Source organism: Prionailurus viverrinus, chromosome E2, assembly GCF_022837055.1.
Source record: "Prionailurus viverrinus isolate Anna chromosome E2, UM_Priviv_1.0, whole genome shotgun sequence".
NCBI classification, from domain to species: domain Eukaryota; kingdom Metazoa; phylum Chordata; class Mammalia; order Carnivora; family Felidae; genus Prionailurus; species Prionailurus viverrinus.
Genome location: NC_062575.1, coordinates 52,781,986 through 52,903,385, shown reverse-complemented (window position 1 = coordinate 52,903,385; position 121,400 = coordinate 52,781,986). Strand labels below are relative to the sequence as shown.

The following is a 121,400-nucleotide window of genomic DNA, read 5'->3' as shown; positions in this document are numbered from 1 at the left end:
GATTCTCCCCTCGAGCCTCGGGTGGGGACTCGGTCCCACCGCCCCCTTGGTTTTGGCTCAGAGACCGATCTGGGAATTCCTGGCTTCCAGAACTGTGAGAGGACAAAGCCTTGCTGGTGTAAGCCCCCAGGGGGTGCTAATTGGTGACAGCCACTGCAGGAAACTGACGGGCCATCTCTCCAGCCAATTCACCGGCGCCCCTTGTCCCTTGTGGTCTGTGTATCTCTACACCTCGAACGCATTGCTTTTGGATTGTGATAAAAACCCGCTAACATTTTACCGTCTGAACCATTTGCAAGCGCACAATTCAGCGACACTTGGTGCATTCACCACCACCTGCTTCCAGAACTTTTCCGTCACCCCAAAAGGACACCCCATACCCATTTATCAGTCACTCCCCGTTTTCCCCTTTCCCCAGCGCTGGCAACCGCTAATCAACTCTCTCTCTTTTTTAAATGTTTATTTTTGAGAGAGAGAGAGAGAGAGAGCGCGCGCCCCAGCGGGTGGGGGAGGGGCAGACAGAGGGGGACAGAGGATCCAAAGCGGGCTCTGCGCTTGATGTGGGGCTCGAACTCGTGAACCGCAAGATCGTGGCCTGAGCCGAAGTCGGGCGCTCAACCCACCGAGCCACCCAGGCGCCGTCAACCCGAACCCACTTCCTGTCTCTTTGGATTTGGCTCTTCCGGAGATTTCCTATAAACGGCACGGGGTTTTCGGGGTCCATCCACGTGGTACCAGGCACCAGTAGAACTTCATTCGTTTTTATGGGTAAATACTCTTCCGTGGCACGAACACACGGCATTGTGGTTATCCGTTCATCAGCTGATGGGTGCCACGTCTTGAACTCTTTTTTTGTTGTTTCTTTCTTGGCCATGGCTCCCATGCTCACAGCGCTGGAGGCTGGGGAGTTCTCCTCGCGGAGGTCCTCCCGAGAAATGGGACCAACAGGTTCCAAACGGAACCATCTATGTGTAGACACAGAGATAGGCTTGTTTTAAAGATTTCCCTTTTAAGGAATCTCTACACCCAGCGTGGGGCCCGAACTCACAACCCCCGGGGAGCAAGAGTCACACACCGCACCAGCCGGAGCCAGCCAGGCGCCCTGATAGGTTTATTTGAAAGAACTGGCGCGGTTGTGGGGGGGTGGGGATGGGCTAACTGGGGAAGGGGCATGAAGGAACCTACTTCCGAAATCACTGTTGCTCTATATGCTAACGAACTTGGATGTAAATTAAAAAAAATATATAAAATAAAACAAGTTAAAGTCACATGTATATATGTGAACTGAAAAAATAAAAATAAATAAATAACTTAATTAATTAATTAAATGAAAAGTAAAAAAAAATTTTTTTTTAAATAAACATAAAAAGAAAAGAATTGACCCATGTGATTGGGAGGGGTGGCAAGTCCAAAGTCTGCAGGGCAGGTCAGCAGGCTGGAGACCCAGGGAAGCAGTGACATTGCAGCTCAAGCTGGAGGGCAGTCTGGAAGCAGATTTCCCACCTCCTCCCGGGGGGGACTTCGGTCTTTCTCTCATAAGGCCTTCAACTGATGGGGCGAGGCCCACCCACATTATGGCGGACACTCTGCCTTACTTCAAGTCAACTGACTTAAATGCTAATCTCATCGGAAAAAAACACCTTCGCAGCCGGTGTTTGGACCAAACAGCCCAGGCACCACAGCCTGGCCAAGTGGGCAGATATAATTCACAGGGGATCTCCCTCTTCCCCTCGCCCACCCTCTGGGCCCACCTCCCCCGACGTCCCCTGCCTGGCCGCTGTCTGAGGCTGGGCTCCACAGAAGCCGGCCCAAGTCAAGGAGGAGAGGCGAGGGGCTTATCCGGGAGGTGATTCCAGGAGACGCTGGAGGGAAGGAAATCGTGAAGGGTGGGTTGATGGGCACGTCTCCCCCTGCGGGCACACAGGGTCTTAATCCTGCTGGGACCACTCAGGGAGGGTGTGGAATGCTCTCTGGGGTGCCCAGCCTCAGGGTGAGGAAGGTGGGGGTGTTTATCTCCTAACTCTGGGCTTCTTCCAGGACTTGGCCCCCGGCACCTCTTGCCTTGGCCAGAGACCGCACTCATCGTGGGCTGCAGGTGGCAGCGTGGGGACGGCTGCTGGGTCACAGCACAGCCCACGGGGCCTTCCGTCTTCCCTCGTCCAGTGGGCGCCCAGAGGGGAGACATGACCATCCCTCCAGGCCCCCTCCTCGGCCCCTGCTGTCCCCCTGAGGACTGAAGTCGGGGAGACCTTCCGGGCACTCAAGGCTGGGGGGAGAGAAGGGGTGGCCTTCCCGGGCCTCACTGTCTCCCAAGGCGCCTTCTCCCTTGCTCCCCCCGCCCCCCCCCCCCACTGCTGGCCCCCCTTCTGTGCTGCCTTCTCCCCAGGAGGCAGAGGGAAAGCCATGTCAAGGATGATGGATTGAAAGGGGCAGGTGGGGTCAGTAGAAGAGGGACCACAGGGCTGGAAGGGAAGGGGAACGGAAAAGAGGAGGGGGCCACGGACAAAGCGGAGACAAAGACGGAAGGCGACAGGAAAGTGGGCTGGGAGAGGGGGGATCCCAGAGACTTTAAAATGCAGCGCTGAGGGAGGTGGTGGGGGGGGGCAGGTCGGGGTGAGGGAGCCACAGAGACAGAGACGGGGGAGAGACTGAGAGGGAGAGTAAGGATGAGAGACAGAGAGAGATGGAGACAGGGAGACAGAGAGATCGTCCGGACAAAGAGAGACAGAGAGAGAAAGGAAAAGCTGGAGAGAGAGACACCCGAGACGGCCAAACGGACAGACAGACACACACACACTCAAGACAGGGAGGCGGGTGGTGAAAGGGGGGGGGGGGGACCAGAGGGAGGGGAGGAGGGAGGGGTGGAGGAGGAGGAGAAGGGCAGGGACGAGACCCAGAAAGCGGACACTTAGACACGGAGAGAAGCTGGCAGAGAAAAGCCGATTGGAAGGAAAAGGAGGGAAGGGGAAGGGACGGAAAGACAGGAGTGGGGGGGGGGGCGGGAGTCGTGGCCAGCGCCCCTCCCCCGCCCGGGTCAGCCATGGCTAATGGTATGATTGCTTGGTGGGGCGGCAGGCGTCAGTGACAAATGAGCCGCCCGAGTCGCCAGCTCCAGTGATGGATGGGCCCGGGAGGCGGGCGGAGGGGTGGGCGCGGGGAGGGGGGCCTGCAGCCAAGATAAATGTTTCCCTCTCCCGGAGCCACGCAGGGGAGGCGCTGGGGATTCCGGCGATGCATCCGTGAAGGGCCCGGGAGGGGGGGGGTGGGGGTGAGGGAGACACAGAGGAAGGCAGAAACCCAGGGCTGCGGGGGCGGGGGGGGGGGCGCAGGAGGACAGGAAAAGAGAGAGGTGAGGACACAAAGGCCGAGAGACAGCAGTCCCCAGAGACAGAGAGAGAGGGCACAGGGGGAGACAGAGAGACCATCCAGAGACAGGGAGCCGCAGAGACGAAAAGATGGAGGGAGAGACATCTGACCCACGCCCAAGACCGAAGCGGAGACCCAGAGAACCTTCTTGTAGGATCCCTTCAACCCCGCCCCTGAGCAAGGACACAGATCCTTGCAGAGGGTCCAAGAGCGAGGAAGGAGGGAGAGAGCGGGAGAGACCGACGCTGAGCTGTTGCCGGAGGGGAAACTGAGGCAGAGAGCTTGTAGGACCACAACAGAAGACAGAGGGGCCCCTCCCTCGATTCGGAGCTGACCGTGGGGATGGCTGGGGGCCCTGGGGGCCCCTGGGGATCCCAGCCGCCTGTGGGCAAAGCCCCCAGAGAGGACCGAGCCGAGGGGGAGGGTCCTCCCAGGGCTCGGGGCTCACGTGGGGGGTCCGTGCCCACCCTGAGACACACGCACCCAGACCTGCACACTCCCTGGGGGTCCAGATGTCTCCCTCGGAGGTGCAGCCCCACGGGGCCTGAGGTCAGAGGGTGATGGGACTGGAGTGTGTGTGTGTGTGTGTGTGTGTGTGTGTGAGAGAGAGAGGCAGACAGACAGACAGACAGGCCGGGGGCAGGGCAGTGAGATGACGGCACACACTCCTCTCTCCTCCCTGCCAACATCTCCCCCCTCTCTTTAATTAAAAAGATTTTTGCCCAAGAGTCAAAGACCCTCTTCCTCGGTTGTGGGACTGGAGCGTCCCCTGAGCTCAGAGCAATGGAAAAAATGGCTCTTGTCTCTGTCCCCTCTCCGTCTCTGTCCCCGCCTGGGACCCCCACCCCTGTCTGTAGCTCAGTCCGGGCACTCCCCCTCCCCCACTCGCTCCCGTCTCTTTCCGGGGCTGTTTCGGGCCCGTCTCCAAGTCACACCCCCTCACTGGCCTCACAGGGACACCCCGCCCCAGTTAGGACGCACTCCCCACTGGGGCTGTCACATCAGGTCACTCTTTTTGTTTTCAGGATCAGCCTGGGGAGGAGACCTCGGCCTCCCCGCCTCCCCAGGAGCAAGGCGAGGCTGGGAGCCCAGACCCCCGCCTGGCTCCCCGACCCCCCCGAACCTCAGCTGAAGGCAGGGGAGGGAGGGGGACAGACAGAAGAGCTTTGCATCTTTAATTAAAAAGTGATTTAAATTAATTTTCTGCTCCAAAACCCCTATCTGGGGGGCGGGGTGTGTGGCAGTGATTAAAAGCCTTTGGGCCCCCTTTGCTTCCGCCTCCCTTAAAGGGCCAGCGTCACCCGAGGGAAAGTTGCGAGGGGCAGCTTCAAGGGCAGTGAGCACCCCCTGGCACAGGGGACCCCAGGTTCAGCCAAGGCCCGGGGGGGGGGGCGGCTCTCCCTGGTTTAACCATTTCGCTTGCATCCTTTCCCCCCCCAGCCCGTTGCCCACCCAGCAGATGGGGAGACTGAGGCTTCGAGAGAGAAGGGTCAGAGGTGGCTCTGGACCCCAGGTATCCTGGAGGAGACCCAGAGGTGGCCAGGCGGGAGGGCCGTGGCGTGCCGAGAGGGGTCCAAGGACAAGTCAGGGACCCAGAGACAGACAGGGTCAGAGATCCTGTGTAGGACAGACAGAGTGGGGGCTCCGGAGAGAGTGACTGGAGGGTCCTGGGTTGCAGCTGGGCCCTGGGGCAGTGGGGGGAGAGGAGGGGACCTTCCCAGGGGCAAGGGGGCCAGGGCCATGGTCCTCGGCCCTCCTCAGAGCCCTCGGGCTGGGAAGTTCTGCCCCAATTTCTCCTGCTGTAGTTCCAGCTGTCTCGCCCCTGCCCGCGGCCTGGGTGGTTTGGTTTCATTTCCACCTGCCCGGAGCACGGAGAAGTGGACTGCGGCAGAGCAGAGCTGTTTATGAGGGTCATAAAAATATCCTTAGCGAGCCCAGCGGGGGTGCTGCCTCCAACCCTCTCCCAGGGCCCCCCCCTCCTCCCTGGATCTCTGTCCCCTGCCCCCAAGTTTCTGCCCCCTTCTGCCTGGATCTCATGTCATCTCGTTTCTCCCTCGTGCTGTCTCTCGGGAGTGACGGTTGGTAACTTTTGGGGGTCTGGCATCCCCCTTTGTGACAACAGGAGGAAAACCACGGGGCCGTTTCCCTGGGAAAGGAGCACACAGGCCCCGAGCCCACCGTTGACAGTTTCAGGGAGTTCACGGGCCTCCTGACACCCATTCGTTCATCCCCCGGGGAATCTGAGGACACCAAGCCAGCGAGACAATGAATCCCAGGTGTCTCTCTCCTGCCCTCCCTGGCCTCCTCACTTCCTCCGCCACGCCAGGCACATTCCTGCCCCAGGCCCTTTGCACCTGCTGTTCCTCTGCTTGGGGTGATCTTCCCTCTGAGGTGCACACGGCTCCCTCCGTCACCTTCTTCAGGTCTCTGCCCAGATGTCACCCCCTCTGAGGCCCTCCCCGTCCAGCTTACACCATCTCCTCTGTCCTGCTTTCTCTCAGAACACTTGTCACCTCCGGGCATTATTCTATACACTTATGCACCTACTTACTGGTCTGTTCTCTCTCTCCCTCGCCATCGCCAATAGAACGGGAGCTCCAGGAAGCCAGGGAGTTTGTCTTTTCCCCCTGTTATGTCTCCAGAACACCACCCAGCACACAGTCGGGGCTCGGTATTAATTTCGGTCGCAGAAACCTGCTATATCTCATTAGAACACTAGTCGCAAAGGCTGTCGGGGTCCCAGATCCTCCAGGAATCCGATAAAAACCGCGGGCCTGCTCTCCGAGATATGTGAGCAGCACATGATTTACCCTTAACTCTGGAGAATCCACAAACTGAGAGCGGTGTGGGGTTGGGGGGGGCGTCCTGTAAAAGGCAGGGGTCGAAAATGGGCGAGGGATACCCCCAGGCCTGCGCACACCCGGCGCCCGGGCTGACCCTCTGATGGTCCAAGGCCCAGCCTCGGTGTATACAAAGTCCCGTGGATGCACAACCCCGAGACTCACCATATTCAGAGACAGAAACAGCACTTGGAAATCTTAAACACACCCGCATCCCCAGGCACGGGCCCACAACCAGACACACAGACACAGCCGGGGACACACGCAAGCACACACACACACACACACACACACACACACACACACGCAGATGGCCTCACACCCGGGCACATGAGCATCTCTGTCTCCCAGGGGAGGGAAGTTAGGGGGCCCAGAGCAAGAAGAGAAACTAAATTATGGGGTCCTCTCCTCGGTCTGATCTGTCTGCTAGAGAGACAGAGAGAGAGAGAGAGAGAGGCAGGCAGACGGACAGAGACAAAGAGAGGGAGAGACAAAGAGACAGAGAGACAAAGAGGGAAGGACATGGGGAGAAAGCGAGAGCGGCGGGCGGACGCGGGGGAGCGCGGCGCCGGCCCCCCCCCCCCCCCCCCCCCCCCCGCCCCGGGCCGGAGCAGGGAAGGGCGGGGAGCGCAGGGAACCGGCCGACGGACAGAGACCTGTGGCGGCCGCCGGGCGGGAGGCGGAGGAGGCCCGGGCAGGGGTGGGTGGGGGGGGAGAGGGCGCCGCGGAGTGGGGCGGGCCGGGGTGGGGGCCGGGGGACCGGCGACCCGGGGAGACCCCGACACAAAGGCGGCCCCGGGAGCGGCGGCGGCGGCGCGGGGGGAGGGGCCCGGCCGCCCCCGCCCGCCCCGCCCGCCCCGCCCGCGGCCCAGCCACCGGCGGACAGCGGGTTAAGCATCTCGATGTGGAACTTCCGGATGTGACCGCAGAGAGAGGGAGAGACCGGGAGAGACCGGGAGACGGGGAGAGACCGAGCGGCCCCGCCGCCAGCATCACCCTCCCCTCCCCCGGCCCGCCGCCCCCTCCCCCGCCCGGGGCCCCCTCCCCGCCCCACCCCCCGCGCGCCCCCCACCCCCGCTCCCCCCTCGGCATCCCCCCACCCCCTCCGCCAGCCCTGCCGATCCTCCCGGGCCCCGGGGGAGGGAACTGGGGGCCCGGGGAGGGGGCCTCGGGCGACCGCCCCCCCGCCCCACTCACCCCTTCCCTCGCCGGCATGAGCCCCTCGCCGTGACCCCCGCGGTGGGGAGGGCGCCCGGGGTCCATGCTCGCAGCCTCCGCGCTGCCCGGCGCCGGCCACTGACGACGGTGGGGGTGGGGGGGCCGGGCCCCCAGCCTCCTGCCCCACCCCCTGGCGTCGGCACCGCGGCCCGTCGGGGGCCGCTGCCCCGGGCTGCGCCCGCCCCGCCGGCCAGGCCCTGGAGGGACCCGGGAGCTGCCGCCGGCGTCAGCCCATGGCCCGGAGGGTAGGTCTGAGGGCGGGCGCCCGGCGCCCCAGCCCCGCGGCGCACCCCAGCCCTGCACCGCCCCCGCCCCGGCGCTCCGGCCCCCGTCGGCCCATCCCGCCCTCTCCTCTACCTCTTTCTCTGCCTCCCCTGCCTGTGCCCCGGGTCTCCTCCTGTCTCCTGTCTGCCCGGCGCTCCCCTCTCTCCGCCCCCGGGTCTCCCGCTCTATCTCAGGTCCTTTATCCTACCCCTTCCTTCCTCTTCTGCCCTCCCCAATCCTTCCCCGCGGTCTACTTTTGTTCCAAGTCCTCCTGAGGGGTCGGGGTGGGGACAGCGCTGGGAGAAGGGGGTGTGTGTGTGGGGGGGGGGGGTCTGGCCAGGCCGGGCTTCCATGGTCCATGGTCCTGGGGATGGGGAGATCAGAGGAGACCGGCGAGGAGGTGAGTACGCACCTTTGGGGGCGGAGGGGGTGGGAACACGCAGGACGGAAGACCCTTACTGCACATCTTAGGATGCGCGAGGAACCGCGGGGAACAGTCGGGATTCAACTTTGGGGCTCAGGAGAAGTTAGGAGAGGACGACGAAGAGAAAGACGGAGAGAGGGACCCACGCACGCGGAGCCTGGCATCCCGCAGGGGCCAGGGCGCCCCACGGCAGGAAGGCTCGCGCGCCTCTGAGTCTCTTGGCTTCTTTGAGCCTCAGTCTCCTCCTGCCCAAGGAGAGGGTTTGGCCTGAGTGGCTTAAAGTCCCTCTGGCCCCCGCCGCGCGCGCGCGCGCGCGTGTGTGTGTATGTGTGTGTGTGCGCGCGCGCGCGCTTCTGTAATGACAGTCGATCTCCTTGCGGCGGGTGGCACCGGTGGGTTTGCCGCGGTTGCGCGGGGTTACACTCGGTTCAACAAGTGTTTACGGAACGTGTGCCTGGCGCTGTGCTCCGTGCCTCCGTCGTTCATGCACGCATGCGCGGAATGTCTCGGTCGCTCATTCATTCGCTCACCCACTCAGTCCTGGGCCTTGGCGGGAGGGGGTAGGTTCATAGGCGGGGTGGGGTGTGACACGTTGTTAAGGGACACTCAGATGTGCATATTTGACAACTGTGAGATGAAACTGAAGTAGGGAGGGGACAGTGCACACACACATATATGCATAAATGATGTGCTGCTTTCGTGGGAAGGGTCCCGGAGTGAGCCTCTCTCTCTCTCTCTTTCTCTCTCTCTCCCCCTCCTGTATCTCCTCCCCTCCATCCCTCTTTCCTCACCTCTGTCTCTGTCTTGCATCCTGCCCCCACACTCTCTCTCGGGATCTCTCCACGGCTCTCTCCCCTCCTCCCTCCTGTCCCTGCTCTGGGAGGAGCTCACAGTTACCAGCCAGCTGATCCCTGACCCCCACCCTCACCCTCAGACCTGAGACCTGGGTCAGTCTCTCTCCTCTGGACCCTCCTGCCCACACACCAAGAATCTCTGACGGGACATTTTCACAGACCAGGGGTATAAGGGAAGACCCTGGGACAGGGCTCTCAGTCCCAAAGAGACAGCCCCGTGGGACATCCGGGGTCCAAGGCGGCTGGGCTCAGACAGAGGGAAAGAAAGGGCTGGTTCCTGAGGGCAGGGAGAGCATCTCCTGGGTGCCAGGGTAGGGAGGTTTCCTGACGCCTCCCTGGGGCTCTCTCCCTCTCGCCTCCCCCCCAGTACGATGAGCTGCCTCACTACCCAGGCATCGTGGACGGCACTGCAACCCTGGCTGGCTTCTCGGAGGCAGTGGCCGCGGCACCGAGAGCCCCCGGGCCCTATGGCCCACACCGGCCTCCCCAACCCCAGCCCCCGGGCTTGGACAGTGATGGCCTGAGGAGGGAGAAGGACGAGATCTATGGGTGAGTGGGGACACCTCTCGGGATGCGGGCCCCCTCTTCCGTGTCTCTGACTCTCTCGCGCTGTCTTGATCTCTCCATCTCTTCCCCTGGGTCTCCTTTCCTTCTCCCAGGTGCTCCGTCCTCCGCAGGCCCCTGGCCTCCCCTCATGAGCCTTCTCTCCTGCTTCCCCTAGACACCCGCTCTTCCCGCTGCTGGCCCTGGTCTTTGAGAAATGTGAATTGGCCACGTGCTCGCCCCGAGACGGGGCCGGGGCTGGGCTGGGCACACCTCCAGGCGGTGACGTCTGCTCCTCTGACTCCTTCAACGAGGACATCGCTGCCTTTGCTAAGCAGGTAGGCACCCCCCGTCTGCTCTGAGCCAGGAGAGCCAGTGAGGAGAGGAGGGCTGGAGACAGGACGCGCCCTCTCTGGCTTCTCTCTTCCTTCCAGGTCCGCTCTGAGAGGCCCCTCTTCTCTTCCAACCCGGAGCTGGACAATCTGGTGAGATCTGGGCCCTCCCCAACGCTCCCTCCTCCGCAGGGGTCTCCTGTCCCGCCCTCCACAGCCCTGGGGTTCGTTGTAGGAGCGGAGAGGAGATCACCTGACCCCCTTTCTCAAATAGTGATCGTTGTTGCCCGTTTGCAATGACTATAGCCAAGAGTTTGAGAATGGGGACTGATGGCCTGGGTTCAAGTCCAAGCTCTGCCACTCACTAGTTCTGTGAACCAGGGCAAGTAGCTGCATCTCCTTGTGCCTCAGTTTCCTAGCTAGTGGCAATTTCTATCTTGTAGGGCTGTTGTGAGGATATAATGAGCTAAAAAGAGTCAAGCACTTAGATCAGTGCCTGGCACCGAACAGAGACTCAATAGGCATTGGCTGTTCTATCAGTCAGGACGAGAGCCTACCCCAAAATGAGGGCAGGGACTTGGCTGCGAAGGGGAGAGGAGAGAGGAGAGAAAGGAGAGGGAGAGGGAAGGAGAAATACCCTGGCCTCTCTCTTCCTTTTGGTTTCCAGCTCCCGCCGGGGCTTCCTATTGGCCGAACCCTTTGGCAAAGGAGTCTGGGAAATGTAGTTCGCAGGCAAAGGGTGGGAAGTGGAGCGGGGGACACGATGGGGTATTTCCATTATAGCCTACGTTCCTTCTCTCCTCTTGTGATGGATCCTTTCCTGTCTCTGCCCCTCTTGCTTCTCTTCGTCTCTGACTCTCTAACATTCCATCTTCCCATAATTCTGGGTCTCTGTCTCTGTTGCTCTCTGCTCCTGTGGTTCTGTCTCTCTCTGTCTCCCTGTCCTCTGTCTCTGTCATTCTATCTCATTCTTCCCGTTCCTCCGTCTCCTTTTCTCTCCTTTCTCCTCCTCCTCCTCCTCCTCTCGTCCTTCTCCCTCCTTCTCTCTCTTTCTTCCCCCGCTCCTTCCCTCCCTCTCCCCCCTCCCCATCCCTTCCTGTCTCCTTCTGCAGATGATACAGGCCATTCAGGTGCTCCGGTTCCACCTGCTGGAGCTGGAGAAGGTGAGTGCTTCCCACTCCCCTCACACCCTCGCTTGCCCCCCCCATCCCTGCTCTTCTCGCCCCCTCCATCCCTCCTTCAGGCTCTCTGCCCACTGGAGTTGGAGCCGAATATTGCCCCCGTCCCTGTACACCCCAGCCCTGGCCCCCGGGTGGTCCCCCCAGTACCCCGGTGCCCCCCCAGGTCCACGACCTGTGCGACAACTTCTGTCACCGCTACATCACCTGCCTCAAGGGAAAGATGCCCATCGACTTGGTCATCGAGGATCGGGATGGCGGCTGCAGGGAAGATCTCGAGGACTACCCGGCCTCCTGCCCCAGCCTCCCAGATCAGGTGGGCCGGGGATGGGGCACCAGGCGTCACCCCGCGACCAAAGCCGTGAGCAGGCACAGCTGGGCTACAGCGTGGGGGCGTGCACACCACCCAGACTCAGCCACAGTCAGACACGCGGGACCACAGGGCTCGTGCCCCCCGGCGCGGCGGCTACACAGACCGGGACCCGGCCGGACGACAGTGCATGCGCGCGCACACACGCACAGGCACACACTCGCGCCAACAGACCACCCGTAGACTCGGCTACACCCACACACCCTACCGACACCCGCGACGGTGATACCACATGATACCTCCACCCGGATACAGGCACCCGGCCACAGCACAATGACACAGACCCGGGCGTGCCGCACGCAGCAGACACAGACGGGCCCCGAGGACCCTCTGCCCCACAACTCCTCATCTGCACCTGCTGAGCGAGAGCCCCACGGCCGTGGGGCCGGTTACAACCCACTCAGAGGCCCAGCCGTGTCCCGCGTCTTCGCACAGCCTCCGATGCACACCCAGGCCGATCATCCGGCCCCACAGAGTCGCAAAGCCGCCCGTGTCGTAATCCACACACGCTGTCTCGCAAACGGGACAACCGGCCACTCGAACAACAGCCACCAACTTAGAACACTGGGGCCCTGTGATAGTCACACACAGACAGCTGGCCGTCTCAAAGAGTGATGCAGCCATGCTCCAATCCTGTCGCGTGTCCCAGCTGCGCCCATGTAGCTCACAGCCACACCACAGCCGCCCCCTCGCCGGGGTCAACCATCCCATCTCGGGCAGAGACGCGAGCACACTGACGCGTGCCACACCACAGTTTCAGGACCGCTTCAGGCACACCGATGTGGGTGCTCACCCCAGCATCCCATCAGATCTGGGGCTACCCCTGGAGCCACGCTCAAAAGCCTTCAGACTGATGATTCTCCAGTTTGCACGCCCGCCCGCAGTGCGCTCGAACGCACAATTCCACGCAGACATACCAAACCCTCAGAAACCTTCTCTGAGCGGCGGCGGCCCCAGCTCAGCCCCCGCAGGACACAGAGGACGCACCCATACTGGGCCGTTTGGGGAGGGACTGTTTACAAAGCAGCGAGCCCGGTCAAGGGCAATTAGCGGGGCAGGTGGGGGTACCCTGGGGGTTCAACAAGAGCTGAACCCACCCAACCTGCCTCCCAACAATTGAACTGATCCCTCAAACCAGATGCCAAAGAGGTCTTGATTCAGTCTGTGTGGGTGGGTCCGCCTCCTGGGACGCAGAGTGGGGGTGGGGGTGGCGAGGGTGCATCCAAGGCATTCTCAAGTGCCTCCTAGTGTGTTGGAGTTCGGAGAGAGGAAGCACAACCCAGAATTTGCCTGATGGGCAACTCAGAGAACCGCCCCCCTCAATCTCTGAAAACTGGAAGTTGGTTTTTTGGGTTTTTTTTTATCCCCCGTAAGTTTAGCGCAAACTCATTTCACAGCAAAATCTGACCTGAACTAATGAGGGGCTATTTATAGCCTTTATTTATTCCACTTCGTTAAATATTCATCCGTTTTGCTGCAGAAATGTTAATGAGTTTGATGACGAGGTGAAGTCCCAGACCCTAGGGGTGTTATGAAATACGCAGTGTGTGCACGGATTTACTGCCTAAAAACGTGAAGAGTTCTGGGGCACCTGACTGGTTCAGTCGGTACAGTATACGCGACTCTCGATCTCGGGGTGATGGGTTCGAGATTACTTTTAAAAATAAATAAATAAGGGGCGCCTGGGTGGCTCAATTGGTTGAGCGTCCGACCTCGGCTCAGGTTATGATCTCGCTGTCCGTGGGTTCGAGCCCCGCGTCGGGCTCTGTGCTGATGGCTCAGAGCCTGGAGCCCGCTTCGGATTCTGTGCTGCCCTCTCTCTCTGCCCCTCCCCCGCTCACGCTCTGTCTCCGTCTCTCTCAAAAATAAACATTAAAAAAAAATTATAAAAATAAATAAAAATGTGAAACACTCTGAATTCTGAAACATTGCTGGCCCCCAAGGATTTCAGATAAGGTGCCCTAGATCTGTATAAACGCCTCTTCACCAGGTGATTGCTATGTGTCTTTATGTAAATTAACTCCTTGAGTCCTCACCCTGCTCTGCGAGGTGGGGAGAGTTTATTGTCTTCCGTTGAAGACACAGAGGCACAGAGAGGTGAAGCGACTTGCCCAAGGTCACACAGCCAGGAAAGAGGCAGGAACAGGCTCTATTTACACTCAGGGGTCCCAGCTCCAGAGCCCCTGGTCTCAGCCACTGTGCTACATTGGCGCTGACCTCCAACTCTTGTTTTCCAGAATAACACTTGGATTAGAGACCATGAGGACAGCGGGTCCGTACATTTGGGGACCCCGGGTCCCTCCAGTGGGGGCCTGGCCTCCCAGAGTGGGGACAACTCCAGTGACCAAGGTAAGAAGCCTGGGAGGTGGAGGACAAGTGTGGGAGTCAGTCTGAGGATTGGAGTTAGACACCAAGTAGGACTTCCACAGGCGCAAGGGCGACTGGGGTGTGGAGCAGTCTCGTGGGTGAGGGTTCTGGGTCTCTCTGGTACCCCCCCCACCCTACTGCCCACAAGCACGGCATGCCTGCCCTCCCCCAGGAGACGGACTAGACACAAGCATGGCCTCTCCAAGTTCTGGGGGAGAGGACGAGGAGCTGGACCAGGAGCGGCGGCACAAGAAGAGGGGAATCTTCCCCAAGGTGGCCACCAACATCATGAGGGCCTGGTTGTTTCAGCACCTCTCGGTGAGAGCCCCAGGCCCAGGGGCAGCGTGGGCGTAGAGAGGGAAGGCGGATGGCCGTGTGGAGACTGAGGCCCCGAGAGAGAGACCCCGAGATGGGAGATCCAGGCACAGGGGAAATGTTGAGGGCGAACCTCAAGGGGAGGGGGACCGGCAGGATCAAGCATCCATGAGCACTCCCTGTATGCCAGGTGCTTGCTGCTAAGGGCTCTGAACTCATTCAGTCCTGACCTCAACCCCCCACCCGTTTGTTCCCCCCACTCCCCTCTCCCCATCACCATCCGGCCAAAACAAAGCCTGCGAGGATAGGGCTGTGGGTGGCTCCATTGTGCAAAGGTCTTCTAGCCAGAAGTGGGTTCGGAAGCAGGCGGTTTGGCCTTAACCATTGCGCCGCACTGCCTCGTGGGGAGAGCTGGGGAGGGGGGGATAGAGACAGGAAGAGAGTCAGGGAGAGGCTGAAACAGAGAACTGGAGAGATGTGGGGTGGACTGGATCAGAGCAGGGTAGACACAGGGAGAGAGTCACAGGGAGACTGAGAGAGGGAGAGGGATTGGGACAGGGAAGGACACACACAGGAACCCGTGACAGAAACTCCGAGAGGGCTGGTGCTGGGCTCTGCCTCCTTTCCAGTGCTGGAACCCCCAGCTTCGGTCTCCCTAATGAGAGCTGGCCAATTAGCCTGTAATTGCTGGAAGAGGCGGGGGCGCTCACGGGCATAATTGCCCGAAGCTTGGCTTCTCCGCTTCCTTCCATTGGGCCTTGGGGGAGCGTGGAACAGAACAGCTCAGACGAGCTTTCTCCTGGCCCTGCCCCAGCCTGGGCTCCCCATCCCCATGGGGCCAGGCCTTGGGGGGTCAGATGGCAGCTGGGCAGGCAGGGTGACTCTTGCTGGTGGCCACAGCACCCGTACCCCTCGGAGGAGCAGAAGAAACAGCTGGCTCAGGACACGGGGCTCACCATCCTGCAAGTCAACAACTGGTGAGTGACCTAGGAGGCCTGCGCGGTCCGTGGGCCCGCCCGGGGTGGGAGGCCGGGCGCTGTCCGCGGTGCTGACGGAGGCCGCGAAGCCCCTGGGAGCCTCTCTTCTCCCCTCCCCTGTCCCCGTCCTCTTTTCCAGCTCTGTCTCAGGTGTTCATTGCTGCCTCTCTCCTATTCCCTCTTTACACCTCCCTCTGTTTCCGTGACCCCCTCCCAGGTTCATTAACGCCCGGAGACGCATCGTGCAGCCGATGATAGATCAATCCAACCGCACAGGTACAGGGAGAAGACGGGGAGAGAGGGTCTAGTGTTCCCTCGGGAGTGTCAAGGCTGGGACCCGCACACCCTGGGGCTCAGCCTGCACCCCTCAACCTCCCTCGCAGGGCAGAGTGCAGCCTTCAGCCCAGAGGGCCAGCCCATGGGGAGCTATACGGAAGCTCAGCCACACATGACAGTCAGGCCTCCAGGTAAGGCCCGCCCCTTAACTAGGCCACGCCCCCAACACACCAGGCCCCTCCTCTAAATGATGATGCCCCACCTCTTGGGATTAACTTCAAGAATAGTACTTCATTCGCATAACAGTGGAGCTGGGGAGACAATTGTAGATTTCCAGATGCCCACCTTTTCTTAGCCGAATTCGCTTCTTCCAGGCTCTGCCCATCCATTGGAAGCCTCTACTTTTCCTCAAAGGACCAGTCCTTTCTTAAGTGATGACTCAGTCGGTCTTGATAGATGGATCCCCTGGGGAAGGAGCAGGCAGGAAGGATTTAGGGGCATATGGGGATGTCTGGTGAAGAACCACTAACCCTCCTCTTTTGTCTTCCAGGGCCGATGGGGATGAGTTTGAACTTAGAAGGAGAGTGGCATTATCTATAGATTCAGGACAAGTGTAAGTGTCCAATGTCTAGGGGCACTGGGTTGGGGGTTGTGTGGCTCTCAAACCTTGGTAAGAACTCCAGATTCCAATATTCCTCCAACCCAGAGCAGGGTCAGCAGGGGTCCCTGAACTGAGGGTTCCCCAAGGCTTAGTGGGAAGATGATTCATCTGTCCATCCATCCATCCATCAACTCATTCACCCGTCTCTGTATTTATCCATCCATCAATCACCCACCTACACACTACCCATCCAAAATATATCCACTCCCTATCCATCCAACCACACATGCGCCCACTTATCCATGCATTCGCTCAGCTACCTCCCTCCCCGTGATCCATCTACGCAGGCAACTACTACCTGTCTTCATCAGAAAATACATCTACCCACTCATCCACCCACCTCCCCATTGGTCTGCCCGCTCGCATATCCACCTAGAATGCACTCACCCACCTACCTTCTCACCCATTCATCTGCCCACCTATCCATTCATACACCTCCAATATATGCTAAACCCTCATTCCACATCCTGACCAGCCTCCGGTAGAATCCTGCTCTTGAGAAGATTCTGGGCTTGTGAGGAAGTGGACATCAGAAATGAATGACGGTCCAGAACAACAGCGAAAACAATTTAACACAGCTTCCTCAGAGGAGGGAGACATCACTCATCCCTGAGATATTAGGAAATATTTTATAGAGGAAGTGACTTGTGGGTAGGGCATTGAAGGATGAATAGGGGTCCAATGGGGAGAAAAGGGGGGCAAGGTAGTAGGGTGCATTCTTTTATGCTCCCAGGTCTTAAGACTTTAGAGCATCTTCCCACTTAGTCTTCATAAAAAACCCCAAATTTTGGGGGGGAAATTATTCTTATTTCCATGTTACAGAGGAGAAAAGTGATGCTAAGAAGAGGTCACTTGGGCAGGTTCACTTGGCTCAGAAAAGCAAAGGGAACAGCATGTGCAAAGCCCCAGGGTTGAGAGGCTTCCTGGAATTTCTTTTTTTTTTTAACGTTTATTTATTTTTGGGACAGAGAGAGACAGAGCATGAACGGGGGAGGGGCAGAGAGAGAGGGAGACACAGAATCGGAAACAGGCTCCAGGCTCTGAGCCATCAGCCCAGAGCCCGACGCGGGGCTCGAACTCACGGACCGCGAGATCGTGACCTGGCTGAAGTCGGACGCTTAACCGACTGCGCCACCCAGGCGCCCCATGGAATTTCTAAAACACAAATCAGATCTTGACTCTCTCTGTATTAAGACTCTGAAAGCCAAAGTCTTTACTTTAGCACTGCTTCATTCATTCATTCACTCATTCACTCATTCTTTTAATGCACATTCTCTGAGCATTTCTGTACCCTGCCCCCATAGGTCTCACTGTCCAGTGGGGGAGACAGACCTGTCTTCAGACAGTGATGTCCCAGAGTGGGCAGAGCTGGAGTGACAGAACCCAAGAACTGAAGGAGCCCAGAGGGGGCATCAGACCCAGGCTGGGGGGTTCAGGGAAGACTTCCTGGAAGAGAGGACTTGGAGCTGAGACCAGGAGAACGGAAGGAGCGAGGCAGGAAAGGAAAGAACAGCATATGCAAAGGCCCAGTGCACTTAGAAGCCTCACAGCTATGAGATAGCACCCTGCTCCCCCCACCCAGTCACAGCCATGAGGGGAAGGGAGGACTGGGCTAGGCTTGCACTGGCAAGCTGGGTGGATGAGTAATGAACTCAGGTCCAACAGAAAGGCTGGGAGATGGGAGTGGAGACATAGGAGGACTTAGGCATGGAGGGGCATGGGGACTGGAGCCTGGGAAGGAAAGAGGGACAGGTTTGTTCAGGGACTGGCAGTGGGAGGTCAGTGGGGGTCTCAGCTCTGCCCTGACCAACCGAGGACAGGTGTGGCCTGGTCTGAATGTCAGGAGAACCTCGGGGAGGTGAGGGGTCTTGGTCCGTCTCTCTCCCTGTCTTCCTTTCTCTTTCTTGGTCTTAATTGTCTTGTCTCTTTTTCCATCTCTGTCTCTATGTCTCCCTTTTCCATTTCTGTTCTGCTTCCCTCCCTCCCTCCCTCCCTCTGCATTTCTCTTGCTATGGGGCTGATGGGGGCTGCAGAGAGGGGCTGATGTGGAGCTAGACCCCTCCCCACTTCCTGACTTGGCCTCTTGTCCCCTGTTCACAGACCCCAGCCTCCGGACTGTGACCGCCAGGCTCACACCTGGTCCCGGTCCCTGCCTGGCCCCCTGACTTCAGGACCCCACCTCCTAAGGCCCCCAACGCAATGCCTACCTCCCTGGGGCCCCGCCGGGACATGGGGGCCTGAGCGTCCACTCGAGGGGCTCTCAAGGACAAAGACAAGGCCTCCAGGCCCCGCGCCCCACATCTGCCCTCACCTCTGCCTCGAACCCAAGCTGAGATCCTGGGCCTGGGTCTTCAGAAGGTGGTGGTTGGGGATCCCCCTGCCTCCAGGCTAGAGAAGGGACTGGAGGTGGGCTGGGGCTGTCAGGGAAGGAGGGTCAGCTGGATCCGACATTTGGGAGAGGCCCCCTCACCCTCCAGCCCACTCCCTCCCCTTCTCTCCCCTACCTCCCTTCACTGATGTCTTCTACTTTTTTTTTTTTTAATGATAAAGTCTTAAAAACAAAAAGCCACAGATCTGAGTTCTTGTGTCTCTTTTGAGATTCAAATACTCATCAATTTGAAGCACCTGAATGACTATAATAATAATTGATACTCTCTCTCCCTCCCCGCCCCCTCCCGCTCTCTCCGCTCTTTCCTCCGGCACTCCCACCCATGGCTTTGTGGTTTAAAACACCAACTTCTTTTTTAGCTCATTATTCTATAGGTTGGTATACTACACTCTGCTGGGCGGTTCTTGGGATTTCAAAACAGGGCTCTCCTGTGTAGCATGGCTGGCGACAGGTCAGCAAGGGGGCTCCGCTGGCTGGCAGCGAGGCCACAGGAGTGACTGGACCTCACGATGACATTGATGAGAAGGCGGTCTGGTTAACTGGACCCCAAGAGAGAACAGAAGGGCCCAAGGCCTCCTGAGGCCCTGGCTTGTGTCTGACACCTGGTTATCTTGGCCACAAGTCTCAAGACTGGCCCGGATTCAAGGGAGGAGACGCAGATTCCACCCCTTACAGGGCGGGGAAGGGGGGCTGCGAACTCAGAGCACAAGCGATGGGGAGGAATGAAGAATTATGGCCGCTTTTGCATCCCTCTCCCACACTGTGGCTCACAGATGACTTTTCTTTGTCTGTCCCATGGGAGATAAATGCAGTTACCCAGAGCGGTCCTTGGAAACATGTATGTGTGGCCAACAGACCAGACTCCAGCCCAACGTGCCTGGGTTCAAATCCCTGCTCTGCCCCTTACCAGCCCCATGATACTCACTTGGAACACGCAGACCTGAGCTTGGAAACATGAGGCCCTCAGAGGCCATCTCAAACCACCACTCACTCAATACTCATCTTTTTTTTCTTAAGTTAATTTTTTTTTTTAATTTTTAAAAATATTTTTATTGAATTTTGAGAGACAGAGAGACAGAGTGAGAGCAGGGGAGGGGCAGAGAGAGAGAGAGAGAGGGAGACACAGAGTCTGTAACAGGCTCCAGGCTCTGAGCTGTCAGCACAGAGCCCGACGCGGGGCTCGAACTCATGGTCCGTGAGATCATGACCTGAGGAGAAGTTGGACACTTAACTGACTAAGCCACTCAGGCGCCCCCTTATTTATTTATTTTGAGAGAGACAGAGTGTGCGTGTGTGTGTGTGCATGCGCGCGCTCACGTGTGTGAGCAGGGGAGGGGCAGAGAGAGACAGAGGGAGACAGAAAATCCCAGGCAGGCTCCCCGCTGTCAGCGCAGAGCCCCATGCAGGGCTCGAACTCACCAACCGGGAGATCATGACCCGAGCGGAAACCAAGAGTCAGACGCTTCACCAACTGAGCTACCCAGGCGCCCCATCAATACTCATCTTCTACGATGCAGCAGCCTCTGGACCCTCGTGATGCAAGCAGGGAAACCGAGGCCCAGGGCCCCCAAGCCTGTTCTGTCTCAGGCCGTGTTAGGCTTTGACCCACAGAGGCCTTGAGCCCCGACCAGGTGCTCAAGGGATCAAATATCCCTCATGGGAATCTCAGCTGCCGTCAACTCCAGGATCTGACCATCCCGCCGATCCGTTCCCAAGACGCCATGGGGCTCAGTTGCAAATTGGAAGTTGCTTGGGTTTAGACCCTTGTTTGTGGAAAATAGCTCAGTGCCCCTTCCGGGCCTCTGTCCTGGCTCCTCCCTTTGCCCCGGATCCCCTTCTCCACCTTCTCCGGCCGAGTCACCTGGGCAAAGATGCAGGAGAGGCCATACCAAAGCACCCCCCTCCTGACTGCAGTCCCATCACTGCCCCATTTTGTTTCCTCCTACTGTCTCCTCCCTGGAATTCTCCCCGTCACTCGCCCGTTCACCTGGTGCCACCTCACAGCGAGTGCCCGGGGAACAGGTGGGGAGAACCAGCAGTGCCTTGGAGACTCAGCTGCCTCCACCCTCATTGACTCAGGCCACCGTGGTCTCCTGGGTGCGCGGCCCTGCCCTCCGGGCCCATCAGCGGGACCGCCGTCTTCAGGGGCTGGTGTCCTGGGGTGGGGGACCCCCCCAAAGGGTTGAGCAAATGAGCACATGACAGGAGGTTGGAAACAGTAGAGCAGGGTGGGGGTGGGGAGTTACCTGCTGCGAGCCGGGGGCCAGGCTCTGTTCTAGAAGCTTCATGCCTGCCAACCTGGCAGACCCTCACCGCGAAGGAAGTGCAATCACTTCCCCCATTTCCCAGATGAGGAAAGTGAGGCCCAGAGAGGTGAGGTCACACGGCAGGGGACTGTGGATCTCCATTCCAACCGGAGGCCTAGAAGCCCACCGCCTCTCATTTTGAAAAATCTCAGGGGGCACCTGGGTGGCTCAGTGGGTCGAACGTCCCGCTCTTGATTTCCGCTCGGGTCACGGTCTCAGGGTTCAGGGGTTTGAGCCACATGCAGTCAAGCGCTGACGATGCACGGCCCGCTTGGGGTTTTCTCTCTCTCCCTCACTCTCTCTGCTCCTTCCCTGCTTGCGCTCTCTCTCTCTCTCAAAATAAATAAACTTAAAATATATGTGTGTGTGTGTATACACACACACACACACACACACACATACATAATTCTAAGATTCTATGATTTTTAAAGGGGCTAATATGAACTATTCTCTTTGTTAGATATTATTTGGGCCATTAAGATTAGTGTTTATCCTCCCCAAACTCCCCGGGACTGAAGTGGGACGGGTGAGGGACAGACAGCAGGAAGGACTTCCCGGCCCTCCTTTGAGGGCAGTGGGGGGAGGCGGCGGGGCCGGGCCAAGGCCTGAGGTCGGCTGCAAGGGGAGGCCTTCCGGGGGCGATGGGGGTGGGGGGCGATGGGGGAACTGGGGACGCAGGCGGGTGGGGGGAGGGGCAGCCCCCCTCCCCCTCCTCCACCTGCTGGGCGACTGGAAATGCCTCTCGCTGAATCCTCTCTAATTAAACCAATTGGATGTGCCACCGGGGACGAGGGAAACTGGGCGGGAGGTTAATTGTAACTAAAAATACCTCCCCCGTTTCCTGGGGCGAGGAGGCAGCGGCCGCCGCCAGGGGGTTGGGGCCGGGCGGGCGTCCGGAGTGGGACGGGGCCCCGCGTGCCGCCGGGTGGCGGGGCTCGGGCGCGTGCGGCTGCGGGAGGGCTGTCGGCACGGCGCGTGTCCGCGGCTGAGCCTGTCACCGCGCGGCGCGCGCGTGTCCCTGAGGAACGGCTGGGTCCCTGGCTGTGCCTGTCACGCTGGGCCTCGGTAGCCGTCGCGCGATCGGGATTACGAGACGCTGGGCGTCGCTACCCGAGTCTCGGCGGGATTGTGTGGCAAAGCGGGTCTTAACAACCGGGGGCCGCTTCGTAGGGGTCCGTGGCGGTGTCTCCGTGTGTGTGGCTTTGTAGCCTCTTGTGAGCTGTGTGTCCAGGACAGCAGGACTCTGGGTCATCCCGCTCGGGTCCCCGTGAATGTGGGGCAGGCAGTGAGCCCGGGCTCCCTCCAGAGGGCGCCGGGGAGCCACGGAAAGCTGTTTGTTTGCAACCGCTTTATTGCAATAAAATTCAGTTCCATAAAACGCTTCCATTTAAAGCGTGTGGTTTGATGGCTTTCGTAAATTCACAGAGTTGTGCAGCCATCACCGTAATCAACTGGGCAACATTTGCATTAATCCCCAAAAGAAACCTTCCACCCCTTAGCAGCCGCACCCCTCCGCCCTAACTCCCAAGCCACTTTCTGGCTCGATGGGTTTGTCGGTTCCGGGCATTTCAGAGAAATGAAATCATACAGTATATGGTCCTTTGTGTCTGGCTTCTTTCACTGGAGATCGTGTTTTCGGGCTCATCCATGTTGTAGCGTGAGTCAGTGCTTTGTTCCTTTTTATGGCTGAATATTATTCCATCGTCTTGGAAGGATTTTTTTTTTAATTGAAATGCGGTTATTAACCTATTTTTTAGGTTTATTTATTTTGAGAGAGAGAGAGAAAAACAGAGCACATGCGTGGGCAGAGGGGGAGAGGGAGGGAGAAAGAATCCCAAGCAGGCTCCACACTGTCGGCACGGAGGCCGATGTGGGACTCGAGCCCACAAACCGTGAGATCACGACCTGAGCTGAAGTCAAGAGCCTGGCGCTTAACTGACTGAGCCACCCAGGCACCCCTGTCTTGGAAGGATTTTGAGCACAGGAAGGACAGAATCGGGTTTGTGCTTTGCCTGGGCTGCCACGAACAGGGTGGATTATGGGGGGTGGGGGGGTGATAAGAGTTGGGTCGAGTCCCCCGGAAAAGATACAGTGAAGTCTTAATTCCAGGACCTGTGAATGCGACCTTATTTGGAAACAGGGTCTTGGCAGATATGACCCAGTTAAGATGAAGTCATAGGGTGGGAGAAAATGAAAAGACTTGACTTGGGGGAAATATTGTGACAAATATATATGTGACATATATAAAGGACTATATACATCAACCATATATTAAAAAAATTTTTTTTATTAAGTAAACCACCCCATGTGGGGCTCGGACTCACAACCCCCAGATCAAAAGCCACACGCTCTACCAACTGAGGCAGCCAGGCACCCCTATAAACTATATACATAATATAAATAACTCTTTCAAGTCAAGAAGATGATTCCTTTTTAAGACTCAAAATACCGGGGGCTCCTGGGTGGCTCAGTCAGTTAAGCATCAGACTCTCGGTTTCGGCTCAGGTCATGATCTCACGGTTCATGGGTTCGAGCCCCGCACTGGGCTCTGCGCTGGCAGTGGAGAGCCTGCTTGGGATTCTCTGTCTCCCTCTCTCTATGTCCCTCCCCTGCTTGAGCTCTCTCTCGCTCTCTCAAAATACATAAATATACGTTTTTTAAAAAGAGTCAAAATACTGAATATAAATTACAAAAAGTAGACCAACAAACGGCTACTAAGCCCGCGAAAAGATGCTCAACATCATCCGCCATCATGGAACTGTAATCACAATCGCAGTAAATATCGCAATAATTACCATTAGCCTGGCTGATGAAAGCTCTCATACATGGCCGGGAGGCGCACACGTTGGCAAGACAGCTTTGGAAGACAAGTGCAAAGAACCTACTAAAACGGAACCCACGTGCGTCCCGGGACCCAGTGACTCCACTCCTGGGCGCGTACTGCACAGAACTGCACACGTGTGTTCACCAAAAGCCACACGGACCGTGTGGTCGTAGCAGCATTAGCTGTAACTGGACCCCGGCCAACTGGCCATCAGCAAAAGAATGAATTAAACAAAGCGTGATGAATTCATGCAACAGAATGAATACACCACAGCCCCACACACAACATAATGTCAGCCAAAGAAGCCACACACAGGAGGGTCCATTGTTATGAGGTTCTAGAACGGGCAACACTAGGTGATGATGTTAGAGGTCAGAGCGCTGGTCAGCCCGGGGGCCTGCGCTGGGGCGGGGAGCACAAGCCAGCTGCCGGGAGGGGGGCTGGTCACGGTCTGGTTCTCTGGATGGTGACACAGACATGTTTCGCTTCCTGGGGAATTTCACCAAGCTGTTCACTTACGACTTGAGCGCTTTTCTGTATGTTATGCTTCAAGGGAAAGTTTTAAAAGGTCATTGAGTGAGTGCACACCCACCTTGCATTTTGAAAGATGCTGCGAGATCGAGGTTGTATGAATTCCCCTCCAGGCGGCTGCAAGTTCCCGTTCGCGCACATCCTAGCCAGCAGTGAGCATCGTCGATCTTTTTGATCTGGGCCAATCTGGTGGGTGCAAAGCGGTGTCTCCGTGAGCTTTATTTCCTGCGGTTTTGAGAATGTCCAAGCCACAGCCCCCCACCTGGAGTTTTTGTGTGCATTTTGGAACAGACCTAACGCCCCAGATTAACGGGTGATAAGAACCTCTGTTCAAGGCCATCAAATTCACCCTTAAGGGGCTGTGACCCCTGGCTCTTCAATTCAGACAAATGCCCTGTGGTGGCCATATCTGGGCATTAAGAGTCTTTTCCCTTCTTCCAGCAGGTTCCCTCAGACTCACCCCGTAGAACGGTTTTATTGGGTCAGAGCCCAGGGGATGCTTAAGTCTTTTTGGCAGACATGGTGGCTTCCATTTTTAGCAACGCACCCCCCCCCCACTACACACACACACACACACACACACACACACACACAGAACTCTGTTTCTTGCCAATAGGACATTAATTTTATGTTTTAATATGAAACAAGGAGGAAAAGCAGGAACAATCCTGACAAGCTGTAATGTTCTGGGGACATTTGGCTGTCCAGTGGGTGGGAAAAACTCTGACGTTAGTTTCTCCCATAAACCATTTATCTTCCTATTTTTAACACCTTGCGTCAGGGAAGGTATTCTCAGGGGCCATAACAGAAGAGAGCTTTGACCACCAAAAACTGAAAAAAAGGTGAGTAAAGTCACCATAGATAAAGCCAAAAGACAAGCAGCAGACTGAGAGAAATGTTTGTAACGTCAATAATGCTTAAGATCCAGCATATATAAAGAGCTACAACAAACCAATAACAAAATGACAAAGAGTTTAGGATTTGAACCAGCACAGAAGAGAAAATACAAATGGCTCAGATGCTTGGGCTCATTGGCAATCATGGGGAATAAAAATAATATAAGCCAGTACAGCATGTATGGAAGGACAGGTAGGAGAATCTATCAAATGACCTATAAAAACGTACTTTCTGGGGCGCCTGGGTGGCTCAGTCAGTTGAGCCGCCAACTTCAGCTCAGGTCACGATCTCACGGTCCGTGAGTTCGAGCCCCGCGTCGGGCTCTGGGCTGATGGCTCAGAGCCTGGAGCCTGTTTCAGATTCTGTGTCTCCCTCTCTCTGACCCTCCCCCATTCATGCTCAGTCTCTCTCTGTCTCAAAAATAAATAAATGTTAAAAAAAAAATTAAAAACGTACTTTCTGGGGGAACCTGGGTGTCTCAGTCAACTGAACACCTGACTCTTGATTTCAGCTCAGGTCATGATCCCAGGGTCGTGGGATCGAGTCCCGCGTTGGGCTCTGTGCTAAGTACGGAGTCTGCTTAAGATTCTCTCTCTCTGTCTCTCCCTCTGCCCCTCCCTCCCGCTTATACTCTAAAATAAAAATAAAAATAAATCATTTAAAAACTGTACCTTCTCTTGGACCAGTGATTCTACCTCTAGGAATGTATCCTACAGATGCACATGTATCTGGAAATGACACACATACAAGAATATTCGTGACAGCTTTTTATAGGAGCAAAAGATTGAGAACAGCTTAAATGTCTCTCCATATAGGCCTGGTTAGATAAATGTTTGGCACATCCATGTAACCGGCCAGTAGACAGCCAGGCAAAACAAGTCACCCGGCTCTGTATCAACACAAAACCATCTCCTAGAACAGTGCCTGGCACATAGTAGGGACCATTGAGCGTTTGCTACTCTGGCACAATGCATGCACTTTCTCTGGAAAGATGACAGAAATGGACAGAAGTGTAGATGGTTAAAAAGGAGTGGAACCTTGCAGTCTGGGCCAGGGACCCCTCGCGGATGCTCTTTCCCTTCTGACCCCCGATCGCACTCCTGGGAACGTGCCCTAAGCAAAGGCCGGAAGTCTGGGGGGGAGGCCCGATGCCGAGGCGGGTCGGCCCGAGTGCTGTGCAGAATGGACGGAAATGCGGTAATGGACGTGGGCAGGCCCGGCCGCTCCGGGAGGAAGCCTCCGCGGCCGCTACCCGAGGGGTCGGGCGCACGAGTAACGACCGGGACGTGTTCACGTCAGACGCTTTGTGCAAAGACGCAAACGGGATCTGCCGCCGTCCCCGCCCCGGCGCCCGGTCCCGCGGGCGCGGGGATTCCGGGGGGTGCTCTCTCCTTGCTACTCCCTTTTTCCAGCCTCCCCGAATCTTCTCTCGTGGAGAAAGCCTTTTTAAAAATAGGAATTCGTGAGGCCCCAGAGCGGTTTCCTCGATTGGTTAAGCGTCCACTCTGGATCTTGGCTCCGGTTTTGATCCTAGGGTTGGGAGCTCAGGCCCTGCCCTGGGCTCCGCCCTGGATGTGAAGCCTACTTAAAAGCAAAAGCGAAAAAGGAATTCAGATGCGGACAAAGAATCCTCCATATATAGGAAGCTGTGTGCTGTTGGCTCTACTTGATTAAGAAGAGACGCAGAAATCATCCAAATACAGAACAGTAGGAAACGGGTTTTTACAAGCAGCGTGCCTACACTTGGGAGGTTTCACCGCCATCTTTAAAAGGCAGCTTTTGGACAAATTTTTAATGAGCTGGGGAAATACTGATGATCCGTCTCAGAACTGTCAAATGGGCCAAGGGCACAGTAGCACCTCGACCAGCTTGAAAACGTCTGGAGACACATGCACAGAGAAAGGCGCGTGGAGATTGTGCCCCTGAAGGTGAATCACGGTGGATTCTTCCCTCCTTCCCTACATTGCTTTTCTGTACCTTCTCCGGGTCCTCCCAGGCTCCTCACGGCAGGGGACACCGGGTGGGCCCGACCGACCTCTGCACCCCTGGCAGCAGAGGCTGGAGGCAGCGACTGGTCTCCCGGCCGCCCCCGCAGCCGCCTTCTGGAGAGAGCAGGCTCCCGCGGGTGGACTCCCTCCAGACCCGTGGGCGGCAGAGGAGACCCCCGCGGTCACGGCCAGGACTGGGCATCCTCGAACCCAGCAGTCCTGGCAGCGGCCTCGGAGGGTTCTGTGCTGTCGTCCTGGGTGTCACTCCGGAGCACGTGGCCCAGATCCGCGGCTCCAGCCTCCCACGGTGTTATAAATACCCGATCCTCCCCACCACTGTGTTAAATCTCTTCCTGCTTAAAACACCTGCAGCGGCTTCTATTTAGGCTCTGACCCCTGCCCCCCACAAGCGTGCATTGCTCGTGCATTGCTCTTACACTCCGGGGCGGGCCGAGGGCACAGGGTGCTGAAATTTGTCCCGTGCACTTGTTTTTTACCGTGGTGAATCACACTGATTGTCTTTCAAGTGTTAAATCGACGCTGCATTCCTAGAACAAACCCCACTTGGCCAGGATGTGCTTTACTGTGCTTTCTATAAACCACTGAGTAGGAGTCGCTAAACTTTTACCGAGGATTTGGTGGCTGTGTTTGTACAGGATACCCTAGTTTGCTTTTCTTTTTAAAAATTTTTACTGTCTATTTATTTTTGAGAGAGAGAGAGAGGTGCTGGGGACAGAGAAGGAGACACAGAATCTGAAGCAGGCTCCAGGCTCTGAGCTGTCAGCACAGAGCCTGATGCAGGGCCCGAACTCAAGGACCGCAAGACCATGACCTGAGCCAAAGTCGGATGCTCAACCGGCTGAGCCCCCAGGCACCCCGGCAGTCTGCGCCCTTCAAGACGTTTCTCCCTTTCAACGGAGCCGCAGGATTTACCAGCATCAAGTGGTTCACCGCATTTCACAATCGTTCTCATGTGTGTGGAGGGGTGGGGCTGGGGGCCCCAGGGGACAAGGGAGAACGGCCATGGACCCCGCAGCAGGAATGGCCCCGGTGACGGTGCGGGACGCGCGAGCCCACGTCAACACCGACACCCCCACCCCCGGCCCAGCTCTCAAAGTGACGGACGTGCGGACGGACACGCAGGCCTCCCTGGTCTGAGAAAAAGCCGGGCCGTGGGGCCAGGGGAGAGCAGCAGCCGTGGGGAGGCCAAGGTCCTCTACCTGGGATCCGGAGGCCCTGCTGGGTCTTACCCGCCCGCACCTGCCCCAGGATGCCTCAGAGGGCCCGAGGCAGCGGGAGGGAGGAGAGCCAGAGCGACCCAGGGGACGACCGGGGGCAGCTGCCACTTTCCAGACGGGCGGGAGCAGGCTCCAAGGTCAGAGTCAGCACAGGAGACTTTATTCACGTATGTGCACCCCTCCTGGCCGGGCTGGGCCAGACCCTGTGGTTTGGAGCTGAGGCCACGGGTTCGGGTGGGAGCCCCAGGGTCCCAGGCTCACACGTGCTGCCGCCGGTGCCGCAGAACCTCCGTGGGTGTGAACAGGAAGTCCTTCTGGCAGACCGCGCAGTGGTAGGGCTTCTGCAGGACGGACGCCTTCTGGAGGGGCTCGGGGGCGGCCTCCTCAGCCCCTGAGAGAGAGGGGGAGGGAGGCTGTGGGGGGGGTGCTCTGCCGAGCGCTCCCCACCCAAATCCCAGGCACCCGCAGGGCTCAGGCGTCCCCCTGCCACCGCCATCCCAGCCTCTGGGGAATCTGGCTCTGCCTCCTGCGGGAAGCCTTCCTCAATTAATACACACACAGGCTAGCCTGAACTCTGTGTCCCACGGGGTGAGTGACTGAGACAGACAGACAGAGCCCTGGGGTGGTGACCATGGGGCCGCTCCGCCGTCTCCCCGACCAGCCCCGTGTGTGGTGCATGCGGCAGACACGGTGTCGGGGTCCGCCCGCTGTGGCATCCCCTGGGGTGACAACAGGGTGGGTGTGGCCGAGACAGAGACAGCTGGACAGAGAAAAGGACAAGGGACACAGTGGCGAGGGACAGAGGAACAGAAAGAGGCAGACCAGGGTCAGCACCACAGGGACTGAAAAGAGACGGACACAAAGAAATGAGGAAGAGCGTTCCAGACCCTCCCCGTCCTGGGCTCGGGGTCTCTGGGACAAAGCCTGTATGTGGCACCGACCAGGACTACAGTCACCGGTCCCCAGATGTCCAGTGAACGAACGCCTGGGCTCACGGGAAACGGCCGTGGGGTGGGTGGATGGGTGTCCCGGCCCGCCCTCCCATCCTTACCTGGGGGACCGTCCTGTGGGGCCTCGGGGCAAGTGTTCTCGTGCGCAATGCGCTCCAAGGGCGTCAGGGGCACGTGCAGGCCGCAGTGGGGGCAGGTCCAGAAGGTGCGGAGACAGTCGCTGTACAGGTCCGTGTCGCTCTGAGGCAGGAAGGCTGCGTCGGGACTCGGCCCCTTGCCCAGCTGGCTGCCACCAGCCTGGGACCCGTCCCAGAACCCTCGCCCCCACCCCGGGGTTGGCAGGCCTCGTCCTGAAAGCACATCCTTGCACCAAGTGGGGGCGTGGCTGGTGGGGAGGCAGGGACTCCCTTCAATCCCATCTTCGGGGGCTGGGGGGTGGGGCGGTGAGGGGCCAAGGTGGGGTCCAGGCTTACCGTGAGGCAGTTGTAGGTGAGGAAGTCAGTGACTGCGTAGCCCCCTTTGGTGGGGTGAGGGGACAAGGCAGAGCTACCAAAGAGGCCAGGAAGACTGGGCATGGCTGTGATGGTCTGGGGTCCCACATAGAGGTTCTGGACTTCCAGCCCCGTGAGCCGCCGGAGGCTGTAGGGGACCTGGGGAAGGAAAGACAGGAAAGAGGGGTGACAGACCCAGGGAGACGTTGTCAGGGCACCTGGATCCAGCCGTACCTGAAATCTGACCCTGGACGGTTCAGTTACGGGGCCAACTGCTTAGCCCAATCACAACAGGGTCTCAGACACTCTGGACCAGGGGCTTGTCTAAAACATGCCCCGATGCCCCAGGCCCCTCCTGTGCTCCCTGTCACTTGCAGGACCACAGCCAGACCTTCCATCCGGCCACCTTGCCCGTCCTTGCCGGCACGTCGGTCTGTTCCCCTCACCCTGGCTCACTGGGCCTGCGGCGCCTCCATTAAGTCACCCTGGTTCACACCGTCGTCTCCACCCCATCCACACAGGGTAGACTCAGGAGCGATTCGCAACTCCCGGCTTAAGGGGTGGGGAACTGAACCCAAATCCGCTCCGCCCGATTCTTCCCACGCTCCTGTGTGGACGGACAGCTACAGACAGCTTCCCTGCACACCCTTAACCTGCACGTCCTGCACACCCTTAACCACTAACGAGGGGCAACACACAGAGCGTAAGCCTGTGTTGATGAATTGGGAGGGAGGGACCTGCAGGGGTGAACAGCGGAGCCAGGCTCCTGGGGTCAAATCCGGGCCCCACCCCTTACCAGCTGTGTGACCTTGGGCTCGTCCTCAACTTGTCTGGTTTGGAAACCCGCAAATGTGCGACCCCTTAGCGAGCTAGAAGCCAGGCCTTCTGGACTCCGGATCCCTGCGGCGGGCACCCCTCTGGCCAAGGTGGGGCGTGGCCACCCGGGGGTGGGAGGGGCAGGTACCTTGGAGGCCGTGAACTTCAGCAGCTCCCTGCTCAGGTCGGCCACCTCCTTGCGGGCGACCGGATCCTCCTCCTCCTCCTCTTCTTGGTCCACCTCCGGCCGCCGCTGCTGGGCCTGACGCGCCAGCTGCCGGTCCAGGGCACTTTCCCAGCGGGCACGGAGCCGCACGGAAGCCGCCAGAAGCCGGACGGCACTCTCACTGTCCGCAAGCTGGAGCTCCAGCCAACCGTCAGCCACCAGGCGCGAGCAGTCACCGTTGGTGTCCAGGGACCGGCTGAACAGCAAGAGAGACTGGAAGCGAGAGGACCGGCAGACAGACAGTGGGCGTCCACCCTCGCGGCAAACACATACCGCTCGCCTACTCTGTGCCAGGCCCCCTTCCGGGTTCGGCTGTGAGTGAGACAAGAGTCCCCGCCCCCACGGAGCAGACGGTCTGCTTGGAAAAACCGCCACACCAAGACCAAAGCGGAAACTGCCATTCGTTCCAAGGAGTCAGGACTGCCATCCCGCGTCGGAGGCAGACGGCTGAGGGAAAGCACGTCTCCGCTGGGCTGAGCTTACACGCGCGGATGCCTCTGTCCACACTCATCAGCGTACCTGCCGTGTGCACGTGTCATCCTACACGAGCTTTATCCTCAAAACATACAAACAGGGGCGCCTGCTGGCTCAGTCGGTTAAGCGCTCGACCTTGGCTCAGGTCAGGATCTCGCAGTCTGTGAGTTCGAGCCCCGTGTGGGGCTCTCTGCTGTCAGCACAGAGCCTGTTTTGGATCCTCCGACCCCAATCTCTCTGCCCCTCCCCCACTCATGCTTGCTCTCTCAAAAATAAATTAGCATTAAGAAAGGAAGGAAGGAAGGAAAGAAGAAAGAAAGAGGAAGGAAGAAAAGAAAGAAAGAAAAAGAAAAAGAAAAGAAAGAAAGAAAGAAAGAAGAAAGAGGAAGGAAGGAAGGAAGGAAAGAAAGAAAGAAAGAAAAAAGAAAGAAAGAGGAAGGAAGGAAGAAAAGAAAGAGAAAGAAAAAAGAAAGAGAAAGGAAGGAAGAAAAGAAAGAAAGAAAAAAACGAAGAAAGAAAGAAACCAATCGTACAGAGGAGAGACAATGGCCAAGCAGCATCGCAGCCAGTAAATGTTTGCTTCCTCCCAGAAGTCCGCTAACTGCCACCACTCTGTCCCCTTACCGCTTTGTTCTTTCTTTCTGGCGCGGATAGGAGAATCTGGTGTTATGGTTTCTATTTATTTGTGTTTCTGTTTGTTGTCTGCCTCCCCCACTCATACAGGCGCCCCATGGACACAGGCAGTTTTGCGGATTCTGATCACGACTGAACCCCCAGCACCTAGAACAGTAATCGGCGCCTGGTGCGAGGTACTCGCTCAAGAAACGTCTGAGCGAATACACAACTGGGCAGGTCAGAGTCAGCTCTCACGGGGTGGGTGGAAATCGCAGTGCCCACAAAATCCCCTGAGGCTCGGGGAGCCTGAAGGGTTTCTCTCTTCCCTCTACATTCCCTGGGATCGAAGCGAGGGGTCCTGGGAACGGGGACGCCCATCTGGGGGGCACAGGAGGCATCGTCGCGCGGCCCTGGAGCTCTGGCTGGCCGCCTGCTCACTGTGTGGCTCAGGCATGCGACATGCCCCCCCTTGCCCCCTGAGCCTCATCTCCCCCATAAAGTGAGAATCACGGCTGGCCTAGAACCACAGGGTGGCACGCAGAACTCACGAGGCGTGGCCGCTAAGGCTGGCAGGACTCTCACTTCCTGGCTGCAGACACACACACACACACGAACCTATCTGCAACCTAAGCATGTCCTCCGCGGCCACCCCCTCCCGCCTGGATGACTGCAGTCACTTCCCTGCTGGGCTCCCCGCTTCTGCCTGGCAGACTCTGATCCAGCTCTGTCTGAACCTTCCCCCGGGGTGGGGGCTCCAGTCTCCCCTACTTCTCTGACCTCCTCTCTCTGATCCCATCTCCAGCCATTCTCCCCTTCACCAACGCTGGTCCAGCTGTTCCCTGGGCCTGGCGGGTATGTGTGGGCCTCAGGGCCTTTGCGCTCGCTGTTCCCTGTAAGACACTCTTCTCCCGAAGCATCCCGTGGCTCCTTCCCTCCCTTCTTCCAGGTCTTGGTGCAATAGCACCTTCTCAGCGAGGCCCACCCTGCTCACCTTTTTTCGTACAACAGCCTGTCCCCCACCCTCACCCCGCCCCTCCCCAATCCCCTTACCCCATTCTTCTCATTTTCCCCAAGCACTTCTCACCCGCTAACATGTAAAGCATGCAATGCTTTACAGTCCTTACTGCCACCCTGCCCTGCCGGGTGTGTGCTCTGGGAGAGCAAGGACTGGACTCGTCTTGTTCACCGCTGTCAGGCCAGTGCCTTCGACGGCTCCCGACACACAGCAGGCGCTCGGCAAGTATTTATCCAGCACAGGAATGCAGAGCCGGCTGGGGGAAGGCGGCTCTGCAGGCCCATCCCAGCCTCCTGCCCTGGGGACACGGTCATCGAACCCGGGAGCTGGGGCGCGTGGGGCCGGGACGCACCTGGAGCGCGGGGATGCGGACGCAGTTCACCAGGTAGGCCTTGTTGGTCTCCAGCAGGGAGACGAAGGCGAGGAGCTGGTGCCTGCTGCTCAGCTTGTCCTTGTCGTCTGGAACGGTCAGGACGACAGCTCAGGGCGCCCCTGCCACCGGATGTCCCACCCACAGCCCCCCACCCCTGCACTGGCCCGTTCCCCAGGGGCTGCCGGTCCCACCGGGGCATTTACACACCCGTATAAAACACACATTCATGCAGGGCGCCTGGGGGCTCAGCCAGTTAAGTGTCCGACTCTGGACCTTGGCTCAGTCATGATCGCACGGTTCGTGGGATCAAGCCCCGCGTCGGGCCCTGTGGTGACAGTGTGGAGCCCGCTTGGGATTCTCTGTCTCCCTGTTTCTCTCCCCTCTCCTGCTCTGTCTCTCAAAAATAAACAAACTTTAAAAAAAAAAAAAGTTTATTTATTTATTTAGAGAATTTATTTATTTAGAAAGAGAGCCCGAGCGGGGAGGGGCAGAGACAAGAGGGGAGAGAGAATCCCAAGCAGGCTCCGTGCCGTCAGCGCAGAGCCCAGTGCGGGACTTGAACCCACGAACCGTGAGCTCATGACCTGAGCCAAAACCAAGGGTTGGACGCTTAACTGACTGAGCCACCCAGGAGACCCAAAAATAAACTCTTTAAAAAAATATATATGCTCTGTGTATAAAGTGTCTGTGACTTATTGGCAAACACTTTGTCATAATGAATACGACTTTCACTATGCGTTATTCGATGTTAAGAAATACTAGGGTTTTTTTGTTTTTGTTTTTTAAAGAAATACCGTTAATTTCATTAGGAGTGACAGTGGCATCGTAATACTGCAAAAAAATCAGTCATTATTTTAATCATTTCTAAATGATATGATGTCTGGGATTTGCTGTACAATGCTCCAGCAAAAAGAAAAAAGTGAGGGGCACCTGGGTGGCTCAGTCGGTTAAGTGTCCGACTTCAGCTCAGGTCCTGATCTCACGGTCCGTGGGTTCGAGCCCCGCATCGGGCTCTGCGCTGACAGCTCAGAGCCTGGAGCCTGTTTCAGATTCTGTGTCTCCCTCTCTCTCTGCCCCTCCCCTGCTCAGGCTCTGTCTCTCTCTGTCAATAAACATTTTTAAAAATTTTTTAAAAAGAAAAGAAAAAAGCGAGGTGATGTAGACACAGGTGGCCAGACGGCGGCTACAGAGGCTGGATGAAGGTACTGAGGGCTCATCCTATTCTACCTGTGTGACATCTGGATTTTCAAAATTAAAAATCGAAGAACAACAATGGAGCAGGAAGAGGGTTAAGGGACCAGGGATTTACAAGCAGTTAAAGGCTTAAGAGACAAGTTGCAAATTCTACCTTAGATGCGTCCCGTTCTAACCCTGACCTTTCCAGGTTAGCATGTTGTGATACCGTATGGTACTTTCTTCACAGACAAGGAGAGAGATGGGTTGTGCCCCAGAGTTCACACAGAGCGCGCGGCTATACCACGGCCATCGGGAGAGCACACGTTCCACACCGAACGTTCTGGAGGGTCCCCGCCCGGCCTGGCTGAAGCCTCGCTGAGGCGGCTCCTGGGGCTGAATGCCAGAATGCTGTCCCTGTGCCCACAGGGCCTGAGGGAAACCCCTGGGCAGGACTGAGCCGGGAGAACACAGAGCTCAGAGGACAGGTGCCGCCTACTCACTAAAAGCTCTGGCCTGGGGAGTGGCCTCAGACCCCCATCGGTCACCCCCTCCCCACCCCACCCCTCCGTGGGGAGGGCGGGGCTCAGGGTGGCAGCGGACTGGCCAAGGTCACCCAGCGAGGTCTGGCTCTTGGGACCTCCATGCCTGCAGGTCCTGTGATAACAGCCCCAGCGAAGGCAGAATGTCGGGGGAGAAAGGGGGTAACCCCAGATAGTGAAGGGCACCCTGACGTCACTGTCTCCGCTCCTCACATCCCAAAGGGTTTCCCCCTCACCACCCAGACTCACGGTACCTCGGCTCCCTTCACCGCCCCCGGCCTCTTGCTCCTGCGTGTGCAGAACCTCCGGGCTGCTGGCAAAGACGGAAGTGGGGTGCGGCACGGTGCCCTGCTTGGACTGGGTGTGGAAAATCTGGAGGGGCCAAAGGCAGACGCCAGGTGACAGAGGCCCTCGGACCTACTCTCCACCGCCCAGAACCCTTCTCCCTCCAGCTCTTTACCAGATTCCCCCATCCGTGTCTCCCCTCGAAGTCCCCTCCTCCAGGAAGCTTTCCCTGACTGCAGCCCAGGCTGGCCAGATACCCCCCCATGTCCCCCGATCCCGACCGCAAGCACCCTGGGTCACGCGTCCAGGCACAGATCTGCCCCCACACGCTGGCCTGGAGGCCGCGAGGGCAGGGCCAGGACTGTTTCCGTATCTCTGAGTCCCCGGCCCGGAGCGGGAGGGCCTGCTGAATGACAAAACCCACGTGGGGCCGGCGAGCAAGTGGAGCCCCACCTGGTCCGAGTCCTTGCGGCTGCTGTTGAACGGGTCCGGGACTGCAAGCTGGGGGTAGAGGCCCCGGCCCAGCACCAGCTTGAGCAGGGCCACCTGGTCCCGCGTCAGGTCCTGGGCCGAGGTGGTGGCCGCCTGCAGCTGATCCAGGCTGTGCCGCAGCTTAAACTTCACATCCTGGCGGGAACACGGGGGAAGGCGGGTTCCTGGGGGCCCCATCCCGATACCCACGCGGCTCGTACAAGGCTACGTGGACCCGAGGGTCCCGCGGGTGGCGGTGGCCCGCTCCCGTCCGCGAGACCCTGGCTCCGGAGGGGAGGGCAGGGCCCCCCTCTGCTGGAGTCCGCCCTGCCTGCCGCCCCAGGCTCCAGAACAGGCCCCCGGCGCCCACCTGGATGTCCACGCTGTCGCCGGCCCCCGGGTCCTCTTCGCTGGAGCAGCCGCCCGGGTCCTCCTGCAGCCGCAGCACCTTGCGCCTGTGTCCCCCGCCCTCCTCGTGCCGGCGCTTCAGCTGGTACAGTGCCCGGCGCTCCCGGCGCTGCCGCAGCCGGCTGTAGCCGTCCCCCGGCTTCGGGGCCCGGGCCCTGGCCAGCAGCCCGTGGTCCTCCAGCAGCTCCTGGCGGCAGCGGGGCCCGGGTGAGCGACGCAGGGCGGGCCGGTGGGCGCTGAACCCAGACGCGGGTTCCGGCCTGGGGCCCGCCACTCGCCGGCCCCTCTGTTTCGGAGGACGCGGACGTCGTGTGCACGTGTGACAGAGACAGACGAGGACCCCTGCCCTCTGCTACTCTCTCCGGGCCTCGACGTGCCCAAGCTCAACCGCAAGGAGCACGTCACGCCGGCGAGTCTTACTTGACCTTCCCCCGCGGCACCTGCACGCCCACCGAAAGGCACGGCGAGGTGCCCGTGGAACAGTCGCGACACAGGCAGGGCAGGCCGCGGGACCACAGAGTAAACGTGGCAAAGGCTCGCGTGGCACCTGTGCGCCAGGCCCTGTTCTAAACGCTCTACGTGTCTTAACCCACTTAATCCTCACAGGACAGCTGTCATTGTCCCCCTTTCCTCATGACAGCGGAGGCCCTGAGCCGCGTGGCACTGGGATCTGCCGCCGGGACGTCCACGCCGGAGCTGGTGCCCCGCCCATCCCCCCACGCGGCCTCCCAGAGCTCAGCCTGCGTGGCCAGCTGGGCCCCCACCCCCCACTCTAGATGGCCAAGTTCCTCACGAGGAGGGAGCATGTGACCGCCGACCCTGGCCACTCCTCCAGGAAGCCCTCCTGGATTTCTACCCCTTAGACCCGCCCAGGCCACCCCACATCTGAGTGATGGCGGAGGAGGTGGGGGTGGGGTGCAGGGCGGGACTCCGCTCCGTCAGAGAAGAGAGGCTGTGCCGCGGAGCATGCTCACACGCGCTCACTCTGCACCCTTCCCCCGGCCCCGCCAGGTTTGTTGCTGGCCCCCACCCAACCCTCCCCCGGTCCTGAGCCTCACCTTGAACTGGCGCCGTACGTTGGCCATCTCGTACAGCCGATGCTCCTCTATGCACCGGTGGCGGCACCACTTGCGTGAGCTCCTGCTCCGTTCGGATTTCACCTGGTGCAGATCAGAAACCAGGGCGTCCGGGCCTATCCAGCTGGGGGAGGGTGCAGGGGCTGACCCACCGCCCAGACGCCCCCAGCACGGGCCCAGACACCAGCCCCCTGGGAGAGTATGAGGCAGGCGGAGATCTGTCAGGCCTCCCTCAAGGACACCTGCTCTCCTCCTTCTTCCACTCTCAGCTCCCCCTGCCCCCTCCTACAGGAAGCCCTCCCAGACCACACTGGGTCAGACATCCCCTCTGGGTTCTCTCGGCCCTCTGGACTCCCCATCACGGCCCATTCTGAGTGGTCACTGTCTGGGGCCAGGTCTGCCTCCCTGCGCTGACCTGTGAGACCCAGGAGAGCAGGGCCAGGCGGTTTTAGCCACCGCTGGGTCCCCAGCACTGCCCAGCACAGGGCCAGGCCCAGAACAGGGGCTCGGGGAGCACGTGCTGGATATACAGGTGCCACCCAAGGGTGTGGACTTTCTCCAGTCAGCAGTGGGTCTGTTCAGTGTTTTAGAAACCCCAGCCTCCCCTCAAGGCTGGGCCCCACACCCACGGGAATGAATGGTGGACACGGGGGCCCGTCCAGTCTGCAGAGGGCTCCGTGGCCCTCCCTGGCGTGGAGGGCCTCCCCCGACTCCGTGCAGAATGACACAGACAGGGGTGACCCCACCCCCGGCCTCACCTGCACCCAGGTGTTGAAGACATTGAAGAGCGTGAAGGGGTCACCGTGGTCACTGTCCAGGGGCCTCCGCGCGGCCGCACCCTCGGGGTTGCTCTGGGCGCTGCGGGTAAAGGGCGACTGGACACTGAGGGCAGCTGCGATGGTGAGCACGGGCTCCGCCAGGTGGAACATGGAACCGAGGATCAACATCTTCCCTGGGGGGCCGGGGGTGGGAAGTGGGAGGGACCCTGAGCTGAGCCTCCTGGGCCCCGGGACACCCTGCCCCAGCTTCCCTCCACCTTGCCCACAAAGGGCCTTGGGAGCCAGACAGAATCAAGCCCACACGCTGCACTCCACGGTCACATGAGCTTGGGCAAGGCCTCAGTTTCCCCATCTGTGGGTTGGAGGTAACCACAATTCCCGCCTCCTGGGGCACGAGGCGGGCACGAAGGGGTGGCTGCTGTTGGTGCCGCGCCTGCCCGGCTCTCCTCCCCCCTTCCTGGCTCTGTTTCCCTTCCCGGCACTCCCCGTGCCCCACCACGGTATCCCTCTCCTCTCTCTAGAACGGGACTCCAACGAGGTGAAAAGCCATTCCTATCGGCCAGCGCTCCTCAGCAGGAACCGAGCCCTTCCCCGGTCTGGCCCCGCAGTCAGCGGCCTGCGTATCACGCGTCTGACTCATCCTCACCATTCTCCTTGGCTGCCTTTCTGGAAAGTTCCTGTTGTACGTCTAGCCTCGTAAACTGAAGTTGGGCAATAGGACGAGGCTGTCCCAGAACCCTGTAGCTCTGTCCCTCAGATGAGTCCCTCTACTTCTCTGTGCCTCCGTTTCCCTGTCTGGGAAATGGGCCTAGCCCACCTGCCTGCTGGGAGGATGTACTGTGCTTCTCCTGCGAAACACGCGGAGCTCCGACCGGCACAGAGTGACGACGGTGACTGAGCCGGCGGGGCCGGGACCGCCCAGCACCGGGTCATCGGCGCCTCCTGCCCCACAGGGCTTGGGGACCGACCGTGTCAGCTTGGCTGGGGAGCGCCTCCCAGCTCTGCCAACTGCGTGGCCCTGGGTGAGCGAGTGATCAAATCCAGGCTCCATCGTTTGCCTGTTCCGGGCCCCGGAGCGTCCGTCTCTGTCCCTGGCCAAGCGTCAACTTCCTCCTCTGTACAGAGGGGGTGACCGGAGGCCCTCCCCTCACCAGGTGAGCATGAAATGACAGCAGGCCCGTAAAGCCTTTCACTGACATACAGCCAATGCTCACGGAATGTGCTTTTCCTTCTCAGGTCCGATTCTCCCTGCTCTCGCCCCGTCTCCTTCTACAACAAATAAAAAGAACCACCTTCCCAACCACAAGGGGTCCTCGGGGTCGGCGGCACGCAGCCTGCCATCGCCACCACGGCTCCAGGGTGTGGTACTGGTGGGGATTTTAACGACATTGACACAGGCAGAGAGTTCTGTCGGGCATCGGGCCTGGAAATGGTGCCACAAACAGTCGTGCTCAGCTGGGAATATTCTGTGGGCCACACGGACCATCTAGAAAGTCTCGAGTCAGGAGAATCAGACCAGAACGCACCTCGGTCAGCGAGCTTCTCAGAAAGGGCAGGGATGACTCAGGAATGAGCAAGAAGAGGCAGAAGGTTTTGACATCCTTACGACACCAAGAGAGGCGGGGGGGGGGGCGGGGTGGCGCCAGGGTGGAGCTGGGGACAGGCTGTGCGGAGGAGAGGTGCCTCTCTGTTGACTGCTGTACCCGCAGCGCCCAGAACGGTCCCCGGCAGGGAGACTTGTGAATGAATGGACAGGGCCCAGTGAGAGAACGGATTTGCCCATGAGTCACCCAGAGAGTGAATGGTCCCCGCAGCCACTCCCGGGGCCCCGTGCGATCACCCCTAAAGGAAGTCCTCACCGATCACCACGTCCACCGGAAGCTGGGCCAGCAGAGAGCCGATAGGGGTGAGGGCCTCTGAGCTGTCCAGGGCCCCCTGGTCCCGGAGGTAGAGGATGGCCGTTTCCAGGCTGGCTGGTGGCGGAGGCTCGATGAAGGGGAAGGTTCGCGGGTCCCCCACGCACATGCTTTTCATCTGGAATGACAATCCAGTCCCCCAGGAATGGGGAACTCGGGAGCCGCTATGGAGCACCGGCAGGGGGCTCACGGATCACAAGCTCCTAATACCTTAAAACTCCTAATGTCAAGGCCCATCACACAGAAGCAGGGGAGAAGGACCACTGTCTGTCTGTCTGTCTGTCTGTCTACCCAGCACCTCTTCTCCCAGACCCCGGCCACGGAGCAAGCCACATGACCTAAGCTAGGCCCCTCTTGGTTTCTCAGCCCCTCGACATGGCAACCGGCGAAGGAAGGAGGACGTGATCTGAGCAGGCCCTATCAGGATCCTCCCTGGGATTCTGCCATCCGACGCTGGGAGACAGAAGTCGGGGCATCCTCTCTGGTTGTGAGGGGTCGGTGTGGAAGCCCAGAGCTGCTGGACCATTTTTCCCTGGAGACGAGCCCGAGACAGCGGGTAGAGGACTCCTTAATCGTTCCTCAGCCAGACCGCGCCCCACGATGGACACACCACCTCGTGAAATCCCCTTTCCTGCTTCTGGTAGTTTGAGCTGGGTTTCTCTCACTTTGGACCAAAGAACCCTGATTAATTCAGTGGCCCAGAGACTGAAGCACAACACCCACCCGTCGCCGGGTCTGGCGAGGTGTAAACAATCAGCTACTCCCTGGAGCAGATGAAGGAAAGGCTGGCGTGGGGGGCTCACGTGGCCGCGAGAGAGCACGGGGAAAGCTCAGAGGGCCCGGGGGCTCGGCCAGCCTCGCCGAGAGGTGACCTACTCTCCTAGGCCTCTTCCAGGGGGAGGCACAAGCTTGGGCCACCCACCCGGCAACCAGCCGGCCTCCCTCCCTCCCGGCTCTTGAAACCTTGATCCTGCCTGGGAGAACACCCAATGCTCATTTAAAAGTCCCCTAAATCAGGGGTGCCTGGGGGGCTCAGCCGGCTAAGTGCCTGACTTCAGCTCAAGTCATGATCTCACGGCTCGTGGGTTCGAGCCCCACGTCGGGCTCTGTGCTGACAGCTCGGAGCTTGGAACCTGCTTCGGATTCTGTGTCTCCCTTTCTCTTGGCCCCTCCCCTGCTCGTGCCCTGTCTCTCTCCCTCTCAAAAATGAATAAATGTTAAAAAAAAAATTTTTTTTCTTCTTTTATTTAAATGAGACCCACAGTGTGCTTAGGTGGCTCAGTTGGTTAAGCTTCCGACTTCGGCTCAGGTCACGGTCTCACAGTTCCGTGGGTTTGAGCCCCGCGTCGGGCTCTGTGTTGACAGTGTGGATCCTGTTTGAGATTCTCCTTCTCTCTCTCTGCCCCTCCCCTCCTCACACCCTCTCTGTCTTTCTCAAAAATAAATGATAAAATTTTAAAAATGAAATCAAAAAGAGACTATCAGAGTGCATTATGCATAGGAAGAGGGGCTGGTCTGTGCCACTGGCCACTCCCGCCCCGGGGGCCTGCTGGGGAAGCCATCCGCCCTCCCCAGCTCGCTCCGTTTTCCCTCTTCTGCCGGACCACAGAACCCACACTGGCCAGGCTCCGCTGGGGGGAGGTGTAGCCACAGGACAGAGCGCTAACCAGGGCAAGGCGGGTGGAGGGACCTGGCCCTCAAACCCTCCCGCGCTCCCTCGCCGGCTCTGCGGCACTGGCCGCTACGTGAGTGGGCCTGTTGGGCCCAGCAGCCTAATCCAGTCAAAGCTAACTGATGAGGTAAGAGTCTGGACAAAATATGCGGAGAAACCCCAGTTTTAAAAGCCACCTCTTGAGGGGCGCCTGGGTGGCGCAGTTGGTTAAGCGTCCGACTTCAGCCAGGTCACGATCTCGCGGTCCGTGAGTTCGAGCCCCGCGTCAGGCTCTGGGCTGATGGCTCAGAGCCTGGAGCCTGTTTCCGATTCTGTGTCTCCCTCTCTCTCTGCCCCTCCCCCGTTCATGCTCTGTCTCTCTCTGTCCCAAAAATAAATAAACGTTGAAAAAAAAAAAAAATTAAAAAAAAAATAAAATAAAAAAAATAAAAGCCACCTCTTGATGGGTTTTCTGTTACAGCTGAAAGCATTCTGATGGAGTCATGAGGTCTCTCCCACGAGCCTGTGGATCTGGGGAACAACCGTCCCCCCGACATGGGATCTGACACTTGGGAAGGATGAGCTTCCCTCCGTGGCCCGGCCGGGCCGGCCCTGCCCTGCTCTGCCCTTCCTGGCCCTGAAACCCTGGGACTGGTCCCGTCCCAGGTCCTCCCGGGCTCCTCCCGGCACCACGCCTCACCTGCAGCACCAGCGCGTCGAGGGCCACCCTCCGAATCTCCGGGACGGGGTAGGGGGCGAAGGCATCGTAGTCCGATTCAGCATAGAGGCGGAAGCAGACGCCGGGGCCTGTGCGGCCCGCCCGGCCCTTCCGCTGCTCGGCACTGGCCTGGCTGATCCAGAATTCCTGCAGCCGCTGCAACTTGGCCTGTGGGTCATAGCCCATCTCCTTCACCTTCCCTGGGCGGGGACAGACGGGACACCATGGGCAGCGGCCACGCGGGCCCGCCGCCTCGCCGCTCACTCCCGGACACCCCGGCTTCCTCCTTTATTACATTAACGCCAACCAGGAGCTCATTCTGGCCTTGACCCTGACGTGTTGTTGATCTATTCTTTCGTGTCCTCATTCACACATCTCTTAACTTTCGCAGCCTCTGTGTGCTCGGGAGCCCGGCCATCCAACCGTTAGTATTAAGCTCCTGCTACGAGCCGGGCACTGTACTGGGCGCAGCTGTGAACAAAGTCCCTGGGCTCACGGGGCCGAACAGGACACAGTTCATCAATTCGAAGACTGACTTTTCCTACTTTCTCTGTCTCTGAAAGTGGGACGCACCTTAAAAGCAACGGCATGTCAATGTTTAGCGAACAACGTTTTTAGGGGTGCCCGGGTGGCTCAGCCAGTTGAGCGTCCGACTCTTGATTTCGGCTCAGGTCATGATCTCACGGTTCGTGGGTTCAAGCCCAGCGCTGGGCTCTGTGCTGACGGCACAGAGCCTGCTTGGGATTCTCTCTCCCTCTCTCTCTCTCTGCCCCTCCCCTGCTCGCACTCGAGCAGTCTTTCTCAAGAATAAATAAACGTTGAAAAATGTTTCTAAATGTTTAAATTCTAATCCTTACAACCCAAAGGAGGCTCTGCTATTATTGCATATTTTACAAACAAGCAAACTGACTAACTTAGTGTCAGTGACACGACCTCGGTCACACAGCCAGGCTGGCTTCAGTGTCTCCTCACTGCTATGCTACTCTGACTTCCCGGAGAACAGTCCAGTTGGGAAGACAGAAAATAAATAGATCAACAGGCATAAAATATAATGCCCGTACTCTGAAGAAAATCAAGGCCTTGCAGGGGAAGCAACAGCGGCAGGAGGAAAGGGAGATCACAGAAGTGGACAAGGTGCGCCTCTCTGATGGGGAGACATTCACGCAGGCCCTGCAATGAGGAGGAAGTGAGCCTTGCAGATATGTGGAGAAAGATGGCTCTCGGCAGAGACGACAGTAAGTGCAAAGGCCCCGAGGCAGGGACAAGTTTGGAACGTCTGAGAAGATTACGATGTTACCACTGCCCCACAGCCCACTCCCTGCTTTGGTCTGGAGGTCCCTCGCCACCTTTGCACATCTCCAAACCCCACACTTCTCTCTAGGGCCCAGGGACGGTGGCAGGGAGCAGCCCTTACCAGAATCTACTACGAAGCGGATCCCATCAATGGTGACTGAGGTCTCAGCGATGTTGGTGGAGAGGATGCATTTCCGAACCCCAGGGGGGGCCACATCGAACACCTGCGGGAAAGGCGAGGAGGTGACATCCCAGACCAGCTCAGCCCTTCCTGACCCGTGTGTCCAGGGGCCTCTTGACACCTCCTGGTTGGGCCCACGGGCACTTCACACCCACCTACAACATCTAACGTAGCCTCGGGAGCAGGGAAGGCCTCCCTCCTCCCCGAGCCCCCACCGCCCACGTGGGTCAGAAACCGAGGCTGTCCTGGCTCCCCTTCTCCTATCCCCCCTCCAGCCACACCTGCACATCGCCAACATTTCTGAAATCCAATCCCCTCTCCCCAAACCCGCAGCACTGCCCTGGCCCAGGCCCTTCTTTCCCACCCAGGTCCTTCTCCGGCCTCCTCCCCGGTCTCTGATCATATAGAGCAGAGGGATCTGCTAAAGCAAACTGGCGTTGCTCCCCACCTTGCTCAGAACCCTCCCATGGCTCCCGGGTGCACTCAGGGCAAAGCCCAGGCACCACGCTGGGTCTTCCGGGCCCTGGGGTCTAGGCCTGCCCGCATCTCAGTCCCAACCAGCCTGCCTTCCCCATCACAGCCTGGACCCCCGCCACCCTGCAGGTGGTCTCGCAGCAGCCCTGCCTTTCTCTCACCCACCACAGGCCCTTTGCACAAGCCCTTCTCTTGGGCCCAAGGGACAGTCAAGCACAGTAGTCAAGAGAGGTCAGCAACTAGGTAGGCCTGGGGGCCAGATCCAGCCTCCTGCCTGTTTTTGTAAGTCAAGTGTTAACACAGCACAGCCTCGCCTGCAGTCTACGGCTGCTTTCCTTCTCTAGTGGTGGAACTGAGTGTCTGTGCCAGAGATGAAACTCTACGCCCTGGTCCACCCCCGCCCCCGCCCCAGACTGTCCTCCTCCCTCTTCTACCCCAAATCCTCCCGGTCTTCCAAAGCTCAGCTCCGGTGCCTCCCGCGGAAGCTCACCCTGGCACACACTCCCCGCCCGCTCCCACGAAAGACGCGAGCAGCGCCCTCTGCGGCCCGCAGCCCTGCAATGGTGGAATCACATCCCCGACACCCTCCTCCTCCCCCGCCCCCTCCAGAGTCAGACCCCACCCGGCCGGCCACACGGGGTACCTTGTCCTGGTCGGCCACGGAGAGGGCGCTGTGCAGCGGCAGAACCACCCAGCGCTGGGTGCGGCTGGCATAGGCCTGGGCCGCCTCGAGCACCACGCTGATCTCCGCCATGCCGCTCAGGAAGACCAGGAGGTCGCCCCGCTCCTCCGGCGGGTACTTATTGTCGATGGCCTCCAGCACCCTCAGGAAAGGCCGAGGGTCCAGCTTCTCCGACTTGGACGCCGGCGGCTCGGCCTCCTGTGGCTGGTACACGACCTGCAGGGAGACGGCCCCGGGGCAGGGGGGCACCCGGTCACCCACACGGCAAGGGCCGACCGTGGGCCACCGGGGAAGGCATGGATCAGTCAGGGGGCAGGCCGCACCCCCAGACGGGTCAGTTTGAGGATGCCATAAAAGGACGAAGTAGCAAGGTAACCGGAAAGCTTCCGGGTGCTGGTCATGACATCCACGTTACCTGATTTGGGAAAATCAACTGAGCTTTAGGCATGGTGTGTGTATGTACTGTGTCTGGAGAGCAACTTCAACAGCATCAGAATTTCAAAGGGTGGAGCCAGGATCAAAACCCTAGATGGGGGCGCCTGGGTGGCTCAGTCGGTGAAGCGTCCAACTTCAGCTCAGGTCATGATCTCATGGTCTGCGGGTTCGAGCCCCGGGTTGGGATCTGTGCTGACAGCTCAGAGCCTGGAGCCTGCTTCCGATTCTGTGCGTCTCCCTCTCTCTGCCCCCTCCCCCTTGTGCTCTCTCTCTCTCTCAAAAAATGAACACTAAAAAATTTTTTAAAAACTACAAAAATCACTTCCTGGAAAGCATCCTCACTCTATTTTTATGGCTGCTGGGAAGACAGACAGATGGGCATTTAGAACCCGAAACCACCATGTCCTTGTGCTAAGAACTCTAGAGCTCTCGCTAATTCTTGGCTAACGGTGCAAGAGGAAGGAGTGACTACCAAAGCACAAAACAGACAGCGGGTGCAGACCATCTTGAAGGGCCGACGGGAAGCCGGATGCCAGAAGGGAGGCGTTCCGTGAGTGCCACCCACACGGGTCCCCTTCTGGGCAAGACAGAAAGGCGGGAAGGGAAAAGGGATCTGGAAGAGCTAACAGAGGCTGTCTGCATCTGTGAGCACGCTCCCCGTCTCTGAGCCTCGGTTCTACCCTCACGGGCAGAAGCCCCTGGCGCAGGACTCCCGGGGCTGTGGTTAGGGGCCCCTGGGGCCGTGGGGACGACCCACACTCAACCCACGTCAGCTGTGACCATCTTCCCTATGACTGCCGACGAGACCTGTCCGCGAGCCCCAGCCAAAAGGCCGAGCCAAGGGGTCAAAGTTCAGGGCGGAAGTTGCTGCTGGGAGATGGAGAAAATCCGGCCGTGAGATGGCAGGGCAGGAGGAGAGAGGAGCCCGGGTCCCCGCACGACCGCATGGAACAGAGCTGCCCGCCGGCCTGGACCAGCAGGACTGTCACAGGAGAGGAACGAACACTGATCTTTACACTTCCGGGTCTCCTGCAGCAAAGCCCTGAGCACCTACACAGCACATTGGAAGTGCTCAGAAAATAGGAGCTTTAAGGGAGAGAGGGCGAGCAAGACCGTCCTTATCTGAGAGATGGGAGTCTGCGCAGGCCAGGGGAGAAGGGACGTGTCCGGCTTGGCCAGAGACCAGGTGGGAGGCCCGAGGGGTGTGGGGGCAGCACTGACCGTGATGGGGAACAGCCTCCCGGGCACCTGCACCACGGGGGCCCCGCCGAAGTAGCTGGAGAAGAGCGAGATGTTGATGGTGGCCGACATGAGGATGACCTTGAGGTCAGGCCGCTCAGGCAGCAGGCGCCGGAGAACGCCCAGCAGGAAGTCGTTGTGCAGGTGGCGTTCGTGGACTTCGTCCACGATCAGGACCTGGTACTGGGGCAGGCGGGGCTCCCGCTGGATCTGCCTCAGGAGCAGCCCCACCGTCAGGAACACGATCTTGGTGGCTGCCGTCCGTGTGCTCTCAAAGCGGATCTGGTAGCCGACCTGGGGGCGGGAGCGGTGATCAGGAGAGGAGCCCAGACCTGGGGACCAGCCCCTCGCCGGCTTACACCCACCCCCGATCCGACCCTGGAGCCCCACACGCTGGGGTTTGGATCCCACCTCTGCCACTTAGCGCCACCGACCTTGAGAGCGCAGTTCCGTCCCTCAGAGACATTTTGTCCCCGAGATGCTGCGAGAACAGTATGTGCTGTGCACATATTTGGCACACGGCCGGGCGCGCAACTAACTGGTCGACTGTAATGGTGACAGTTCACCTTTCAAGGAGTCCTCACTCTGCCCGGAACTACTTGAAACGCCGGACGTGTTTCACACAGCCACCACAAGCAGCAAGACCCACTCTTCTCACCTCACCGATGGGGAAACTGAGGTCACGCATCCAGGGCAAAACACAGTTTAAAAGCGGTACTGAGGGGAAATGACCTTTGTGTGTATGTGTGTGTGTTAATATTTTATTTTTTTTGAGAGACAGTGCGAGCAGGGGAGGGGCGGGGGGGGGGGGGGGAGACACAGAATCAAAAATGGGCTCCAGGCTCAGAGCTGTCAGCAACGAGCCCGACTCCGGGCTCGAACCCACAAACCATGAGATAGATCATGACCTGAGCCAAAGTCGGACACTTAACCACTGAGTCACCCAGGGACCCCGTAAGAGGAAATGATCTTAACCCCTACCTCACATCACACACCTGCACATGTGTGCGCATACACACAGTCAATTTCTGATAAGTTACGGTTTTAAATGTAAACATCTTTAAGTAAAAATATAGCATGTCTTTCTGGCCTTAAAGTAGTAATATTCCTGAAATAGAACCCAAAGAGTGCCAACCGCAAAAAGAAAAGGACAGGGGTGCCTGGCTGGCTCAGTTGATAGAGAATGTGACTCTTGATCTTGGGGCTGTGAGTTCAAGCCCCAGGCTGGGTGTGTGGGGCCTACTTAAAAAATAAAAATAAAAATGACAGAGACGCCTAGGTAGCTCAGTCAGTTGAGCATTTGATTTGGTTTCGGATCAGGTCGTGATCTTGCAGCCTATGGGTTCAAACCCCACATTAGGCTCTGGGCTAATCAATTTCTACAAGAATCAATTTCTAGAAGATCAATTTCTAGAAGAATCACCGCTAAGTCAGAGGGTATCATTGTTAAGTGCTCTGGGAACTTTTATCGCTACTGCCCTAAGGGCAACACCCTGTGCCTCGGGGTCACACTGGAAAGGCCGGAGAGCTGCTTAAGTCCCACTCACCCGTGAGCCATACTGACTGAGGCTCTCGAAGCTGACGCGCTTGGCCAGGGAGATGCAGGCGATACGCCGGGGCTGGGTGCATGCCACGTGACTGAAGCCGGCGGCCAGCAGGTACTGGGGCACCTGGGTGGACTTGCCACAGCCCGTGTCACCCGCCACCACCACCACCTGGTGTTCCTTCAGTGTCTGCAGGATGCGGGTCCCGTACTGGGCGATGGGGAGGGCCGCCCGTTCCCTCTGCAGTCTGGCCAGTCGTCCAAACGCCTGCTTCTGGCCAAAGTCCAGGTAGTGCAGAAGGGCTCGGCGGAACTCGGACACCCTCTCCGGGGGCTGTCTGTCCAGCCCCCGAGAGCCCCGGGCGTCGGGGCCCCGGACCGAGAGGCTGATGCGGTAACGGGGGTCGTAAGCGCGAGGCAGGTCGGCCAGCGCCGGGATGCTGTGCTTGGGACACCCAGGGTCTTTGTCCCCCTTCCTGGTGCTCTTGAGGTTCTGGAATCTCTGTAAGCGTTCAAAGAAGGTCCAGAACTTCTTGCGCTCCTCAGAACCCTGGGGTATATAATCCTCATCACGGAAAAAGGCGTCCTCAAAGAGGCGACGGGTCTCCGGACAATTCCAGTCCCATTTCTCAGGGGCGTCCTCCTCACTGGGATCCCAGTGTCGGCCTCGGTCATCCCCGCCCTCCTTCGTTCTGGGAGGAGGCATGTGGGGCAGTCAAAGCTGCAGTGAGAGCCCAGTGCCCGCGAGGAGGAACCACCTTCTCTTCAAAAAGCCAATTTTGCTCCTCACTGTGGCACAGGATGATGACAGGCAATGGGCCCCGGGTCAAACTGGTGACACACAGGGCACCTCACGACTCCTGCGGCGATCTGTGCGACAGACACAAGTCCATCCTGGGTCTTCCAGGCCCTGTGCACCTGGAGGAGAGAACAAAAGACACTCATTTGTCTTTCGAAGCAATTCCTGAAAGGCTGCGGTTTTGTAAGCACGAGATGAGGAGGATGGATGGTAAGGAGTAAGGTCACCCTGAGCCCTCACATGTGGTCATGGTCACATACGGCAGACATTTCACCAGACAATCCAGTGACTGGGCGGTGGGAGCCCAAAGGAGCTGCCTGACCATGCCTGGGAGTCGGGAAGGGTCCCCAGAGACGTCTGACCTGAAATCTGAAGGACTGTAGGCCATGGGACCGTCACGAGAGGCAGTAACACAAGAAAGCTGGGGTATAACGGAAACAGTATGACAAGACTTCTTTTCTTAATATTTATTTTGTGGGGGGCGAGAAGGAGAGAGTGTGAGCCGAAGGGGGGAGGGGAAGAAAAAGGGGGGGACAGAGAGGATCCAAAGGAGGCTCTGTGCTGACAGCAGCCAGCCTGATGTGGGGCTCGAACTCACCAACCATGAGATCATGACCTGAACTGAAGTTGGAAGCTCAACTGACTGAGCCACCCAGGCGCCCCTAGGCAAGAGCTCTGAGAACCCCTACTGATTGCGCAAGCAACAAAGGTCTGGCCAATCATGGGCCCCTACTCATCCTTTACCCGTTGATTGGTGCGAGGTGTGGACATGTAGTCCGGGGAGAGCCAATCACGGCCTTTCTCTGGAATTTACACTAGGTTGCCAGGAGAGAAAAGCCCTCATGTTATCTACCTGCTTTCCCAGAAACCCATCCTAGAGAAAAGCCTGCGCATGGGCAAAGCACACACCAGGACGGCCACTGAGCAACTACCAAAACAGAGGTGGAAGGGGGAGAGGGGAGAAGGTTGGCAGCATCATTCAGTGCTGGAGACCTAGTTCCCAGCTACACAAGAAAATGTCTTCGCTCCAAGTTGGTTTTCTGACTCTCAGCTGCCTAAGTCCTAACAATACACAGCATATCCTCGTATGTACGATATTCTGAAGTCCATCCCTCAGATTCTTATCGTTTATGACCTTCAATGGATTCAGAGGCTCTGAAGCCTCCTAGGTACAGGCTTTGGAGTCAGGCAGATCCGGGTTTGAATCTCTGCTGCATCATTAGATGTGTCACCACGGGCAAATTAACTTGCGAGGCTGTTTTCTTCGTCTATAAAATGAGGATAATGGCGTCCTCCCAACATCGTGGCACTGATTGCCCAGCCAGGCACGGAGGAGCGAAACAGTAACTAGAATTCGAGTCCAGTCTTTCTCCCCGTGATGACTAACAAGGGTAAAACAGCAACAACCAGGGGCCTATAACCTGGAAAACTACACTCGAGGCCACATCCCACCTTCGTATGGAATCAGCAATGCCTTCACCTACTCTTCAGTCTCTTGGGGCCATCGTGGAACAGATCCCACCTCTGCAGTCTCGTGGGGGCACTTAGGTCATCCATGGGAGTTATTAGAGCCAGAAAGGGGTTTCCACGGAGGAAGCACTTGTGAGCTGGCAGAGTGGTTCCCCGCAGGAACAGGAGCCTGTGCACCCTGTGTTCTGGTAAACGCCCGGGCTGGGTGGTGCTAGAGTGGGAACGCAAGTTGTAGAGGAGGTAGTCAGAGGAAAAGGCCTTGGAAGGCTGCTGACACTGAGCCCATGATCCTCAGAAAAGGACAGGGCTTTCTGTCCGAGGCTGCAAACTGCCTGTGTGCACATGGGCCCAACAGAGCGCAAACCATGGCTCTCAAGCAGTCTCTTCTCAAGAAATCCACCGCCCCAGTCTCTTCTCAGCCGATGGAGCAGGGGACTCTTGATTTCGGGGTTGTGAGTTCAAGCCCCACATTGGGTGGAGAGATGGCTTAAAAATAGTATCTTTAAAAAAACAAAGGAATCTTAGGCTAGCTTGTAGATTTCTCGGGTCCTCTGGCTGCTTTTAACTGTCTCTGACCATCTCTGGGCCTCTTGACGATGGCTTTCAGGGGCCTTCTCTGCTTCCCTCGTTCTCCCCTCTCTGGCTGTCCATCCTCATGTCTCAGCCTGTCTCTTCCAGCTCACCATGCTCAGCCCTCTTCCTCCGTTTCTTCTTTTTTTTTTTTTAATAATTTTTTAGGGGCGCCTGGGTGGCTCAGTCGGTTAAGTGTCCGACTTCGGCTCAGGTCATGATCTCGCGGTTCATGAGTTCAAGCCCCGCGTCCGGCTCTGTGCTGACAGCTCAGAGCCTGGAGCCTGTTTCAGATTCTGTGTCTCCCTCTCTCTCTCTGCCCCTCCCCCGTTCATGCTCTGTCTGTCTCAAAAATAAATAAACGTTAAAAAAAATTTTTTTAAATAATAAAAAATAATAATTCTTTAAAGTTTTATTTATTTTTGAAAGACAGAGTGCGAATGGGGGAAGGGCAGAGAGAGGGAGACACAGAATCCAAAGCAGGTTCCAGGCTCCAAGCTGTCAGCACAGAGCCCGATGTGGGGCTTGAACTCGCGAACTGTGAGATCATGACGTGAGCCGAAGTCGGACGCTTAACCGACCGAGCCACCCAGGCACCCTCCTCCTCTGCTTCAAAGTCTGGTCCCGTCTCTCGTTTCTCTGATTTTCTGGTCTGACATTCTCCCCAACCGTCTTTCTCCATTTGACCCTCTCCATTCCTCCATCTGCCTTTCTCGTTTGCTCCTTGTCGTCAGCTCTGATGCTCCGTTTTTGTCTCTCTCCGGTTCCCATCACGGTCTCTCCCTCCGTCACGACTATCTCTTCATCTCCATTTCTCCACCTAATATTTTGCCTCCCAGTTGTCTGGCGCTTCAACAAGTTAGCACCCGCTCCCGTATCAGGTACCATTCTAAATCACCTGCGTATACGTACACGTGCACGACAAGCATCCGCTATCGCCACTCCCTGTTGTACTGAACCAAAGATGGTTGAGTACGTGCTGCGACGGGGAATTCAAATCTAGGGAGTCAGGCTCCCATTTACTCCTCTTCATCTCCTCGGTGTGATTCTCCATCATCTGGCTTTACGTTTCCATTTTTAACCATGCCGCGGTCTTTCCAGTTCTGTTTAACCATGACGCGGTCTTTCCAGTTCTGTTCGCACTCTAGTCTTCCAGTGGAACCAGCTCTCCATCGCGTCCCATTTCTCCACCCCCCCCATGATGGCTCCCTTTGAGGGTCTGCCCTCATTAGGGCGGCCGTCTCACTCACTCCCCACCTCCGGCTCTTTCCCTCAGCTGGCTCTTCCCCTCTCTCAGTGCCTCTGCCAGCTCTTGGCCAGTTTCTATTTCCACTGCTTCCATCTCTGTATCAGTCTCTCCCCATGACTCAGTCTTGTGAATTAACGAAGAGACATCTCACTGCGATGGAGCTGGGAGGCCCCAAGAACGGGGGAGCCCTCCGGTGGTACCACGCGAGGTCAATCACTTGGAAGAATTGTCAAGTATAGGCTCCGAGAGAATGGTTGACAGCAAAGAATCATCAAATACCGGCCGCCACGGGGGAGGAGGTTCAGGGTCAGTGGCATCTCCTTCAAGAAATCCACCGCCGCACCGGCACCTGGGTGGCTCAGAGGGTTGAGCGACCGACTCTTGATTTCCACTCAGGTCATGATCGCAGGGTCAAGGGATAGAGCCCCGTGAGTCTCTCTCTCCCTCTGTCCCCTCCCCGCTTCCGCTCTCGCTCTCTCGAATTTTTTTAATGCTTTAAAACTTTTTTAAAAAGAAATCCACCACCACAGCAACTCAACGAGAAATCATCATCGCCCTGAATTCTTGCTTTCTCCAAAGCAAAGGACTTTCATTCAAAGCAACCCCTCCCCACTTCGCCCCTCTTCTCCATGGTTTTTGCTATAGCCGGCCTGTCCCAAATTGCAACTCTCATTATCCCCAAAACCCACCTTGGCTGCTACGATAACTTTTATTTTGAAGGCCAACCAGTGTCTTGCTCCTCCGTGGGAACTGCCGGCCTCCTGAGCCTCCGTTCGCCAATTTCCACGCCCACCTTCCTACTCTTCCCCCACCCCCACCCCCCAAGTTCACGGTGCCACCACATTTTCTCTGCAGTCTCCGCGAGGCGCTCTGGGGGACCCCATCAGCTCCTCGCGCCCCCCCCCCCCGCCGCCATTTCTCCAGTTTCCGGCTTCCGTCCTCTCTCAACCTCCCCGTCTCTCGGTCCCTCAGCTTCTCCAAGCTTCTTTTCGCGACTCCCATTTCTTCCAGTCTCGCGCCTCTCCGGGGCCCAGGCACTGCCGGGGCGCGCAGTCTCCATCTCCGTCCGCTTCTCCCGGTCTCTCTGGCTCCTCCAACACACTTCCTCATCTTGGGATTTCCCTCCCGACCCCTCGGCTCGCTCCCCAGCTCCCCAACCTGCTCCGACCCGCGCCACCGCCGCCACCGCCCCACCCCCCTCACCTCACAACCGCCGCAGCCGCTCCAACTTCCGGTCCCCAGCGCCCCACACGCGCCCAAAGCCGGCTCTGCGCCTGCGCACGCCACCACCCCTCGCGGCCCGGCCCCACCCCGCCGCGGGCCGAGGAGCCGGCGCGCCACCGGGAGCTTCCGAAAACCCACTCTGCGCCTGCGCACAGCACGCGCGGGCTCCGCCTCTCTGCAAGTGGAGCCGGGAGTGACGCTGCGCCCTCTAGGGACGGGGGGCAGCACTGCGGCGGAAACTCGGAAGCGCCTTCTCCCCCGCGCACGCTACCCTCCCCCTGACTGTCACTTGCGCCCAGGACGCCCCGACGCCCGGGGAGAATGCTAGCAGGAGCCCAGACGCTATGAAACCGCTCCCGTGATTTAGTCACTACGATTCATAATTATTAATGCAAGATTCTGTTAACGCAAAATTCACCCTAGCAATTCACTAATAAATAATTCAGCTCCACTCCCCAGCCTCTTGAAGGCAGGGGCCGTTCCAGCCGTGGAGGTCCCATGTCCTCCAGCGTCCACCACAAGGATCAGAGAGTCGGTAAATGTTTGTTGACTAGTCCTAGGTCCCCCAGTCATTGCGGGTCTGAGCCTCAGTTTCCCTATTTATAACATGAGGATAATATCTCCTTTTCAAGACCGTTGGGGAAAGTAAGCGAAAGTGTATACATAAGGTAATACATTGCTTTTTTTTCCTACTGTACATAGTAAGCATTCAATAAATGTTAGAGCTTTCATTTTTATTGTACTCTCCTACCATTCCCCTTTTTCCTTAAGATGATACTGCCATTGAGAAGCTACGGCCTTCAGTTCTAGACCCAGTTCTAGGCACTGAGCATACAGCAGCGGACGAGACAGATAAAGTCCCTCCTCCCCCGGTACTCCGGTTTTAGTAGGGGAAACAGACACATAAGTGAAAAGAATTGCCAAGAAGCACTGTCACGCTCTTTGCAGAAAAACAAAGCAGAAAAGGAGCAAGGAGTGTTATCATTTTAAGTAGCATGATCAAAGAGGACAGCTCCAAGGAAGCAGCATTTGAGCAGAGAGTCGAAATACGTGAGGCAGCAAGCCACGGAGCCAGCACCCTGGAGGTAAAGGAAATAGAAACCGCAGAGACTTCCATGGCAACAAAACTGGTCATTCCAAGGTCAGCAAGCAGGCCTGTGTGGAGGGGGAAATAGCAGAGAATGAGGTGAGGAAAGAAGGCAGATAGATCAGATACACTATGGTGAGGATTTTGGCTTCTCATCGGAGTGAGATGAGAGCCAAGGGAGGAATTTGAGCAGAGGAGGGACCTGAGGCATGATCTGACTTAGATTTTAATTGAATCCTCTGGCTCAGTGTGTGAGAAACAGACTACAGGGTACCCAGATGAGGAAAGAGGACCGGGGAGGCCACTGATACAATCAAGGGAGAGATTGCGGACCAGGATGATGGCAGAGAAGATGGCAAGAAGTAATCGCGTTCTGTGGATATCTTAAGGTAGAACAAGGCGTCAAGGATGACTCCAATGTTGTTGGCTTGAGTGCCTGCAAATATGGAGTTGCCATCAACTGAGATCAGGAAAATAGGAGGGGAGGGCTCAGAGAGAAAACCCTAGAGTTTCACTGTGAGTGAATTAGTCAGTTACGGGTTGGACACCAAGGTGGATGTCATTACAAATACAAACCTTCGGAAAACAATGTGAACACAGAGAGGCCCGTTCATGTGTCATCATCAAAAGAAGGGGAAGAAACTGACTAAGCACTGCTTGAAATTTGCAAAAGCGAACAATTTATTTTTAAAGAAAAATGGGAGGGAGTAAAAATACAAAGTCAAGATGTAAGTCACAAACTACCAACATTAAGAATGAGTAGAGGGGCGCCTGGGTGGCGCAGTCGGTTAAGCGTCCGACTTCAGCCAGGTCACGATCTCGCGGTCTGGGAGTTCGAGCCCCGCGTCAGGCTCTGGGCTGATGGCTCGGAGCCTGGAGCCTGTTTCCAATTCTGTGTCTCCCTCTCTCTCTGCCCCTCCCCCGTTCATGCTCTGTCTCTCTCTGTCCCAAAAATAAATAAACGTTGAAAAAAAAATTTAAAAAAAAAAAAAAAAGAATGAGTAGAAAACTTGAAACTAGTTCTATTGGGACCCGGCCCATCAGAAACAAGGAAATCAACACGTTCCAAGAACGAACAAAATTAAGAACAGAAAAGGGGAAGTTACAACAAACAAAAAGCAAGATTACTTTTAACGACCCGGTTTCACAGAAATACCTTTGAAGGCTTACATGAAGTTTATTCTTCTTTCAAAAAAAAGTAAGGCTGATGCAGTGATAAATGACAATAAATTTCAAAAGCCACAAAAGTCTTTTGATAAACATACCAAAGAAAAGCTCTCCTAAATGGCACCTGGTCCCAGTGGACTGACAGCAGGGTTTCCCCTGACTTTTCATGACGCTCTATAAATTGTCTCAGGACATAATTCATTCTACGAAGGAATATTGGTCTTAATAACTCATGCGTGTCAATTCTGAATGAAACGCCAGGAATAAAATATGTATTGTTGAGGACCCACTATGTATCCCTGTAGCAGATAGAGAAAAAAGATAGCAAGAAAGAGAACCTCATGGCATTGAGGAGCTCACGGTCTAGTTCGAAAACAGGGTGTAGACAAAGATTGTTTTGATGTTTCTAAGACCTGGGATGGGGGGAGGAGAGACAGGAATAAAAATAGCGCACTGGTTGCCTGTGGGGAATTGACGGTTTACCTGAGAACTTGTGTTCTAGAAACTCAAGTCAGAGAAGAGAACACTACGCCCTCCTTTGGAGGGGAATGGATCAGAGAGGGTTCCCCAGAGAGAGTGTCATTTGAAGGAAAATTTCTGAGCATGGGCACTGGAGTCAAGGGAACGTGGGGTCAAATCTCAGCTCTGTAATTTCCTTGCCGTGTGACGTTGGGCCAGCGACCTCCGCTCCCTGAGCCTCATCTTATAAAATGAAGTATCTCTCGTTCCTTCCCTATGTTGTTGATGGAATTACCCTAAAGGAGAAACCATGTGTAAGATGCTGTCCTGGAGTAAAGACTCTATATCCAGGTGCCACTACTATGTGACTTAAAAGACGTGAGCAGGTGAGATTCTCCAGGGGCCCTTCCCAATAGAACTTTCTGCAATGGTGGAAGGGTTCTATATCTGCACGACCCGATATGGTAGCCACCAGCGACACGTGGCTATCTATCGAAGCTAGTGCAACTGAGAAACTAAATGTTGCATTTGAATTCATTTGAATTTGAGTAAGATTGGGCAGCACAGATCCAAAGGGCATTCTGGGCAACGGCAGCAGCTTGGGGAAAGGGCCCAGAAGCATGAACTAATCCAGCTCAGAGGATCCGTGTGAGTTTCCTGTGGCTGCCAATTAAGAAGTAACCACAAATGTAGTGACTTAAACCAATGCAAATTTATTCTGTAAGTTTTGGGGGTCGGAAGTCTCAAATCAAGGTGTCGGTAAGCCCCTTCTGGGGCCGCATTCTGTCTCCAGTCGCTCACATCTGCTTCTGTTGTTACATCTGCCACTGACTCTGACTGATAAGGACCCTTGTGATTCCCTTGGGCCCATGCAGATCATCTAAGATACTCTCCCCACCCCCGAGATCCTTAATCACATCTGCAAAGTTCCCTTTGCCACGGTAGGTCACATAGTCACAGGCTCAGGGGATTAGGATGTGGACCTCATTAGGGGCCATTATTCTGTCCGCTACAAGAATATACTAGAATATAAACGTGTCCGGTAGTGGAGAGAAGCCTCAAATACCAAGCTAAGGAGCGAGGACGTAGGCTTTCCTTCAAAATACACCCGTAATCTGTCACCTTCTCACTACCTCTGCTCTTACCCTGACTCGAGTCACCATCACTTTTTGCTCAGACTATTGCAGTAGTCTCTTCGCTGTTGCAATGGCTCCTCATGTCCCTTCCCCCCACCCCCATAGACTCGTCTCCACCAGCAACTAGAAGGACCCTATTAAAATCTAAGTCAGATCAAGACCTCTTTCTGCTCAGAAAAGGGTCGCCTGGTGTAGATTAGAAAAACAAAAAAATTACAGGGATGCCTGGGTGGCCCAGTCGGTCGAAGATCTGGCTCTTGGTTTCGGCTCGGGTCATGATCTCATGGCTTGTGAGTTCGAGCCCCATGTCGGGCTCTGTGCTGACAGCTCAGAGCTTGGAGCCTGCTTTGGATTCTGTGTCCCTCTCTTGCTCTGCCCCTCCTTCACTCATTCTCTCTCTCTCTCTCTCTCTCTCTCTCAAGAATAAATAAAATATTAAAATAAAAAAAATTTTAAACCTTTTCTTGTTATTTACCTGAAACTCAAATTTACTGGGTCTTGTGTATTTTAACTGATAAGAGTAGCTCAGAACACTCCCATGGAACTCCAGACACTTGCTATGGCCTGAGAGGCTTTCAAATCTGGCCCCCCACTATCTCTCTCCCTTTCTCACCCCACTTTCCCTCTTGCCCCCTCCACACTGGCCTTTTCACTCTTCCTGGAATATGCCAAGCACATTGTGCCTCAGGGCCTTTGTACTTGCTGAGCCCCGTGTTTAACATACTTTAAGCATGACCTCTCCCTCCCTTCCTCGGGTCTTGGCTAAAATATCACCTTACCCGATGAGCCTCGCCTGACTGATCTATATCCCTGCCTCACTCAGCCCTTTTCGTCCCCTTTAGATTTCTTAACACTTATCACCACTTGATGTATTCCATATTCACTTTTCCTTTGCTTTCTGTCGGTCTTCGTCCACGAGAATATTGTCTGTCTTCGTCCACTAGAATGCCAGCTCCCCGAGGGCAGGGGTCTGTGTCTGTTTTGGTCACTGCCACTTCCTCAGTGCCTATAATAGGGCCTTACACACAGCAGGTGCATAATGAATGGATGTTGAATGGATAGAGAAACCAGTGATGATATCATTGAGCCCCTGGATCCAGCCGTGCCTGAAGCCAGCGTTGCGAAATCGGACAGAAGAACACAAACCAAGTTTCCTTCTAGCCTACACCTCCATCTCCGACACGAGGTCGTGGCTGGTGGATTTCTTGCTGACCACGCTTTCATCCTTGCTCTGCGACTCCTTCAGGGCCCAGTGACACGCGGCCGGCAGTGACCTGCGCAGTTGCGTCCTCCCGAAATACAGGAAGAGCATGGGGTTGAGGCAGCTGTGAGCCAGAGCCAGGCCGGTGACCAGGGGTTCGGCCCGCAGGGCCCGGGCCAGGAGCGCGGAGTGCGGGGCGGCCACGGCGAGCACCAGCCCCAGCACGTGGTAGGGGGCCCAGCACACAAAGAAGCCCACCACGACAGCCGTGCCCAGTGGCCAGCGGCGTCGGGCCGCGCGGCACAGGAGGGCACCGTGGCAGCCGGCCACGACCGCCAGGGGGCCCAGGAAGCCGAAGACGAAGCGGGTGGCGGTCACGGTGTTCTCGACCGCGGCGGACCCACCATAGTCCACTACACATTCCAGGCGTCGAGGGAAATGCTCCTGGTGCAGCCGCCGATAGATGGCCGAAGGCACGGTGAGCAACAGGGCCACCGTCCAGGCGACCGCGCGGGCTGCCTGCACCCTACGAGCCCGCCCGGCGGCGGCGGCCCCCCAGCCGGGCCTGAGGGCCAGCAGGCAGAGGTCCGCGCTGAGAGCGGCCAGGAGGAGCACGCTGGCGTACATAGACAGCAGGATGGCCGAGGACAGGGCCCGACAGCCCACCGCCCCGTACGGCCAGTGGCCCCCGCGGGCGAGGGGCACCGCCAGCATGGGGAGCGACAAACAGCAGAGCAGATCCGCCACGGCCAGGTGGAGGAACCAGCTGGCACCGACCCGGTGGCGGGCCTCTTTCCTGGACACCCAGGCCACCACGGCATTGCCCGGCACGCCCAGCAGGAAGACCGCCCCGTAGAGCAGGAACGGGGCGGCGCCCAGCGGGTCGCTGGAGACGCAGGTGCCGTCCATGCAGTCCACGGGGAGGTCCGGAAGCCCGTCGTAATCCCCATACTCGTAGCTGACCGACGTGTTCTCCATCCAGGCCCCAGACACCTGAACCGGGGAGAAAGGCGTGGAAAGTGAGGAGGAAACCCCCACCCCCACCCCCGGGTCCCCGGAATCCTAGGGGGTGGGAGCCCCATTAGCGGCTTGGAGACCAGACGCTGTGACGGCCTCCGAACCGCAGCGCGTTCCGGTCCTGCGACTAGCTGGGGAGCGACTTGGACTTAGAGGACGATGCCACGTCAGCACGCCCGCCCCCCCCCCCCCCCCCCCCCGTTGGAATCCTGGAATTCCAGAACTAGCTCCAGAGCATGCGGGAATTCTAGAATATTGCAGTGTTAGAACCCAGACCTCTTAGCATCTGGGAATTCCGGAACGCTGCAGTGTCACGACATGATCACGATCGGGGCGCCTGGGTGGCCTAGGGGGTGCAGCGACAGACTCTTGATCTCAGCTCAGGTCGTGATCTCATGGTTGGTGAGTTCCAGCCCAGCGTGGGGCTGCGTGCTGACAGCTCGGAACCTGGAGCCTGCTTCGGATTCTGTGTCTCCCTCTCTTTCTCTCTCTCTCTCCGCCCCTCCCCCGCTCGTGCTCTGCCTCTGTCTCTCAAAAATAAATAAACATTAAAAAAATATTTTTATATAAAAAAATGATCGTGATAAAACAATTTTTGGAATCCCCAAATATTATAGTAGGACCCTAGCCAATTATTATTTGGAATTTCCAGAGCAGCGCTGTGTGTTCATGGAAATGTCCTCTATGGGGGCTCCTGGGGGGGCTCAGTCGGTTGAGTGTCCAACATCAGCTCAGGTCACGATCTCGCGGTTCATGGGTTCAAGCCCCGCGTCAGGTTCTGTGCTGACAGCTCAGAGCCTGGAGCCTGCTTCGGATTCGGTGTCTCCCTCTCTCTCTGCCCTTCCCCCACTCATGCTCTGTCTCTCTCTGTCTCAAAAATAAATAAAAATTTAAAAAAATGTGTCTTATTTATTTTTTGAGGGAGAGAGGAAGCAGGGGAGGGGCAGAGAGAGAGGGGGACAGAGGATCCGAAGCAGGCTCCGCGCTGACAGCAGTGAGCCCGACGAGGGGCTCGAACTCACGAACCGCGAGACTGTGACCTGAGCCGAAGACAGACGCTCAACCGACTGAGCCACCCAGGCGCCCCCTACTAAGAGCAATTTTGTAAAGTCATGATAGTGTCAGGAAAACAGGAAAAATAAAATCTCGAATTCTCTGTTAGGAGATTCATTCATTCATTCATTCATTCATTCAAGTTAGCACCTGAGTACCCTGTCTGTTCCAGGCACTGAATACACAACGGGGTGACATTCTAGGTGGATGGAGGCAGACGAGGAAGGAATAAGTCACACAAGGAATAAAGAAGCAAAATACAGGGGCGCCTGGGTGGCTCAGTCAGTTAAGTGTCCGACTTCAGCTCAGGTCACAATCTCGCGGTCCGTGAGTTCGAGCCCCGCGTCGGGCTCTGGGCTGATGGCTCGGAGCCTGGAGCCTGCTTCCGATTCTGTGTCTCCCTCTCTCTCTGCCCCTCCCCCGTTCATGCTCTGTCTCTCTCTGTCTCAAAAATAAATAAACGTTAAAAAAATTTAAAAAAAAAAAAGAAGCAAAACACAGTATCTTAGAAGGTGATAAATGCTATGGAAAAAAAAAAAAAAAAAGAAAAATCACACACGGAATTTTAAATAAGTGGTCAAAGACGGCCTCTCTGAGAAGGTGACATTTGAACAAAGCCATAAAGGAGGCGAGAGGGATGAGCCGTGTGGGGATCTGAGAGAAGAGAGTTCCAGGCAGACGGAACAGCCAGTGCAAAGGCCCTGAGGTGAGAACATGGCCGGTCACGTTCAAGGAACAGTGAATCATTCGATCCCTATAACAACCCTCTGATTCTAACACTGCTATTGTACCCATTCTGCAGACGAGAAAACAGGCACAGAGAAATAACCTCCCTAAGACCATCCAGCTAAGCAAGTAACAGAGCCGAGTTTTGAACTGGGTTGGCCCCACCCCGGACCTCCGGGCCCTGGAATATATTCACTCCGAAATCTTAGATTCAGAAGGCAGGACAGCCCGTGGCCCGGAGCAGACCCGGGCTCTGTAACTGAGTTTCAGTTGGCTGTCTCTCGGTTTCCTCATCTGAGAAATGAGTCACGGAGGTGGACCTACCTCATCGGTTTGGGGCGGAGGGGAAGGAGGCCTTGAGGAGTTGGTGTGTGTAAATCACGTGGCACAGACAAAGGGCTCAGGTAGACCGTAGACGATCCCCCATAATGTCAGACCTGACCCTGTGGGTGTCTGCTGACTCTTCATGGGCTGGCTGGCCCTACCCAGAGCCCTATCTGGCATTGACACAACAGGAAGAGCAGAGGGGAAGTTGGGACACCTTCTGCCCCCTCCACCCCGCCAACTAGCTGCCAACTAGCTGCTAAGAGGCCCGGCCACTTTGTATGTGTGTGTGTGTGTGTGTGTGTGTGTGTGCACGCAGGCTTTAAAAATTCAGGGGCGCCTGGGTGGCTCAGTCGGTTAAGCATCCGACCTCGGCTCAAGTGATGATCTCGCTGTCCGTGGATTCGAGCCCCGCGTCGGGCTCTGGGCTGATGGCTCGGAGCCTGGAGCCTGCTTCCGATTCTGTGTCTCCCTCTCTCTCTGCCCCTCCCCCGCTCATGCTCTGTCTCTCTCTGTCTCAAAAAAAAAAAAAAATTAAAAAAAATTTTAAATTCAAACCCTCACCAGCCGTGTGGCCTTGGGCGGGTCACTGAACCTCTCTGTTCCTCAGCTTCCCCATCTGTGATACGAGGATAATGATATTCCTCCCTTCGAGGTGTCGCGAGCATTCAGTAAGTGAATCGGGGCGACAAGCCGAACCCAGTGCCTGGTCCACAGTGAGCATGTGACATGTCAGCTGCTGCTACACACACCCTCTCTCCCACCCTAAGACCCCCGCCCTGCCCAGCTTTTACTGGTTAAAGTCTGGAAAGCATTCCGCGTGTTGGCAGCTCAACCAGTCTGTGGTATTTCCCTTTTCAGATGTCAGACAGGGATGGAACATTCCAGCACCCCCTGGGTCATCTCATAGCCCTTTCCACGCAACGTGTTTTCGATCTGTTTCCCTATCTGCACACACATCCACCCTTTTCTTAAGGTTCAGAATCGGCCCCCTGGCTGGACGGGTCGTGCTCATTAACCAGCCTTAGACTAAATAAAGGACGTTGGAAAAACAAATTTTTTTTTAAGTTTATTTGAGAGAGAGAGACAGCGTGAGCAGGGGAGGGGCAGAGAGAAGGAGAGAGAATCAAAAGCGGGCTCTGCGCTACCAGCAAAGCCACGAGATCATGACCTGAGCTGAAACCAAGAGTCGGATGCTTCACCGACGGAGCCACCCAGGCGCCCCAATAAAGGACAGTTTTAGTGATGGTCACGGGCAGCTTAATTATTTTATCACCTTTTGTGCAATAAACTATATTCATATAACTATATCTACATGTAAAACATAATTACCAAAATAACTATTATTATTACTTTATAACAATGAAGAGAGCAGATGACATTTATTGAGCACCTACTATGTACCAGGCATAACCCTTAAGACAACGTTATGAGGTACGTGCCATTGTTACACCCCATTTCCCAAACTGTTGGCTACTTCTGGCTCCACTGTGTCCCCGGCATCTAGAAGGGCACCCGGCCCGCAGCGGGTGCTTAGGGGAGGTTTGGCGAGTAAAAGAACGAAGAGGGAAACTGAGGCACCGAGAAACAAACGGGTGACTTCGGCTTCTTTCGGTTCCCTGAGATCCCAGGCACCCGTGTGAGTGCTCTTGGCACACGTGTGTCTGTAAATCAGCCTGTCGTGTTGGAACCCCTGGGGCCCGGGGGAACCGTGGAGCAGAATGGACTTGAACCCAACATGGGATACCTCACCGCCACCTCCCAGAGAAGCACACATATGCTCATCAAAAGACCTTTGCCAGAAGAGTCACGTTCACAGCAGCCCATGTTGGGAAACCACCCAAACAGTCACCCACAGGGGAACGAATAAACAGAGCAGGGTATATTCCTGCGGTGGAATGTTCTACAACAATGACAATAAGCAAACCACACACGCGAAGGTGGATAGATCTCATATATACACTGCTGAGGGGAGAGATCCAGACAGACACGCAGGAGGGTTGACTGAGTAGTATCATTCTCATCAAGTTCAAAAACGAGCAGAAGAGGGGCGCCTGGGTGGCTCAGTCAGTGGGTTAAGCGTCCAACTTCGGCTCAGGTCATGATCTCGCGGTTCGTGAGTTCGAGCCCCGCGTCGGGCTCTGTGCTGACAGCTCGGAGCCTGGAGCCTGCTTCTGATTCTGTGTCTCCCTCTCTCTCTCTGCCCCTCCCCCGTTCATGCTCTGTCTCTCTCTGTCTCAAAAGTAAATAAACGTTAAAAAAATTTTTTAAAGAAAAAAAAGAAAAAAAAACAAGCAGAAGAATTCTCGGGGGGGGGTTAGTGACTGGGGGAATGGGAGGGCACTTTGGGACCAGGGTTGGGCTATTCCTTTTTTTATTTTTAATATTTATGTATGTTGAGGGGAGTCTGGGTAGCTCAGTGGGTGAAGCGTCCGACTCTTGGTGTCGGCTCAGGTCACGATCTTACGTTTTCGTGAGTTCGAGCCCCGTATCAGGCTCTGTGCTGACCACGCAGAACCTGCTTGGGATTCTCTGTCTCCTTCTCCCTCTGCCGCTTCCCCGCTCACATTGTCTCTGTCTCTCTCCAAATAAATAAATAAACCTTAAAAAAAATTTTTTTTTAACCTTGAGAGCGGGGAGAGGTAGAGAGAGAGAGGGAGAGAGAATCTTAAGCAGGCTTCACGCTCGGCGAGGAGCCCAACGCGGGGCTCGATCTCACAAACGGGGAGATCACCGCCTGAGCCGAGATCGAGAGCCTGACGCTCAACCAACTGAGCCACCCAGGCGCCCCCGGATTGTGCTATTTCTTGGCCGGGGTGCTCACTGCCTGTGCAAGCTCGGCTCGTGGAGATACCCTGAGTTTCCTGGTTCTGACGTGCCCACTTTTGTGCGTGTGTATGTTACACATGAAAAATAAAGTCAAAGTCTTAAGAAGTGGGATGACTGAGTCGAAGGGCTAGGTCACAGGACGCGTTGCCATTTGCTGGGGTCTCCAGAAACTGCCCGAGATCCTGGAGGTTGAAGACTGACCTCCACCTGGGTGGGAGGGCTACGTGGGTCCTTTGCCCCAAGCTTTTCTGCCTGGCTGCCCGCGTAAATTCCAAGGGTCTGGAATCGCAACGGAATGGTGAGAGGGTTCCATCTCTCAAGTCCCAGGACTGATTCCCAGCTTCTGACAATCATTCGTCTGAAAGGCCAAGCTGGCCTCCCTCCCGCCCTTCCCTCCATCCTTACCGTCTCTTGTAAGAGGACCCTCATCTTGACCCAATGTCACTTGAAGCACGAGCCGGGCTCACAGCCGGGACCCGGGAGGTCTGAGATCTCTCCGGGCATCTGGCAGCCGGGGGGCGGATTCCTGGAAGCCCGTCCCCTTGGCCGAGGGCTCCCACGGGATGCCGCCGGGCACCGCCGACTCACGGGCCCCAGCAGATCTCCACAGCCAGAAAAAACAGGAGTGGCTTTGCCCTACTCCCCGGGGTGTGTTTGTCTTGTACTCTTCCCATGACTCACATATCCCAAAATTACCGGGCAGCGCATGAAGCCGGAGAGGGCTCGGGTGGGTGGAGGGCTGACCCCGTGTCACCAACCCCAGGATCGATGTCACCAGTCACCGATTCCTGGAAGCCACACCTGCGTGGGGTTTGACCTTCAAGACCTGGGGGGGCGGGTTGGGGGGGGCAGGAATCTGGGCCTAGACTCACTCTCCCATGGGACCCTCTGAGGTCACCCTCACCAAGTGCTCGCTGCCCGCTCCCTGCCTCCCAGCCTCCAACCGCGTGCCCAGCCCCTCTCTCTCTTCCCTCCGCAGAGCCCCAAGGGCAGATAGACACACCTCCCGCCTTCCGTGCGCTGAGGGAGACGGCTCAGGGTCACCAGACCGAGGGCCTGAGGCCTCAGAGCCCACAAAACGCAAACAAATCCTATCCCTCCTGTGAGCCTCAGTTTTCCATCTTTAGAATGGGAAGATGTTGACTGCACGGTCCTTAACCTCCCTCCCAACACAGCCGCAGAGGCTGAGAACGTGGGCGTGAGAACCAGAAAGACTCATATTTCAGGTCCCCCGCTGAGGAGTTTGGGTGGGGGGGAGGGGGGGGTCTCCCCCTCTCTGAGCCTCAGTTTCCTCTCCTGTGCAGTGGACTTTCTGCAGCAAGCAGGGGAAAAAAAAAAAAAAAAAAAAGGTAAAGAGATTTAAAACACACATATGAATACGACAGTGCCCGGCACGTCGGAGGTGGCTTCACCTGTGCTAAATCCACAGCAGAAAGACTGTAACAGAAACTCTTAAAATTTACATTTTAAGAACGCAGGCTTTGGGGCGCCCGGGTGGCTCCGTCAGTTAAGCGTCCGACTTGGGCTCAGGTCATGATCTCACGGTTCGTGGGTTTGAGCCCCGCGTCGGGCTCTGGGCTGACAGCTCGGAGCCTGGAGCCTGCTTCAGATTCTGTCTCTCTCTCTCTCTGTTCCAACCCCCCTCACGCTCTGTCTCTCTCTCTCTCTCTCAAAAGTAAGTAAACATGACCAAAAAAAAAAAAAAAAAGAACGCAGGCTTAGCAAGAGGAAGTGACTCTCCCAACCCAGAGCCCCTATTCAGCAGTTTTCTGTGTTTGTACTTCTCTCTGTGTGTGATTCAGGGGCTGAGGGGACATATTTACAATGTTTCTTTTGCTGTTGTGTAGAGAGTAAAATCATGTTGTTAGAGGAAGTTGTTCTGAGTCAACAAACTGGATGGAACTCACTGTGCGACTTGGGGGGGTCTCCCCGCCCCTCCCTGGGTGACCGCGTCTTGGCTAAACCGTGTCATGGCCCCAGACCTTCCCGAGGAGACAATTGTCCCCTCCGTCCCTGCCTTGCTCCGGGAGACCCCTTCATCTCCCACACCCTATGGGAACCCGTCCTGGTCCGAAAAGACCCGGGGACTGTCCATCCTCAGTCTCATCCGGAGTTTACAGATTGGGCTAAAACTGCTCAAATCGTTAGATCTTCATAAAACTCAGCCCCTGAGTCTCGGGGTGCACGTTTCTCAGATTCTGGGAGGCCGGGGTTTTCCGGTGTCCCTGGCGCTGGGGGCCTAGGGGATGCTGTGGGTTGAGGACAGTGTCTCTACAGGCTGCAGAGGCCAGGGGCGAGGGATGAGGGGGTGGGGACCACAGATTTATAAAAAGTGAGGGGCCAATCAGGGGGTGGGATTCCTTTACAGCCATCCCACGAGTGCCAAGTCCCAGCCCCTCAACACAGGGAATCTAGAAGGAGAACACTTTAAAGTTTTTTTAATGTTTTTATTTATTTTTGACAGAGAGAGAGACAGAGCACGAACAGGGGAGGGGCAGAGAGAGGGAGACACAGAATCCGAAACAGGCTCCAGGCTCCGAGCCATCAGCACAGAGCCCGATGCGGGGCTCGAACTCACAGACTGCAAGATCATGACCTGAGCCGAAGTCGGACGCTTAACCGACAGAGCCACCCAGGCACCCCGAAGGAGAACACTTTAGAAGGTTCAGTTGAGAGGGACGCCTGGGTGGCTCCGTCGGTGAAGCGTCAGACTCTTGATTTCAGCTCAGGTCATGATCTCATGGTTTGTGAGTCCGAGCCCCGTGTCGAGCTCTGCCGTGGATCCTGCTTGGGATTCTCTCTCTCTCCCACTCTTTCTGCCTCTCCCTCTCCCTCTCTCTCTCTCTCTCTCTCTCTCTCTCTCAAAAATAAATAAACTTAAAAAAAAAAAGGTTAAGTTGACATAGGAAATTGCCATGTTGTGGGTGCAAATAGGTCGTATTCTGACAAATATCTGACGAGAAAGCAGGTAAGTGGTTGCCAGGAGCTGGGGGGCAGGGAGGGGTGTCTTTTGGGGTGACGGGAATGTTCCGGAACCAGATCGTGGTGACAGCTGCACCCCACCGGGAATGTAGTAAATGCCATTAATGGTGACTTTTTTCATGACTTGTATTTTGCAATTTTTTTAAATAATAAATAATAAGCCATTGCACCTCCTCACCCCACAATGGGATGAAGTTTGGCAACTTCACAGGGTTCACCCGAACGTCATTTTGTAGATTCACTTATTTTCTTTAAAGATTCTATTTTTTAAGTAGTTTCTATCCCCAACCTGGGGCTCGAACCCGCAGCCCCGAGATCAAGAGTCGCACGCCCTACCGACTGAGCCGGCCAGGTGCCCCCACCCTAACAAAATTCTAGAAGCCTGAAAGGGTGAATGGCTATTTGACCCAAGGGATCTTACAGTGTTAGTCACAGACTATTTGAATCACAGGATCGTAGAATGTCACCCTAGAACCTGGGCGCGTTAGACACATAGAGCTCCAGAAGTACAGAGCCTGGGTGGCTCAGTCGGGTAAGTGTCTGACTCTTGATTTCGGCTCAGGTCACGACCCCACGGCTCACCGGATCGAGCCCCGAGTTTGCTGTCAGCACAGAGCCTGCTCGCAATTCTCTCTCTCCCTCTCTCTCCGCCCCTCCCCCGCTCACACACAAGCGCACGCGCGCTCTCTCTCTCTGTCTCTCTCTCTCAAAACACATAAACAAACGTTTAAATTAATTGTATCTGATTAATTGTATCAAATTAATTGTATCTGATTCTCTCTGCTTCGCTTTGCTTGCCTCTTGCCCGGCCGCTGGAAAACGGACGATCTCACGCGTGGCTCGCATTGTGCTCCTATGAGACCCTGCTGATCTGGAACGGTACCTACCTGGGGGTTAGAGGTGTGGTGTTCGGGGAGGTCACACGGCACAGGTGCAGGGAGGAGGCTTTGCCCCGGGGGCCTGGGGGAGCCAGGTCTGAGGAATAGGTGGGTGGGTGTCACGGCACTTGGTGGCGGTGGTAGGCAGGGGGCGGGGGACGGACACAGCCAGCTCAGCCAAAGCCAATCATCCACTTTCTTTCTCCCCCACTTCCTCCTCAGAACTTGTTGAGCCAGCAGATCCCCCCAAACCCCAGATGTGCCGACGGCCAGGCCCTTCAGCCCACTTCCTTCTCCCCGGGCGGGGCGGCTCACCACCTCAGAGAAGCCACCTGGACCCCACGCGTTGACCTCCAAGTGTTTCCAGAAGACCATTGCGGGGCGCCAGCTCTTGGGACAACATCTCCCTCCCAGATCAGAGTGAGGGAAAGACCTCGCCGTCTGCAGCCGACTCCCCACCCCCGGGAAAGCTGGCCGTGCTCATGATCCGAGCCCAAATCCAGAGTCCGGTGCTCAATCAACCGAACCACCCAGGTGCCGAACGGGACGACCTTTTAAAAACAGGCCGGTTGGGTCGCCTGGGTGGCTCCGCGGGTTGAGCATCTGACTTTGGCTCAGGTCATGATGCCACGGTTCACGGGCTGGAGCCCCACATCGGGCTCTGTGCTGACAGCTCAGAACCTGGAGCCTGTTTCGGATTCTGTGTCTCCCTCTTTCTCTGACCCTCCCTGTTCATGCTCTCTCTCTGTCTCAAAAATAAATACATGTTAAAAAAAAAAAAAAGAAAAAAAAATAAATAAATAAACACACAGTTACAGGAGGGAAATGGGGAAAAAATTATAAAAGCAATATCTTGGATATATTGTTAGGCGAAATATAGTATTGACTGCATGAATATATTTTATATATGAAATATCATTGTATATAACAATGTAATAAATATATTGATAGTATTACTATCACTATAATACATTGATGTCAATTATATACATTCATATAATGTTAATATGTGTTATATATGTTCTACAGTATGTAACGTAGTTATACATTTTGATTTTATTTGATTATAAATGTAATTATTAATAGGGGCACCTGGCTGTCTCAGTCAGGATCTCAGAGTTGTGAGCCCAAGCCCCACGCTGGGTGTAGAGATTGCTTAAAAATAAAATCTTTGGGGCGTCTGGGTGGCTCAGCGGTTAGCATCGGGCTCTTGACTTCCGCTATGGTCATGATCTCATGGGTTCATGAGTTCGAGCTGACAGCACAGAGTCTGCTTGGGCATCTCTCTCTCTCTCCCTCTCTCTGCCCCTCCCCTCAAAAATAAATAAATAAACATTAAAATAAATAAATAAAATAAAATCTTTGAAATATATATATACACACAATTACTATATAACATATTGATATTCATATAATACGTAATTGTATAATGTTCATGAATATATTATATTCATCATTACTATGCTACTCATGTCGTTGTTAATATAATTATAAAATATATTACTATTTATATAATATATAAAATATATTACTATATTACTATTATTGCATTTCTTTTTTATTTTTTAAGTGTATGTATTTACTTATGTAAGTTCTACCCCCAACATGGGGTGCAAATTCACGACTCTGAGATCAAGAGCCACACACCCTCCCAGCTGAGCCAGCCAGGTGCCCCCGTTTCTTCTCAATTTTTTAGTGTGGCAACCAGAACACTGGAAACTACCTGTGAGATTCACAGCATGTTTCTGTTGAATGGTGCTGCTCTATACGATATTTCTAGCCCATCTGCACACACGCACGCACACAAAACACTAAACAGAACTGTTTTGCAGTCAATTATAAGTAGCACAGCATTTCAACATTTATTGTTTTTTATTTTCATTATTCAAAGAAAAAATTTTTTAATGTTTATTTTTTAGAGAGAGAAAGACAGAGCGTGAGCGGGGGAGGGGCACAGAGAGAGGGAGGCACAGAATCCGAAGCAGGCTCCAGGCTCCGAGCTGTCAGCACAGAGCCCCACGCGGGGCTCGAACTCACGGACCGCGAGAGCATGCCCTGAGCCGAAGTCGGCCGCTTCACCGACCGAGCCACCCCGGCGCGCCTATGTTCATCATTCAAGCGCAGCAGACTAGTTTTTTCAAAAGTCAAAAGGTTACACGCTGAATGAGTCCCTTGAAAGGACCGAATTGAAGATGAGAGTGAAACCGTGGTGGCCAGGGGCCCCAGACCAGGCTGGGAGGGTGGAGGGCAGTCGCTGGGGGGTGGGGGCTGGAAAAGGGCATCATGAGGGATCCAGGTGGTGACGAAAATATCCTGCACCTCGAGTATATCGGTGTCCACATCCTGGTCGTGTTCTTGTTTTGCAAGGTGTTCCCACAGTGAAATAGGTCAAGGGCACCGAAGATCCCTCTGCATTATCACTCACAGCCAGCTATGCATGAGTCCGCAGTGATAAACAAAATTTAAAGTTTCTTGGGTTTTTTTTTTCTTTTTTCTTTTATTTATTTTGAGAAATGCAAACAAAACAGCAGTTTACAAAGTAAAATGTCAAGTTCCCGCGTGACCTCCTTCCCCCCCTGGAGGTGCCCAACCAATGTTTCTTAACCTCCCCTTACAGCAAGCTTCCCTCACACTTGCTTCTGACCGGGACCATCTAACCTCTTTTTTACTTAAGGCATTTTTTTTTTAACCCCCAATTGAGTAACATTTTAACCTACTGTACTTTTTTTTTTTTTAATTTTTTTTTTCAACGTTTATTTTTATTTTTGGGACAGAGAGAGACAGAGCATGAACGGGGGAGGGGCAGAGAGAGAGGGAGACACAGAATCTGAAACAGGCTCCAGGCTCTGAGCCATCAGCCCAGAGCCCGACGCAGGGCTCGAACTCACGGACCGCGAGATCGTGACCTGGCTGAAGTCGGACGCTTAACCGACTGCGCCACCCAGGCGCCCCTAACCTACTGTACTTTAAATCGACACACTTAGTTGGGCTTTTTTATGTTTATTTTATGGGGGGGGGGGGGGAGAGGGAAAGAGCGTGAGCAGGGGAGGGGCACGGAGAGAGGGAGACACCGAATCGGAAGCAGGCTCCAGGCTCCGAACTGTCCGCCCAGAGCCCGACTCGGGGCTCGAACTCACGAACCACGAGATCATGACCTGAGCCGGAAGTCAGCGCTCAACCCGCTGAGCCGCCCAGGCGCCCCTAGACCCACCCGCTTAGAAAAGCTTCGCCCGCGTATCAACGAGCAAGAATGCCTTTTGAGACGCTTGTTACATTTTGTTCCAGCTCTCCAGTGATATAAATACCTCACTATTTTTTATAAGTTTTTTTTTTATGTTTATTTATTTTTGAGAGAGAGACACACACACAGAGCATGAGCAGGTAGAGGGGCAGAGAGAGAGAGAGAGAGAGAGAGAGAAGCGGCCTCCAGGCTCCCAGCCGTCAACACGGAGCCCGGCGTGGGGCTCGAACTCACGAACCGGGAGCTCGTGAACCTGAGCGGAAGTCGGACGCTCAAGCGACTGAGCCGCGCAGGCGCCCTTCACTCTTCTGCAAAGGTTACGACCTTCCCATCTGTCTTCTGTGTATCCAATGTGTCCTAGTCACAAGCTGCACGCGCACGCGCACGCGCACGCGCAGACAGAGAGCTGTTTGGCGGGGGGAGGGGGGGGTACTACGGTTTCACCAAGGTCACGGTTACCATGAGCCCAGAGAAACCGCACCGGTGGGAAGGTGGGGGCGCCGAGCAGAGGGCGGCCGGGAGCGCGCCCCTCACACCGCCTGGCTCTTCTGGGCTGGGGTGTCCGCCGTGGAGAGGGTGTAGGACTTGCTGTCCCGGGACACGGACTCCTCGGTCAACACGTTCCGGAGCCTGGCGGGGAGGGACTTGAGGAAGCGGGCGTGGAAGCCCCGAGCCGCCGCCACGTAGATGACGGGGTTTATGCAGCAGTTGACGTAAGCGAAGGCGACGCACAGGGCGTCCAGAGCCGACGCGCTCTTGAAGATTCTCGAGCGCGGTTTGGACAGGGCCAGCATCATCCCCGTCACCTGGTAGGGCAGCCAGAACACAAAGAAGCTGGTCACCACCGCCGCCACCACCTTGACCGTCTTGGCGGAGCGCGTGGCGCTGCGGCTCCACGTCCGAATCAGGAGGAACGTGTAACAGATTCCGAGCGTGACCAGCGGCCACAGGAAGCCCACCACCAGCCGCAGGATGGCCACGACCCTCTCGGTGACGACACTGTCTCTCCCGTAGCTCACGCCGCACTCCATCTTGAACGGAAAGGCCTCCACGCGCACCACACGATACATGAAGGACGGGATGGTCAGCAAGAGGGCCAAGCCCCAGGCCACGCCGCAGGCCGCCCAGGCCAAGCGGGCCCCTCGGTAGTTCTGGCACCAGACGGGGTTAAACACCAGCAGGAAGCGGTCGGCGCTGATGGTGGCCAGGAGCAAGATGCTGGCGTACATGTTGAGCAGGATGAGGGAGGGCAGGACGCGGCAGGCCGTCTCGCCATAGGGCCAGTGGCCGTGCTGGACGATGGATGTGAACAAGATGGGCAGCGCCAGGCAGGAGAGGAGGTCGGCCACCGCCAGGTTGAGAAACCAGATGGCGTTGATGTTTCGCCGGACCTCGAAGCCGGTCACCCACACCACCAGGCTGTTGCCCGGGACGCCCACCAGGAAGACCACCGCTAAGATTACCAGGGCAGTCACATTCGGAGCAGACAGGGCGGGGATTCTAGAAGACTTGTCCACTGGCAAGTACGGGTCCACGGTCCAGCCATAATCAGCATAGTCAGGGGTGCTGTAATTCAGGGAGTCCTGGGTGGGATGAGAGAGGCAAAAAGGGCCCATCAGGGCTATGCGGCCAGGAGCCCATCACACCTCTTCTTGGAGCCCCAGGTTTCTCCCCAGGGAAACGGGGATGCGGAGGGCCAGACCCAGCTACGGGGTTACACCTGCCGCCCTGCCACCTCCTGCTAAAATCCTTGGACATCCCCAGGATCCGGCAACCGAGCGGGCAAAACCTAGTCCTGCTGCCAACGTTGTGGTCACTGTCCGTTCTGACGAGACTGTACCCCCATGACAGCTTGTTCGCTCTTTCTTGAATTTTTTTTATTTTTTTTTAATGTTTATTTTGGGGACAGAGAGAGACAGAGCATGAACGGGGGGAGGATCAGAAAGAGAGAGAGGGAAGCGCAGAATCCGAAACGGGCTCCAGGCTCCGAGCCGTGGGCACAGAGCCCCACGCGGGGCTCGAACCCACGGACCGCGAGATCGTGACCTGAGCCGAAGTCGGAAGCTCACCTAGCCCCCCGGGGGGCCCCGCGGCTCATTAGCTCTTTTTAACGCCCGTCAACAAACTGAGATGATACCCCCAGGTGGCTACCCCACTGCCGCCCATCACCCCCTTTTGCTGCCTCGCGCCAAGACAGCTCCGTGCTCTGTCTCCGAGTGGCTCCCCCCGAGAAGGCAGGGATTCGGCCTGGTATTTAAGCAAACAGAAAGGGGGAATCAAAAGCAAAACAAAACAAAACAAAAACAAAACAAACAAAAAAAAACCCAACGCTCAGTCATCCAGGTAAATATGGTGATGCGATGTTTTAAAGAATCAAAATCAGGGGCGCCTGGGTGGCACAGTCGGTTAAGCGTCCGACTTCAGCCAGGTCACGATCTCGCGGTCCGTGAGTTCGAGCCCCGCGTCGGGCTCTGGGCTGATGGCTCAGAGCCTGGAGCCTGTTTCCGATTCTGTGTCTCCCTCTCTCTCTGCCCCTCCCCCGTTCATGCTCTGTCTCTCTCTGTCCCAAAAATAAAGAAACGTTGAAAAAAAAAATTAAAAAAAAAGAATCAAAATCAATGCCCGCCCCTCCCCCAAATCCGGGGGGGTGGGGGGGGGCAAAACATCCAAACTGTGAATAAAGACAGGCGGCCATCTTTGTTTGTTTTCTGCCCTTGCACGATTGTGCCTTGGGAACCGTCCAATCAGACCACAGTTTGCTTTCCCAGACAGAGGGGTGTCTGCAAATGGACCCTGGTGTGTAAACGTATCAGGCAATTCCCGGGTTTTATGGACAGTCACGCTGCTGGGGCTTATGAGGTGGTTTCTGTTGTGGGGCGGGGGCGGGGGGATTTGAGCAGAGCTTTATTTATTTGTTCTACTCGGTTCAAACTACGGGAGGATATTTTGCGAAGGGTGGAGGGGCACACATGTGTCCTTTCGCTCCGGGTTCCGGATAGCTCAGCACTGGCACTTAGGGGCCAGATCCCGACTGTCCTGCTTGAAGCCTGCCTGGACCCTTGGAAGTTCCCTTACTGCTCCGTGCCTCGGTTTCTTTCCTGGTTGACCGTAATCTTCTATCACCATTAGCTTAAATCGTTTCAAAACCTCAGGGTCAGAGCAGAGAGAAAATATTGGGGGGGGGGGGTGGCAAGATGAAGCACAAGAAATAGGAATAAGATATAGATTTTTGCCTCGCAAGAGGAAGGACAGAAGGGATGAAAGGAACAGAGAAAGATATAGGTGTCCAAGAACAAAGAGCACCTTAGCACCCAGATTATGGTCTCTAATGACCCTCTGCCGTTCAAAGGGCCCAGGCTTGGGGCGCCCCGGGGGGCTCAGTCAGTTAAGCGTCCAACTTCCACTCAGGTCATGAGCTCAAGGTTTGTGAGTTCAAGCCCCACATCGGCCTCTCTGCTGTCGGCGAAGAGCCCACGGCAAATCCTCTGTCCTCTCTTTCTCTGCCCCTCCCCTGCTCATGCACTCTCTCCCTCCCTCTCTCTCAAAATAAATAAATAAACATAAAAAAAAAAAAACCCAAGCAAACCCATTGGTCACCTTTTTCTTCTGGAAAAGAAACAAATCAAGCATTTATCCTGCCATTTCTGCCCAAGGTATATATATTTCAGGGAAATAAAGAGTTGATGTAGGAAAGTCTTCCTTTAGGAAAAAAAATCTAAGAGGGGCGCCTGGATGGCTCATCCAGAGAAGACAGACAATTGGACATCCTGTTCCGGCTGATGTGACGCATTAGAAAGGACACAGCACCGCCTGTGAAGTGATTGTGGCCCAATAAATGAATGGGGCTCCAATCAAGGTTCTAGATCAAGAACGACCAGTCCACAGGAAAAGCAGGGGACAGAGGAACATGATAACACCACAGGGACAAGATCAGCCCAAGCAGACCGCAGAAAACTCTACAGGACAAACGGTATGGTCTGCTTTCTCCCACAAATAAATGACACTGTAAAAAAGAAAAGAAAGAGAGAGAGAGAAGACGAAGAAATGTCATGGATTAAAGGAGATTTAGAGGCATCTCAAGCAAAGGTAATATGGAGACATTGTTTGGACTTGGAGTGGAATAATCAAGCGGAAAAATCAGACATTTTTGAGATAATGCGGGAAATGTAAAAATGGAGTGTTTGACGATAGTAAGGAATCGGTGCTAATTTTATTGAGGGTGATGTGGTCTTGTGTTTATGTGTTTAAAAACCGAGGGGGAGGGGAGCCTGGGTGGCTGGGTCAGTTGAGCATCCGACTTGGGCTCAGGTCATGATCTCACTGTCTGTGAGTTCGAGCCCCGCGCCGGGCTCTGTGCCGACAGCTCGGAGCCTGGAGCCTGCGGATTCTGTGTCTCCCTCTCTCTCTGCCCCTCCCCTGCTCGCCGAGCTCTGTCTCTCTCTCAAATATAAATAAAAACATTAAGAAAATAATAATAACAATAATAATAATAATAAAAAGAAGAAGAAGAAGAAGAAGAAGAAGAAGAAATAAACACCGAGGTATTTAAGATCCAAAGGGTGTGATGCCTACAACATACTCTCAAATGTTCAGGGGGGAGAAAAGATGATAGATAGACAGATGATAGACACATGATTGACTGATAAAGCAAATTCGGAGAATCTGGGTGAAGAGCATTATGGGAGTTCTTTGTATCGCTCTTACCATTTTTCCATAAGCGTGAAAACATTTCAAAATAGAAAGCTCAACTTGTTGCAATATTTCTATTGGTAAATAGCCCCTGCGGGAGCCTTCCCCTTACCATCCCCCCCTCCCACACCCCTTCTTCCCATTTCCTTCTGGGACCCACCCAGCCCCCTCCTCCCTCCACTCCCCCCGCCCCCATCCCCAAGCTCCAGTTTAACTAAAGGGTTAATGCCAGGCCCAGCAGGAGGCTGTAGGGCCTAAGCACCTTTAGCAGGTGGTTAAACTCGTTGTGTTCCCTTTGGATGCAGCGTTCAAAGCTAGTAGCTTTTGCGCTTCAGGTTCCACAGCTCCCAGGCCTCCTTGGCTACAGAGTGACTCAGACTCCGAAAAGGGAGCGTCCCTACGCGCCCCCACTCCCCTGCTCTCACACTCCTCAGCTGACAAAGTGCCTTCCGGATGGACATGACAGACGTGAGCTCACCGGGGGCCCTTTTCCTTTTGCTGATTTCATAAGACCAGGGGAAAAAAAAGAAAGTGCTGATTCGAACACCCTGTGGCTTCCAGGACCCTGCCAGGACCAGTGGCTGGGAAAAGCTTTGCCCCTGCAGCACCCCTACAAAGATGGGAAGTAACCAGAGGGTCCAGCAAGAGGGGAGGGGCTGGGTTAATGATGGCGCATCCCGGCCCACAGAACACATCTGGGCCACTCGCCCAAAGAATGAGGAGTTTATGCTCTGATGTGGAAGGCGCTCCAAGAGCTAGGGTGATGGGTAAAACCCAGGACCGGAGGCGCCTGGCTGGCTCAGTTGGTGGAGCCTACATCTCTCGATCTCGGGGTCGTGGGTTCAGGCCCCACGTTGGGTGTAGAGACTGCTTAAAAATATGGGGGCGCCTGGGCGGCTCAGTCGGTTAAGCGTCCAACTTCGGCTCAGGTCATGATCCCACGCGGTTCGTGGGTTCGAGCCCCGCGTCGGGCCCTGTGCTGACAGCTCAGAGCCTGGAAGCTGCTTCGGATTCTGGGCCTCCCTCTCTCTCTGCCCCTCCCTGCTCGTGCTCTGGCTTTCTCTCTTTCTCTCTCAAAAATAAGTAAACATTAAAAACAAAATTTAAAAAAAATATACAAAAATCTTCTCTGGGAATGCAAGCTGGTGCAGCCACTCTGGAAAACAGTATGGAGGCTCCTCAAAAAACTAAAAATAGAACGACCCTATGACCCAGCCATTGCACTACTAGGCATTTATCCAAGGGATACAGGGGTGCCGTTTCCAAGGGACACACACCCCCCCATGTTTATAGCAGCGCTATCGACAAGAGCCAAAGTCTGGAAAGAGCCCAGATGTCCATCGATGGATGAACGGATAGAGAAGATGTGGTCTATATATACAATGGAGTATTACTCGGCAATCAAAAAGAATGAAATCTTGCCATTTGCAACTACGTGGATGGAACTGGAGGGTATCATGCTAAATGAAATTAGCCAGAGAGAGACAAATACCATGACTTCACTCCTATGAGGACTTTAAGAGACAAAACAGATGAACATAAGGGAAGGGAAGCAAAAATAATATAAAAACAGGGAGGGGGACCAAACAGAAGAGACTCATAAATCTGGAGAACAAACCGAGGGTTCCGGGAGGGGTTGGGGGAGGGGGGAGGGGCTAAATGGGGGAGGAGGGAGGGGCTAAATGGGGGAGGGGCATTAAGGAACCTACTCCCGAAATCAATGTTGCACTCTATGCTAACTAATTTGGATGTAAATTTTTTTTAATTAAAAATGAAATTAAGGGGCGCCTGGGTGGCGCAGTCGGTTAAGCGTCCGACTTCAGCCAGGTCATGATCTTGCGGTCCGTGAGTTCAAGCCCCGCGTCGGGCTCTGGGCCGATGGCTCGGAGCCTGGAGCCTGTTTCCGATTCTGTGTCTCCCTCTCTCTCTGCCCCTCCCCCGTTCATGCTCTGTCTCTCTCTGTCCCCAAAATAAATAAACGTTGAAAAAAAAATTTGTTTTAAAAATGAAATTAAAAATTTTTTTTTTAAATAAAAAATTAAATTAAAAATAAAATTAAAAAAAATTTGTTTAATGTGGAACACATGCACACACAAAAGAAAGTCTGATGCAACCGTGCAGATGGGGGGGGGCAGAGGGCGCTGGGGCAGGAAGAAAGACGCTCTGATGCACGGCAGAGGGAAAGTCTAGGTTGGTGTGCCTTTTGGCAATGTCTCTTAAAAGAGAAATTGCCCACGGACTTAGCATCTGCAGTCTGGACACCCAGACTTGGGTCCAAAGATGTAACTTTGGTTTCAAAGACAAAACATAGCGGGGGTGTCTGGCTGGCTCAGTCGGTAGGGTGTGCGACTCTTGATCATGGGGTCGTGAGTTCAAGCCCTGCGTTGGGGGTGGAGATTGCAATAAAAAAAGTTTTCATATATTTTTTAAAAATTATTAACGTGTATTCATTTTTGAGAGACAGAGAGACACAGAGTGTGAGCAGGGGAGGGGCAGAGAGAGAGGGGGACCCCAGAAGCCGAAGCAGGCTCCAGGCTCCGAGCGGTCAGCACAGAGCCCGATGCGGGGCTCAAACCCATGAACCGTGAGATCATGACCTGAGCCAAAGTCAGACGCTCAACCGACCGAGCCACCCAGGCGCCCCTAAATAATTTTTTTACATTGAATTTAAAAAATAAAGACACGGGCGCCTGGGTGACTCAGTCAGCTAAGCGACCCACTCTTGATCTGGGCTCGGGTCATTGTCTCACGGTTCATGAGTTCAAGCCCCACATCGGGCTCTGTGCTGACAGTGTGGAGCCTGCTTGGGATTCTCTCTCCCTCCCTTTCTCTCTGCTCTTTCCTGCCTCTCTCTCTCTCTCTCCCTCTCTCTCTGAAAATAAATAAACTTAATTTAAAAAAAAAATAAAGACAAAACATGGGAAACAACCTAAATCTCTATTGACAGGGGAGAGACCCTCCCAGGAGACTATCACACAGCTGACAAAAAGAAAGGACGAATCCCCTTGAAATATACACGGATGATAACAGTATCTTCCTCCTCGATGTAAATGTAAAGTGCATAGCACAGGGCCTGGAATACAGTAAGCGCTCAATAAATACCGGTTACTAATACTATACGTTACTCTAGGGAAAAAAGCAGGCTGTAGGCCAACGCGCAGAATGTACTTCTGTTTGCAGGGGGAAGGAACGATAGACATGCCACATGCAGTGAGCGCCTACTGTATACCATGCACGTAAGAGCTTTCCGTGTATCATTTAATTCTCTCAGTGATCCTGTGACGTAGGTTCTAGTTCTGGAGGATCGTCGGATTGTTCTCCCCATCTTCAAGGTAAAGAGAAGGAAGCCCAAGAAAGAGGAGTCTCCTTGTCTATTACACAGAAGAGCCAGAACGTGAAGCTTATTTCAACTCGACCCCCATGTCAAACTACCCCCTACTCTATTCCCTTCACCTCTGTTCTTGAGCACCTGTAGACTGTTTCTGGAAGGACCCAACACAGCGTGACAAGGAGTCTGAGGCTCTGGGCTGGGCGGGCAGAGTGACTTTTCACTGAATCCGCTTTGGTATTTGGGACTTTTTACGGCAAGAAGAAGTCGAAGCCAAAGGTCGGTCCGCTTCGCAAAGTCCTGTTGGCCCCAGCGAGGTCTCAAAAGTGGGGTGAGGCAATGCCAAGCCCCTCCCTGGTCAGCTAATGTGTCTTCCGTTTCCTCTTTCACCCAGATGAAGAAAGACCAGAACCTCTAACAAGGCAGGTACTAAATCACAGCCCTGCCTCTCTGGAGACCCAGCCCTGGGGGCACAGGGGGGTGGGGGGCAGGGGAGGCGGGAGCCCTCCCAGAGCCTGGAGACCGGTTCCCTTTGACACTCACAGAACCCACGGGACAGCCTGGGTCTGCCACCCACCCATGAAGGACCCGGGCCATCTCTGCTCCTGCCTGGGCCTCAGTTTCCCCATGTCTACAATTCAGAACATCTGAAAGTCCGGGTGAGTAACTACCTTGCTTCCGAGCTGGTTCTTTGCAGCCTCCCAGGGTTTGCTCCTGTCCTTCCCGCCGCCGCCAGAAAGACCCCTCCTGGATCTCTCCACTTGAGGAAGATGTCATCTAGCCAGATCCAACACTCGGATTTCCTGCCCCAGGGACCTTTCTGATCCCAGCCCTGAGGACCTGGGGATAATCCCTTAATGATCTTACTTTTTAGCTGTTTCCCAGCCCTGGAGAGTCTTGAGATGCGGGTCAGGGGAGAAGGGAGGAGACGGAGAACAGAGAGAGGGAGAGGCAGCGAGAAGGGGAGTGGTGGGGAGAGAGAGAGACCCAGCAAGGAGACAGAGAAGGGAGATGGTTCCTGAACCCCATGATCCAGCTGGGGGGGGACTCACCATATTCAGGTCTCCCGGGCTCCCCGCTGATCGAAGGTGCGTCCTGCCCACACACTGTGGTTTTTAAGCCCCAAGGGAGGGTGCAAACAGCAGAAAGGAAATGACCAGTCTTTCCCCTCTGGGGTTCTCATTGGTCTGAGCACTGGGCACCCCAACTGGGGCAGCTTCCGTGGGGCATTACGCAGAGAGCTCTGAACACCTCCTTCCAGCCAGAGTAGGGAGGCTGGGCTCACAAACCTGAGGACATTCCTGGCCTGACGAGGGTGGAACCCAGAGAGAAGAGACCCCCCACCTCCGCCCAGATCTAGGCTCAGCCCCTCTCTTGGCCTTGGTTTCCCCATGTGGGACCTTCTAGGGCCCCGGGGAAAGTGCAGAAAAGCTCAGAGATCCAATTGGATCAAATCTCCCTGGGATCCTGGGGAGCAGAGATCCTGAGTGAGCCCCAGCCTCCCAGCCAGGTTGCTTTGAGGCCCAGAGAGGTCCGTGGAGGTGGCCCGGCTGTTAAATCCTCCTGCCTGGCCTTTTGAAGTTGGCACCCCCTGAGCACAGCCATCGTTTCCGGCCTCTTTCTGGGTTCTCCCGGAGACACGTGGAAGCCTGGGGTGAGGAAGGACCCTACGTTGGTCTCTTGTGGCTGCTGTAACAAAATGCCACAAACTGAGCGGCTTAGAACCACAGAAATGGGGGTGCCTGGCTGGCTCGGTGGGGAGAGCCCATGAGTTTTGATCTCAGGGTTGTGAATTCGAGCCCCACGTTAGACAGTGTTTACTTAGAAAAGAAAGGAGGGGCGCCTGGGTGGCTCAGTCGGTTAAGCAGCCGGGACCTCAGCTCAGGTCATGATCTCTCAGAACCGTATGTTCGAGCCCCGCGTGGGGCTCTGTGCTGACCGCTCATAGCCTGGAGCCTGCTTCCGGTTCTGTCTCCCTCTCTCTCTGTCCCTCTCCCACTCGCACTCTCTCTCTCTCAAAATTAAAGACACGTTAAAAAGAAATGCACGGGGGCGCCTGGGTGGCGCAGTCGGTTAAGCGTCCGACTTCGGCCAGGTCACGATCTCGCGGTCGGTGAGTTCGAGCCCCGCGTCGGGCTCTGGGCTGATGGCTCAGAGCCTGGAGCCTGTTTCAGATTCTGTGTCTCCCTCTCTCTCTGCCCCTCCCCCGTTCATGCTCTGTCTCTCTCTGTCCCAAAAATAAATAAATGTTGAAAAAAAAATTAAAAAAAAAAAAAAAAAAAAAGAAATGCACCACCCCTACCAAAAGAAAAATCGGAAAAAAAAAAAGGTTTTTTTGACCCATCTCCACTGCCATGCTGCGGAAGCCCCTACAGAGTTCGGAGTGCGTTCCCCCAGGCTGTTACAAGTGTGGTATTTGTGTTTGGGGACCCACACGAGGGTGCACGATGTCGGGTTTTAGGGCCGCTACACGAAGCCACGGGTGTGGTCCAGGGGCGCTCAGCAAGGACTTGGACTGTCGCTTTCTGAGGATTTGGCGCTGGTAGGGAGGAGGTGCTGTCATACTGACCCTGACCTCAAGGGGGCGCTTGAGCTGGGAGAGACTCAGAAAGCCAGGCCACGCCCCCCCCTTTTTTTTTTTTTTTTAGAATTTTGGACCAAAGCTGCGTATTGCCTTAAAGCACGGGTTCTTAACGTTTTCTCGTCTTTTTTTTTTTTTTTTTTTTTTATGTTTGCTTATTTTTGAGAGCGAGAGGGAGCAGGGGAGGGGCAGGGAGCAAGAGAGTCCCAAGCAGGCTCTGCACAGTCAGCACAGAGCCTGAGGCGGGGCTGGACCCCAGGGACCAACCAGGGAGATCGGGTCAGAGCGGAAGTCGGTTGCTCAATGGATGGACCACCCAGGCGCACGCGTGGGTTCTGTGCCCTAGACCCTTGGTGAAGTTATGAACTTCTCAGATTTTTTTTTTTTTTTTTTTTTTTTTTTTTTTTTTTTGGCAACTGCTGATTTTGATGTAATTTCCGACTTAAGTGGAAGTGGCAAGGAGAATACAAGTAACTCCCGTGTGGCTTTCACCCAGATTCACGCACCGTTACATTTGCCCCCTGTGCTGTGCTTTCTTTAATATGCGCCCACTATATGCCTGGGGGGGGGGGGGGTGGGGGGGGACGCGGCAGGTAATCAATCAGGGTTCTCTAGAAAAACAGGACCAATAGGATAAAGAGGGGGCGCCTGGCTGGCTCAGTCACTAGAGCATATGACTCTTGACCTGGGGGTTGTAAGCTTGAGCCCATGTTGGGTGTACAGATGGCTTAAAAAAAAAAAAAAAGAATAAAATCTTCCAAAAGAATAGGATAGGAGCGCCTGGGGGGCTCCGTGGGTGAAGCGTCTGACTCTTGATTTTGACTCAGGTGGTGATCCCACCGGTTCACGAGTTCGAGCCCCGCATCCGGCTCCACGTGGACAGGGAGGAGCCTGCTTGGGATATTCTCTCTCTCTCTCTCTCTCTGCCCCTCCCCCACTCTCTCTCTCGGAATAAATTTTTAAAAACAGGATAAAGAAACAGGGGGGAGGGGAGGGAGAGAGAGTGAGGCAAGGAAGGAGGAAGAGAGGGATATTTGTCTTAAGAAATTGGTTCCTGGAGGGGTGCCTGGGTGGCTCAGTGGGTTGAGCATCTGACTTCCGTTCAGGTCACCAGCTGCGGTTTGTGGGTTCCAGCCCCATTAGGCTCTGGGCTGACAGCTCAGAGCCTGGAGCCTGCTTCGGATTCTGTGTCTCCTTCTCTCTCTGCCCACCCCCCCCCCCCACACTTGTGTTCTGTCTGTCTCTCTGTGTCTCTCAAAAATAAATAAAAACGTGAAAAAATAAAATAAAATAAAAAAGAAATTGGTTCCTGGAATTGTGGGAGCTGGCAAGCCATGGGAACCTGATACAAAGGTTCTGCGTGTGTGTGTAGATATAGATATATATAGATATATATCTTCGCCCTTTTCTCTGAATCACTAGAGAGTGAGCTAGAAACCCCATGACTCTTTACCACAGAGTGAGTAGGAAATATAGTACTGATATAATCTGCAGCTCATGTTCAAATGTCATCAACTGTTCCAATAAGGTGCCTTTGTCACAATTTTTTCTTTTATTTATTTTGAGAGAGAGAAAGTGAGCAGGAGAGGGGCAGAGAGAGAGGGAGAGAGAAAATCCCAAGCAGGCCGAGCGCGGGGCTTGATCCCATGACTGTGAGATCATCACTTTTGCTTTCTGAATAATGTTTTTGTGAATACATTTGAAAGCACCTATATTTCCTCCTTTCAACAGCTTCATAAATCCATTCTTGGCTTGAAATCTGTTTACTTAATCATTTGCCTATTGGGATTAGGTGGTTTCTGACGCTTTTGTTCAGACCACAGTGAGCACCCTCAGACATAATAATAAAAAACAAAACAAAACACAACCTAATAGAAAAATGGGCCGGGGTGCCTGGGTGGCTCAGTCAGTTAAGGGTCCGACTTCAGCTCAGGTCACGATCTCACGGTTTGTGGGTTTGAGCCCCGCGTCGGGCTCTGTGCTGATGGCTCAGAGCCTGGAGCCTGCTTGGGATTCTGTGTCTCCCTCTCTGCCCCTCCCCTGCCTGCTCTCTGTCTCTCAAAAATAAAGAAATGTTGGGGCGCCTGGGTGGCGCAGTCGGTTAAGCGTCCGACTTCAGCCAGGTCACGATCTCGCGAGATCTCGCGTGATCTCGCGTGAGTTCGAGCCCCGCGTCGGGCTCTGGGCTGATGGCTCGGAGCCTGGAGCCTGCTTCGGATTCTGCGTCTCCTTCTCTCTCTGCCCCTCCCCCACTCACACTCGCTCTCTCTCTCTCTCAAAAATCAATAAACATTAGAAAATATTTTTTAATAAATAAAAATGCACGGATACAAAGCGAATGGGTATCTCTGATCCTAAAATGCCGGTTTTAAGATTTTTTTAAATTGTTTCTTAATTTATTTTGAACCCAATACGACAAAACCCATTTTTGGGGGCGTGCCGTCCTGCGAGTGTTGACAAAAACACCGAGTGGGGTAACCACCACCGCAAATGAGACCCGGAACAGTCTCGTCCCCCACCCCCCACCCCAGAAAATTCCCTCAGGGGCCTCTTTGCAGCCAGCCCCTCCCCCACCCGTAACCCCTGGCAACCGCCTCGCTAGTCTCCGTCACCAGATTGGCCTTTTCCAGAATGCCCTATAAACGGAATCACACCATACACAGCTTTCTGAATCTGACTTCTCCCCCTCAGCCTCATACGTTTACAACTCATCCCTGTCGCTGTGTGGGTCGCAGAAGTCCCCTTTAATTGCTGAGTGGCACTCCATCCTCCCACGACTCTTGATCTCAGGGTGGTGAGTTCGAGCCCCGCGTGGGGTGGAGAGACTCCGGACAAATAAAATCTTTAAAAGGTTTCACTGCTGCAGGGTGTCCGGGAAGCTAGGAGCCGGACTGCTGGGTGATGTGGTTAATGTGTGCTTTGATTTGATTTGATGTGATTTTTAATTTTTTTAACGTTTATTTATTATTGAGAGACAGAGAGACACACAGCATGAGCAGGGGAGGGGTAGACAGAGGGGGGGGACACAGAATCCGAAGCAGGCCCCAGGCTCTGAGCTGTCGGCACAGAGCCCGATGTGGGGCTCGAACCCACAAACCGTGAGATCATGACCTGAGCCGAAGTCGGTTGCCCAACCAACTGAGCTACCCAGGCGCCCCTGTGTGTTTCAATTTTATAAGAAACCCGCTGTATTCATTTTCTGTTGCCATGAACGACCGCCAACTGGGTGGCTTAAAGCGACAGCAGTTTATTGTCTCCCGGGCATGGAGGTCAGAAGCCTGAAATCAGGGTGAGGGCAGGGCAGGGCCTCGCCTCCCGTAGGGGCAGAGGATTCACCCCTGCCTCCTGTAGCTTCTGGCGGCTCCAGACACTCCTGGCTCTTGTGGCCGCGTCCAGCCTCGGCCTCTGTCTTCGCCTGGCCTCTCCTCTGTTCTGTCTTTTGTCTCCCTGTCTTTTTTAAATGTTTGTTTATTTATTTTGAGAGAGAGCGAGAGAGGGTGTGCGCAGGGGAGGGGCAGAGAGAGAGAATCTCCGGCAGGCTCCCGACCCAGAGCCCAGAGCCCAACGCGGGGCTCGAACCCACGAGCGAGATCATGACCTGAGCCGAAGTCGGACGCTTCACCGACTGAGCCACCCAGGCGCCCCAAGTTTATTTATTTTTAAGTAACCTCTCCACTCGACATGAGACTCGATCTCACAACCCTGAGATCAAGAATCGCCCACTCCTCCAACCCAGCCAGCCAGGTGCCCCTTGTGGGAAGGTGGGGGGTGGGGGGCACACATTTGCAATCAGCTGAAAATCTGATATGAAGGCGGAGCTATTTTCCTGGCAATACACCACTGATATTATTCTCTAATTTTAAACTGTTTCACATGCACCTCCCTCCCCCCCCCCACACCCCCCCCACACAAAAAAAGACCAAGTCTGAAGAATGGGGAAAAAAATAGGGGCGCCTGGGTGGCTCAGTCGGTTAAGCATCCGACTTCGGCTCCGGTCATGATCTCCCGGTTCATGGGTTCGAGCCCCGCATCGGGCTCCGTGCTGACACCTCGGAGCCTGGAGCCGTGTTCGGATTCTCTGTCTCCCTCTCTCTCTGTCCCCCTCCCATTTGTTCTTTATCTCCCTCTCTCTCTCTCTCAAAAAATAAATAAACATTTAAAAATTTAAAAAATGTTTAAATATATATATATGTATATATATGAAGAAAATGAAAATGGGACAAGATCTGGAGACGATCGCAAGTTTGCCTGAGTTTCCCCCAAAGCGGTGATTTGACAGGTAGTTCATGCGGGGGTTGATCAAGGGCAGCAGGAGTGAGGAAGTACAGAACAGAGACCAGAGAAGGGAGGAAGGCCATTAAAGGGTGTGTTAACGCCCACCGGTTGGGGGCAACCGGGGCTTGACCCTGCTGGGGACCCTGCTGGGGACCCTGCGAGGAACCAGGCAGAACAGACCTCGGGATCTTCCCACCGAAGGGGGGGGCGGGGTGGGCATTGATGTCATCACCCGCTGCCCCCTTTGAGGCGGGGTCGCCCCAACCCCTCCCACTTCGGGGGCTGCACCTGGGGTCCAAATAAGTCCAGCGATGCCAGAAAAAGCCACAAGGAGACACCTCAGTGCCGAGCTGAGAGGCTGACCAGGTGCCGGAAACTGTCAGTCCCCGCGGGTGAACCCAGGCGGGGAGAGGCACCTGCGGGGGAGAGGAACCCAGGCGGGGAGAGGAACCCAGGCTGGGAGAGGCTGTCTCCTCCCCCCCCCCCCCACCCCGGATGCCCCTTGACAATTTCTTTTTTAACCAGGAAATTGTCTCTGCTCTGGCCAGACGCTGTAATTCACTTTCTGTCCGCGTTGTTTTTTTGTGGGTTTGTTTTTTTTGTTTTGTTTTGTTTTGTTTTCTGACGAACAGAAATCAGTTTCTCTGCCTCACCTCTAAATCAATGCTCAAAGAAAACTAGTGCAAAGCCATCGTGTTTAAAGAGCACTGAATTGTTACCTTTTCTGAAGCGCAAAATTGTCGGCATCCCCAGGAGGCTCCAACCTGTCGGTCAGGCTTGGAAGAAACTCTACCCGATGAAGTGGAGCTAATAAGGCATGTAAAACAAGCATCCTAAATATCCGGGGAGAACCAAGAGAGGATATTGAAAATCTGAAGCAAGAAGAGGAAGTTATGGAGTAGAACCTAACCGGAGACAAGGGACATGAACGATATAATTACTGAAATAAAGAACTTAATAGGTGAGCCGAATGGCCGAATGGATACAGCTAAAGAATGAGTGAGTGAGCTGAAAATACTGTCCCCAAAGGCCTCCATGTGGGACAGAGAGAGAGAAACCCTAAGGAAAAAATTAAGGTCTAGGGATATAAGTAACATTTCGAGGGGCACCTGGCCGGCTGAGCATCTGACTTTGGCTCGGGTCATGATCTCGTGGTTCATGGGTTCAAGCCCCGCGTCGGGCTCTGGGCTGACCGCTCGGAGCCCGGAGCCTGCTTCGGATTCTGGGTCTCCCTCTCTCTCTGCTCCTCCCCGACTCCTGCTCTGTCTCTGTCTCTCTCTCTCTCTCAAAAATAAAGAAACATTAAAACCAAATAAAAAAATAATAATAAAATTTCTTTGAAGAATTCAGAATTCATGGAGGTCTTTGGCGTCAGATAAACCTTCGTATGTGACTGGCCATGTTTCTGACCTCCCCTCCCCCATCCCATCCACTTCTGTAAAGGGAGGGGAAGAATGTTTAGTGCGCAAGGTTATTGTCAAAATATCATGACCGAATGCGAAACGCCTTAGTAGAATAAAGCTTTTTATTATTCTTATTTTTTTTTAAGAGAGAGAGTGTGTGAGCGGGGGAGAAGGGCAGAGGGAGACAAAGAAAATCTTAAATGTTTTTTTTTTTTTATGTTTTATTTTATATTTGAGAGACAGCGAGCAGGGGAGGGGCAGAGAGATAGAGACAGAACCCGAGGCAGGCTCCAGGCTCCGAGCGGTGAGCAGAGAGCCCGACGCGGGGCTCGAACCTCACGAGCAATGAGCTCCGTGACCTGAGCCGAAGTCGGACGCTCAACCGACTGAGCCACCCAGGGGCCCCCATAATAAAGCTTTTGAAATGACTATAATGCTTGTGGCAACTGAGTGAAGCTACGGATGCCAAACTGAAGACACCTAATTAGTCTCCTGTTAAATCCAGTACGTGTACCACTGAGTTCCTATGTGCTATTTTTCATGACTTTATTAAAGTATAATCGATGTGCCACACACAGCACGTATCGAGAACGAGGTAGGAAGGTGACACCCCCGCCACAAGCGAGTTAACAAACACTTCCATAGTGCCCAGAAGGTTCTTTACGGTTCTTTGTAATCTAGCCCTCCCTCTACCCTCTGCCCTCAGGAAACCACTGATCTGCCTTCTGTCGTAACAGATCGGTTTGAATTTCCTAGAATTTCGCGTAAGTGGAAGGGTAAGGTAGGAGGTGATTTCTCTCGCCCGGTGTCTTTCACGTGGTGTAATGTTCCGTATCCAATTCCTTTTTCTTGCAAAGCTGTATTCCACTGTTCGGTGGGAGAGGCAGAAACATGCCCCCGGGGTCTCCATGCCCCTGTAACTGACCCCCTCCAACAAAAACCCTGGACACCAAGGCTCAGGGGAGCCTCCCTGGTTGGCAAAGGCTCCAGGTGGGCGGCCGCGTGACCTCGCTAGGAAAAGCGAGCGCTGTCCATACGACTCTGTGGGGACAGACAACCGGAAGCTCACGCCTGGTCTCTCCTGGAGGCCGCGTGCCCACCGTTCCCCTCGGCTGACGTTAATCTCTCTCCTTTCGCTCCGATAAATCACAAGTGCGATTCTAACAGCTCTTCTGGGTTCCGTGAGCCCTTCTGGTGAGTCGCCAAACACGAAAGTCGTCTTGGGGACGTGCGACAGACGCACCTGTCTGGGTGCTTCTCAGCAACTGCGCCTCTCGGAATTTTCCAGAGTGTCCATTGGTTTCCATCTTTAGCTTTCTTTCCACTTCCCAAACCCAGATACCACCCGCCTCCAGCTGTCCATTTGATGACCACACTCCACGCTTCCCAGTTCTTAGTTTGCCTCTCCCCCTATCAAATTGCACACCACCTTCCTGTCCCTTTCTCAGAAACGTTGTCCCCTCTTGGGGCGCCTGGGTGGCTCACTGGGTAGAGCACCCGACTCTTGATTTTGACTCAGGTCATGATCCCGGGGTTGTGGGATCGAGCCCCACGGCAGGCTCCGTGCGGAGCGTGGAGCCCACTTGGAATTCTCTCTCTCCCTCTCTCTGCCCTCTGCCCCTCCCCCGCTCATACTCTCTCTCTCTCTCTCTAAAATTTAAAAAAAGCAAAGAATCTTTATCCGCTCTCTTCTTGTTGCGTTTCCTCCTCCTTCAGTCACCCTGAACTTCAGCGTTTCCTTCTCTCCATCCCTCTTCTCCCAGCCCGTGTCCACCGTGTCCCCGTCTTCCCCACTCGGTGCCATGGTCTGTCAGTGTGGCTCCTCCCCATCTCTCTCTGTCCCCCCCCATCACCCAGCCTTTGGGGGACTCTCCACCCCCTCTGTCCTTCTCTCTCTTTATCTATTTTTAGAGAGTGGGGGAGGGGCAGAGAGAGAGACAGAGAGAGAGAGAATCCCAACCAGGCTCCGTGCTGTCAGTGTGGAGCCCGACATGGGGCTCGAGCCCATGAACCATGAGATTCGTCAGAACCTGAGCCGAGATCAAGAGTCAGATGCTCAGGGGCGCCTGGGTGGCTCAGTCGGATGAGCGTCCGACTTTGGCTCAGGTCACGATCTCGCGGTTCATGGGTTTGAGCCCCACGTTGGGATCTGCTCTGACAGCTCGGAGCCTGGAGCCTGCTTCGGATTCTGTGTCTCCCTCTCTCTCTGCCCCTCCCCCGCTCACGTTCTGTCTCTCTTTCTTGCTCAAAAATAAATAAACGTTAAATATTTTGAAAAAAAAAAGAGTTGAGGGGCGCCTGGGTGGCGCAGTCGGCTAAGCGTCCGACTTCAGCCAGGTCACGATCTCGCGGTCCGTGAGTTCGAGCCCCGTGTCGGGCTCTGGGCTGATGGCTCAGAGCCTGGAGCCTGCTTCCGATTCTGTGTCTCCCTCTCTCTCTGCCCCTCCCCCATTCATGCTCTGTCTCTCTCTGTCCCAAAATAAATAAACATTGAAAAAAAAAAATTTAAAAAAAAAAAAAAAAAAAGAAAAAAAAGAGTTGGACACTCAACTGACTGAGCCGCTCAGGTGTCCGTCCTTCCTCCTCTCTCTTGGCATGTTCGGCTCCCTCTGTCTCTTCTTCACTCTGTCTCTCCCTCTTTTCCTCCCCCCCCCCCCAACCTCACAGTCCCCGTCCTTCCCAACCTCCCAAGGGTTCTGTCTCTCTCTCGGGACTTCTCTCCCTGCATTTGTCTCCATGTTTCCATCTCTGCATCTCTTGACGTCTCTTTGTGCCTCCGTTTCTCTTTCACATTCGGCCTCAGAGACACCCCCCTCCCCGACTCCTAAGTTGCCACACCTCCTTCCCCAGATGTCTCAGTGCCGCCTCAGGTTCCACCCCCCCCACCCTCACTGTCCCCTCTGTCGCTTCCCTCTCTCTCAGCATCCCTGCCCGTGCCCCCTGGCTGACAATCTGCCTGAAGAGTTGCCAGAATGACAAGCCACCTCTTCTCTCTGGATAAAAACCACATTTGTTTATTTTTATCACAGCGAAGTGCGGGCGTCAGCACGTAATCAAACAGAAAACAGAGAACATGAAACACTCTCCTCTCGGTCCTTATCAGGCTCGGGGCAAGCACTTCCTAAGTGTTCTACGCTGCTTCTGTCCCCTGCCAGCAAGGACACTTTTCAGTCCCCCACAGTCCTGAGCCCCAGGCCTCCTGGGGCAGCAGGGACAGGCAATAAAGAGCTCTCTCAGGCTCTGAGCATTGCTCTGAAAGAGAAGGGGTTGGGGCCCCTAGGGAGCTCAGTCGGTTGAGCGTCCGACTTCGGCTCAGGTCATGAGCTCGCGGTTCGTGGGTTCGAGCCCCGCGTCAGGCTCTGTGCTGATGGCTCGGAGCCCAGAACCTGCTTCGGATTCTGGGTCTCCCTCTCTCTCTCCGCCCCTCCCCTACTCATGCTCTATCTCTCTGTCTCTCAAAAATAAATAAACACTAAAAAAATTTTTTTAATAATCATTATCCTAATAAAAGAATAGGCTCACAGTTGTCCTTTAGTGTCACAAATAAAACAAACAAACAAAAAAACAAAAAATTGGCCTCCAATCGGTATCCTCTCTCATGGTCCTGTGGATGGACTTCCGGGCACTTCTCACTTGGAGCGTCTTGAGGTCGGCTGGAGCTGTGCTCATCTGAAGGCCCAACCGGGCCGGACGTCCCAGGTGACCCGCTCGCATGGTTGGCTGTCGATTCTGGCTGTTGAGTGGGGGCATAGCTGGGATTTTCAACCAGAGAGCCTACGCGCGGGCTCTCCATATGGTTTGGGCTGAGAAGCAAAGCCAGCAGTGAAATGGGGCGCAGGTTAGAGACAGATCACATGGCTTTCAGCTTCCCACCTACGCACCCCCCCCCCAACACACACACTTTTTGCTCTGTAAATTACTCCTCAGCCTCTAGGGCACAATGTGAACATTTATGCCTTTTATACCCTCCCTGCCCGCACGGCCATCCTTTGATTCCCAGTTTCAGGTTTGAGCCCAGCGCCCAGGTCACCCCCCCCCCCCATCCACCCCCTCATCCTATGGCGACGTGGGACATGGGACATGACCACCCGTGCAGATCCGGTAACCCTTCACAAGCCTTCGTTCCGTCCGCCTCATCTCCTTGGAAGGAATGTGTCTCCCACCCCTTTATACCAAGAGGCTGTGCAACTTGCTTGGCCAGTGGGATGAAGGCACACAGACCACAGAGGCTTGAGATGCACCATTGCAGTTGGGTCACGCCTCTGCCATTACCACGAGGATATTCCTGGGATAGGCCATTGGTCCCAGGCACTGGATGCACCTGCCAGGGCCAGCCAGGATCAGCCCAGCCACAAACACCTGAGGGAGCCCAGCCAAGATCAGCAAGCCATCCAACCATGCGCAGCCCCAGGCAGTCCAGCTCCATGGGACCCCGGTCGGTCGTACAGGAGAAGTCAGCTAGGAGCAGCAGAGCCTTCCGGCCACAATCAGCTGACCCCCGGATGCACCCGCTAAATAAACATCCGTATGTGTACATCACACGCAGATTTGGGTTATTCTCGGACCAGAGTAAACCGATACATTAGCAGCAGTATAGCCGTGAGTCCGTCATCACTACATGATTGCAGTGTGACTAGGTGATAAAAGAATTGTACCCAGAACCAGATGTGAAATGTACATGCCCCGGGGGGCGCCTGGGGGGCATCTGACTTCAGGTCACCGTCTCAAGGTTCGCATCGGGCTCTGCACTGACAGTGTGGAGCCTGCTTGGGATTCTCTCTCCCTCTCTCTCTCTGCCCCTCCCTCCCACTCACACGCTCTCACACTTTCTCTCTAAATAAAAAAAAAAAAAAAAAAATATATATATATATATATATATATATATATATATGAAATGTACATGACCTGGAAGGCTAAAGACAGTTTTACAACTACGTAAGTTTCAGGATGATGTAGCTGGAGGGGGAGTGGGTTTAAAAGGCTCATGCTCAGGACTTTCCGTGACTTGGCTGGAGTTCACCAAGCTTTTTTTTTTTTTTTTCCAGAGGCTAGCTGACTTGTAACATCGCAACAGAACAAATGCAGAAGCAACTATAAGAACCCAGTTGTCTTCTATTGAGCCAGACGTTAAATATTCTCAGAAATGTAAAGTGATGTCACTTCTCATTGCCTTTTTTTTTTTTTTTTAAATTTTGGAAAATACAGCATTTTTCATTCGAAATGTTATTTATGTTGGGGCGCCTGGGTGGCTCGGCTGGTGAAGTGTCCGACTTCGGCTCATGTCATGATCTCACGGCTTGTGGGTTCGAGCCCCTCGTCGGGCTCTGCGCGGACAGCTCGGAGCCTGGAGCCTGCTTCGGAATCTGTGTCTCCCTCTCTCTCTCTGCCCCTCCCCGGCTCGTGCTCTGTCTCTCTCTCTTGAAAATGAACACTTAAAAATTTTTAATAAAATAAAATGTTATTTATGTTAAAACGCAATGAGTTTCCAAACGTCCATCAGCAGATGGATGAACAAAATGTGATACAACGTGCATTCAGTGGAATATCACTCGGCCTTAAAAAGGATGGAAATTCTGATACACAATACAACGCGGATGAAACTTGACAACTTGATGCTAAGTGAAATGAGACAGGCACGAAAGGGCAAATATTGCTCGACTGCACTTAAATGAGGCACAGAGAAGAGGTAACTTCACAGAGACAGAAAGAAGGATGGAGGTTGCCTGGAGTGGGGGAGGTGGGGAAATGGAGAGTATTGTTTGAGGGATACAAAGTCTCAGTTTGGGGAAATGAAAACATTCTGGAAACCCCGTGGCAGTGACGGTCCCACAGCAAGGTGAATGTATTTCATGCCACTAACTGCACACCTAAAATGTAGGACATGGTACATTTTATGTCCTGAAATCATTGTTTGCACTATATGCTAACGAACTTGGATGCAAATTGTAAGAAATAAAAAATTAAAAAAAAATTTTTTTTAAATAAAAATAAAGAAATGGCCCCCCCAAAATGTAGTTTTTACATTTCTTCCGGCCAAAGCAGGTGGGCGCCCTCTGGTGGGAGTACAGGGTATCGGTTGGCGGCGCAAAATTTCTCCGGAATTTTCAATTCTGAAGACGGAGACAGAGATGAGGCAGCTGATATGAGGACTTTATTTCAGCAGATCAACTTTAAACCCTGAACTATGCCTCTTGTCGTGCACATTCACTCACACACACGCACGCACGCACACACAATTACAGACACAACGAGACCCTTGCAAACGCACACAGACACGATCACACATACAAAAAACTCTCCCAAAGACCCACATAGGTACACACAGAGGGACACAGGGGCGCCTGGGTGGCTCAGTCAGCTAAGCTTCCCAACTCTTGATTTCAGCTCAGGTCTTGATCTGAGGGCCATGAGTTCAAGCCCTGCCCTGGGCGTAAAGCCTACTAAGAAAAACAAACAAACAAACAAACAAACAACAACAAAAACAAGGAGACAGACACACGGACAGTCACTTACACACACGACACTGAAAACAGCGTATGATTAATCAAGGGGACTTAGTAGACCAGCGCCGTTCTCTATTTTTAAAAAATCGTAATGGAAAATGAGTTTCTTCCCAAAGCCATTAAATAAACGTTGAACAAGTAATTAAGATGAATCTCCGTTGGGCAGCATGCCCGACTTGAGGTCCACGATCCCTTAGCTGAAGTCCTTGGGGACAGACGCCTTTCAGAACTCAGAAGTGTTCCAATTTTAGAAAGGCGATTCTGAGCAAATGCCACATTTTATGTAACACTCCCAGGGGTCTGAGGCAGCCCCCTCCCCACCAGACATGTTAATACATTTGCAGCAACACCCGTGAAAGTTCACACCAACGGAGGTAAATAAATAATAATAAATAAATAATAATTTATAATAAAGAAAGAAAGAAAGAAAGTTTAACCCCAAAGCGGTATGGAAAGATCATCTTTCCCCTCAACAAACTTACGAATTAGCGCCAGTCCAGAATTTAAAAAAAAAAAAAAAAAAAAAAGTAAATGACTCCTACCAGTTGATTTGCCACCATGTGAGACTGCGCCCAAACTACCCCCCCCAAAGAAACTGTTTTGGTTGTCACAGCTTTTTGGAATTCGGGGCACGGGACCCTCCTCGCAGGCCCCTGGAACGTGCACGTACAAATGTTTCTGCCGTGATTGTGAATCTTGGATCCCGGCCAGGGTAGGCTTCCGGGAGGACGGCGACGCTTTGGCGCCCCCTCCTGGAAGTTCCAGCCCTTGCAGTTCGGCTGCAGCGGGGAGGTCTACGGCCTTGGGCCTGACCCAGCGATGGGTCGCGATTGGCCCAACCGTTTAGAGTAATCCCGCCTTCTCGCGCCAGGGCGTGATGGAACCCAAGCCTCAACCAACCGCACCTGACGGCTCCTGGCACAGGCACGGGGGGGGGGGGGGGGGGGGGGGGTGTCCAGGTTTGTCACGTGACCTGCACTGATCCCACCAAGTTGAAAGCAAGCCCTCCAGCCCACCAGGAGGGGCGAGGCCTCCCTCTGTCCCAGGGATGGGAATGAGTTCCCAGGTGCCTCCGCCGGGGGCGCCCTGCAAAGCCCCTTGGGGGTGAGGCTGCCCCTAAGCCCCGAAAGAACTAGAAACACTGTAGGTCCCTGTGGTGGCCACCCAAGGGTGCTGCTCGGCTCTCCCTTTAAGAGACCCTGCTGCGGGGGCGCCTGGGTGGCTCAGTCGGTTGAGTGTCCGACTTCCGCCCAGGTCCTGACCTCGCAGTTCGGGAGTTCGAGCCTCGCATCCGGCTCTCTGCTGTGGGTGCAGAGCCTGCTTCGGGTCCTCTGTCCCCTTCTCTCTCTGCCTCTCCCCACGCATGTGCGTGCATGCTCACACCTCCCCCCACCTCCTCAACCCCCCCCCCCCCACCCCCAGACTTTCTCCCTCTAGTCCAGTCCCTCCTCCCCTCCTTTTTCACAGCGATCAGATCAATGGAGGTGGTAATGACCGCACAACACCGGACTTCATGCCCTGAACTCTACACCTTTAAACGGTTCAAGAGGCGCGTGGGTGGCTCAGCTGGTTAAGCGCCACGCTCTTGATTCCGGCTCAGGTCGTGATCTTGCGGTTCCTGAGATTGAGTCCCCACGTTGGGCTCTGGGCTGACAGTATGGGAACCTGCCTGGGGTTCTCTCTCTCTCTGCCCCTTCCCCGCTCTTTCTCTTTCTCAAAAATAAACTTCAAAACATATGCTCCGGAGGCCCCGGGCGGCTCAGTCAGTGAGGTGTCCGACTTGATTTCGGCTCAGGTCATGATCTCACAGTTCGTGAGATTGAACGTCATACGAGGCTCTGCACCGACAGTTCGGGAACCAGTGTAAGATTCTCTCTCTCTCTCCACCCCCTCCCTTTGGCTCGTGCTCTCTAAAATAAATTAAAAATTTTTTCTACAGAAGGAAAGAAAGGAAGAAAGAAAGAAAGAAAGAAAGAGGAAGAGAGAACAGAAGGAAGGAAGGAAGGAAGGAAGGAAGGAAGGAAGGAAGAAGGAAGGAAGAAAAAGGAAGGAAGGAAGAAGGAAGGAAGGAAGGAAACTTGTAGACCAGAGAAATTTCAGTGGTTTGCCTAAGAAGCTGAACAAAAGAAGGGCGCCTGGGTGGCTCAGTCGGTGAAGCGTCCGACTTCGGCTCAGGTCATGATCTTGCGGTTTGTGAGTTCGAGCCCCACATCGGGCTCTGTGCTGACAGCTCAGAGCCTGGAGCCTGCTTCGGATTCTGTGTCTCCCTCTCTCTCCACCCCTCCCCTGCTCATGCTATTAAAAAAACAACACATTTTTAAAATAAAATGGCTCAAGTGGTAACTTTTATGCTATGTGTATTTCACACACACACTAAGATTCTGACCACCCACGTTTCCTCCAGGCCACTACCCTGTTCTAGCCACCGTCTCTCACCTGAACCATGGCCGTGGCCTCCTCCCTGGGCCCCAGCTTCCACCCTCGCGCCCCCTACAGTTTCTTCCCACGCGGCAATCAGAGGGTTCCGTTAACACCTACGCGGGCTCTGTCCCTCCTCAGCTCAAGAACTTTCCATGGTTCTACCTCATTCAAAGTAAACGCCAAAGACCTCACGGTGGGTCTTTGAGGTTCTGTACAATCTGCCCCCATTCTCTCTCTCTCTCTCTCTCTCTCTCTCTCACTCTTGCCTCCCTTCCTGCTCTCTCCTTCACTCACTCTGCTCACTCCCTGGCTTCTTCATGGTTCCTTGAACCGGCCAAGCACCTGAGCCTCAGGGCTATCACACTTGTCGTTCCCATGTCCTGGAACACTCTTCCCGCCAGAGATCTGTATGCCCGGCCCTTACCTCTTTGGCATCTGCCCAGGAACCAGCAACTCCATTACTCCCTGTCACCCTGATTATCTTCGTCCGTTGTGCTTCTTAACAGACATAACATGTATTTAAGTCACTCATGCTTCTTGTCTGTCTCTCCAGCAATAGGTCAGCTCCCTCGAAAGCAGGAAGCTTTGCCTGTTTTGTTCACCGCTGTGACCCAGGTGCCTAGAATAAGGCCCGGCACAGAGTAAATGCTCAGTAAGTGTCTGTTAAGTGCAAAATTAAGAGACAGTGACCAAAAGAGGGACTGAGACATAAGGAAGACAGACAAAGATGGGAGAGGAGATAGGGCACTGGGGGACTGAGCTGGGGAAGAAACGAGAAGGGGGGCTGGGGGAGGGGGTGTTGGGGCAGGATGGGGAGGGGGGAAGCAAGGGGAGGGAGGGAGGAGACACAGAGAGAGAGCTGGGGTGGAAAGCGACAGAGACTCAAGAGAGTGAGTCGGAGAGAGCACCGAGTGAGGGACAGAGGCAGAGACAACACTGAGAGATGGCAGGGAGAGACAGAGAGGCAGGGACGGAAGGGGGAGAGAGCAGGGTGGCGCGAGGGAGACACAGAGACAGGAAGAGAAACCGAGGAATGGGGAGCAACGGAGCTGGGAGAAGAGGGCAGGAAGCCAGAGAGCCGAGAGGGTTCAGAGATGCAGAGGGTCCCCACCTCCAACTCACCACTTGCTGGTGTCCAGAGCTCTGGGCCGACTTGACATCCCTCGGGATCCAAGCTGTGGTTTTTTTTCATCCCTGAGGGACAGATGCGGGTGGAGAGAAGGAACGTGTGATGCCGTTTGAAAGGCTTTGGATCACTAGTTTATTTACTCTGAAAGTACTATCATCATCTTCATTTCACAGGACCAGGAAGGTTGAGTAACCTGCCCAAGGTCACACAGCTAGGGAGAGGAAGAGCTGGAATTTGGATCTGGGCATCTTGGCTCCACGGTCAGTGCCCTATGCTAACCATAAAGGGGTGCTGGGTCCCTGAGTTCCCCTTCGGTTTGGAGACACCCTCTGGGAAGTGGTGCTGGATGGACAGTAGGGAGGAAACAAGGGACACAGAATGACTGACGTTCTCAGCCCAGTCCATATCCACTGATGTCCCAGCCTGAGGGAGGAGGTTCAGTTTCACTTCCCTGGGAAAGTCTCCAGTTCAAAGGAGGAGGCTAGACAAGAAAACTGCTACCTGCGTATAGGGTCCAATGCCCTGCCCAGAGCCAGGCCTCAGTGCTCTGCGGGGAGGGGATAGATTCAACCACTTCGGACTCTTTCGGCAGGCCTGGAATTTCTCTGCCTCGGTCCACCAGCAGCACTGCAGACCAGAGAGGTTGTACGAATCTTTAAAGGCAGCACAGTACTGGCCAACTTCCTCTGTGATTTCCAGGGAGGCACAGGCCCACCACCACCCCTGTCCACCCTCAGCTCTCAGACCCCGGGAAGAAGGCCTCACTCCCTCCCAGCAGCAATCCTGACATCTCAGGGGGACCCAGCCTCTCTGCCTGACGCTATAATCACACTAATCCCAATCCCCGAAGACCCCAATGCTTGTGCGAAACCATCCCACCTCTCCCCTCATCTGTGCTGGAACAGGAGGGCGGACTGTCTGCTTCTCTCCAGAGGCACTCGGCTTCTGCCCCAAGCGTACACAAAACTGCGAAGTCCTTCACACTGTCTGACCTTCAACTGCTCTGTTGCAGCTAAGCCTCTTCTCCCCACCCCAAAGGCTAAGTGTTGGCGATGGGAAAAGAAAAACACGCCGGCCCAGGTCAAGGGAGAGCCCACCCGACCCACCCAGGGCAAAAGACAGGAGGATCGGGCGCCGGGAAGGCCTTCCCCTTACAAACTTGAAAAGAGAGACATCTCGAAAACAATACAACAAACACAGCACCAGGCACTTGGGGCTGGAGTTTATTGCAGGGGGGACATACGGACACGGAGATTCAGAGAGGAGGAGGGCGGGTTGTGGGCTCTGTGCTCAGAATCCCATGGAGGGGGTCAGAAGGCAGAGGTCAAGAGAGGGTCTGCCAGATGGCGGAGGACCCCGGTCTGATGGCAGAGGAGCCTGATGGCGGAGAAGCCTGACGGCAGAGGAGCGAGGCCCCAAGCCAGCTCCCCTTCGCTCCCCATTCTTCAGGATGACGACTCCGGAGACGCTGGGCGATGTCGTGAAGACGGAGCCCGGGCCCGACCGGGTACGGAGCATCCGCCGCGGGGGCGCCGGCCTCTCGAGGGCCGGAGATCCAGCAGGGGGTGGAAGGGACGGCTACCCGGGTCCTCGCCCCCCCGCGGCCTCCGGCCTCTCTCTGGGTGTCTGGCGGTGGTTCGGGCGGCGGCTGTGGTCGCTGTGGCGGCGGCGGCGGCTGCGCGGCAGCTCGAGCTGGGGTCGCGGCCCGCCGGGGGCTCCCAGGAGGCAGGAGATCGAGGCAGCGGCAGGCGCCGGGGCAGGCGGCGCGCCCGGGCGGGCGGCGCACGGAGGAGACGGCGCGCTGGGCGGCGGGCCGGCGGGGCCCGCGGGGGGCCGCGTGGGAACCCAGATGAGACCGTAGTAGACGGCGAGCAGCACGGCGGCCAACGAGACGCAGAGGAAGTAGGCGCAGACGGGGGCCAGGCGCAGCCAGCGGCCCCGCGGGCCCTCGCTCAGCCCGGCGCCACCCGGGCTCTCGCCGCCGCCGCCCACGCAGCTCGTGCCCCGCATCCCCGCAGCCCACTCCGCCCGGCGCAGCGGCCCGCACAGGCCCCGCCCCCGCGCCCGCCCCCTCCCCGGGCCCGCCCCCGCGCTCTGCATCTCCTTGATCCAACCCCGCCCCCGCCAGGATGATCACGCCCCCGCGCGGGCTGGTCTCCTCCGCGTCCTGGACCCACCCCCTCCCCAGACTCCAGCCAACCATTATCAAGCTAAGACTTAACTAGCGCCCTGACCCCACCCCCACTTGGCTCTGACCCCGCCCCAGGCCCGCAAACGCAGCTGGCAACTACTACCAGGCTTCGGTGTGACGCCCACACCTCTTCAATGCGAACTCGCCCAGCACTTAGCCCCGCCCTCCTCCTTCTGGCCTCCTCCCCGCGCCCCAACCCCGTCCCCTTTCGGGACACAGACTTCTCCCAGGCATCGAAGCCCAGCCTCCGAGCCCCAAGCCCTTACGAGGTTCAAGCCTCACAAACCCCGCCCCGCCTTAGCCGCAGGTCCTCCCCGCTTCTAACTTGCCTTTCTCTGAATCACACTCGATTCTAGCACTCGAAGCCACCCTCTCCTCTCCTCTCCTTGGATTCACACTCTCTAGTCCAGGCTCCGCAACTTTCCGCCGCCTCAGCCCATTGGTTCTAGCACCGCACTTACCACGCCCTCCACCGAGGACCGCCCCCCACAGCCGCGTTAAGAACTCGCGTCTAAACCTGCTGTCGCGGCCCCATACCACATCTAAGGCCCGCCTATGTCCCAACCTCACCCACGAAAGTTGTGGCCCCGCCCAGGCACCCTAGCCACGCCCCTCACGGCACCTCATCCTTACTTCGCGTCCAGAGATCTAAATTCAACGCCCCGAAGCTCCAGCTCTGCCCCATAAGCCAGTCACGCCCCTTCCCCAACGCCTCCCCACCACCCTCAGTTTCTCCCTCTCCCTAAAGTCATGGGATCCAGAGCAGTCTCCGGGGAGGAGAGAGCGCAGCCTGGAAATCCAGACTAACCCCCTCCTGCCGCCCCCTCCCCATCAAGGCGGGGAAGCTTCAGTCCCCTCCCAGCAGCGTCTTCAGGAATTCGGGGAGGCCTGCGAGAGGGGGGGGGGGGAGGGAAGACGTATCAGGGGGGTGGAGGAAGGAAGACCCCTTCCTCCCGCCTCTTCCGCCATGGAAAAGCCCGCCAAGCACAGCAACCCAGCCTGCCCTCCAGAAACACAGTTCAAAGGTTAGCGGAAGCACTGCGTTTAATAAGAGAAGGCCGGTGGCCTAGTAATTCCAAGTCCTGCGGGAGAGTCACCGGCTATTTGCCATGCCCCAGATGGAAACTCCAGGAGGCGGGAATCTAGATCCGGGGACCGGCACCTAGCCCCCCCATGGCTGCCATTAGGTGGGTAACTCGGGGGCGTCTCAACCCTCCCGGTGCCACGGCGCCCCCCATTCGTGAGACTTGCCTATTGCCCTGGTCCCACCCCGTTCACTGGCCCTGACTCCGCCCCCCTTACATTTAACCCTCTCCCGGCTGGAGCGTGACGGAAGCAGAGGACAGAGGAGCAAGGCGGCAGGAGGTTAGTGCAGAACGCGGAGGCCGCAGTCTGCAGGCGCGGTCAGCGGGCGGCCCCCGGTGGCGGAGCGGCCGCCACCACCTTGCAGAAACGCACCCTCTGGAAGTCGGTGATCTCCGCGGTCTCCTGACCCTCAGTGCCCGCCTCTGGGGGAGAGAAGGGGCAATCAGCGGAGGGAACAGTTTCCCCCACCCTCTACCCGTCTAGTTCCGTCTCTGATCCCAACTGAGCCTAGCTTCAGTCGCCCTGCGCTAAATGGTTTATGGGCCTCGGACTCCCTTTAATCCTCGCAGGGGGCCCCACAAACTGCATGCACCCCGGCAGAACCCTATTTACAATCGAGGAAGCTATCTGGTACAGCGAGATCACAGTCACTTGGCCAGCAAAGGGCCCAGAGACGAAGACGGGAAACGCCTGGACACCCTGCCCTCGCCGACCGTCCTAAACTCTGTCCTCTCAGACTCCAGCCTCCCCCACTCCCGCCCAGTCCCCCACGGATCTAAACTAGCCCCAAGAGTGCCCGCCCTCTTGCCCCTGCCCCCCTTTGCCCTTGCCCACCTGAGTTCTAACCAGATCTTCCTTCGCTCTGCCCCCCAAACTCTAATGTCACACCTGGGGAGGTCCCTGGTTCCCAACCCGGCTCGCACTGATGGAGGTGGTTGGGCCCAACATTCTAACGGGAAATGCATTTCGATTCTGATTTCCTCTACTCGCTTAGAACCCCCCCCCCCATTCTTACTTTTGACCTATTTAAATTCCTCCCATCCAAGTACTAACCAGGCCCGACCCTGCTTAGCTTGCCCGATCAGATGAGATAGGGCGAGCTCAGCTTGGTCTGGCTGAAGACGACCTATTTAAATTCCTAATCCTGCCCTCAGCCCTACCCCTTGGGCCTAGTCCCACCCCATCATATTTAGACTTTATCCCCCAACCCCTGGGGTCAGCCTCTAAATCCTAATCCCACCCTCCCTCCCCTCCCCCACCATTCTTCCAAGCGCTAGGCCCCAGAGGGCCTCCATTTAGCTCCACCCCCTTGACCTGGGCTCCAATCTCACCCAATCCCAAGCGTTGTAGCCTCACCCCTCCCTCCCCCCATCCGCGGCTTCCCCGCACACCCAGCTCCACTCTATCCTCTCCCCAAGCCCTCCCCTCAGCCCCAGGGGGAGAAAAAGAGGAAGAAGGCCATCTTCTGGGGCCCCGTCCACTCCCCCACCTGAAGCTGCCTCAGACCCTTCCTCTTCAGCTTTCTGGGGTCCTGGGAGGCAGGGCCCACTCTCGAGGGAGGCAGGGGCTGGCTGGTCACCTCCTGGGGAAGGGGGGAGGCCCAGTCAAGCCCCTACCCCTCCATATTTCCCCCCACCGTGAGAGAGAAGGCCCTGGGGGAGTGGGAGGGGGTGTTCAAGGACACACCTGGGGAATATCATTCGAGGACGTGAACTCTTTATTGGGGAGGGGCCTCTGTGGCCCACAGCACGGGCAGGATCTGGGGGGGGGGGGGGAGGCATTCCAGAGACAGGCATGGACCGTCCTCCCTACCCATTGGGGTGGCGGGTACACGGGGTCCCAGTGAAGGGGGCGGGGGAACCCAGCCCCCCACAGTTCCCCGCCTGCCAGTGCACCCCTCCAGCACACACAAGCAGCCAGCTTCATGCATTTCCAAATGGCCAGGCCTCACCCGGAGAGAGGGAGAGGGCATCAGCGTTGGGGGAAGTATTCAGCTCCGCCTCTTCACCCCAGTCAGACACGGGCTGGTGGCCCCCAAGGGGCGAGAAGGGGCTAGAAGGCGTGGCAGGGGCCGGGGGAAGTGGCAGGGGCTCCTCTGGCCTGGAAGGCTCTTTGTCAGCCTGCTCACCGGTGGGGCTTCCGGTGGGCGCAGCCTCTTGGGGTTGGTGGTCTTGGGCTGGTTCTTCTTCCTCCTCGATGGCCTCTTCCTCCTCCTCCCCCTCCTCCTCCTCCTCCTCCTCGATCTCCTCCTCCTCCTCACTCACATCTTCCCACTCCTCATCCTCCCCCTCGTCCTCCTCCCCGTCATCCTCAGGAGGCCGGTGGGCAGGAGGAGCTGGGGTCTCCAGCGGCTGCGGGGAGCACAGGGCAGGTCGGGGGAGCGGGCGTGGACCCGGAGCACCCCCACCCCCCTACCCGGAGAGGACAGCCTGCCTCACCTGCACGGGCGTCTCCTCGGGTGGAGGGGGCTGTGGGGCCTCAGGGGCTGGGGATGCTGCCTCCTTCGTCTCCCAGCGGTCGTCATGGTCACTGGAGGGGACCAAGGAGAGGGGTGAGGCCCAGGTGGATGGGAAGGGGCTTCCCACCTCCAGATCCTCTCCGGAGAAGAGCTGCAAAATTCAACTCCGGGCGAGAGGGGGTTGTAGGTTTGCGGGTGAGGACCCAGCATGCTGGAGCACTAAGGAGGAAACGGCGGGTCTGTGTCCCCAGGTTATCAGGCACAGATAGATGGAGGGGGGGCAGGTGGCAGAAAAGAAGAGGGGGGACGAGGAGAGGGTGGGGGTAGAGCAGAGACGGAGGCCCCAACTCCCCAGAAGCAAGAGCCTGACCCACAAGAGAGACACACGTACCCGAGAACAGACAGGGACGAGACGGCAAAGACAAAGGCACACATACACATGTCAGGACAGCCAGGTCTAGAGCCACACGGCCCTGCTGCGAGTGGGGGGGCCTGCACACGCCAGGGGAAGGGGTGCCCCCACCTGTAGGCACGAGGGGCTGCCTTGGTCTGGGATCGGCTACCCTTCTTCCTCCTGCGGCTGACCTCCGCTTTGTGCTGGGACAGGAACTCCCTGAAAGTGGGGGGCTTGGGGGGCCGAGCCCAGGCCTGATCATCTGCAACAGGAGCCGGGAGGGGTCAGGGATGGGGGGGGGGGGCAGGGCACAAACTAACCCCCTCGCCCGGCCCAGCCAGCGGCCCCACCCCACCCAAGGACACCCGCTCACCATAGCGATGGGATGGTTCGAGGGCAGCGGCTGGGCCATCCTTGAACCTGGGGAGAAGAGAGAAGGGGGTGAGCAGGCAGCTTAACAGAAAGAAAAAATTCAGTATTTGACCCCCAAAACAAAAACTTCGAAAGCCCATAATCCCCAGCTTCCAGTCAGGCCTCGCTTGCTAGCACTCCTACGACACCGCGCTCCTGCCTCAGGGCCTTTGCACCCGCTGCTCCTGGGGACACCTCCCCAGGCCATTCGGCGGCCGGCACCCTCACCTCCTCCAGGCTTCTGCTCAGACCCTCCTAAACCCTGGTCTAAAATAATCACGTATTATTACACGCGCATCACCCAAGTCTAAAAGAAGGGTCTCCATCCTTCTCCACGCTCCGTTGTTCCTCATGAGCTGCCGCTGGGATCTATTCAGTGTCCACCCTTCCAACTAGAATCTAGGTCCCTTGAAGGCAGAAGCGGTTTTGTTCACTGTCGTGTCCCCATCCCCTAGAATCCCCACCAGCCTTCGTGACACAGAGGAGGGACTCAATCCACGTTTGCTGCCGAAATCGACGTACCCACGCGCTAACGAGGCGCGCTGCGTGCTGCTTCGGGGGCTCGAGGAAGAACGATTACGTTCCCGTTCCCAACCCGGAGAACATCCCGCTAGAAGCCCGGCTCCCCGCACCTTAGAAGGATCCGCCACAACGTCCGTGCAGAGACCTCCTCACGCTTGCACCGGTTGGGCTCACGACCCACAGAGAAATGCTCAGACCACCCAGGCACACAGCCAACACCCTCTTTCTTCAGCCCGTGCCAGCGACAAAAGCGACAGGTGTGGGAACTTGCAAAGCAGCAAAGGGCGCGGGATGGCATGGAAAACTACAGCTGCGGGGGCGCCAGGGTGGCTCAGTCGGTTAAGCATCCGACTTCAGCCCAGGTCGTGGCCTCACGATTCGTGGGTTCGAGCTCCACATCGGGCTCCGTGCTGACAGCTCAGAGCCTGGGGCCTGCTTCGGATTCTGTGTCTCCCTCTCTCTGTTCCTCCCCCGCTCACCCTCACTCTCTCTCTCTCTCTCAAAAATAAAGATTAAATAAATAAATAACATTAAAAACTTAAGTTTTTTTTTTTAATTTTTTTTTTTCAACGTTTATTTATTTTTGGGACAGAGAGCGACAGAGCATGAACGGTGGAGGGGCAGAGAGAGAGGGAGACACAGAATTGGAAACAGGCTCCAGGCTCTGAGCCATCAGCCCAGAGCCCGATGCGGGGCTCGAACTCACGGACCGCGAGATCGTGACCTGGCTGAAGTCGGACGCTTAACCGACTGCGCCACCCAGGCGCCCCTAAAAACTTAAGTTTTTAATAGCAGTCTTTAGACTGCTATTGGCTAGCTCTCTGGTATGGAAGTTGGTCTTCTGGTCCGGGACACGAGGGTATAGCTTTGCTTTAAGTTGGGCTAACTGGATGTTTCCGGGGACCTCAAAGAGCACAGAGTCACATAAGGATACCAGTGCCGCCCGGATAAGGGGCTGGGTTGGTGGGGGACAGGCTGGTGAGGGAGGGGGGTGCGAAGGTCGAATCACTGTTAGCAGTCTCTCATGCCCTCCCCGTGCAGCATTTCCATCCGTGCCCTTGGCTGCGGGGCCGTGGCACCATCTACCAGGGCAGCTTAATCTCTGGCCCCAGCGACGCTGGGTCTGCTGCTACCAGAACGGAAGTGCCTGCTCTCCCCTCCTGCTCATCTGCCAATGCCGTGACCAGCACCTCTCTGGAGAGCTGCTCCCTTCAGCCTGAACCCCAGCACGAACCCCCATGGAGCAGAACAGAGTTCCACCCGCATGGAGAAGCCAAGCCCAGCCGGACCCCGCGGCCTACGGGGCCCGGCGTGGATCAGCCGAACCCAGCTGACCCGCAGACACGAGAAAGTGGTTTGACGTGCCGGGGATTTAGTGACGGTGACCTCGAACCCGACACACGGGGCGGGGCGCCAGAAGGCGACGGAGGCGTTAAGTCAGGGGTCAAGGTCGAGGAGCCAGAGAGGATACTCACATCCCATCCGTCTTCTCGGCATCCCACTCCCGCCGCCACTGGCCGGTGGGCTTGCGGTGTCTCTGCAGCCGCTCCTGGTCGATCTTCTCCCTCTCCTGCTTCCAGCGCAGGTACTCCGACCGCTCCCGGCCCGTCATGGACAGCGTCATGTCGCCAGCGCCAGCCAGGCCGGCCCGGCGGCCCTGTCCCGCCCCGCAGACGGGCAGTCAGGGCCCCGAGCCACCGGCCAGCCCGCCCCCGACTCTCCCCCAGGCCTGCTATGCTCAAGGTCACACGAGGAGGTGACAGGGCAGAGATGCGAACGCGGTCTGCTCGTGTGGCGCCTCCTCAGAGGCCATCCCAGCTCTCTCCCCAAGCGGCACCCCGTCTCCACCCTCCACGCCCCCTCCCTGCTGCATTTTACATCGGACGCTGGCTCACGCCTTACTATATGCTCGCTCGGTTAAGTAGCTCCCACCAGAATCAACCTCTTTAGGGCGGGGGCTTGGCCTTAAGACTCAGCTCCAGGGCGCCTGAGCGGCTCAGTCCTTAAGCACCTGACTTCAACTCAGGTCAGGATTTCGCAGGCAGTGAGTTCGAGTCCCACATCGGGTGAGCACGAGCCCCACTTCATGGGAGCCCTGCTTCTCTCTCTCTCTCTTTCTGCACTTGCTCACTTGCTCCCTCTCTCTCCAAAAAAAAAAAAAAAGAAAAAAAACAAAACAAAAACAAAAAACAAAGACTCAGCCCCAGCACCCAAGGCCGTGCCCAGCACCCAGTGGGTCCCGGTAAACGTTCCTGACGATATCGAGAGAGGACGGGGCCGAGCACACCGGAGAGCCAGGAGGGGAGGGCGCTGCGGTGCCCACAAGGCAACGGACCATCGGCTTGGGGCTCAGAGACCGGGCGCGGAGGCTGGCCCTCCCTGCCCTGCTGTCTCGGTCAGGCCCGCGCAAACGTACACCGCAGGAAGGACGGCGGCCAGGCCAGGGCGCCCCAGCACCCGGCACCCACCTGCCGCTCCTGCTCCAGGCCGCAGCGCACCCGCTCGAAGTCGGGTCCCCCCCAGTTGCGCCCGTGCCGGCGGCTGCCCTCCCGGCGGTCCCGCTCAGGCTCCTCCAGGGGCCCGCCGCGTCGCCGGGGGTCGTCCAGGAAGTTCCGCACCGGGTTGGGCTCCAGCACGCCTTCCTGCGGGCCCAGGGAGTGGGGGACGGGGTTGGCGGGCTCACGGGGGGCGGGGGGTGGCAGAGGGCCGCGCCGCGGGGACGCCCGGGGCACTGACCCGCTGGTTGCGCTCATACTCCGCAATCTTCTCCATCTCCTCGTTCATCTTCTCGATGTTCTGCCGGCGCCGCTCCTCCCACTCCTAGGGGTTAAGAACACGGACACGGAAACACCAGGCCATCAGGGAGACCCGCACAAGCCCACTGCTCGCTGGCATCCGGGCAGGAGGGGAGCCGCCGCCGGCCGGAGACTCCCTCCTTAGACAGGCCTGCTCTCAAAGGCCTGGGCCGGCATCTGGGACTTCGGCTCCCAGCAGGTTCTCGGTCAACGGCTAACTGAGAAAGGGGGCTCAGGGTGCCTGGACTCTCTGTGCAAACGACAGGTGTGCCCGGAACGCCGGCTTTCCTACCGAGGTCAGGGATTTGGGTAGGCGCAAGGCAGAGGGGCCCCACCCGACCAGAGCCCGGTAAAAACCTTGGGCTCTTGTTCTCTAGGGAGTCCCCGGAAGACAGCCCGTCGTGTGGGTTGTCACGACTCAGCGCTGGAGGACCCCCTCCCGTGTGACTCGGCCGGACGAGAACGCTTGGGGGCCTGCACCTGGCTCCCTCCAGACTCCGTCCCGCGTGCCTTGTCCCTCTGGTTTTGTTCTGTGCCCTTGCACCGTAATAAATCTTACCCGTCAAGCTCCCTGGGGAAACGCTGAACCTGGGGAAGGAGCCGGGGACCCCAACACACCCTGGCTGCCACAGAACTAATGACAGCAGTAACAGCAATTACTTGGCAGATGGCGAGGTGACCCCCCACAATCCCTTCTCCCCTTCTTCCCAACGGCCTGCTGTTCACAGAACGTTCACAGTAACCTTTAAATCTGATTCTAGGACTCCCCCAAGAAGCTCCCACAGGGAAGGGAGCTGCCCAAGGAGAGGGAACTCATCGAACCAAGTCGAGCCCAAGTCCATGGTGCGCTGAGTCACTCTGCCCCGCAGCCCCCCGGCCTGCTAACCTCCACATCGGGGCGGCAGAGCAGTCTCAGTAAGAACATCACTGCTCCCCACAAACAGATCCAGGGAGCGAGACAGACAGAAAAAGAGAGCCAAGGAGAGGGCGTGCACTGGAGAGAAGGAGCCAGAGAGAGGACAGAGATGGGGCAAGACACGGCGGGTGGCAAGGGTGCACCAGACACAGAGCAAAACAAGGGGAGATAAAAACACAGGGAGAGGACGCGCGACACCGGTCAGGGGTGGGGGAGGGAGGAGAGAGAGAACGAGCCGACGGAGAAGGGGCGGAAGAAGACAGATGCAGAAAGCCGGTCCGTTTGCGGGCAGGACCGAGGCGAACGAGACGGGAAGCGCATCAGCCAGAGGACGCCAGCCCATCCCGGGCCCCCACCTTGGATTTGCGGTCGGCAGTTGAGGCATCTCCGGCCCCAGACAGATGAGGGGACCCCCGGCCCCGGCCCCTCCGGCCGCGGCCCCCAGCTCCTCCTCGAGGCTGCTCCCCAGAACTGTCCTCCCAGTGACGGGCCACCCGGCCCACGCCTGCCCGGCCTCCCTGCTGGGGGAGGGGCCGGCCTCCCTTGCTGGCCCCCGGGGGCCGCGGGGTCCCAGGAGACCTCCGAGAGGGACCCAAGTTCTTCTCCTGTAAGAGGGAAGGGAAAAAAAGTGCAGTCACTCAGATGAGGAGACGGGGACCCCCAAGCCCAGAGGGCAGCTGTGGGAGCAGAGGCCGCCCACAGGGCTGGGGCGGCTGGGGTGGCCGGGGCGGCCGGGGCAGCTGGGGCGGAGAGGGGCGCTCTCCGGCCTCAGGTCTCAACTCTCATCGCCCGTCCCCCGGCCCAATGAGTCGCCCAGCTCGGTGTGGAGCTCACCACCTCAAAGGCCACATTCTCCTTCTCCACCGAGCGGCCCTTCCGGGGCGCTGTCACCGCTACTCCCTCGAGTTCAGCTTTTTTACGGTCCTCCTCGATCTCCTAGGAGCAAACGTCAGCGGGAGGAGGTCGGCGGTCTTGGCACCAGCGGTATTCCCCCAGCCGCCATGAACTTCCCCCAAGACTGGCCCCCACCTAGGCCTCTCTCCTGAGCTCCAGGCAAGGAAGCTGATCGCTTCGGCATCTTCCCCTAATCCGCACGACACTATTCCCGTGCTCAGAACCCCCCTGCAGTACCCAGCTCTGGGCAAGAGCCACAACCTACGGGCCCTACAGGGTCTGGCCGCGTTACCATCCTGACCTCATCTGTCACCCTCCCTCCCTCCCTCTCCCCCTCGCTCACTCTGCCCTCCTCAACGTTCCTAGAACACACCAGGCTCAACCCTGCCTCAGGGCCTTTGCACCAGCTGTTCCCTCTGCCCCCAGAGAGCCCTCAGCCTCTCGCCTCCTTCAGGTTTCCGCTCCTGAAATGTCCCCTCCTCAGAGAGGCCTTCCCTGACCCACTAACAGAAACCACCTCCCGTGCCATTTTCCTGCCCCTTCTCCTGCTCAACTACCTGGCATCATGCGTATCTGGGTTATTGTCTGCTTTCCCCTCTGCAACCGAATCGGCCTGAGGACAGGGGTACCTGTCTGTTTTGTCCACTGATGCACCCCCCCAGCCTAGAACGCTTCGTGACACACAACAGAAATTCAATATGCTTTTGTTTTTTAAGTGAATGAATGCATGAAATATGAATAAATGAAACCCACCCCTCCTCCTAAGTCCCTCCTCAGGAATAACCCCACCACCTACTCTGTCACTTCTGGCAAGGACCTGGACCTCATCCTGGCCCCTCCTTCCACCTCCCCTCCCCTCCCCCCACCACTGCCTGTCACAGAGTCCTCCCCACAGCCCTGTCCCTCCTCTCCCCGCGGAGGTCCCTGCCTCAGCTTCCTCCTGGGCCTCTGGCCTCCGGTATCACCTCCTCCCACTCAACAGCACACAGCAGCCAAAGAGCTCTTCCTAAAAAGCTATTCTGACCTGACCCCACTCCTGCTCAAAACCCTCCAAGGTTCCCCAGTGCCCTCGAGAAAACGTACAAATTCTCAGCGTGGCGTGACCCCTGCTGACCTCCCTGGGTCGATATCCCTCCACTGACCTTCCCACATGAAGTTTCAGATTTCTTTTTTTTTCCCTAAAGTTTATTTATTTGGGGGGGGGGGGGGCGTAGGGAAGAAGCGAGCAGGGGGAGGGAAAGAGAGAGAGAGAATCCCAAGCAGTCTCCACACTGTCAGCACAGAGCCCCAACAGCGGGGCAGGGGGGCTCAAACCCATGAACCATGAGATCACGACCTGAGCTGAAGCAGGATGTTTAACCAACTGAGCCACCCAGGCGCCCCCTAAGTTTCAAGTTTCTGCACAAACTAATCCCTCTGCTTAAAACATGCTCGCTTCTTCTCTTCGGCTAGCTTACTCACCCTTCAGGTATCAGAATCCTTTCCTCTAGGAAGCCCTCCCTAATATCCTCCAGACTGGGTGAAGACCCCACTCTGGGCTCTCACAGACCCGTGAACTACCCAGCCCAGCCCACTCTGGGTCATCACTGCCTAAAGAAAGGTCTGTGCCCCTACGTGATGGTGAACTCCAGAAGGACAGGCCCAGGGCTGTCTCGGTCACAGCTATGTCCCTGACAACATTCAGCTCAGAGCCTGGCAGTAAAGACCTTGGTGGGTGTTCGTGAATGAATGACGGATGGATGGAATGAAGGAAGGAATGGCCGGCTAAGGCCTTTGGCTTTGATCCTGAGAGTGATGGGAAGCCATGAAAAGGTTTTAAGGAAGGGAGAGGTGAGGGAAACTCACTGCGGGGAGGAGAGGGGATGGGGTCTCCCAGGGCGGGGCTAGGGCACCTGGTAGCGCCGTATGAGGGCTTCGTTCTTTCGCCGAAGAGCTTCGATCCTCTTGTCCAACTCGGCATCTTTCTCCTCTTTCGATTTCAGATCCAGTGTGGCTGACTAAGAAGGAGAGACAGCTGAGAGACAGCAAGGGAAACCTACACCCATCCCAGTGTATTCGATCCAGGGTCTGAGTCGTGGGTCCCCTCCTCCCAAGCTCCCTGCCCCAAAGCTCAGATTCCAGAGACTCCCCACTTTCCATCTCACCATTCCACTGGCTAGCTGGGGCCAGGGTCCCGGCAAACTTCCCCTGCAGAATCCGGACACAGCACCAGGGCTTCCTGAGGACAGAGGGAACGGAGCACTAAGGCCAATGACTCCCCAGTCTGCTTCCACCTCTCCTATACTGGGGGCTCCTCTCAAACACACATGCGCATTAACAACACCTGCACCCCGAGGGGATTCTAGCCCTCATTTCCACTCTGTCTTAAAGGGCTAGCCTGCCCCTTACCTGCACAAATTTGGACTCCGCCACCTCCCACTGTTTGTGCCCACCCACTTGCTTCTTAGACACTAGAGTCACACCCACCTTGGGAAAAGTTCTGGCCCCACCCCACCGTTTAAGGAAACAGCCAACAATGCTCCCTTCCAAAGGAAGATTCCAATCCAGCCTCCACACCCCAGTGCTGGGAGTTTTAACCCAGACCTCCATCTCCAGAGAGCTTTAGATACATCCTCTCACCCCCCAACCAGTACAAGAAAATTCTAGGCCCACCTTCCTGCGTCCATTCTGGTGCTGCTCCATCCCTGTGAACACTCTAAATCCACCTCTCTCCCAGGGACGTGTCAGAATCGTCCCATAACCCCACAGTCAAAACAAGCCCGATCTCCACGCCTATAGGCTGCCCTGACCCTGGGAGAACATTTTAAGCCCACGCCTCCAGCTTCCCGAGAAAGGTGCCGCTGTCTCCCCAACACCCCGCCAGATTCCAAAAACAAGCCTGGTACCCAATGGCGAGGTTTCCCGTACCTGGTTCAACCTCCCCAGTGTATACTTCCCCGCCCGGCGCAGACAGAACTTCCCGGCCCGCGCGCGGCTTTCCGGGGGTGGGGGGGGAGAAGCTCCAGCCTCAAACTGCTCCCGAAGGCCACGGCCACGGCCCCGCCCCCCTCCAGGACTAACTTTCTGGCCCCGCCCCACCCGCTAGGCCTCAGACCCCGCCCGCCCGCCCGCGCGTCGTTAATACGGCCCAGCTTCTGACTTTCCCAGCCAACCCTCTGACCCCACCCCCCCGGATCCCCGGGCAACAACCTGAACCCGCCCCCTGCTTCTCGCGTTATTACATGGGCCCCGCCCACGGCCCTCCAGCCAACACCCTGGCCCCGCCTCCGACTCGCCCGGCCAACCTCCCGGTCACGCCCCCTGCTTCCCAGCCCGGCCTCGTCGCTTCGAAACACGGTCCCGCCCCCTACGCCCTCAGTCAGGGTTCTGGCTCCCGGGCCGGCTCGCGTGCCAACGCTCGGACGGCACCCCTGGGTCCCGCAAAACTTTCCGGTTGCACTCCCATCATTCCCCGCCAGCACCCTGGCCACGGCCCCCACCACCCACAACTTTTTGGTCCCGCCCCGCCTTCGCGTCAGCCTCTGGATCCGCTCCTGACTTGCGGGCCGATGATCCGGACCCGCGGGAAGCTCAGGCAAAACTTTCTGGCCCCGCCCCCAGCACGTTCGGCCCGCGTCCCGGTCCCGCCCCCTAGCTCTCCGGGCAATATTTTGGCTCCGCCCCCGGCCCGGACACAACTTTTCAGCCCCACCCTCTTCTACCCACCCACGCACCGGCCCCGCCCACAGCTCGGCCCGCTCGGGTCCGGCCCACCCGCCGACGTCCCGCCCCGCCAGCGCCCCTCAAGCTTTCCATGTGGGCGTCCAGTCCCCGCCCCCCGCAGAGTACTCTGACCCCGCCTCCGCGGGCGGCTCGCTGCCGCGCCTGCCCCCGCTCCCGTTCCCCCCACGTGGGGCGCCAGGCCCCGCCCTCTCCGGGCGTGCTCCCGGCCCCCTCCTCCGGTCACCTGTCCCGGAGACCCCGCGGCGTCGGCGACTCCGGCTCCGTCGGCCTCCGCGTCCGCAGCTCCCGGGCCGCGCGCGTCACTTCCGGTCCGCACCACGTGAAGAGGGGAACGAAAGAGGATCACTTCCGGTCCTGCCGTCCCGTTTCCGGGAGTCTTAAAGGCGCCGCACCACCCCCACCCCCACCCCCACCCCCGTCCGTGGGTGGAAGCGGGAGTGTGTCTAGGTGGTACGCAAGGGTGTTCTGGAAGCTTTACTCAACTTCGTTGGGCCTAGATGACCTTCTTCCAGGGAAAGGAGACACCGTCCTCTCTCTGGTCTCTACCTGCTGCCTCTTTTCTGGTTCCAGTAAATAGGTACTAGGCTATAATTCCTGGAAGCCTGACCCACCAGGCTTGTGCTGGGTGGGTGGGGAATCCCTCACCCTCCTGCCAAGGAAACCTTAGAGTTTCCATCTTTCTTTCATTCTCTAAATTTGCATTGAGTGCCAGGGCCAGAGGGTGGGGGGAAGGGGGTGTGCTTGGGGAGGGGAGGACTCCGGCATGAACAAGGCAGACCCCATCCCTTCCCTCATGAGGGAAGGCACAAGTAAATGTGAGATACCACAAACAAGCGTGGGAGGTTCCTTGCAGAGGGGCAGGAGGAGAGGGCTTAGGGTGAGGGGGTGGGGGGGGTCCAGGCAGAGAACACACAGCCTGTGCAGAGGCCCTGTGGTGAGTGAGCTTAGCGCCTTCCAGGAACTGCAAGACGCTCACTGAGAGATCCGGATGTGGCTGCAGACTCCAGGAGGTTCCATGCATTAACCAAAACGCCAACGTGATAAACCTATCATTACACGTCATACAAAATTTGACCATTGAAGTGGGCAGACCGGATCCCCTGAGGTCACTGGTAATTTTATTTTGTGATTTAAACTGTGGAAAGTGGAAGTACCTGCGAATCCCTTGCCCCTTACAAGGTTACAGTTAACAGCCCTTCAGAGACCTTCTCTACACATACAACTGAGTTCTCTTACAACTCCCCAAATACCTGCCAAACCTACCGCACGACTGCTTTGCTTCTTCATTCAGATGTCACCTGCACTTAGGGGCCTGCGTTGAAACCGCCTGTTTGAAAGTTGCAAAACTCCCCATCCCTTTCAATGTTTCCGCTTTATTTTTCCATTTTATTGTTCGCCCTCTAAACTACCAAATGTTGGGACGCCTGGGTGGCTCAGTCGGTTAAGCGTCTGACTTCGGCTCAGGTCATGATCTCACAGTTTGTGGGTTCAAGCCCCGCATCAGGCTCTGTGCCTGCTTCAGATTCTGTGTCTCCCTCTCTCTCCGCTCCTCCCCTGCTCTCTCTCTCTCTGTCTCTCTCAAAAATGAATAAACATTAAAAAATAATAATAAATCAATAAATAATCAAATGTTTTACTTACTTATCTTGTTCTCTGTCCCCTCCACTGTGTTGTCTGTTGTCATACCTTGCTGTGTCCCCAGTGCCTCCGACAGGCAATGTACTGCCACGGTACAGCCTGACGCGGGGCTTGATCCCACGACCCTGGGATCGTGACCTGAGCTGAAATCGAGAGTCGGACGCTCAACCAACTGAGCCACCGATTCTGTGGCTGTATATCTTCGTTTCCACAATGGAGAGTTGACAGCCTTTAAAACTGCTGTGTGATATTCCATCCTGGAGATGGACCATAATTTGCCCCACTTGGTCTCATGGACGGTTGAGTTGTTTCCAATTTGGGGAGATCGCCAATAGTGCCGCATTGAACTTCCTGAGGCACACGTCTTTGTGAGTACTTGACCTTGCTCAAAAAGGACTCCTAATGTCATGATTAAGACCATGGACTCTGGGGGCGCCTGGGTGGCTCAGTCATTTAAGCGTCCAACTCTTGATCTTGGCTCCGGTCATGATCTCACAGTTCGTGAGTTCGAGCCCCACATCGGGCTTTGAGCTGACAGCACGGAACCTGCTTGGGATTCCCTCTCTCTCTCTCTCTCTCTCTCTCTCTCTCTCCCTCTCTCCCTCTCTGTCTGCCTCTTCCTCTCTGTCTCCCTCAGAATAAATAAGTAACCATGAAAAAATAAGATAAAAGACCACTGACTCTGAAGCCAGAAGGCTTGGGTTTGAATCTTGGCTCTGTCATTTACCAACTGTGTGACCTTGAGCTTGTGCAGAACTTGTCTGGAATGTAGCCTCATCTGCGACGCAGGTATCCTAGCACCTCCCTACTAGGCTTGTGGTGCAGAATTGAACGGATTAATGAATTAATACACCAAGTGCTCGGCACAAGACCTAAAATAGTTAAGTTCTCCGTGTATGGAGACCATTATTACAGCTTCTACAAAGACAAATTCCTCGATCGAAAGTTCATTCCCATTATCACGTTGCAGTAAAAGCAACCCAAGGCGGACGCAGGTTGCTTAGGGCCTGAAGTCCATACAAAGCTGGAAGCCCTTTTACATCAGAGAATGAAAAGTGGGTAAGTCAAAGGCACCTCCCGGGGTGTGGGCCGGAGCCCCCGGCTCCGTTGGCCCGAGGCATCGAGAGGCTTGCACGTCATCTCCCTGACAGTAAAACCATCTCCGGAGGTAGCAGCTCAGCAAAGAGGCTGTGCCAACTCCCACTCCCTCAAGCAAGCCCAGGGCGTGCGTTTCCCCGCAGCCTCACTGACGCTGCATTTTATCACTTCTTGATCTTTGCCACCCTGATGACCAAAGGGTGGTGTCATGGTGCGGGGTGGGGCTGCCTCTCCCCGGCTGAGAAGCAAAGCTTTTTCGTACCCGCATATACGCGAAGCTTTTTCGTACCCGCATATACGCGCGTATGTATAGTACCCGCATATACGCGCGTATGTATAGACCCATCGCTTGTGGGGGTGGAGAGAAAGAGGGATACTGGAAAAGCCCGATGAGATTCTGTCTTTGCTTGGATCTCTGTAATAACGTTAGAAAAGTGAAACTTGAAAGCAAGCCCTTCTCTGAATGTCTGTCGGAGGTCAGAAGATAAGATTCAGAGGGAGCTGGACCCTAGAGTCCCTCTTTGGGGCACTGAGCATTTTCACCTGGAACTCTGGGCAACTCAAGGGGGTCGCCATTATCGCTCTGAGCTGTCAGCACAGAGCCCGACATGGGGCTCAAACCCACGAACCATGAGATCATGACCTGAGCTGAAGTCGGCCGCTTCACCGACTGAGCCACCCAAGTGTCCCCGACAGTTGTGATGTTCCTGCCCCTCCCAGTCAGCCCAGGAAGTGAGCCCATAGCGCTGGCCCTCAGTCACCCAGCTACCCAGAAGCCAACCTGGGATTTGAACTCAGGGCTGCCTGACCACAGGGATGCCAGGTGCAGAGCAGGTAAGATCGTTGCCTCTGGAGCCAGGCCGGCTGACTGCAGATCCCAGCTCTGCCGCCTGAGCTGTGGGACCCTGGGGGAGTTACTTAACACCTCTGAGCTTTTGGGTCCCCATCTGTAACATAATAACAGTGCCTGTACCCCACCGGGCTACTGGAAGGTGCGGTAGGCTGAGCACTGGCTCCCAGAGATGTCAGCACCCTGATTCCTGGGACCTGTGAATATTTGTTTACGTGGCACAAGGGACTTGGCAGATGTGATTAAGAATCTTGAGATGGGGCGATGGCCCTGGAATCTTGGGGGGGGGGCTCACCGCAATCCCAAGGGTCCTTATAAGAGGAAGCAAAGGGAGATCTGACACAGAAGACAGGGTGACATGGGGGCGCCTGGGTGGCTCAGTCGGTTGAGCATCGACTCCAGCTCAGGTCACGATCTTGCGGTTCGCGGGTTTGAGCTCCACATCAGGCTCTGTGCCGACGGCTCGGCGGAGCCCGGAGCCTGCTTCGGATTCTGTGTCTCCCTCTCTCTCTGCCCCTCCCCTGCTCGCTCTCTCTCTCTCTCTCTCTCTCTCTCGAAAATAAATAAACATTTTAAAAAATACAGCTGGGGAAAAAAGCTTCAAAAGGCCAGGGGACTGATTGTCCCCTGGAACCTCCCCAGGGACTGTGGCCCCCGGCCAACATCCTGATCTGGGCCCAAAGAAATTGATTCTGTGTCTCTGCCCGCCCCCCCCCCCCAGAGGTGCAGGTGAATGAATGCCTGTTGTTTGATCTCAGCCAGAGGCACTTACCCAGCAGGTGCACTTAACCGTGACTCTTACCATCACCTGAGCGCCCCCTCCCTCCGGCCGAATAACACCAGCCCGTGGCCTCTGGAGACACGTCACAGACGTTTGCTCGCTTATGGGTTAAAGGGATGCTCTCCTTCCAATTGTGTCACGGGCCTCAAAGGTCTGGTTCACGCCCATTTCACAGAGAGGAAAACGGGCTCCAGCTGGCCACGTGCTGTGTGACCGAAAACAGCAGGAGGGTATTCTCGACCCTTCTGGTAGGCCAGAAGTCTGAAAGCAAGGTGTGGGCAGGGTTCTTCGTTCTGGGGGCTCTGGGGGGAGACTCGAACGCACCAACCACCAGAGATCATGACCCGAGTCGGACGCTTAACTGACGGAACCGCCCAGGCGCCCCGCCCTTGTTGATTTCTGAACACAACATAGCACAATTTTCCCTTGAAAAGAGTGGTGGAGATCCTGGCGATTTTCAGTATCTATTAAGACCACGCAAATAACCCTTTGGGCTTACCGGCAAAAGAACGGCCCAGATGAAAAGGGCCGACAAGGTCACGGGCCTGGTGAGGATGCGCGGCAGCCGGGACTGACGCCCACTGCTGGAGGGGACACAAAACGCCCCAACTGCTATGGATTAAGTTCTACGACGGCCCGAGGCACACACATACCCTGTGAGCCATCAAATGCACTGCGGGACATTTACCCAACAAATGCGTGCACGTGCTCACCAAACGTGTCGTGGGCATGAACGGCCGTGGCAGCTTCGACACAATCGCCCCGCTTATGCGCTGATTTGTGTCCCCTCCCCAATTCGTGTGTCAGAGTCCCTACCCCCCAGCACCTCAGAATGTAACCTAATTTGGACATAAGCCTTTAACAGAGGCAGTTAAGTGAAAAGGAGGTCATTAAGGTGGGCCCTAATCTCCTATGACTGGTGTCCTCATAAGAAGAGCTTAGGGGCGCCTGGATGGCTCAGTCGGTTAGGTATCCGACTTCGGCTCAGGTCACAATCTCGCGGTTCGTGGGTTCGAGCCCCGGGGTCGGGCTCTGTGCTGACAGCTCAGAGCCCGGAGCCTGCTTCGGATTCTGTGTCTCCCTCTCTCTCTGCCCTTCCCCACCTCAAAAATAAATAAATGAACTTAAAGGAAGAGGAGATTAATATCTATGCACAGAGGGAAGAAGCCCACGTATGGACACAGGGAAGGCAGCCATTCCACAAGCCAAGGAGAGAGGCTTCAGAAGAAACCAACCCTGGGACACCTTGAGGTAGGACTTCTCGCCTGCAGAACTAGGAGAAGATAAAATGGGGGGGGGGGTTGTTTTTCATTTTTTTGAATGTTTTCTTTATTTTTGAGAGAGTGCGAGTGGGGGAGGGGCAGTGAGAGGGAGACAGAGGATCCGCAGCGGGGTCTGCACTGACCTCAGCCAGCCAGACTTGGGCCTCGAACTCACCAACCGTCAGATCATGACCTGAGTCGCAGTCGGACGCGCAACCGACTGAGCCACCCAGGCGCCCCCTAAAGTTTTGTCGTGTAAGGCACCCGGCCTGGGCTACTTTGTGGTGGCCGCCCCGAGCAGACTCAGACACCAGAATGTTCTTCAGCGGTACAATGGGTGCTCTCGCTGGGGTGCCTTTGCACGCGGAAATGCCACACGGCAGTGAACATGAACGTTCTCTTACCGGCGCACCAGCACGTGCGTGCATCCCGCAAACGTTACGCTGAGCGACAAAAGCCAGACAGACGCAAAGGAGCACATACGGTTTGATTCTATTTGCATGAAGTTCTAGAACAGGCACAACTAAATCTCTGTTGGTAGAGTTGAGGATAATGATTGCCCGGGAGAGAGTCAGTAGAAGGGGGTCCCCAGGGGGTCCTGGTAGGAGGCGGGGGACCTGTAATGTTTGGTTTCTCCCCCCAGGGCTTCTGCACTCGGGGTTCGTGGGTTTTACAAAAGGAGGTACGTCGGGCCTTCGTGTCCACAACGTTTCAAAGGATTTTGAGGGGCGCCTGGGTGGCTCGGCGGGTTAAGCGTCAGGTCTCGGCTCGGGTCACGATCTCACGGTTAGGAAGTCTGAGCCCCGCATCCGGGGGTCTCCGCTGTCAGGGCTGAGCCCGCTTTGGATGCTCTGCCCCTCCTCAGCTCGTTCTCTCACTCCCTCTTTCTGAAAATAAACGAATAGACGTAAAAAAAAAAATTGTGTGTTTTTTTTTTTGCAAATACAATTTGGAAGCTCAAAAAATACCCGTAAAAAATACCTTGTGGTTGTATGTGAAACGGAGTTAAGTTCTCGCGTTAGTCCGTCATTATCAGGCTACGAGAAGCTCTGGTGGGAAATTTGGCCGCCGAGCGGGCCCACGTTCGCCCTGGCCACCAGGGGGCGGCCTGGCGCCCTTCTGGCCGCTTGAGATGCGGCTCGAGCATTCATTCGACGAACCCGTCCTTGCCCTGTGCCAATCTACGCTGGGCCGGGCCTCGTTGTCGTCTGCGGATCTGTGAAATGGAGATTGGAACGTACAGCTGTGCCGGAAGGCTGTCCCTGTCGCCATGGAGCTCACTTTCTCCAAGAGGAAACAGACCATAAATAGCTAAACAAAAGGATGTTCAAAGGAGGGCTGCCGTGCAAGATAAGGCTGCTCCCAGGGGACAGAGATGGTCCGGGAGGGCTTCTCTGAGCAGAGCCTAGAGGGAAACGTGGGGGACAAGCCAGATGACTGTGGGGGCGTCCCAGGTGGAGGAAAGAAATATGGGGACCCCACTCACCGGCTGAAAGGTGGAAAGGGAGACTGGGGTAGACAGCCAGACACAATAGGAGGCAAAGAGCCACACATCTTCTAAGGCAAAGCCCTTCGGGGCTGAGCTACAGACCAGATGAACTCCTTTGACCCTGGGGAGACGCAGGGAGGCGATCGGCAGGTCCTGCCTGGAGGAGGTGGCCCGCGACTCAAAGCGTGGAGGGCCCTCCGGACGACTGAATGAATATTTGTTGTCTCATGATCGTTTTAAAGGCCCAACTGGCTTGCCGACTGCTGTATCCCCAACCCAGAAAGAGGATCCGTGCTGACACTGACATTTTTTTTCAGTTTTTATTTTAATGCCAGTGAGTTAACACTCATTGTCTACATGGCGGCCTCCCTTTTGTTCCGTGAATTATCTCCTAAACCCATCCCAAAGCCTCGGCTCCCACAGTACTCTTCGACCCTCCACTTTACAAAGCAGGACACCAAAGCCCGGAGATGCTGTGAGCTGCCCGAGGTCACACGTCTGGCCGGGATTTGAACCCACGGGGATCTTTCTGACTCCCAGAGCTCTCTCCACCACCTCTATCATAAATCTATTATAATTATGAGTATTGCCCTAGGCAAGGTACTTAACGTTTCTGTGCCTCAGTTTCCCACGTGGAAAATGGTGCTTGTGGACAGCATGTTGTAAGGATTCAGCAAGGTAAGTGAGGTGCTGGGGCGCCTGCGCGGCTCAGTCGGTTGAGCGTCCCGCTTTGGATTTCGGCCCAGGCCGTGATCTCACGGTTCACGAGATCGAGCCCCACGTCGGGCTGTGCGCTGACAACGCAGAACCTGCTTGGGGATTCTCTCCCTTTCCCTCTCTCTCTCTCTCCCCTCCACGTCTCTCTCTCTCGCTCGCTCTCTCAAAATAAATTTAAAAAAAAAATTTAGAAATAATAAAGTGCCGAGAACAGCGCTGTACCTTTTTGCCGTTATCCGTTGAATCCACCAACAGTATTGAGCAAATTATGTAGGCTCGACTTGCAAACTACGGTACAGAGATCTGACTAAATCCAGAATCCTGCCCCATCTCCTGCCTCTCAGGATTGTCATAAGGATTGAATGAGGTCAGGCACACGGTAGGTACATAGCATGGGGCAACAGCCATTAATTATCGTTATTTCTTTATTATTATTATTATTTTAATGCT

At 56.1% G+C, this 121,400-nt stretch overlaps 6 protein-coding genes and 1 long non-coding RNA gene across 27 annotated transcripts; 1 reads left to right on the top strand and 6 right to left on the bottom strand.

The window, feature by feature from the left end:
• Window positions 1-7,092: 7,092 nt before the first annotated feature.
• On the top strand, window positions 7,093-18,556 carry MEIS3 (Meis homeobox 3). 2 transcript variants are annotated; one of them, XM_047834196.1, is made up of 13 exons: window positions 7,093-7,669; window positions 9,334-9,515; window positions 9,688-9,847; window positions 9,944-9,994; window positions 10,954-11,004; window positions 11,237-11,335; window positions 13,627-13,738; window positions 13,929-14,074; window positions 14,972-15,048; window positions 15,266-15,324; window positions 15,432-15,515; window positions 15,875-15,937; window positions 18,086-18,556. In XM_047834196.1, the coding sequence occupies exons 1-12, from the start codon at window positions 7,658-7,660 to the stop codon at window positions 15,922-15,924; spliced, it is 1,083 nt and encodes a 360-aa protein (XP_047690152.1). In that variant the 5' UTR covers window positions 7,093-7,657; the 3' UTR covers window positions 15,925-15,937; window positions 18,086-18,556. The 2 variants fall into 2 exon arrangements, with proteins under 2 accessions (XP_047690152.1, XP_047690151.1); XM_047834195.1 differs by having other exon boundaries at window positions 7,095-7,669; window positions 11,186-11,335.
• Window positions 15,620-53,378, bottom strand: DHX34 (DExH-box helicase 34). Of its 3 annotated transcripts, none has more exons than XM_047834187.1 (19): window positions 53,276-53,378; window positions 47,989-48,902; window positions 46,424-46,735; window positions 44,729-44,983; window positions 43,552-43,654; window positions 42,120-42,337; window positions 39,712-39,886; window positions 37,832-38,025; window positions 37,056-37,157; window positions 35,960-36,184; window positions 35,572-35,745; window positions 35,088-35,205; window positions 33,098-33,204; window positions 30,564-30,854; window positions 29,582-29,758; window positions 29,210-29,348; window positions 28,420-28,549; window positions 24,097-24,221; window positions 15,620-15,789 (listed from the first exon to the last, which is right to left on the bottom strand). In XM_047834187.1, exons 2-19 carry the CDS (start codon window positions 48,688-48,690, stop codon window positions 15,764-15,766), a joined length of 3,573 nt encoding a protein of 1,190 aa, XP_047690143.1. In that variant the 5' UTR covers window positions 48,691-48,902; window positions 53,276-53,378; the 3' UTR covers window positions 15,620-15,763. The 3 variants fall into 3 exon arrangements, with proteins under 3 accessions (XP_047690143.1, XP_047690144.1, XP_047690141.1); XM_047834188.1 differs by lacking the exon at window positions 53,276-53,378 and adding an exon at window positions 52,762-52,880; XM_047834185.1 differs by lacking the exons at window positions 15,620-15,789; window positions 24,097-24,221; window positions 53,276-53,378 and having other exon boundaries at window positions 28,297-28,549; window positions 47,989-48,822.
• A 4,366-nt stretch (window positions 53,379-57,744) lies between these two features.
• Window positions 57,745-68,276, bottom strand: C5AR2 (complement C5a receptor 2). 3 transcript variants are annotated; one of them, XM_047836095.1, is made up of 3 exons: window positions 61,467-61,616; window positions 59,640-59,709; window positions 57,745-59,339 (listed from the first exon to the last, which is right to left on the bottom strand). In XM_047836095.1, the coding sequence occupies exon 3, from the start codon at window positions 59,322-59,324 to the stop codon at window positions 58,308-58,310; it is 1,017 nt and encodes a 338-aa protein (XP_047692051.1). In that variant the 5' UTR covers window positions 59,325-59,339; window positions 59,640-59,709; window positions 61,467-61,616; the 3' UTR covers window positions 57,745-58,307. The 3 variants fall into 3 exon arrangements, with proteins under 3 accessions (XP_047692051.1, XP_047692049.1, XP_047692050.1); XM_047836093.1 differs by lacking the exons at window positions 59,640-59,709; window positions 61,467-61,616 and adding an exon at window positions 68,165-68,276; XM_047836094.1 differs by lacking the exon at window positions 59,640-59,709.
• Window positions 68,277-70,990: 2,714 nt separating this feature from the next.
• Window positions 70,991-80,545, bottom strand: C5AR1 (complement C5a receptor 1). Its single transcript, XM_047837233.1, has 2 exons — window positions 80,466-80,545; window positions 70,991-72,979 (listed from the first exon to the last, which is right to left on the bottom strand). The coding sequence occupies exons 1-2, from the start codon at window positions 80,466-80,468 to the stop codon at window positions 71,927-71,929; spliced, it is 1,056 nt and encodes a 351-aa protein (XP_047693189.1). The 5' UTR covers window positions 80,469-80,545; the 3' UTR covers window positions 70,991-71,926.
• Window positions 80,546-91,058: 10,513 nt separating this feature from the next.
• Window positions 91,059-97,850, bottom strand: LOC125153101 (uncharacterized). Its single transcript, XR_007147408.1, has 3 exons — window positions 97,719-97,850; window positions 97,021-97,215; window positions 91,059-91,475 (listed from the first exon to the last, which is right to left on the bottom strand). It is a non-coding gene; the product is annotated as an uncharacterized LOC125153101 (long non-coding RNA).
• Window positions 97,851-98,931: 1,081 nt separating this feature from the next.
• INAFM1 (InaF motif containing 1) lies at window positions 98,932-99,891 on the bottom strand. The gene has a single exon (XM_047836348.1). The coding sequence runs from the start codon at window positions 99,823-99,825 to the stop codon at window positions 99,304-99,306; it is 522 nt and encodes a 173-aa protein (XP_047692304.1). The 5' UTR covers window positions 99,826-99,891; the 3' UTR covers window positions 98,932-99,303.
• Window positions 99,892-100,106: 215 nt separating this feature from the next.
• On the bottom strand, window positions 100,107-113,446 carry CCDC9 (coiled-coil domain containing 9). Of its 16 annotated transcripts, none has more exons than XM_047836344.1 (15): window positions 112,045-112,293; window positions 111,537-111,610; window positions 111,238-111,389; window positions 109,333-109,434; window positions 108,855-109,103; window positions 107,524-107,607; window positions 107,256-107,429; window positions 106,263-106,444; window positions 104,228-104,274; window positions 103,984-104,116; window positions 103,441-103,531; window positions 103,131-103,353; window positions 102,689-102,761; window positions 101,375-101,424; window positions 100,107-100,804 (listed from the first exon to the last, which is right to left on the bottom strand). In XM_047836344.1, exons 1-14 carry the CDS (start codon window positions 112,056-112,058, stop codon window positions 101,412-101,414), a joined length of 1,611 nt encoding a protein of 536 aa, XP_047692300.1. In that variant the 5' UTR covers window positions 112,059-112,293; the 3' UTR covers window positions 100,107-100,804; window positions 101,375-101,411. The 16 variants fall into 16 exon arrangements, 14 of the variants coding, with proteins under 14 accessions (XP_047692300.1, XP_047692302.1, XP_047692293.1 ...); XM_047836337.1 differs by having other exon boundaries at window positions 100,108-100,804; window positions 102,954-103,353; XM_047836336.1 differs by lacking the exon at window positions 102,689-102,761 and adding an exon at window positions 102,492-102,584 and having other exon boundaries at window positions 100,108-100,804; window positions 102,954-103,353.
• Window positions 113,447-121,400: the final 7,954 nt, after the last annotated feature.

Coding starts and splice junctions, on each gene's coding strand:
- MEIS3 (XM_047834195.1), top strand. Junction 13,739..13,928: donor GGACAACTCCAGTGACCAAG/GTAAGAAGCCTG, acceptor GCCCTCCCCCAG/GAGACGGACTAGACACAAGC. Junction 14,075..14,971: donor GGTTGTTTCAGCACCTCTCG/GTGAGAGCCCCA, acceptor TGGTGGCCACAG/CACCCGTACCCCTCGGAGGA.
- C5AR2 (XM_047836093.1), bottom strand. CDS start 59,324: ATGGAGAACACGTCGGTCAGCTACGAGTATGGGGATTACGACGGGCTT.
- INAFM1 (XM_047836348.1), bottom strand. CDS start 99,825: ATGCAGAGCGCGGGGGCGGGCCCGGGGAGGGGGCGGGCGCGGGGGCGG.
- CCDC9 (XM_047836333.1), bottom strand. Junction 109,104..109,332: donor AGAATGTGGCCTTTGAGGTG/GTGAGCTCCACA, acceptor TCCCTCTTACAG/GAGAAGAACTTGGGTCCCTC. Junction 107,430..107,523: donor AGTATGAGCGCAACCAGCGG/GTCAGTGCCCCG, acceptor CTGGGCCCGCAG/GAAGGCGTGCTGGAGCCCAA.
- DHX34 (XM_047834187.1), bottom strand. CDS start 48,690: ATGCCTCCTCCCAGAACGAAGGAGGGCGGGGATGACCGAGGCCGACAC. Junction 29,349..29,581: donor TCACCTACAACTGCCTCACG/GTAAGCCTGGAC, acceptor TTCCTGCCTCAG/AGCGACACGGACCTGTACAG. Junction 28,550..29,209: donor CCCACAGGACGGTCCCCCAG/GTAAGGATGGGA, acceptor CCTCTCTCTCAG/GGGCTGAGGAGGCCGCCCCC.